This window comes from Elgaria multicarinata, chromosome 3, assembly GCF_023053635.1.
Source record: "Elgaria multicarinata webbii isolate HBS135686 ecotype San Diego chromosome 3, rElgMul1.1.pri, whole genome shotgun sequence".
In the NCBI taxonomy this organism is placed as follows: Eukaryota; Metazoa; Chordata; class Lepidosauria; order Squamata; family Anguidae; genus Elgaria; species Elgaria multicarinata.
This window is the reverse complement of record NC_086173.1, coordinates 97,228,930-97,370,272: the sequence shown is the minus strand read 5'-3', so window position 1 is coordinate 97,370,272 and position 141,343 is coordinate 97,228,930. Positions and strand designations below refer to the sequence as shown.

The 141,343-nt window shown below is 48.7% G+C and overlaps 5 protein-coding genes across 8 annotated transcripts in view; 1 reads left to right on the top strand and 4 right to left on the bottom strand.

Annotated features, from left to right (window-relative positions):
* PRR7 (proline rich 7, synaptic) overlaps positions 1 to 9,080 on the top strand; it is a 10,665-nt gene extending 1,585 nt beyond the window's left edge. Inside the window, exons 2-3 of the mRNA XM_063123351.1 lie at positions 6,141 to 7,158; positions 8,350 to 9,080. Of these exons, the coding sequence (XP_062979421.1) occupies positions 6,813 to 7,158; positions 8,350 to 8,738 (735 nt within the window). The 5' untranslated portion in view covers positions 6,141 to 6,812 and the 3' untranslated portion in view covers positions 8,739 to 9,080. The remainder of the gene's footprint in view (positions 1 to 6,140; positions 7,159 to 8,349) is intronic.
* Positions 9,081 to 9,970: 890 nt separating this feature from the next.
* On the bottom strand, positions 9,971 to 51,534 carry DBN1 (drebrin 1). 3 transcript variants are annotated; one of them, XM_063120991.1, is made up of 15 exons: positions 51,437 to 51,534; positions 27,860 to 27,915; positions 27,479 to 27,591; positions 25,557 to 25,631; positions 24,920 to 25,066; positions 23,389 to 23,466; positions 23,065 to 23,216; positions 19,396 to 19,459; positions 19,082 to 19,141; positions 18,415 to 18,526; positions 14,939 to 15,079; positions 13,220 to 13,354; positions 12,315 to 13,063; positions 11,189 to 11,291; positions 9,971 to 10,969 (listed from the first exon to the last, which is right to left on the bottom strand). In XM_063120991.1, exons 1-15 carry the CDS (start codon positions 51,520 to 51,522, stop codon positions 10,899 to 10,901), a joined length of 2,142 nt encoding a protein of 713 aa, XP_062977061.1. In that variant the 5' UTR covers positions 51,523 to 51,534; the 3' UTR covers positions 9,971 to 10,898. The 3 variants fall into 3 exon arrangements, with proteins under 3 accessions (XP_062977061.1, XP_062977064.1, XP_062977063.1); XM_063120994.1 differs by lacking the exon at positions 14,939 to 15,079; XM_063120993.1 differs by lacking the exon at positions 19,082 to 19,141.
* Positions 51,535 to 54,908: 3,374 nt separating this feature from the next.
* On the bottom strand, positions 54,909 to 97,760 carry PDLIM7 (PDZ and LIM domain 7). 2 transcript variants are annotated; one of them, XM_063120999.1, is made up of 13 exons: positions 97,655 to 97,760; positions 75,815 to 75,966; positions 73,793 to 73,823; positions 69,622 to 69,638; positions 68,797 to 68,880; positions 67,085 to 67,239; positions 66,602 to 66,638; positions 61,195 to 61,253; positions 60,655 to 60,895; positions 59,542 to 59,722; positions 58,722 to 58,842; positions 56,663 to 56,778; positions 54,909 to 56,230 (listed from the first exon to the last, which is right to left on the bottom strand). In XM_063120999.1, exons 1-13 carry the CDS (start codon positions 97,757 to 97,759, stop codon positions 56,144 to 56,146), a joined length of 1,386 nt encoding a protein of 461 aa, XP_062977069.1. In that variant the 5' UTR covers position 97,760; the 3' UTR covers positions 54,909 to 56,143. The 2 variants fall into 2 exon arrangements, with proteins under 2 accessions (XP_062977069.1, XP_062977070.1); XM_063121000.1 differs by lacking the exons at positions 54,909 to 56,230; positions 56,663 to 56,778; positions 58,722 to 58,842; ... (3 more) ...; positions 68,797 to 68,880; positions 69,622 to 69,638 and adding exons at positions 64,863 to 66,304; positions 71,902 to 72,029 and having other exon boundaries at positions 67,085 to 67,218.
* Positions 97,761 to 115,567: 17,807 nt separating this feature from the next.
* Positions 115,568 to 125,964, bottom strand: DOK3 (docking protein 3). Its single transcript, XM_063120998.1, has 5 exons — positions 125,880 to 125,964; positions 122,535 to 122,816; positions 120,625 to 120,715; positions 118,056 to 118,228; positions 115,568 to 116,708 (listed from the first exon to the last, which is right to left on the bottom strand). The coding sequence occupies exons 1-5, from the start codon at positions 125,934 to 125,936 to the stop codon at positions 115,887 to 115,889; spliced, it is 1,425 nt and encodes a 474-aa protein (XP_062977068.1). The 5' UTR covers positions 125,937 to 125,964; the 3' UTR covers positions 115,568 to 115,886.
* On the bottom strand, positions 125,584 to 140,841 carry DDX41 (DEAD-box helicase 41). The gene is made up of 17 exons (XM_063120995.1): positions 140,788 to 140,841; positions 140,522 to 140,656; positions 138,932 to 139,091; positions 138,295 to 138,369; positions 137,900 to 137,960; positions 136,354 to 136,490; positions 135,747 to 135,819; positions 133,102 to 133,255; positions 132,803 to 132,939; positions 131,990 to 132,152; positions 130,750 to 130,881; positions 130,310 to 130,381; positions 129,951 to 130,047; positions 128,962 to 129,111; positions 128,249 to 128,320; positions 127,772 to 127,882; positions 125,584 to 126,922 (listed from the first exon to the last, which is right to left on the bottom strand). Exons 1-17 carry the CDS (start codon positions 140,809 to 140,811, stop codon positions 126,786 to 126,788), a joined length of 1,890 nt encoding a protein of 629 aa, XP_062977065.1. The 5' UTR covers positions 140,812 to 140,841; the 3' UTR covers positions 125,584 to 126,785.
* Positions 140,842 to 141,343: the final 502 nt, after the last annotated feature.

Genomic DNA, 141,343 nt, shown 5'->3' with positions numbered 1-141,343 from the left:
CTTCTGCTCCTAGATGCCTCTTTGGACTGGGTGTCTGTGGGTCATTTACAGGGGGGAGGTGGAGACATTCAGCACATGCTCAGGGGCTTCTTTGGCTTTATGTGCATCAGGGCTGACCTTTGGCTTAAATTAAGCTTGATGAAGTGTGTGGTGGTGATGGATAGGTGGGGAAATTTCTTCGTCCAGCTGGCCTTGCATGTGAGATGTATCAGCTTCCCACTGTAGTCTGTCAGAGAAAACTGAGGGCTTGGGGGTTTCCCATTCCGTCTGGAGCTCCACCCCCCACCCACCCCCATGCAGCCCGGGATGTATCTAACCTACTTGCCTGTGCGCAAGGGCCAATGATGTTACATGCATGGATGAGCAAAGCGAATGTGTGAAGAGAAGCCACAATGAGAATTGGGGGCAGGGGCTGGGGCTGGGGCTGGAGAGCTGCAGAAAGGCAGCATATACTAAGCCGTCCTGCTCTGAACGGGTTAACTGAAAAGGCGGCACCTCTCCAGAAGCCAACATGTGGCCTGGACAGAAGTCAGAAGCTCAGCTGGGCAGCATATGCCTAGTGACTCCCACAATGGGAATGACGCCAGAGAGGCGAAGAAGCTCAGTGACCAAGAACGACCAGAGGTTCCAGCTGCAGGTCTGGACAGATTAAGGGGCCTGCTGTCTCCAGCCGTTGGTGCTTGGAAGGGGCAGGCCGGAAAGGTGAGCTATTCCTTTGGATGCGATGCTACGAACTCCCCGTTCTCCAAGAGCCGCAGCCGACACAACACGGCCGTCATTCCCTTCTGCCTCCCCTAGATACAAGCCGTGCGCTAGGCCAGCTTCATGCTGAGGAGGAGGCCCTTGCCAAGGTGCCGCTAAGTCTTTACTTTGACATTTACTGTCGTGATCTGGTGTGCTGGAATCCTCATCGCCCGGCAGAGGCAACACTGTTCCCTTTCATTTTAGGGGGAGGGGAAGCATTGGCTTCTCAGTCCCCCTTGAAACATGCACACGCTCTCACGCTCTTGCAGAAGTGTTGCAATTGGTGATGTATGCAGAACCCTCATAACACACTACTTTATATATGCACACGCATATATTCATCCCCATCTTAATTATGACATACTTTAAAGCAATATTCAAAGATACTGTACATAAGGTGAGCTAGGTTTAGAAGAGCTGTCCTGGCCTTCTCTGCTGCAAGGTATTGTTCTGGTATCTGCACATTTTTTAAAAAAATTCTTTGAGTAGATTGTTAAGGCAGCTGTCTAAAAAAGGCCTTAGCACTGTCGTCACCCCATAGCAGCCTTCCCCAACCTGGTGCCCTCCAGATATTTTGAATGTCCACTTCTACCAGCCCTAGCCAGCATGACCAATAGTCTGGAATGCTGGGAGTTGTCGTCCAAATCATCTGAAGGGCCTCAGGTTGGGGAAGCCCCCCCCCATTTATCAATACTTTGCTGTGGGTCCTACTGGCCCCTACTGATCAGACAGGAAGCCCAACAAGTCCAGCATGCTACTTCCCACAATGGCCAGCCTGATGCCTACATGAAGGCCTTGAAGCCCATAGGCCTCTCCTTCTGTTGCCTCCTAGGAGCTGGTGTTCAGAGGCATATCACTCCATGGTTTATGACCATCTGTACTTGGAGCTTTTGGCTGTCAAAGCGGGCATAGAGCTGATCTTGTTCCAGTCTCTGTTAGTTGGGGTCGTACTGTTCCCATGTGCAGCAGGGTATTCAGGCAGTTCTAAACAGCTCTGTGACCTCTTTTTTTGGCCAGCATCCAACAACCTTCCAGAATCAAGGTTGTTTCAGGTAGAGGTCTTGTCCTTGTCCCAGAGTTCTCTGCACTCTGCATTTAGAAAGTGACTGCAACCCTATCCTATTTCTGAAATAGTCCTAACCAGGGCTATAATCTGCACTAACCTTTCAAAAAGTCAAGGGTGTTTTTTGTTTTTTTAGTAAGGTAACTTGAATTCAAGGACCAGGAAAGATGAGTTTTGCGACCTGTATGTTGACTATGCAAGTCAAACAGGCACCTGGCTAGGTGGGTGAGGTGGCCTGGTTCTCATGCCATATTTTAAGGTGCCATTAAATGGCAACACATTGTCAATGATTTAGGTCCTTACTGTTTCTTTTTTTTTATGTATGTGTGTATGGATATAAATCCTTGGCTAATCTTGCACAATCCTTTTTCTTCCAGCCTATGGGAAGGGGCACATAGATCTATGCAGGTCGCTGCAACCCTTCTCTCTGGCAGCTGAACATCTTGCACAGCAATACTTTGGCTTTTGAAAGTTCACAAACATATCTGTTTATTATAGTTATATCACATTTTTCCTCCAAACTACTCAGGCCAGAGTACCTGGCTCTCCTGATCCCTATTTGAACTCACAACAGCCTTGTGAGGTAGGTTAGGCTGAGAAATAGTGACTGGCTGTGATCATCCAGTGAGTAGGGTGACTGTATGGAAAGGAGGACAGAGAAATTGTATACTTTTAATGTTTACTATTTTTAAATGTTGTAAACCGCCCAGAGAGCTTCGGCTGTGGGGCGGTATATAAATGTAATTAAATAAATAAATAAATAAAAGGGAATTTGTAGAGAAAAAGGAATTTTGACAGGTGTCATTTGTATGCATGCAGCGCCTGGTGAAATTCCGTCACAACAATTAAAGCGGCAGGAGCCCTGCCAGCTTTTGTATCTGGTCACTCTAGTATAGCTCCTGCAGCTTTAACTGTTGCGATGAAGAGGGAATTTCACCAGGTGCTGCAAGCATACAAATGACACCTGCGGAAATTCCCTTTTCTCTACCACATTTAAAGATACAGGAGCCCTGTCCTCCTTTCCATACAGTCACCCTACCAGTGAGGTTTATGGCTGAGTGGGGATCTGAACCCAGGTCTGCCTGGTCCTAGTTGGATATTCTAACCACTGCAGCCACACTGGCTCTTTCAAGATGTTGCTCACATGCGTACAAGCCTTCTTTCAAAGCTTTAAGGGCTAGAAACACGTGTGCATGCATGTGTATTTTACATTGAGCTTCCCAGGAAGCTGGATTCTCTGCCCAATACCAAATCCCATCCGCGTACAATGTGGCAGTTAGATAATGGGAATTTGATGTTGACCCCTTCACTCAGAAATGTTTTTGGACCTCCTTGGAAGAAGGTCCTTTTTTAATAATCAGGGTTTGGAAATAGTAAAGGAAAGTGCTTTGCTTTGTTTCGGGTTCTGTAGATGGTCTCTCCTGATCCTGCCATATTGGCAGCAGCAAAGTTGTTCTTCCTAATCTTTCTGCAGCTCACTGATACTTTCTTGATGGAACTACCAACTAGGACATGTGATCTCAAAGGATATGATCAGGACTGACCCACTCAGTTGGGTCTGCTTCGTTTCATACCTAGTTGCTCTTTTCTCTTCTAGTCTGTGATCATCACTTCTGTGTACCTAAAGTTGACAAACCGTGCATTTTATAATAGGACCTTTGTTGTTGGGTAATGTATCAATATTGAAATGAAACAAATAAATAGGTTGTTGTTTAATTTTAGACACAGGAAATAATAGTTCACATTCGCCCTGGTTGAGCTTCAGATGGAGCACTTTGGCCCAATGTATTATAAGAAGGATAAGTACAAGTAGCAAGGAATGAGAGAAAAACTATACTGATGGCAAAAAGGTCTATTCAAATATAAAACTAGATTGTAGGGCTATTGAGTGGAAGATGTAAATCAGCGGGGAACTGCTTTAAATTCAAGAAACTTTGGACATTTGAGGAATTTGCTGTAGCTGATCTGTGGTATATCTTCGAACTGTATGCTGATTGGCTCTTGCCAGTGTTGATTTCCCCTTCCTTATGATGTATAACAGGTGGGCAGAAGGTAAACAGAGGCCCACTATTAGACCAATGGCCAAGATCTAGCAGACCGCACAATACTGGGATTCTTACAAAGAATGTCGGACGATTGGGACCATGTTCTGACCCAACAAGGCACGTCTTATGTTCCTAAGCAAAAGAGCACTTTCAAGATCACCAGTCATATATATATACCTGAAGTATTAAGAGATCCTATAATCTTGATTTGTGAATTTGCCTCCACATTGGTGAACCACAGGGAGTCTAGTAAAAATGGAAGATTGAAGCCAGTTTTGGTGGCTGGTTTGGGCTCTGATGATCAGAAGGAGGTTGCTTAGCCTCAGCAGTATGTCTGTGAATACCAGCTGCTGGGGAACATGAGTGGAGGTGGGATGGGGTGGGGATGCTGTTGTGCTCATGTCCAGTTTGTGGGTGACCCTACGGAAAAGAGGGCAGGGCTCCTGTATCTTTAATGGTTGTACAGAAAAGGGAATTTCAGCAGGTGTCATTTGTATGTATGCAGCACCTGGTGAAATTCCCTCTTCATCGCAATAGGTAAAGCTGCAGGAGTACAGCTAGAGTGACTAGATACAAAAGAGGGCAGGGCTGCTGCATCTTTAACTGTTGTGATGAAGAGGGAATTTCACCAGGTGCTGCATGCATACAAATGACACCTGTGGAAATTCCCTTTTCTCTACAACTGTTAAAGATACAGGAGCCCTGCCCTCCTTTGCATATGGTCACCCTAAGAAGCCATGATGTCAGCAGAGCTCACGGAGAGGTCTTTTCCCAATTAGAGGCCCCACAGTTGTGCTGTCTTGGGTGTGCTGATAACAAAATGTTACTGTGAGATAGCAACCTGCAGCTGCAGGAACAAGAGTTGTTGTGTGTAGTACTCAAAAGACTAGGCCTGTGGGATTTTAAAACTCAAGGAAGCGCAGTGATGATACCATGCCAGGTTTGAGTTCACAGACACCCTGTGGCTGCCCTTTGCAGTATATGCGTTGGAGGAATTCTCCATCTAGTGCCTGAAGGTGTGGTCTGAGGAGCAGTCCTTTACGGAAACATCCTGAAAATAATGCGCGTAGTGCCAGGGCAGAAGGTGTGAGGCAGCTGAGAGCAGGGCTTTTCCCTGCAAGTGTCGAAGCCCACTTCAGCTCAGGGTTTTACGATTCACTTGGTCCCAAACTACATTGCAAGCAGCCCTATTATTGGTGGTCAGTAGCATCTGTTCAGGGTGAGGGAAATCAGAAAGTGAAGTGAACCACGCTTGGCAACTTTTCCCTGCTGTGCCATTGGCAAGCAGTCTCTCGAGGGGTGAAGCTGTGAGATGTGTGGGCAGGAGGTTGCTGCAGAGCAGAGGAGGGCATTTGGGCTGCCACCAGGAGGGAAGGGTCAGGCAGAGCTTGGGCATTTGTGCTTTGCTGATCTCTGGCTGCTGAATTGGATGTTTCGTGGCTTTCTGGAGCTCCTTCTCTTCCCTGCCAGAGCAGCTGCATACCAGGGGCTTTGGCTTGCTCGTGCCCTCCCTAGCCCTCATTATCTTGAGGGAAATAGCTGGAGCCGCCGGGGCTGGTGAGTGCCAGTCCACAACATCTGGGGTCAGATACACAATCTGCCTTCCCCAAGAGGAAAGGCTCTGCTCACTTTTGGGGACCCTCCTCCCCACAACACCACGGCTCAATCTGTTCAGCAGGGGCTCTGTGCTCTCTGTGTGGTGCTTTCAGGGGGCCAGTCGTGGGAAGGAAGGGGCAAGGGAGGCCACTTCTACCAGCACAGTTGATCCAGCATCAATCTGGATCCAATACCTGGAGGACCCGAGGTTGGGAAGGCTGAGCTGGGCCCATGGAAGGCCATATGGTGGCCTGGTCTTTTGTGCACAGTATATGGCATGTGTGTGAGCACATGTAACTGGGTGCGTGGGCAGCATCGTGGCTGCATGAATTGGATGCCTGTAGCTTTGCCCATGTGGTCGGTGCTGGCTGAGATCACTGAAGCAATGAGGTTGCTTTACTGGGGGTGGGGGGGAGAATGTGTGTGCTTCTGCCTAAACGTTTTAAACATAAAACTTTCCCCTCTCCTTTGAGCTTGAAAACCCAGCCCATGCTAGGCTCACATTTCTTGGGTGAGTGGGGGGGTGCGTACTTGGGTCCGGGGGCGTGATGGAGCTCCCCTCCTTGAACTTCCATTGGCATTTTGCTCCTGTTAGCGGAGGAAGAGGTTGGGGAAGGTGGGGCCCGTTCTGCGAATTAATGCTTGTGATGGCGGCCCACCTCTACTCATTGCCATTGTCATTCCATTTGCAGAGCGAGAGGTCCTGTCGGCACTGCCCCTGGCCCCCGAAAGCCCTGACTTAGCAATGGGAAGAAGCTGGGCTGGGTGCTGGTGTTACTGGTCGTGCCACCCCAAGTATCCGAGAACTTGGGAGCTCCAGGAAGAGAGTGCAGGCCGCGCCCGTGAACTTCTCCAGCACTCTCCGTTCCTCCATCGGGCTCCTTTAGGGGCCAGAACTCTCCCATCTCCGTGAAAGGCCCAAGTTTGTCCCTGCATCCAGCCAACTATTTCCATGGCAACGGCTGCGGAGAGCATGCAGGAGGCTGCGTGACTCGAAGGGGCCGAACCGCCGCAGCACGCGGGCCTCGCCTCGCCGTTCTGCCGCCCCTTGACTGAAGCAGAGCCGGCGGTGGATTCTAGCGTGGCTAAGAGAGGGACCTGTGCCACTTTGGGGGGGGGGGGGGAAGGCAAGCCAATAGCTGCAAGGAGAGCGGAGGGGAGGTTTATGTGACCCCACCAAGATGGCGGGGCAGCCAGAGAAGTGGAGACAAATTCACCTGCAGGAGTCAGACTGTCCCTGCCTCTTTATAGACGAGATCTGAGAGGGCGCGTCTCCCCCCTCAGCTGGAACTGAAGAAGAGCCCTGGTTTCAACACGTGTCGAGAGAAAGCTCTAGGGCCCTCCGCCAGTCCCCCAGAGTGAAGATGGTGATGTCCCACGGCACCTACACCTTCCTCACCTGCTTCGCTGGTTTCTGGCTGATCTGGGGGCTCATTGTGTTGCTATGCTGCTTCTGCAGCTACTTGCGGCGGCGCATGAAACGGCGGCAGGAGGAGCGGCTGCGGGAGCAGCACCTGCGCACGCTGGAGATGGAGCCCCTGCACTACGAGGGTTATGGGGGCCCTGCCTACGGGGGCCCTGCCTATGGGGGCCCAGCCTATGGGGGTGGTTACATCAGAAGCCCACCGGGCATCGCTGTGCCCCACCGCCTCCGCCTCGAGCCCCACCGCCCTCACCTTCCACCCCCAAGGCCTTGGAGCTGCAGGCATGGTAAGGGCAAAGAAAGAGGTTTTCTGGGCACCGTTGAGCATTGAACCAAGGGGCAGGCGGTGGGTTGGGTTGGGGGGAGGCTGCTCTGGAGGGAGGGATTTCGCTGGATGTGTGGATGGCCTGAAATTGTCCATCCAGCTGAAACTATCGCCTTTCCATGTTCTGCCTAGTTTTGGTTCCTTTAGCATGGAGAAAGGAGTGACCCTTAAATCGTTTAAGGGATTGGATCAGTGCTCGTACCTCATGTTGGGCAGTATGTCAGGATGCTTCCTAGGAGGAGGTACTTCTTCACACAGCGCATAGTTACACTATGGGATTCGCTACCACAAGATGTAGTGAAGGCCACCAGTTTGGACGGCTTTAAAGGGGGTTGGACAAATTACTGGAGGAGAAGGCTATCAATAGCTAGTTGGCCTGGTGGCTATGGGCTACGTCCAGTAGCAGAGGCAGTATGCCTATGAACACCAGTTGCTGGGGAACATGGGCGGGAGGATGCTATTGCACTCATGCCCTGTTTTGTGGGTTTCCCATGGGCAGCTGGTCGGCCACTGTGAGAACAGAATGCTGGACTAGATGGACCCTTGGTCTGATTCAGCAGGGCTCTTCTTATGTTCTTGTATTCTAGGAAGTCCCATTCCAGCAAAGTGTAGTCATCATCTCCCAAGCCCTTGACCCTGTTTGCTTGCCTGCTAAATGTGGCTCTCTGTATGCAGTCAGTTCTTGGGCTAGGACAACAGCACTCATGAGGACTGTGCTCCAAACCCAGGGTAGGGGGACCACAAGGCCCTTTAGGAGTTGTTGGACTGCAGCTTCCATCATCCCTTACCATTGGCTAAGGCTGATGGGAATCACAGTCCAACAAATACTTAGAGGGCCACACATTTTTACCACTGGTCCCAACCTTGCTGGGGAAGGGCTAACTTTTATTTCACAGCACTAGCACAGCCTACCCCAACCTGGGACGTCCATATGTTTTGGAGTACAACTCCCAGCAATCCCATTCACCATGCTGCTTGGGCCAATGGTAACGGAGTTGAAACCCAAAACATCTGGAGGGCACCAGCTTGGAAAAGGCTGTACTAGGGCCAGAAGACAATTACTTGGGTCTCCCAAGGAAGGGTATGGTGGGAGCCTCACGCCACGTGTGACCCCGTTCCGCGCTCTCAATCGCTGTGATCCCTTTGCTTGCAGAACCGGATCCATCCAAGCCCCCATGCTACGAGGAAGCCGTGCTGATGGCTGAGCCCCCGCCGCCTTACAGCGAAGTCCTGACCGACACGCGTGGCTTGTACCGCAAGATCAACGCCCCCTTCCTGAGCCACGAGCAGCCAGAGAAGCAGGAACAGCCCCCCAGCTACAAGCCCCTCTTCCTGGACCGGGGCTATGGCTCAGCCCTCCACCTGCCGAGCTCAACCAGCCGGGGCCCCACCTGCACCAGCCTCTACTTGGAGTCGGAGCATGCGCAGCGCATCTTCCCCAGCTGGACAGACTCAGAACTCAGCACCAGAGACAGCTATGAGCCGGGGCCCTGGCAGCTGCCTGTCTCAGTGCCTTTGTTGGGCAGGACTACGGCAGTTTAGTCGGCCGTGCTGCAACCAGGGCGGGACGGTGGTCGCTGCACGGAAGCTGGATACTGGCAGCCTATTTCCTCGGCCTGCGGGAGCCCCCCAGCCCCTCAGTCCGAGCCTTCCAGCCATGCCTGGCCCACAGGCCTTCACAGTGCAAAGATCCCAGTTGCTACTGACCTCTTCTTGGCCCCGGTGAGGTTGGGGCTGGTCTCCCCATCCCACCCGCTTCCCCCTTTTCCTTGGGCCCACTCCAGGCTCTGTTGGTGCTGACTGCAAGGGGGCCTCTGGCGTGGCCTGAACTTTTGTTTCCTATCTTTTGTTTGTTACATTTTGAGAATAATAAAGTTTGTGGAACCTGATTTATTACAAACCTGGTCCTGGGTGGTTGAGTCCCTGCACGAGAAGTTTGGGGCGGCTTTTGCTTTTCAAGCAGGGGTGGGCAACCTCAGGCCCGGGACCAAATCTGGATCTCTTGGGGTCCCAGTCTGGGCCCCCAGATGGCCCCCCTTTTCCCACCCATCTTTGATCATTTGATGGTTTCCCAGCTTCTGTGCATGTCCCTACTCTCCCCAAAGGTTGAAATGCATCTCCCAGAAAGAGTTTTAAGCTACGCTAGGCCGGTTTTTTTGTTTTGCATTTTTGGCCTCACACACACACACACCCTCCTTGCTTTTGCTTCCAGCCACCACTGGAATGCAGCTCCTGAGAGCTTCTCTGAAATTGAATTTGGCCCTTGGGCTGAAAGAAGTTCTCCAGCCCTGTTTTAAAGAGTGCCACATGTACGGTGGTGGGAAGTGAAGCAACCCCGTTCTTAAATAATCCCATCCCACAGCGGATGGCTTGAGTTCCTGACTGGATGGACAGCATGCTTCAGGAATGGATCCCTTAGTTACCAGCTCCACCTAGTGGTGCTTTTCCACCTTAAGTTCTGACTTCTTCTGGGTCCCACACCTGACGATGTACTGATGCGCAAAACCACTCTTCTGTGTTCCCTTCTCCACTTGCTGAGTGGACTCTGGAATCTAAAAAAAGTTCTGGCTTTTGTATTCTCCCACCCACCCCATCCCCGCAAAGTAAATTTCTAACCTTCCATAGTTGCAGAGTAACCAAAAACAGTCAAAACAAGAGGCCGGCCGGCCTTGTCTTCCAACAGTCTTCTGTGGAATCTACCCCACACATCCCAGTGGCCTTGTGCTCCTTCACTAATCTCCCCTTTAAAATAAAATTTAAAAGGCACCCTGTGCTGCAAAGCCAGCTGCCCTGCTTGGAATCAATTTATTTATTAACATACATAAGCACATTGCTGTTACAGAATTTGTGCTTTCCAAAAAAAACAATTACTGTACGTGAGAGAAAGGAAACCAAGCATGGAATGGAAGAGGAAAGAAGGATGGGGAAAGAGAGGGGGGAGCCCAGCCAGAGTCTCCCCTCGTCCCAGGCTCTCAGGGCAAGTAAGGCCTAAAGAGGAGGGTCTCGAATGGGCTTGCTCTCGAACACAGGGCCATGGAGCTGAACTGTGGTGGGAAGAAAGTTCCTCGGTGCTAACTCCTGCTGGAGACTAGAGCTGGACGGGGCTCTTGTCGCTTCCCTGGGGAATAGGGCATGTCAGGGACTGAGTGGAGAAGGTGGGGGGTGGGGAACCAGAGCCTTGCCCACACGGGGCCGTTTTATTGCCATATTTTATTTTAAATTCGTGCAAAATACTCAAAGCTCCAGGCAGAGACTGAGAGGAGGAGGAAAGGGCCCCCTCCCCATCCACCCCCCCAAGAGCAGCACACGCAAGAGATCAACCCAGATGGCATAAAAGGCATTGGGGAGATGGGGGGGGGGGATGGAATCAGAAAAAACCCAATGGGAAGAGGCAATAGGGAAGGGGTCTGCAGGGAAGCTACCAACAAAGAGGGGACCAGGCAGATTTACACGTTTCCTATTTGACAACATTAGAAAAAGAGAGAGAGAGAGAGAAGGAAAAGAGAGAGAGAGCGCTTGGAAAAAGTTACCCCGGAGTACCATGGAGTATATCCTATCTGGCTGGGGCACGATTGGAGGCCTTGGACCGCAGGGCTACAATACGGAGCAGGCAGGCACCAGGCCCTTGCTGCGGTTGCTCCAGGCTTGCACACGCTGGGCTTGCTGGGTGCAGGATACCGGAGTTGGACTAGGGAGCGGGCCTTAAACGCTGCCCCCAAAACTCTCCTCCTCTTCTGGCACTGGGTCAGCATCCCAACAGGTGATATCGATCTCTGCAGGGGGAAACCAAACGCATTAGCCCGGGAGCGGGGAGATGGTGTTGGCCTGGGCCTGGCCTCCGAAAGAGGACGTCACAAGAGCGTCCTCTGGCCTGGCTCTCCCGGAAGAGCAGGAGCCCAGGTGAGGCCTCTTTGGCAGCAGGGGAAAGGAGGAGGTCTCAGGGAGGGGGCGGGTCCTGTCTGGCCACCCACCAGTCCCAGACCCTCTCTCACCTGGGGGCTTATTGTAGAACACTGGAGGAGGAGCTTTAGCAGATGGTTCTTCTGATTGGTTGAAGTCTTCATCTTGTGACTGGCTGAAATAACCCTCACTGGTCTGTAAGAGAAAAGCAAGCCATTGCGTGTTGTGCCTTGTGTTGGGAGATGTTCACACCCTTTAGCGCCCCATTAATGAACTCAGTAATGTTCACGTCTGGTTTTGTACTCCCAGCCATTAAAGCCTGTGGGGTATACTGCTCAAACCACCCATAGGCATGCATTGGAAACCGGAGGGTGGAGGCCACTCTTCCACTGGCATAGGGAAGGGACTGTAGCTCAGTGGTAGAGAACAGAAGGTCCCGGGTTCAATCCCTGGCATCTCCGGGTAGGGCTGGAAAAAGTCCTGCTTTTAGCCCCGGAGCATTGCTGCCCATCAGCGTCGACAATACTGGGTTAGATGGACCAATGGACTGACTCAGTTTAATAGACAACAAAGAAGTTAAGGAAGAAGATTAAATGGAAACAACTTTACTGAGCATTCTTTATTGAATTGTTTGATGGATTGATTGTACTTTTGCACATGTGATAGAATGCTTTGTATATATTATTTTTAAACATTGTTATTCAATTTATAAAATCGTTATTTTTAATTTTTCTTCCTTAACTTCTTTGTTGTCTATTGTATCCGGTTAGGTTAAGGGTAACACTCTTTTGTCACAATCTGACTCAGTTTAAGGCAGCTTCCTAGTTCCTACATTCACCTTCACTGTATGAAAAGAGGTAAAAATGCACTAAAGGCTGACTAATCCACACTATCAAAAGTGTGCACCACTTTTGTCGCCTTTGAATTGGTCTAATAAACATACAGCACCAATGAGGATTTGGGAATGAATCCACACGAGCGGATTGGTTTTTATTTCTTTCCCTGCCAAAATAAATACATCTGCCTTATTTATTTTTGCCGGAAAGGAGCTGTTCTGTTCCTGCTCCTCTGGCAGGGCCAGAAGATGTCTTTTTTGTGAGCGTGCGCACTGGCAAGCCCTGGCAGAGCCGTGGGGCCCGGGCCCGGCTTGTGAAGGCCGGGCAGGGAGCCCTGGCAAACGCATTCCGGAATGGCGCTGGCCGGAGCAGCCTCTCCCACCTGCGTACTTTCCTTTGGGGCTGTTTCTCCATTGGTGAGCAGCTGGGGCTCCTGGTGCACCCCCGAGGCCTCCTGCAGGGCATGCTGGTAGCTGAGCGTCATCTGGTGCAGCCCCTCGATCGCAATGATGCTGGCCGGCTCTTCGTCCTGCTCAGCGTCGCAGAAGGTGGCCGGGGGCTCAGGCAGGTCGTTGAAGTTCAGCAGGTTGTCTTCGGGGAGGCCCGCAGAGGATGGGGGCTCCGGTGCCCCTGGAGGGACATCGACCTCAACCAGCAGGGGGGCAGGCGCAGGGGGGCCATCATGAAGGTCCCACGGGGCGGGAGTGGGGGGGCCACCCCCTTGCTGGAGCTCCCAGGCCTCAGGAGGGGTGGGCTCCACGGCCGCGCTGTCGTTCTGCCACAAGTCGAGGATGTTCTCTGATGGGGGAGCGGGTGGCTGGGAAAAGCCGAAAGCCTCCCCCAGATCCATTGCACCTTCACTCTGCACGAGCAGTGGGGCTGCTGGGAAGAGAGGCTCTTCTTTGGGAGGCGGGGCTTCTGGGAAGAGAGGCTCCTCCTCCTTGGACTCTGGGAACACCAGGTCTTCAGTGGGGCCAGCCCCGCTTGGCTGTGGCTCGGTCCAGCCAGCTCCCTGCCAGGCTGACACCCCGGGGGGCTCTTCCGTCTTCTCCACGGGCTGCTCCACGCTGGGGGGAGCCCAGCTCATAGCAGAAGCCACGGCCGTCTCCTCACTGCTTGGGCTGGAGGAGTCTGCAATACGGAGGAAGCAAGAGGCGGCGTTGAGTGGGCGGACACAGGCGAGGGAATCAAAAGACGGAGAGCGCAGGGGAAAGGCAGCCATTTTGAATGCCCACCCAAGCCCATTGAGGGCCCAGGGTTTGGGGAGGGCAGGCGAGCAGCACCTACCTTTTAATGCACCCTGCTGCGTCACCTCATCCAGGGCACGCTCAATCTGCTCCCCGACAGGCGTTGAGGCTGTACTGGAGTCGCAGGGGCTACTGGCAGAGGCCGACACCTTTCTGTGTGTTTCCGTCTGGCTGCCTGTGAATGAGCCACACAGGCACTCAAGAGGGAGCGGGCAAGCTGAAGTGCCACACCCCACAGAGCCACATGGGTATGCCAAAGACGTGGCAGCCTCGTTGGAACACAACACATTCATAGCCATTTCCCAGCCTACCTGGCCATCCAAACGAAGACCATTGTCCTTGGACTACTCCACTCTACCCTAATCCCCACAGCAAACTACACCACAAAGGCTAACCGCCCCCCTTGCCTTCATTGACAAACATGCTGGAAGCAGAAGCAGCCGTCCCTCTGCCTCTTCTGCTGTGGGGGGCAGGCACAGCCCTGGGATGGGAAGGTACAGTATAGTACAGTACACTGGGACCCACAACTGAAGAGGGGGGAAATGAAAGACTGCCATGGTTGGTCTCTCACAGATCAAATTGTGTGTTAAATCGTAAGTGTTGAACTTCAGGCCTGAGGTCCCAATCCAGCCCTCCAATGGCCATACCCCTTTTCCTAGCCCCACCCCTTTCCCTTTTGACTGCCCATCATTTGGGGGCTTTCCCCGCTTTTGCACTTCTTCTCTCCCCATCCCCCAATTCTAAAAGGTTGAAATGCCTCTCCTAAGGCTCAGTTACTTGCAGGAAGAGCTTTTAAGGTAAAATAGGCTGGTCTTTTTTTGGCCCCGCCCCTTTTGCCTTCAGACCCGCCCACCACTGGAATGCAGCCTCTGAGAGCTTCTCTGAAATGGACTTCGGCCCTCAAGCTGAAAGAGGTTTCGACACTCCTGCTTTAAATGATAGGATATATCCATCCCTGCTCCTTTTACTACCCTTGGAAGCAGAATCCACAGCAAACATCAGGTGAAAGAAGGGAACAGTTTGCCAGGTCGTTTCTGCCCCAGGCCCATCACATACCCAGACTTCCCAGTATTTCCATCCTACGGCCCCATCCCAAGCCACCACAGTCCAGGTCAGGGTGATCTCCCCCAGTCTCACGACTGCTGTGCACGCACGGCCCACCACAGCCATGGCCCCAGCAACCTGGAGTAGGTGTATGCAGCTCGCCTTTTGTTTGCATAGGTTCAGGCTCCCAGTCCCCCTTTTCTAATTCAAAGCAAAAGCTGCTCCCCTCAACAGATGTAGCCAGCCTGACTGCACCGTGTACTGAAGGCTCTACCCCAGTGTGGCATCAGTACGCTGGCTTGTGAACCTACGCCTGGATTCAGGGTCCAGATGCTGATGCAGAGACGTTCCTGTAGCAGCCCACCTGCCCGTATTTCTTTTTGAATGGGGGCAGAGATCGGGGTTGATGAGGGGACAAACGTTCTTATTATATGCAAAGCCAGCATTCCTGAACAGCTCGACTGGGGCTCTGCATTGTGATGCACGAAGCCAAGCCAGCCTGCAGCATGCACAAAATGGCCGCCAGCCCTGAGTCTTCCCTGGTGCAGCCTGTGGGGCCAGTTTTGTGGTCAGTCAGGGGCTCTAGCTGCTCCTTTCAGAGTAAGACTAGATGGGACATGGGCCAAAAGAAAGGCCCGGGGCTGGGGCAAGGCCCCCTACGCAGCTGTCTCCCCACACCAACTCCCCAAAGCCCGGCCTGGGCCTGGCTACCTACATGGGAAGAAGGAGGAGAGATTTGGTGTGCGGTGGCAAGTGATATAGGGGAAGGGAGTCCGTGGAGGGGAGGAGGAGGAAGAGGAGGAGGAAGGCGGCCCACTGTCAGGTGTCTTTATGAAAGGACAGTGCAGACGACCTGCTGAGAGAAAGACAGACAGACGGACGGAGACAGAGAAAGCAGAAGAGAATGGTCAGTCTCCCCTCCAGCTGCCCACTCCATCACCCGCCCCCTTCTCATGCCACTGGGCAATCGGTGCCCACTTTGGGGGCTGGGGAGGCAGGGAAAGGCTGTGAGGGAGGCAAGGCCGGTCCCTGAGAAGGAAAGGAAAGGAGGGGGCACCGCCGGCGGCAGTGCAGGTGGGCTCAGGGAAGCAAAGACAGGAGGCTAGGGAACAGGAGGGCCAGGCTGGAGTAGTGTGCAGGGCTTGGGCGGCGTCAGGAGGGCCAAGGAGTGCAAGATGGTGGAGGGAAAGAGGAAGCCAGGAGGCACAACCAGTGCTGGGGAACGAGCTCATGCCAATATTTCTACAATAGCTGACCACCAGCCAACCCACACTAAAAATGCAGAAGCCCCAAACCCATAATGCACAGGGCTCCAGAGAGTAAGAGCTCCATCAGATGGCCGGGGTGGGTGGGTGGGTAATCACGCTTGCCTACCGTCACTTCTCCCCCCTGCTTTTGTTGCTCAATACTTAGTCTTTCTCTCAGGGAGAGGAAAGAGGAAGCAAAAAGCACACGTGTTCCATTCAGGGGTCGTCTTTATTGCGCCGCTTGTCCTGCACACAGCAGGAAGTAGCGACAACTTCCGTGTTTAAAATAAATTGGACTTACTGGGGTGCTTTTTTGTGGCGTGAAGAAGGCCAGAAGGGGAGGGAGGCACGCGGGAGACAGACAACGTTGTGAGAGGGGCCCGCGGAAATCCGTGAGTGCCCAGCAATGAACGTGCAATAAAACGCTCATCTGATGGAGCTCTAAAGCTCTTGGCTTATCCCAAGCAGGGTCAGTAGTGGCTGCTCAGTCCTCAGCAGTGAACAGCCCAAGGATGGAGCCCAAATAAATCACAGCAGTGGTGCAGAGTTCCCTAGCGCGAAGCGACACTGTAGTAAGGGTGGGTGCCGCAAGCTGCCCCAACCGCAGTTCTTGCAGAAGGAGCTCCTTGAGGGCTAGTGACATGCTTAATCCTCCTCACCTACCCAGGCCTGGTGGACTGTATCAAAACTCTGGGTCTTCGCTCCTGACCCCACAGGGAGCGGGAGTGTCCTATGGAGCAACTAGATTTTTGTGTGGGGATGGAGTGGGATCTTTCCCGCTGCTGCCCCTGCCCTTCTCGCCCCATTTGTTTCATATGACCCCTGCCATAGAGCCACAGGACCACTTGACCGGATTCAAGCCCAAGCAGTATTTCTGGTTGCGCCCACTGCTGTTTTGCACACGCATTCTCTCTCTCTCTCACACACACACACATCAAGATGATCATCTCACTGCTATTACATCACTTCCTCTTCAAGGCTGGCTGCCATCATCATCATCATCATCATCTCTCCTGCTCCCAAACTAACAGGCCTGCCTCACATACTGGGATGTGGCAGGGAGTGAAAAGGAGCGACCATTTCCTGTATGGTCACCTGGTGGGAACATTCCATCTGGGAAGCCAAACATTTGTCAGATCAACCCGTAGGATCCAGGCATCACAAAGCAAGTTCTGGCTTGCGACATAGTTATAGCTCAGAGTGGAACATTTCCAATCAATGTCAACACGATAGAACAGCCCTGTGCTTTCAAACAAATTCTCAAATTGTGGGTACCCCAGATGGTTGTTATAAGATCCTTGCTGCTAAGAACTAGTGCCTGAGTTTCCTTTTTTTATTCCTCCCTCCCAATCGCTTTTCCTTTTGTGTCATTTCTTTCAGAGCTTTTCTACACAAGGCCGTTCATCCGCTGCATCTACTTTCGGCTTCATCGCAGAACTTGAGAAGAGCATTTCCTTTCCTGCTTTTCCGCTACATAACCTCTAAGTGGCAGTGCGGTTATAGTGCCATAGCACCAATACCCAAGAAGAAATTGTGCTTTCTTTCACAGTTAAATGCTGTGTTTTCCTTGCTCTAAAAAATCTTGTTGAAAGTGCTCTTTAGGCACAGGAGCAAAACTGGAGGGTCACGACATCATCAAAACAACCATGAGTAGGGAATGACGAGCGCATGATAGATGTCTAGAAAAATCCTTAGACTGTAAGCCTGGGGGCAGAGATTGTCTCATCATTAATCTTTGTAAGCTGCTCTGGGAGATTTTTGACTGAAGTGCAGGATGAAAATGGTTTAAGTAAATAAATGTAGCAATTCTTCTCATCCCTAAAGACAGAGGCTTCCCCAGACCCCATCTTTAAAACCATGCTTTATTAATTTTGATCCATAGTGCAGGCATCCAAGCCTCTTGGAGCAATTGCAACACCTCATGATCCAAGAAAACAACAACGTAATCTTTGTTCAGGCAAAAGGCAGACTGATATTCCCACAGAGGTCTCACTTTAAGCCCACTCGTTAGAGACTGGACTATTTTGCATGACACCACAGCCCACCATGGGTTATTTAACCCACAGTGAGGCTGTGGGGGATGCGCACGGCCACCATCTTGCATATCTAGCCCACGTTTCGGGGTTGTCATGTTATGCGAAGCCAGCAAGCTTGGATTATGCGAGCATTACAACAACCCTCACATAGCCCTAGAATAGACCGTGGGTTATTCAAGCGTTGTTTAATCCTTGCATAACCAATGTGTGCCAGGTTCCCACAACATGACAACCCCTGAGAGGTGGATAGCTATGCAAAATAGAGCCCATGGGCACCGTGGCTCATCATGGGTTATTTAAATAATCCATGATGAGCCACACCATGTTGTGCGAAACAAGTCAACAACTTAGTTTAACTTTGAAGGTAGCATGTCTATCCTTCACCAAAACCAACAAAACTATTCTAGTTTTGTTGTGATTTCCAAAATCAAAATGCATAAGCATACACAAAAACCTTACAGAATTCTGGGACTCAGCCACATCCTGTAGCAAAGTTTCTTATATGCAGTATGAAAAGACACCTTCCTTCATTAGTTAAGCTTCTGCCACCTTTCAGGTTTCACTGGAGGATGGCACTTTGCATTGCAAGGAGACATAGGAACAGCCAGCCTGTCTTCTCTGCCCCATTCTGCATCTAGCTGGCTTTGGGTCACATTTGGTTTTTTTGCTGCCTTATGCAATCCCACGCTGCCTGTAGCTCTCTCTGTAGCTTAGGTTTCCAAGTGAGTCTGGACGTTCCCACTGGCTCCTCCGCCCAAGATGTGCACTCACCCACCTTCCACCTCAAAACGGCACTACAATATTTACCATTGCTCCCCCTAAAGCTTCCCCTCTTTCAAGCTCCTAGTGAGAACAGGCCCACCTCCGCCTCCACCTCCTCATCCTGCAACATGGGGGGTGTTTCCTACCTGTTCTGTTGAAGGGCGGGGGCGTCTCTGAACTGGCTGAAGCCACTCGCTCTTGCTGCCGGAAGAACTCGCGGGGATTCTCGGGACGCTGAGCAATGATGGCAGCCGCCTCCTGCCGGGATGCGAGGGGAACAGGCAAGCAAGAAGGGTCAACCACGGCCCAGTCACTTGACAAAAGCAGACACACACACCTCACAAACACAGCCTGAACTCCACCCCCCAAATTCTCCCCCCGCCCCCATGCAGCTGCCAGGGCAACAGTGACAAAATATGAGACGTGCCACACACATAGGGTGTTCCCCCCATGCCCCACCCCACCAGCAGCAATGGCACACAGTGACACAAAATAGTGACAGCACAACAAACTGGATTTGAACACAATGAAGACATAGCATAGGAGGAGAGACACACACAGCCGGCCTCCGCCTTGCTCCCCCGGGATAAAACTGATCCCCGACCCTGCTTAAGCACAGACTTCTGCTAGTCGTCAACATCACACTCCAGCTTCGCCACACGACAACAGTCACCAAACTGAAGCCCCCAGCTCGCCCAGCCCCCGCTGAAACTCTGCACACAATGTGACAACCCGCATGCAGCAATGGCCCTGTAGGGTGCATGGCGGTCAGCTGCCTACACAATGCATGCTGTGCCCCGGGGCCGCACTCACCTCCACCTCCGACTCAGACTTTTTGGGCTGCTGCCTGTCTTCGTCGTCCTCCTGCTCCCCCTAGGGAGAGAGGTCAGCGTCAGCCCCAGGGCACCTCAACCACACCGGAAGGCCCTAGTTTGCTTTCCCTGACCTAGCACAAAGCTGGAGCGAGGAAGAGCTCTTGGACAGCAATGCCCTCATCACCCTGGTTGCAGAGTCGGTCCCCAATGTCACCAGCCAGCCTTGGTGCTTAATTCCTACCTCTGCTAACAACGTGGGGGAGCCAGTAGCAAACTGGGCAACCCTCCCCCAGCGCTCAAAACACTACTTACAAAGATGGATTGCTCCTTCAACCGCTGCTTGGCTTCCTCTGCTTCCAGGCTCTGCTGCTTTCGCCTAGCAGGAAGAGAAAGAGGAGAGGATGAGATGTCTGGACACTGAGCTCACGATGCCTGGGCAGACCTGAAGGATGGCTGGCTTGGCTTCCTAATGTTTAATTTCATATCCCTACCCCAACCTTAATTTAATATCCTTATCCATTCAGGAACCATGGAGAACAATCCAAACTTTCGCTCCTTTATTCCAAACGTTTGTATATCTGAATGTGGCCTCTATGTGCTACCTCCAGTATCAGAGGCCTATATATATCAGTTGCTGGAGAGCATGGGTGGGAGGGTGCTGTTGCACCCATGCGTGGCGTTACACCCCACAAGTCAGTTCCCTAATGCATGTCTGAAATTGGTAAGTCTGTGGTGCTTAGAATGTTGACCTGAGTGGGTGGAGTTAGAATGTCTTAGGAGTGGGGAGGAGTGATATATACAAGGGAATGATTGAGGGGATTGAGGAGAAACTTTTAGGTACTCTTAGAGTCTTTAGCCTTTAGTGCTTTAGCTCTCTGTGTGTAGAGTACTTGGTTCTGGAGAGTTTGAGGTTCAGTATAGAGAGTGGTGTCTTTTGAGTGGGGTGTGCAGATAGACAGTTTGTGTAAAATAAACAATACTGATAATAAAATTCAAGAGTGAATGTGTGTGTGACAGGAAAGCGTGTATGTGAATGGGTGAAAGGATTGGATGAGAGGTTTCAAAAAGGTTATTAAATGTTCTATTTTGAAAGAAAGCTTGTGAAGTTTTAAAATAAATTTTACTTGTTTTGTTTTAACTACCACAAAAATCCCACGTGTCTGTTTGGCATTTATCATCTGAAGTTTATTCATTTAGCACCCACTCTGACAATAATTCACCTCAGCACATATAATTCACAGTGCATTATTTTATTATTGAAATCCTTCTCCATTTAACCCCTTTCTCCACATAGTTTGGAGAAAGGCGGTGTTTGTCCCTCGCCTCAGGCGTATCAAGCGGTAGTGCTTGGCTTGAGCAGGAAGTGTCCGCATCCAGGCCTGGTGTTCAGAGCCTGTGTCATGGCACCATGTCCTGCTTGTGGGTTCCTGGTTGACAGCTGGTCGGCCACTGTGTGAACAAAGTGCTGGACTAGATGGACCCTGGGTCTGATCCAGCAGGGCTCTTCTTATGTTCTTATGTTGCTGTTGCATCCTCTCTCACTTTCCATTATCAGGTCTAAGTGCACCATATTCCATTTTTCTGATTGCTCTTAATTCCTGCACTCGGAATCATTTTCACTGATCTCCTCTGAGCCCACTCTAAAACTTGCTCAGAGCGTAATTTTTAATAGGGGAGGACTACACAACATTCTGTGCAGGACTACACAACATTCCTGCTACAGTCTAACCAGCAAGGAAGAAGAGTTTGCATGTTTTGTCAAGAACATTACCTTTCAAATCACATCCAATTTGTGCCTCTTATTTTAAAATCGTTCTTAATCTGATCTTCCTTTCCTGTGTGTTACATTTCTACTCTAATTCCTGTTTGCAAACTTATCCAAGATCCACTGTTGCATATAAAAAGGACCAAATATTTATTCTTTTAATCTACCCTACCATAGTCCTTCAGATATGTACCAGAAAATGAACAACGTGAACATATATATATGTCCCATCCAAGCTAGGTTCAGTCTGCCTCGCCAATAAAATCCCACCCATAACAAACAAAAACCTACTTGCTTTAAGTTCTTCACTTGAGAGCCACAACGTGCAATCCTATATATATCTACTCAGAAGTAAGCCCCATTGAGTTCAGTGGGACATATTCCCTCCCGGGTAAGTATATCTAGGACTGTAGCCATACTAATTTTTAACAGTTATGAAACGGAGCTCCCAAAGTCCTTTTAATCCTAGGAAATCATAAAAGATGGACTGTTAATTACACAAATGGAATTCAAAATGGAATCCCAAATAAATAGGGAGGAGATGGCAAAGGCTTATCCTTTCTTGACATCTCTTCAACCTATTCTGTCAGGACACTCGCCAACAGGTGCTCCCTTAATCAAAGAACCCATCCCAACTGTTATCAAAAAAGTAAATCATAGCAAATGCAGGCATCTCACAAGCCAATCTTTATAAATCAGTCTGACCTCCAACACAAAGAAGAGCGATCCAACCATTAGGAAGCCAGTCTGGTAAAGTGCAGTGTTCTCAAATTTACTAGCTCCAGGGAGAGAACCCTTTCCAAATCAACATGACTGCTACGCTACCCCTGCATGTTGCAGAGAATTCTGGGTAATGTTTTAGAGTGCTCAGTCAGGTATAGTGAATATAGTGAGTAACTGGTATACTGACTAGAATCTTGAACTTGGATTGCAAGGTTCATATTCCCACCTGGTGACCATAGGCCAGTCTGTCTTTCAGCCTAACCTACCTCACAGGTAAGTTGGGAGGATGAACAATTTGGAAGAAACACTTATTACCAATGTAATAAGGCTCACTGGGCAAGTGAACTCTCAAAACAGCATAAGGCCAGACCTCCACCGCATCAAATAATCATCTTCGCAGTAAGTTATACTGTTGTTTTTATATTTTTGATGGTTTTTAATTTTGTATACTTTTTAATGTTCACTGTTTTTAACTTTTGTAAACCACCCAGAGAGCTTCGGCTATGGGGCGGTATCTAAATTCAATAAATAAATAAATAAATAAATAACTTTCACTAAAACCAGTACGGGTGGCATAACTTTCAGTAGTAATCAGGAGGCACTTACGGCAGTCTAAACAGAAGGAGGCATGACTGGGCAGCCAATGAGAGAGATCAACGGCATCTTCCAATGAGGAAGTATACCAAAGAGACATCCTTGCTTTGCCAGGTAGCAGGGGCGATTTCTTATTAAGGGCAGGGGGAGCCGTGCCACACCACCGGAAGTCATTCTCTCTCCCTCCCCCCAGAGAAAGGCAAGCCATGTATCGATTGTGCAGGGCTGATCTCTAGCTGCCTTTCCCCCCAACCTCCACTCATGCTGCCAATGACTGGGGCTGGGCAAGCTGGTCCTCGTGAACATGCCTACTTGCTCTCTGTCTCCTCCTTCTGTGGCTAACACCCTCTCCATTCCCACAGATTTCTAGGGCAGCTTGCAGAGAGTCTGGGAGGCCCGCTCTGCTGGATTTCCACATTTCGCCCTGGTTAGTTCCCCCAGAAACAATCAAGATGGCAACTCTCCAACAAGGGATGGGAGAGAAACTATGGCTGACTCGAGGGGCATTCCTATATGGCTTCTTTACCCCACACATAAATGCACAGATTTGCGTTTCAGGGCACATGACGCAGCCGTCCATTTGCTGCAGTGCCGCGTTTTTAACGTGATAATGCGCAAATTCGCTTTTGTGTTTTACTGCGACTTAGGAGATGGGGAAGTAACTCAAATGAAAAACTCCCTGCAGCCCAACCACAAACAGCAAAAGGACATAGGAACCCATAATATCCCAAACCTACTATGTGACACAGAGTAGTGGAAAATTATACCCACAGCTGCCACGGATCTGGGGGATGGAGCAACAGCTGTCTACCCTGGCTGGCCAATAAATCCTGACGTGGCTTCCTCCGTTCCCTTCAAGGCTACCGCCACCGCCGCCAGCCCCCCAGGCTGAAACTTGCCTGTGTTCCTCGATCTGCTCCTCGCGCTCTCGGTAGCGCTTCTCTCGCTCCTCCTGCTCCTGCCTCTCTTGCTCCATGCGTTCTTGCTCGAAACGCAGCCGCTCATCCAGGGCTTTCTTCCGCTCTTCCTCTTTGCGCAGCTCCTCCTCTTTCTGCGGGGAAGGAAGAGGGACTGCAGAGGCCAGCTCTACTCACATCGTGCTGCCCCACCGCAGGCTGATCAGGCATGAAAGCAGGGAGAGCCGGGCTGGCACGTGCGTGTGCGTGTGTGTGTGTCTGGGCCTGACCTGTCCAGAGGCAGGATCCCTTTCGAAAAGCACCTACCTTGGCCTGCTCCCAGAACTGCTCTCGGTTGAGTCGTTTCATCTCCACAGCTGCATCAGTTTTCTGATAGGTGGTGCCCTGGAATTAAGAAATCAAGTCAGGGAAGGTGTGCGTGCATGTTGTGTGCATGCGAGCGTGCGTGGATGTGTGACTGCATTACAAGTCGTGCTGGCTCCAGGCTTTTGGGGGGCCCTTGGGGAAGACACTCTCAAAGGTAGAGTCGTCCATCAGTGGCTCTACCTCCTCACCACCATTGCCTCCAGTTGCTCTTACTCTTTGTCCTCTTTCTCATCATTGCAGCCACTTGTTTGCTTGATAGGCAGAGAGCCAGTGGCAAGGAGGCAGGGGCATCTCCCGACCCTCCTTCTCACCACCACTGTTGTCTGGGCCAGAGCGAACACAGATTGCAATGCATAGGTGTGTGCAGCGCATTTCATTAGGTTGAGCACCCAGGGATTTTTCTTTTTTATGGCAAACATTCATCGACTAATCAATCATAAAGGACATTATTTTTATTCATTTATTTATTAAACACTGGACCCATTCAGAAGACACCTTAAACCATGGCTTTAACCATGGTGAATAAAGCAAAAGGCCTTATTCACCATGGCTAAAGCCATGATTTAAGGTTTCTTCTGAACATGACCTGGCTTTCTGGCTTAACCACCATGGATAAAGCCATGGTTTAAGGTGTCTTCTGAACAGGCCCACTGTGGACACTGATGCCCCGCTCCGCGTTTGGCTAGCATGATCGCGGGAGGTTCATTGCAGGTGGGAAGGGGTAATGAGGAGATGCTCCTTAAGCCCTAGCACTGGTGGGGGCTGACGAGGCCTTCAGGGCCCCTCCTCTTGGTCTTTTTGGAGTGTGGCTCTCGGCAGAGAGGCTCCCACCAGAGCAATTCCTCTTCAGTCCTGCTGCCAGAAGCAATGGTGCTCTCAGAGGCAGCAGTTCTTTGGCGCGGTGGCGGAGCAGCCAGGGGACAGACAGAGGGCTGTTTCTGCTGAGTCTGGATCCCCCTCTGGATCCTTACTCAATGGTCCCCTTAATTCAGCTCATTGCTTGAGAAATTAGGGTGTGCCTGGGCACACCCAGCACACCCCTTGAGCACGCCTATGTTGCAATGGTCGAGAGGAGGAACAAATCCAGGGGGCTCTTGTCAGTGAGCCTCTGTTGGGATGTGGTCTCTTGGTGGGCGCCCGACCATGCCTACCCTTGATGTCATCCCAGATGATGAGCATCTCAGCTGAAAAAGCAGTTGCCAGGTCCTCACTGGAGCACTCTGGCACTAACATGTTTTCATGATGTATAATAATAGCATGGAGGTAACTGGCCAGAAATTCCCCCAGAAACTCTTTAGGGGAGATCATCACTTCTTCTGGAGGATTTCTACTTCACGTGCGACCAGTATAGCACCATGTGGATTGTCACTCCTCTGTAACACCGCCAGCATCACTCTTAGATACAAACAGCTTTCACCCTCAGCCAGGGAACATGAGCTTGGTTTGCTGAAAAGGGAGCAAGGAGCATTACCACCGGCTGGGCGTTCTCATCCTCCCGCAGGCGAAGGCGGTGCAGCACTGGACTGGCGATGCGAGCCAGGCCGTTGGAGAGCCGCTGCCCGATGGCTCCTGGGTCAATGTCTTCCACACTGCTGGCGTTGACAATTACATCCACACCCTGTTAGGACAATCGAATCATACAGAAAGATGGGATGAGGTCTTTTGGGACAAGAAAGCAAGCAGCTGGCCTGAAAGAGGATTGTCAAAACCCACTGACTGGCACAGGCCAACTGCTCGTTATCAATCTATCTGACATCAGAGTGGGCAACTTGGGGCACTTTTCTCCCCCTGAACCCTCCCCATCACCCTTGGGCCACAGTCTGAGGGGCAACCTGAAAATGAAGCTATTTTTTTTTTTTTTTAGGATAAGTGGTACTACGGAGTGCCCCCCCCCCCCAAATCACAGCTTGTTTGCAGGCTACAATTGACCCTTTTGGGGCTCCGTATCCTTATATGGAGCAATTCTGCCCCCACTGCCGCCCTCTTCTGTGAAGCCCAAGTACCATTCCACAAGATGCAAGCTGACAGCTGCCTTGCCATTTGGTTGTAACAGCAGTAGCCTCCCCCATTCCCATCTGTATACCTCTCCCCCACAGCTTGTCACTGACCTGGAAGAACTCTGCCACCTTGGCCACGTGGCTGGCGCAGGCACACTTGCGGGCATCAGCCACATCCTCTCCCACCTGCCAAGCATAAGGAAGCACAGGGATGGGAAACATTAGTGCTGGGAGATGCCTCTCTGTGCTTTGGCAGCAGCAGGCATCTTCTTCAGGCACAGACACAGACACGCACGATCGGAATAGCATCCGGATAGGCCAGAAGGAGCTGCACAGGCGAGCGTGGTGCCAGCACACACAAAAATCCGGTTGCTTTCCCTGGATTTCAGATCTAAAAGCAGGTCCAGCAATTACTTGCCTTGCAAAAGGGGTCGTCTTTATGAGATCAGCGGCATCACGGTGCTAGAAATGTACGGAAGCAACTTCCCTGTCCCTGCTGCTTCTCCTAAAACCTGGAGCATCAGTGCTTGGCAGGAAGGGTTCCTGGGACCATTTACTAAGGACTGGGAACCAGCCCTGGGAGCACATCTTCAGAGTAGGTCCTGCTGCCATAGGGGCAGTGAAAGGGCTCTTGCTAGGGCTACTAGCTCTTCCCCTTTTCTCCTTAGCTGGGAGGTGAATTCAGATGACAATTTGCTACTCAGTGATCACGTAGAAACTCACTGCAAGGCAGGCAGGTACATCTACGTGGAGGTCTAGCTCCCTGCAGCATCCAGCTATGCGGCATCCAGCCTCATGTCATCAAACCCAGGCAACCCAACGGGCATGTGGGGAGCAATAGCAGGGTAATGGTCACCCCACCACGTGGATGCTACTCTCAGCCACCCTGGACAAGCAGCCCACCCCCCATGTTGTCATCTTTCAGCATAGTAAACCTGAAGTAGGACCTTTTAGAGCCACCTTCCCCAATGGCTCTGCTGGCTGGGGATGTTAGGAGTTGTAGTCAAGCACAAGTGGGAGGCACCCAGTTGGGGGAGGCTGCTATGGAGCCTAGCCGTGGCAGCAGGAAGCAGCCAAAACTCCCAGACTCCTGCTGAATTCTTGGAGAATAGCTCTATGCTTTTATTCAGTCTCCCCCGCCCCACCACAAACGTCTGAACTGGGGCAGGGAGGCAGCGTTGTTCCTTTCTGCTTCTCATTTAGTTGCTGTTGCAAATGAGTGATGTCTTCTTTTAAATTGTAAACTATGCTTTATGGAGACTTAAAAAAAATAAACAAATAAACAAAAAAGTCTTTTCAAAAAGCACTATTTAAAGATTATCACTAGCCAGGATATGAGTCAGGTGACATAAGCGTGGGTAGGAAGCAAGTCCTGGAGGAAGTGGGGGCGGGGAGCACAATGTGTGTGTGAGGCCGGATGGCCAGGGAGGGTCCAAACAACTTCCACTAGAGGGCAGTACAGACAAATTAATGGGAGTCCAACAGTCAGCAAAAGTTCTGCGAGAAAGACCAATCTGCATCCCATTGCCCCTCTCAGAGCTGGCCTTATGTGCCCCAGAACCTGGGCAAACACTCCTACCAATCCTCACACATGATGGGGGTACAGAAACTTTATTACACAGAGGTTATCTTCATGTAGGAAATAAGTCATGCATGATTGGGCCCTCAGTTTGAGACCAGAGGGGCCTACTTCCTCCGGACTTCACCATTATGTAACAGTTTCAATAAATTCAACCCAGGCACGTTTTCAACCCTAGTCTGTATGGGGCCGCTAGGATGAGACCCCGAGAGGCCCCTGCGCTTTACGAGTTGCACAGGAGGGAGAATTTCACCTCGTGTGGCTTTTCCCACCAGAGGACTGCAGTGACAGGAAAAGCTGCATCTGCTGGAATTCTAACTCTTAAAGGTACAGACATTCTCCCAGCATGTGGGCAGGTCAATTTTAATCCTGTGGACTACACAGAGATAATAGTTTCCCTTCAGAATAGGGCAAACTGTCCCCCCACCCCACCTTCGTTAGAAGTAGGCCTTACCCAATTAACGAGGACATATTTAGGTAGTGTGGCCTGCGGGTCCTTGACACTGCAGAATCCGTACATCACCTTCTGATTCACAAAATGGCTAGAGAGCTCTTGTAGGCCACCAGCTGGGGAAAGAAAGCAACACATTCATGGGATACAGGCAATTGCCCCAAACCCTTCTGGCTTTTTTTACTTCTTCTTTTTGGATGGGGAAGGACACATATTAAAAGTAAAATGCTCCCTCAACCTTTTGGGTATATCCATGTAACTCCCCAATGAAACCCCGTCTGCCCTCTCGAAGAACAGTGGCAAATATAAATGGCTAGGACTGGAGAGCCAAAGCAGCATAAGGTTGCCTGACAAAGAGGTACAGGCACAGGCAGAAATACTCACTTCCTGAGGCAGCCAATTTCAGGTTATCAGAGTCATCTTCGTAGGTGTACAAAGCCCTGGAAGACAGAGAATCATGCAAACAGGTTGGGAGAAACAGGTCCTGTAAGCAGAGGAGTAAATCCTTTGCTACCCCAATTCTGCACAAAGGAAACAAAGATTCAGAGCTAAGAAAAGCTGGATGCTAGGAACTGCACAATTTAGGGATATTAAAGCAGATTTTGCATATGTTGGCCTATTTTACACAATTTATTCTGCTGCTGTAGAATAAAGGAAGGGCAAGGAACTCTGTAATATACTGAAGGCACACCACCTAGCCCTGTGGATTCAAATATCTCAGGTAGGAGTGATCCTCATCCCCACATCTTCACAGCCCACAACATCTAAAAATGTGGGTTTCCTCCTCCTCCTCCTCCTCCTCAATGAAAGCTGAGTCTATGGATGTTGAATTCTGTACCTAATACCAAATTCTGCATTTCTATGGCACTTGGGCAGGATGCACAAAACACAGTCTTGTGGCACCTTAGAGATTAACATATTAATTATGGTATAAGCTTCCATAGACTACATGCTACTTCATCAGATGCATAAAGTGTTATCTTGAGTTTCAGGTATATAGGCATGTGTGACTGGGAGTGGGTGGGTGTTATAAACAGTGAGATAAGAGGGAAATGAAATGCAGAAAGTACAGACAGTGACATCATATTATTGATCAGGGCCATTCACAAAAGAGTTGTTGCTGATACCATTCGAGCATTGGGAAAGTCAATTAACACATGGAGGGGCAATTAACACATGGAGGGGCCTCTGGACAGAAGGCTCCCAGCCCTGCCAGTCAAATGGCTTTGTGCACCTATTTTTCCTCAGCGGATTTGTTGTTAAGAAAAAATACAGAATGCTGTGGGAAAGCACAGGAGGGCTATGAATTGAAGGCAAGGTTTGCCCCCCACCCTAAACCTCTGTGCTTGAGGAAGGATATAAGCCTCATCTGAAAGTACCCATAGTATGATTTTTATTTATTTATTATTTCAGAAACCCTTTATCCCAATTCAAGCTGCAGTAGATGGGAATGTTTTGCCCCCCCACCCCCAACTTTTAGGCTGGCTATGAGCCTGGTCAGTAACAAGAGTGTCCTGGTAGGCAGAAGTGTCCTCTTGGTGGTTTTTGAATATTGCCTTTTCTGATTTCAGTTCCGAATCCACCTAAGGCTAGAAAGGCTTTGCTGTAATTTAAAAGGCAACGATGTATTGTCAAAAGAACATCTCTTACTTGAGAGAGACCCTAGATAGATGATAGAACCCAGGACTGGTTTGTGCAGAAAGGTTGATCTGGCAATGCTGCGAGGAGGGAGGGGGGCTCCCCTAGTTGTCAGCTGATACATTTACTCAAGATGAGTGACGGCCAGGCAGGCCAGGTTTAGCAAAGATGTTTGCTCTGTGAATCCCTCCCCTCCAGCCCCATCCGCCGCCTTGTTTTCCTAATCCAGCCTTCCCCAATTTGGCACTCTCCAGTTACTGTTGAACTCCAACTCCCATCATGCTGACACAGCAGGGTCATTGGCCACACTGGCTGGGGATGATGGGAGTTGTAACCCAACACTTCTGGAGGGCGCTGGCTTGCGGAAGGCGGTCTGAAACTAAGAGAAAATGCCTCACTGCGAGGCAAGGCAAACTAACCCTCTCGCCTCCTTAAACGTTGCATTGGTAATGTAGGAACTGTTCGTCACGTACAAAGCTGTGAGGCAGAGGAAGGGGGCTTCCATCAAACGGGAACAAATTAATGATGAGGGGGAGGGAAGGAGGAGAGAGAGAGGGAGGGAGGGAGAGAGAAGCCTTTTCCCTCCGGTACAGTTGCCCACCTGGAGAGTAAGACCCACACATGTTGCCAGCAGCGACCTGCTTGCCCAATAAGCATGTGATGGGAGGGGGAGGAGAGAGAAAATAGTGAAATTAAAAGCAGCTGCAGCAGCATATCAATGAGGCATCCTGGTTTGTGTGAAGGGGCCTCCATGGAGATGGTCTCTAAGATACCGCCCTCTCTTGCATATCTACTCAGGAGGGTCCACTCCCTCCCTACCCTTGCCAATCAGCCAGCAGGGATCAGGTCCGAATGCTTTCACACTCCCTACCCAAGTGCACAGGGTTCTGTTCTCTTTGCCACCTCATTTCAGGCCCTCCTGGGAAGAGGAAGGAAGGAGCAAGGAGAATTGGTCCAGGCTGTGTGGGTGGAGAGACTGAAATCACAGCTTATCATGGCAACCAGCATCCTTCTGTCACCATGGCAACCACACTGCCAACCAGCTGGGACACAGTTTGGATGACGCCGACGATGGTGATTTACAGGGGAGTTATGTGTGTGTGTGTGTGTGTGTGTGTGATTTCAATGGCAGCTGGCCGTGTTCTGTTCCTACCACGTGCAGTGCCATGATCGCATCATAGATCAGGAGGCACCTGCCCCACTGTGCATTTCCAGGGCTATAGTGGGAGTTTGCTGAGTTGCGTCTCTTTGGGGACATCATGCGCTCCATTTGCTGAATTGCCAAATTCTTCTGCTGTTCACATTCCAATGCAGACTGGGGCTTCATCTGCCCCCAATCCCTTGGTACGGAATCCTACTAGAGTCACAGGAAGAACTCATAGAATCATAGAATAGTAGAGTTGGAAGAGGCCTTTAAGGCCATCGAGTCCAACCCCCTGCTCAATGCAGGAATCCACCTTAAAGCATACCTGACAGATGGCGGTCCAGCTGCTGATGTCCAGCATGGCCTGGATGCATTTACTCCTCAATTCCATCTCCTCAATAGCCACATTTCCTGAAAACGTTGACTTCATCTGATAGGTTTCCCCCATCATCAGTTCCCCCTTTGCTGCTCAGTGATAAATTTAGTTCAGACTTCCCCAACCTGATGCCCTCCAGATGCTCAGGTATCCTGGGAATTGTAGTCCAAATCATCTGAATGGCACCAGGTTGGAGGAGGCTGGCTTCTAATTTAGTCCTTTGTTTGCTATGGGAGGATGGTGAATTATTAGCAAGCCCAAGAACTGACAAAGCAGCAGGCTCAAGGTCATATGCTTTCCCCTTCAATTCACCACCCACAGAGGGGTTTTATAACCCTGTGCAGGCAGGAAAAGATCCAGAAAGTTGCAGCATTAGAGGCCCACCTCTTGTGCTGTGTTTGGCCTTTTATTCATTCATTCATTCATTCGTTACATCATATGTACCCCACCTTTCTTCCAAGGAGCATGATCCTCTTCCTCTCCATTTTATCCTTACAACAACCCTGTGAAGTAGGTTATGCTGAGAGTCAGTGATTGGCCCATAGTTACCCACTCAGCTTCACAGCTGAGTGGGGATTTGAACCCGGGTCTTCCCAGTCCCCAACCAACACTCTAACCACTACAAGACTGATGTATCTATTCTTTGAAGAATCCAAATTATGTCATACTGGGCAGCTGCCTGCCTGCAATATACCCCACCCCCTCACCCCCACAATCACTTGTGCCCACAATTCCCAGAATGTCAGACTGTCCCCTTTGCAGAGGCCAGATCAGTTGCCAGGGAAGGCTTGAGCTCTGTCCCCACCTAAAGTTTTGCATGCATCTTGACTGGATGCAAACCTGCCTTCCATTCCTCAAATGGGTTCCTTGGAGGAATGTGCTTGATAGATAGGGGTGCCATTCTATCATTGTTATGGGAGGGGCTTGTTGTAGTTAGGGCTTCCTGGCTTAGAGCCTGGATTACCCCATTGATCTACCGGGCCTGGTGCTTGGAAGGAGGTTGCCAGCTGGCTTGTCTCCCTTTTGTCACAGTTACTGTAGGGGAATGCTCTGCAGCACATTTATTTCTCTGCTCAGGATCAGGGAGGCTTGCTAGGGCCAAATTGTCAGATATCCCAACATGCGTGGATGGGCTATTCCAGCCTTCCCTAACCAAGAGCCCTCCAGGAGGGTTGGGCTACAATTCCCAGCATCCCCCAGCCAGGTTGGGAAGGCTGGGCTCTTCCTTCACTAACACAGATGGAAAAAAGAAATCTGTTCTTGTATATTTAGAATGATCAAGACAAGCTCAAGAAAGAGGCTGCTGGCCACATCCATGGGCTTTGCAAAAATTGGGAAGGCCTCGGTGCATGTAGCTCTTTTTAGCCTTTCAGAGCTGCTGGCGGCCCATGGCATGATGGACCTGGTTTTATTCCTGGCTATCCTTGCCTTCCATGCAGCCGATAATTCGACAGGTCATCCTCTGTTTGCTGAAAACACCTCCATCAGCTGAAAGCCAGCTGCCGGCTGGATCTCAGAATAGCATATTTTTATCCAAACATCCTGGAGGGACACTCCAAATGTTTGGATGAGATTGAATGAGAATGATGTTAAACACAATATTGCATCTGATTTGTCAGAAGGGTTTCTTGTTTTATTTTTTGTAAAAGCAAAAAGCAAAAAAGCAGGGGAGCGTGAGAGGAGAAGAGAAGAGAGATTGGGAACTGTGGTGTCAATTCAATGGTGTTCAACAGAGCTACGATGTTCCGATATAAAGGTCATCTCTTGAAACAAAGGACGTCTGGTAACCATGGCTCATACTGACATGAAATCACATGGAGCATAGGCTGAAAGTATTTTATCCATCACATTTCTGTGGAAGGGGCTGTAGTTTTGTGGTAGGGCACACACTTTGCCTGAGAACATGGAGAGTCACTATAAGTCTGAGTAGACCAGACTGCCCCATCCTGGTACCCTCCAGATCTCCTGGACTACAATTCCTATCAGCCCAAACCAGCACAGCTGGTTGAGGAAAACTGGAGTAGACAATATTGGGATGGATGGACAAAGAGACTGCCTTTGTATAAGGCTGATTCCTATGCCTGCTCTTCCTCTAAAGCAGCCTTCCCCAATGTGGTGCCCTCCACATTATTTTGGTCTTCCAACTCCCATCAGCCTCAGACAGAACGGCCAGTGATGAGGAATGCTGGTGGTTGTTGACTAAAACCAACTTGGTGGAGAGCACCGTGTTGGGGAAAGGTTCTTTGTCCATCTATGCCACTATTACTCCAGTCTGGGTTGGGGATGATGGGAGTTGTAGTCCAACACATCTAGAGCACACCAGGCTGCTCTAAGGAGCACAAGCAACATGCAGGGTGCAGGGCCTCTTTTCACATTATTCTCATCATGAACTTGAGAAGATACATTAGGTTGGGACACAATGACTGGCCAAAGATGACCCAATGAGTATCATGGCTGCGCAGGGGTCTGATCTTCGCTCTCCTCGGTCCAAGTCCAGCATTCTCCCCCAGAGGCTCTTAGTTTAGATCCTTGGATGAGCTGGATGACTGGAGTTTAGATATGGGAAGTACTACACTGTATTCCATTTTTTATCATCTTAAACCAAGTAATTTTGGTTTGGTCCCTATCTAAGCTACCTCACGAGGATCGTTGAGAGGATAAAACAGGATAACCCTCCCTACACCACACTGAGCTCCTTAGAGAAAAGCCAGGACACAAACATGACAAACTAAATCAATATCACCAAATCCCCATCCTATTTATTTCCTAAAGAGAAAGCACCTAGTTTTCCTTTCCCAGCACATTACTTATTATGATCCCTTGATTTCTGTTATGGAAGTATGGAGGGCAAATCAGAGTTTGCTTTTTTCCTGGCCCATTCATTATTTTAGAGCTCAATTCCTATGCATTCTGTTTAGACGGGGGTGGGGAGGGAGTCTTTCAACTCCCAGCATTCTGGGGTTTGTGCCCTTAAAAGATTTTTGTTAGGGACAACCAGAACCGAACCAGAAGCTACAATACTCAGGTTTACCCTTTTCTTCATTCATATATCCGTGTGCTCAGAGCTGCCCCTCCCATACTGCAAGGTGAAGCAATCTGCTTTAGTTGGCACAAGAGGGATGGGGCCGGGATGGAATCAGGACTTGGTTTCTGAGTGGTGCAGCAATTTGGGGCGGGGGGGGCGGGCGGGGAGGGGGTTGACCCCAGCAAGGATGGCTGGTGACATCTGAACTCTGCTTCAAGCAGCAAAATGTCTTGAGTCAGTACTGTGTGTAATACTAGGATATGCAAATTGTGGACAAAAGAGCGTATGTGTACAAGTGCAGAATGGGTCATCCGGCACAGAATTTGGTCTCCTAAGACACAATATTTTTGTCGTTGTTGTTTAGTCAAGATTCTAGCTAAAACGATTGTAGGGATGAACTTGACCCTGTAGGCAGAGTTTGATGTTTGTGTTCAGATGGGGCTTCTGCTGATTAGTGAGATTCTGGAATAATGCCCACACCACTGTCTGCCTCATGGCTCCTATTCTCCATCCTCCTGCCCACTTATTCAACGCTCTTCCTGCTATCTCAATTCCACCCCTCCCCTGCCACCCAACTCTTGCCTCAAGACTGCAAATCCTTTTGATAACATGATCATTACAGAAGCAGAATTATGCAAAATGTAGGCATAAAAATAATTTAGTTTGCATAATTTATTCCAAGCATATCATTTGTACTTCTTTGGTACAGAGTGCATATAGCCTTGACAATGACTAGGTTCACACAACATGACAATCCACTCTTAAGGTTGAGTATGAGTTGAGTATGGATTGTCATTGAACCGTGAATTGTTGTTGAAATGTGGGTTGTTGTGTTTTGTGAACCCATGGTTTGTTAACCACAAATCCACAAAGAGAATTTATGATTTCTTGTTTGGTATGAACTGTGGGTTGTGATTAACGAACCATGGTTTGTTAAGAGTGGCTAGGTTCACACAAACACAACAACCTGTTTCAACAACAATCCATACTCAGCTTTGAGGATAGGTTGTCACGTTGTGTGAACCCGATTATATGGAAGTACTACCACCAATCCATTGACAGTGACTTAGGATGTAATGACACATTACTAGGGACCACAGCTCAGCCCCATCTGTGCTAAAGTGGGGGTATTTCAGGGCAGAACTAGTGGGCACTCAACACATCTTGCAAAACATCAGTTCTCCCATGCAAACTAGAGTCTTGGCGCTGGCTTGACACAAACCAGTTCTACTCCCCAACCGGTTTTAATCTCTTCCCTGTGCCCCCAAACCAGACAAGCCCAGCTGAAGCAGAAACAACCCTTTCTACACCCCTAGGGCATTTGCAGAGAGTAACTGGCAGGTTCAGGAAGAATTAGCCCCTCTGCATTACTTTGGCACACATGGGTTTGGGGACAGGCATTTGTTGAAGTTGTGTGTATTTCCACCTTTTAGAACCCCTTACCCAAATTCCATCCTATTGCCCCATGGATCCTATCTAGTCTGGGTTCAGGCCCAGTTTGGAGACTGAAACAGCATTGGCAGATGACCTGTATCAGGAGTGAGATAGGGGGAGTGCATCCCTGCTGGTCCTCTTGGTGACATTTGCTACCATCCGCCAGGGCCCCTTTTTGGGATGTTTGGTTGCTTTGGAACTTGGTGGGGGGCACTCATTTGAAGCGGCTCTACTCCCACCTGGTTAAATGTTCCCAGAAGGTGGTGCTGGGGGAGTATTGCTCGCCCTTCCCCCTTGGCCACTGATCTATGGCAGCCTTCTCCAACCTGGTGCCCTCCAGACGTGTTGGACTACGACTCCCAACATCCACAGCCACCATGGCCTATGACTTTGCTGACCCAGGATGGTGGGACTTGTAGGACACCAGGTTGAGGAAGGCTGGCCCTATGGGGTTCCTCGTGGCTCTTTCTTTTAACACTGACGTGAAGCCGCTGGGAGAGCTCATCAGGTACTTGGGGTTATGCTGTTGACCTGCAGCTCCACTTCTTTTTTAGGCAATGCCAAAGACGCTGTGAAGTCCTGGACTGTTGCCTGGTTTCAGAGATGGATTGGACGTGAGCTAAAAAGCTAACACTCAGCCCAGACAAAGCAGAGAGGTCCTGATGGTCAACAGACAATCTACTCTGAGGTTGGGAGAACAGTTTGTTCTGGGTGGTGTTGCACACTCTCAGAAATATTAGGTTCTCAGTTTGGGGATACTCCTGGATGCTCACTTGGCTGCTGTGACCAGGAGTGCTTTTGCCCATCTTTATCTGGTGCACCAATTGTGCCCTTCCTGGAGAAGACATATCTGGCCACAGTGGCACATACTGTAGGCCATTCTGAATTTAGGCTACTGCAATGCACTCTAAGCGAGGCTGCCCTTAAAGAATATTCAGAAACTGCAGCAGCTACAACATGCTGCAGCCAGATTGTTTTCTGGTGTGAAGTTTATAGACCATATTACACTGGTTGTATACAAACTGCACTGGCTCCTGTTTTGTTTCAAGGCCCAGTTCAAATTGCTGGTACTTACCAATAAAACCCTAAATGGCATGGGGCCAGGATATCTGAAAAACCACATCCTCCCATATGGCGCTTCCCAATCTTCTTTTGAGGCCCTGCTATATTTCTCACCACTAAAAGAGGCTAGGTTGGTAAGAACGCAGGACAGGGCCTTTCTGTAATAGCACCCTGACCGTGGAACTCCAGCCTAAGGGAGGGTGGACTGGTATAGTGACAAATGGGCAGCAAAAATGTTCTTATCCCATGCAACTTTTAAAAGTTTTTAGTATGTGACAGGTTTAACTCCACAAGATAGATAGATAGATAGATATTGCATTGCATTGTATTCTTTCAAATATTTGAATTGTATTTTATTTCATTATTGTTTCTATGGCATTTTAGTATTTTAACTGTTTGGAATTTAACCAGAGAATATTGGTTATTGGCTGGATCAGATATGTAACAAACAAACAAATAAATATTGCTCTGTTTTAATCTTTTTCATTCTTCAAAATTGTTTCAATACTTTCTTTTGTTTTAATGTGATGTTTTGTACAGCACCTTGAGGCTCTTGTGAGGGCCAAAAGACAGTTTATAAACATTCAAATAAATATATAATTAAAAAAAGAAAAGAAACAGAAAAGGCTCCCATCTGCACCAGATGCTACATAGCAGGCTGAGAGATGATCCTTGCCAAAGCCGTAGCACCTAAATCAGGAATGGGGGTTGTCTGGCCCTCCAGATGTTGATGGACTGCAAACCCCATCAGCACTAGCAGCATAGCCAATGGCGATAGAGGATGGGTTTTGCAGTCCAACATCAAGACAGCCACACATTCCCCACCCGTGACCCAAACCTTCCCAAGCCCACTAAAAGCTGCAGAAAGAAACACAGGCTCCAACCACAAGTTTCTAAAGAACTCGTGGCTTCCTCTGTCTCCGCCCAGGAGCAAGCAGGCCCTGGCTTCGGCAGGAGTTTCTCAACTTGTGCTACTAGGAATGTTACGAGGGACCCTGCAATTCTCTGCTCCCCACTTCCAGTGAATGCACCAGAAAAGCTGCAGCACCAGCAGGCTCACTGTGCAGAGAATGTGCCGGCTCAGCGTTTCTAAGGAGGTGGGTGCTGCACCCAGCCCAGGCAAGGAGAGAAGGAAGCCGAGCTGGGGGGAAAACCTTCGAAACCCAGTGTATAAAGGCAGGAGAAGATTCAACGCGAAGTCCGGAATTAGCCACGGCCGAAAGACAATCCACCCACACCATGATTGTCAGACCCTGCACGCTCACGATGCCCTGGAAGGGCTTGAGGGAGGGAATGGAGGTGACATAGCTGGAACAGGGATTGGCACCCAAAGGCGTCAACAAAGCTGGCCAAGGCGGGAAGAGAAAAGGGCTGAAGGAGAAAGCAGCAGTCGGGTGGGATGCTAAACCTCTGGCTCGGGATTCACTTTGCAAGGTCCTTGCACACGCCCCAGCTTCACTTCCCAGAGCCCAGGGCACGGGGCTGCCATGTGCAGGCAATGCCCTTCCCAAGGCGGGCTGGGCCGGGCAAGAGCCAACGCTGCAGGGAGCCAGACACAGATAATGGCACAAATGAGATCGACTCTAATCCAAAAAGCCAAATCCCCTAATTGGCAGCTCAGGACAAGGCTCTTTCCTGGAATGCAGCTGCTGTCGAAGACGGCGCTCAGACGCACCTCTGGGCCCAGACAGCAACACAGGAAGGAGAGATCCTGAACTCCAGTGGCCTTAAAGGGCATGCAACAGATTGGTCTGGTCCACACAGGACCTCAGACAGCGCAGGCAAATATGCCGGGGGTGTTCACAGACGCTCCAGAGGGCGGCAAGGTGGGCCAGGCCTCTCAGGCAACAGAGGCTGAGGAAGCTGGGAAAAGGTGCCACAGAACTGGAGGTACCTCAGAGATCATCTAGCCCAACCCCCTGCTCAGTAAAGGCTATGCACATCAGGGTACAGCCACAGCAGTCCTGACAGATGGCCCTCTGGCCTCTGCTAAAATACCTTCACTGAAGAAAAACCCACAACACTATGGCTTTGCTTGGAGTAACAGCCCTTCAGTTATACCCCACTGCCTACAGAGGTCCACAGATATTGTTGTGCCCGGGAGCTCCCAATAGCCTAATGGTGGCCCTGAGGACATTCACCAGACATCAGGCCAAAGGTTAAGCGGGTTACAGTCCTTCTCGAAGGAGCTTCTGCAACAGTTTACTGAAACCTTTCCCTACCTGGTGCCTTCTAGATTGTTGGACTACAATTCCCAGAGCATGTGGGCTGAGTATGCAGGGAGTTGTAGTCCAACACCAGGCTGGAGGGCACCAGGTTGAGGAAGGCTGGCTTATGGCTTCAAGGTTCCCAGGTGGTCCAGCTTTGTGCAAGACAACTGATGCCCACTGCAAACCTGGCCTGATGAGTCCCCTACATTATATAGTATCCTCATGGTCCATCTATAGATAGAACAGCTCCTCTCTACCCTCACCACGGCTTGTATTATTTCTTTTGGCCGCCTAGCCCCTAAGACAGAGGCTGGAGATTAGTAGGTCGGAATACCTTCCACGCAGACTGGGGAGTCTGTTTTGATGGAACAATGAGTCTGAATTAACAGACGCAGCTGAATGTTCACAAACTCAGGCCGAAGCACGTGGCTCAGAACGAAGACAGGGCAGGCTGTGGCCCGGCGAGCCAGCTGGGGATGTGGGCTCATCAGAAAGCAAGGGGATTTAGGGGCCTTCCAGACAATGTGGTTTTCAGACGGGCAGTGAGCTCCATGAGCAATTTGCTGGCCGCTCGCCAGATGATGTCGCCCCAGTAAATGTGTCCCTTGTGCAGGGTGGGAAAGAACCAGAGCTTCCCAGAACTCAACCCACTCAGTTCAATTGCTGAGAATCCGAGATTCTCTCCCTCGGCAGCAGGCCGACTGCGTTGACGGTGTATCAGAGGCAGTGATGAGGAGCATCAGGAATGCACTCCTGATACAGAATGAGAGTCTATATATTAAGAGTAATAGTTGCTGGAGTGATAAGAGTGTTAGCCTATATTCGACGTATTATCAGTTTGCAGCTTTAGGTGTGTGCAGTAGTATCATAGGCAGTAATTAGTTACTACCCATGCGATCCCCATGACCTGCTTGATTATGCTTCTCGATATGTGAGGTTCCATATCATGTACCATTCCCATCTAAAGTCCCAGGTACAAAAGGCAGCTGCCCCAGTTCCCAATGAATCAGTAAAACAGGTTCTTTCCTCGTCCAAGAAATCTCCACACTAGCAAAGACGTGCATGTCCGACGGCCAGGCTCACAACACAATCCATCTGGTTCACCATGCTGAAGGATGCAACGACCCCGGTGAGACGACACACTAAGCCATGGGGGTTAAGCATCTTGAACGAAACATTATGGCTCAGCGTGTCATGTGAACCATTCCTAACCATGGTGGCTACCTCACCACAGTTTAAACACTTTCACTAACCATTTGCTGCAAAGGGGTTAGCGGTCTAACAATGGTTTAGTGTGTTGTCTGAACAGGCCCATTGTGTATTGGGGAAAAGCAGGAAGATCAACATAGAGCAACACAACCAGCTTAGCAGCTAAAATTTAGTAGAAGAACTAACCGCAGCAGTGATCTGGGGATGGAACAAAACAGTGGCTTTGAGCTGGAATAAAATAAAAGACATGGGGCCGATTCTTGGTCCTTTTGATCATGAATCAGCATAAGGGAATAATATGAAGACAAAGGGAAGAAGACACTCACTTTTCTAGCACAGGGCTTTCCCAGTAGGATAGAGCCTGACATTTGGTCTAGCTTGGAAACAGTTCATTCTGTTTTATCTTGAGATTTGCTATTTTTTCATGTTCCCTGTAACACTTTTTAAGAACTTCCTTTGATTACAATTGGCCTTGAAGCACATGGCATGGACAAGGCATGAGGAACTGCAATAGGCTGGCCAACTTGGCAGGGTCTCACTGTCCACAGCAGGGGTGGGGAACTTATTATTATTATTATTATTATTATTATTATTATTATTATTAATTTATATAGCACCATCAATGTACATGGTGCTGTACATAGTAAAAGAATAAAACAGCAACACCCTCCCACATAGATTTACATTCCAACTTCAGGCTGAGGGGCCAAATGCGGCAGAGTCTTGCTATTTACTGTTTTACTCTGTACAGCACCATGTACATTAATGGTGCTATATAAATAAATAAATAAATAAATAATAATAATAATAATAATAATAATAATAATAATCCAGCTCTCTGTAGTTCTCCAAATGGTCATGCACCCTTCTCCTGGCTCTCCCCCATATCATTTCCTGGCGTTTGTGCACTTTCCCCCCCATTCAGAAGGGTTGAAATGCTTCTCCTAAGGCTTAGTTACTGGCTTTAGGAGCTTTGAATTACAATAGGCTGATATTGTTTGTATTTTTAGCCCCACCCCTTTTGCCTTTGGTCTGGACCCCTTTGCCATCAGCTCCGCCCACCACTAGAATGCAAACCTGGAGAGCTTCTCTGAAATTAAATTCAGCCCGCAGACTGAACGGGGTTTGCACCATTAGTCTACTGTTCTAATTCTCTCTCTCTCACACACACACACACACACACACAGCCTCTGGATCTGGGGAAGAACTTGCTGCGCTAACCTTGAGGCAGTAGTAAAGGGCAATCTGGCAAAAATCATGGGAGGATCTTGCTTGCACACGTCTAGTGGCCAGGGGCAGGGTCCCGGAACAGAAGGAAGGAAAGTGGAAGTTTGTCTATGACACCCTATGGACCGGTGGAGTTGACCTTGATTCTGCCCAAATATCATGGGACATCCTCCTACCCAAGTGCCACTCTGTATACATTTTTTTAGGTTTGCTTGCTATTTTATAGTAATTTTATTTTTACTTTTTCAGATGCAGAGTATCCTCCTGTGCCAATGCAGCACGAGTGCTAGCTATCCTTTTACAATTTGGCAACAAGGAACATTTATCCTCTTCCCTCCACACTCCTGAAACCACAATTTTCAGTTTATTGTTGATCTTTTCCCCCTCCTCCTCACCCCCCGCCCTTTAAAAATGTATACTGCCCTTGTCTAGCACTGATAGGCAGACATAAGCTTTGTAAGCCAAGAAAGGAAAGAGCCACAAACAGACCATTTCCAACAACAAGTCTATGACCTGTCCACATTGGCAGTGTGGTATGGTGCTGTGGCGGTTAGATCATGGATGACCAGTGTTTCCACTAAGAGAGAGGTGGGGTGGAAGGAGCAGGTTTTAGCCCATGTAAGAAAAGCAAAGGGGGGGAGGCGTAGAGAAGGATACTTCATCTCTACATTACTGCATCCCATGAAGTCAATTAATAGTTAATTTTAGTTAATACATTTTTATGCTGTTTTGTCCTCTTCATGCTCCTCCTTCCCTTTTACCCTCACAAACAATGCTGTGAGGTAAATTGGGCTGAGAGCTAGAGGCTCCTAGAGAGCATCATAACTGAGTGGAGGCTTTAGCCTGGGTCTCCCTGATCCTGGTTTCATACTCTATAACACAGCCTTCCCTGACCTAGAGTCTTCCAGATGTGTAGGACTGCAACTCTCATCATTCACAACCAGCATGCTCTAACCACTACTCCAGCCTTCCCCAACCTGGTGGCCTCCAGTTGTGTCCAGCACAGGAGTTATAGTCAAATACATCTGAGGGTGGTTTCAGGGTGGGGGAAGCTGAATTGCACAAGGCTACAAAATGAAGTGCTACCTTTTGGCAGTGTTGAAGAGGAAGCATCTCATGAGAAGTACTTCATTAACAGCCAGCTATAACCCTGGGTGAATGGGGCCGAAATGGCACTGGGGGGGTTAGCCATCTGCAGATTGAGAGTGGCTACATGTCCCTCTTCCAGGTGACCTTGTGGAGCAGCACCGTTCTGGCATAGCTCAGAGCCACCCACACTGCCCTCCATTCCAACAACGGGTGGTTAATTTTAGTAGCCTTCATCCACTGCTAGCTTGGCCCTAAGCTAGTGGTGCAGTGCTGGAACCCAAAATTCCCATGAGAACCTGCAGGCGTCAGAACATGAGTGGATAGGAAAGGATGGAGGAGCCTTTTACAAATGGGACGAGGGCCAGGCGGTACCACCATGTGATGTGGGGCAAGAGAGCCTCTTCCCTAGCCCCCACCCCTCCGAACTCAGCAATTAGGCTGCTGGCAGGGGCTGTACGCAACTTAACCCTGGAATATAATTGCTCCCCACGGGTGGGAATGGAAGTAGAGCAGCAGCAGCTGCTGCTGCTCTCAACTAGCAGTCCTCCCGGGGTCCTTCCAGTTGCACAACAACTACCTGCTCCGGCAGCAGAAGGCAGTGCTGTGGGTGGGCAGCGTGCATGGGCTTTCCCTCCCGTTAGCAGCTGCCTTCTCTCTTTCTCGCACTGCTAGCCAGCATCTTGTGCAAGGCTCCATGTGCTCTCCACTCAGGCCTTTGACAGAAGTGGCGGAATTATGCTTCCTAAGCCCGAGTGAAGCTGCAAGGCCTAGACATCTGCGCAGGATCATCTCATGACGGGAACATCCAAAAAGGAAAGAGGAGGCTCATGTGCATCCCTCGCCAGGCCTTCCGAATGGAGAGGAGGTGGCAGCAGGGAAAAGGCCCTGCCCTGACCCCTCCCAAGAGCATCTGAGCTCTAACTGATTTAACACACTTTTAATGCCTGTGTTGGCCTTCCCCAAGCTAGTGTGCTGCAGATGTGTTGGACAACTCTCATCATCCCCAGACTACAGCAAGTAGTTTGGGATGATGGGAGTTATGGTCCAATGCATCTGAAGGCCACCCGACTGGGAAAGGTTGGCCTAGATTGTTGAAAGGTGCATGAGACTCTCCTGATAGTAAATATTCCCTTCTAATGGTATATCCCACCTCTCTCTCTCTTTCTCTCTATATCATCTATCTGTGGTCTAAAAATAATTACAGAAGAGAAGATATTCTCAAGTGCCTGAAAATGCTTTAAGAAACCCAACGTGTTTCGGAAAGGCACTCCTTTCTCAGGGATCACTTGTGTTTCCCTGCATAGATTTTGAAAAAATCTTACTGATACTTCTCCTATTTCAGAACACTTGAGAATGTCTTCTCTTCCACTTTTTTGACCTCATTTGTGCCTTTCCCACCCGTTGGGGTTTTTTTTAAAAAAAATATTACAGACACACAAACACACCCTCCCAGTACCCAAAGGCCTTCTCTCTGTAAAGACAAACTGGGCACCATGCTAAATCATTGCACCCACCAGCCCCATTCAAAAACGAAAGCCTTGTACACAGGCCTGACTTATCCAAGCGGCTGATAGTTAGCTCCAACGGAGGGGGCTGAAGAAGCTGGGCAAAACAGAAACCTTTGAGAACTCGCCCTGGAAGCAGTCGCTGCAGAGCCCGGGCAATCGCTCCAGGTTTCTGCGGCAGACACTGCAAAGACGGGATGCAAATCCTTGCTCACCCCCTCCCGCGCGCGCGCGCACCCCCACCATTGTGCAGCCCCGGGTCCAGCAGGCACATGTGTTTCTAATGCAACACCAACCCCAGGGAGCCAGCGTGCGGAAAACGGCACCAAATTCCTTTCTGATCAAGTAATGGGCCCCAGCAGCCTCCGCAAGGGGGAGGGGCCGCCTGGGCCGCCAGACCCCAGGCCTGGAGGAGGAGGGGAAGAACCGCGCGACGCCTCCGCTTTGGTGCAAGACCAAGCTTGGCCCGCGAAAAGGGAAGCGAGCGTAACCTTGGGTGAGCGCACTTCGGGATCCTCCGGAGACAGCAAGATTGCCGCCCTGCCGCGTCCGCCCTCCCGACCACCTCCCTGCAAACTCTGCTGGGATCGCTTCTCTCCAGCACCATCTACCTATTTATCCCGCAGCCTCCATGACCCCAGCTAGGCCTGCGCTCCCGAATTCCATTCAACGCCCGTCCGCCCCGGCGGAATCGCGCCTCCGCCGCCGAGCCCGCCCCGCAGAGAGGGGGCGCGCGCTTTCCGGGCGGTCGCTCGCCTTTGGCACAAACCTCCCCAGGCGACAGAAAAGTCGGAAGACAAGCAGCTCCCTCCTAACGGTGACGTCCCGTCTCAGCGCCCCCAGCCCAGCCCGCGCGAACTACCTCACTCTTCCTTCCCCCAAGTCCTCCAAGTTTCAAGCAGCAGCCGTGCGCGATTCGGATGGCTGGAAGGGTTCGGAAAAACACCATTCCCACTCGGCCGCTCCAGGGCTGCAGACTTCGCAACCCTGCCAAATCCACCCCGGGACCACTCCAGTGGGCTCATTCTTGTAACATGACAGCCTTCGCCAACCCGGTGCCCTCCAGGGGTAATTGGCTACAACTCCCCGCTTGCTGAGAACCCTAGTCCAACACATCTGGAGGGCACCGGGTTGGGGGAGGCGGCTGTGAAAAGGTCACGGATGAATGGATGGGGGAGCAGGCCGAAGCAGCGCCAGCGCTTCCCACCCCACCCTACTCCAAGTCTTTGTCCATTCTCGCTCCCAACCAGCAGGCGGATTTCTGCCACGTTCAGCACTTTCTGCAGCTCTGTCAGGAGTCGCTCCTGCCAGGTAATTGAATTGATGCCCCACAGCCCAGCGAGCAAGCGCTGCCTGGGGATTTACAGCCGCCTTCTCCCAAGGTAGGCAGTCTCTAACCCCAATGACCTTGAGCTGCAGGAGCTGGTCAGGTGCCCTCCCCCTTCTCTCCCCCGCCCCCCACTCTGGAGCTGAATTACTCAGACCACATGTCCCAGCGCATTGACAGCTGTTGGCCCGCCAGGGTGGGGTTCGCTGCATAAAGAAGTTATTGTTCAGCCCCACCCACCCCCAGCTGGCCTGCACAGCATCTCCCGGAGAACGTGCCCCAGAAGCAACGTAATAGCCAGCTTTCTTAGACCCCTATTTCCTAAAAACACTTGCAGAGTTTGCTTAGTGCCAGCCAGGAGTCAGCCCTGGATTTTGTCTTTGGTGCCTCTGAGCATGTGCAGAATGCTGTTGTTTCACCACCCAGTAAACACATGGCCTGCCCCTCCCAAGACATTTAAGGTGAAGGAGCCTGGTGTCCTGGTCAACATGGACCGCTCGAAGCTACGCATTGAGCACAGGGTAATCACAGCAAGAGGTGATTGCTGCTGCCTTTACATTTTGATTCTACATCTTGAAAGGGGCTGATCTTCGTCAACTGCCTTGGCCACTTGGAGAAACCACGGGATTTTTCATCTCCAAATAAGTACAATGAGCCCTGAAGTGACAGAGCTGGAGTTCTTGCAGGTTCAAGCAACACAGGAGTTGGGAAAAAGGGAGGGAAGCCCTTCAGGAAACAGCCAGAAAAGGAGGAGATAGAGGCATTAGGAACCTCTACTTTCAAGGCTATTTTACAACCAGGCACTGGTGGCTGCCTCCCAGAACATTTTGCTGCCTAAAGCAGAGGACAAGATGGCACCATTCTTCCCTACCATGTACAGGCAGTTGAATCTTACTTCAAAACTGGCAGTGGGAAAGACTCTTCACCTGAGGGCTGTATGCTAGTTTAAGGGGTGCAGGGCAGGCTGCATGGCACACCCACCTCTATCCTTCAGGAGTAAGGAATGACTATGGGGCTCTGGAGGAATATTTGGGGGGCTGCCCGCCCAGCATCTGTCACCTGAGACAGTTGCGTCCCACCGCCTCACAGAAGGGCCAGCCCCGGCTCTTTAGAGGAGGTAGAGGGTGGGGGCAATGCAAGTTCTACTATTAGATATTATCACCCTTGAAACCTTCTTACCCACTCTAGGCTCAGAGCCCGTGGTCTCTCTGTGCTTCCACATTTCCTGAGCCAAATGTGACTTCCTCCATCCCACCTACTGACCAAAGTCATGCCAGCCTTCCCCACCCTGTCACCCTCCATAGGAGTTGACCTACAAATCCCATCCTTGCTGGCTGGGGATGTCCCAAATTGTTCCAGCTGCCACCTCAGTGTTCTTTTACTGGAGGGGTGGGCAACTTTTGGGGAGTCAGGGGCTACATTGGTCCCCATGGAATCCTTCGGGAGCTGCACGGATGGGAGGGGTTGATGGTGAAGGGTGGAGCCAGGAGACACACACACCCTGCACACTCAAGCCTTCATAATCCCTGTTGCTCTTTTCTACTGTTTATGTCAGCAAGAGATTTGGGCATAGCAAAATGGATCAGAAGCCAATGTTGGGCTCAAAAGTGGCAACTGCCAGGCTCATGCAGCCTGTAAGCACCAGGTGATGAAGCTGGTTGGAGCAGCACTTTGCAGGGGGAAATGCACTTTCAATGCAGCAACTGATGAAGGGACTCTCTCTCTCTGTCTCTCTCTCAGGATGAGTTTGATGCAAGCACTTCTGGTGTTCGGGAAGCAGGAAGGGACAAAGGAAGAATGGCTAGCGTGGATGGCTGAGTTGCAAAAAAAAGAAGGTAGAGGGGAAACTGGAGAATCCAGTAGGAGATAAGGAGGAGGGCCATTGTGGTTTGGTGGAGTGTCAGACTAGGATCAGAGAGAACCAGGTTCAGATCCCTGCACAGCTATGAAGCTCACTGGGACAGCTACACTTTCATTCAGCTTAAAAGTTAATATTTGTTTTACTAGAACTGCAGAAAGTGTAAGGCCAGCTGGACCAGTGAAGAAGCAAGGTTGATTTGGAGCTAGATTCCCTATCCAAACTCTGGCGAGCTTGCAGGGGAGTACACCCTAGTTATTTATATCCTACATCTCTGAAGGGTGGTGCTGGTGCTGGTTAGCTCCTTTCTCTTAAAAACCTACACAGGGCAGATCCTTGCACTAAAGTCGGAATGCTGCTATAGAGTGCCCTGTGAGCAGGATTATTATTATTATTATATTACATTCTGAACAGGGATATACTAAAGCACGCCCTTGCCTTGCCTGCTCACTTGGGAGATGCAGGCATCTCTTACACAAGCCACTCAGAAAGTGGAGCTGGAGACGAAATATGTCAAGGCATAAAAAGCCAGTAGACCAATTGTAAGCCACTGGGGATATTTACTCCTTGAAATCTTATTGACTCATCCTGGCAAGTGCCAGGCAAACACCATCTTTCCGGAGGCATCAAGAGCAGGTGAGTTGAGGGCAGCCCTTGCCCTCAAAACAGTTCACAAAAGGGGCACTGGGCTCCACTCAAGCTGGATTCCCCTTTGTGCTCACTTCTCGTTAGACGAGGAACATTGCCTTGGAAACAAATCCATTAGCACACCCAGAGCACTCAGCCCACCTCTAGCAGCAGACGACTCCAGGAATGACCCCATTTTCTATTCAAGGGATTTTCTCCCACAATGACCTTTTCTGCACGTTTCTTTTCTTCTCTCTGAGCTCCTTGACAGCAGTCCTGTTTCCTCCCCCATCCCGCATCCCACAATGATGGTCCATTGCCCCAGGGGTTCAGCTGTCTCAGGATGGGTCCCCATGAATTTTGCTTTGCTGTTTCTTCTCCCCAATTACTATTGCCATTTATTCAGCATCGTCAGTGTACATCAGAGATGAGGAACCTCAGGCCCGGGGACCAAATCTGGCCATCTGGGGTTGCCCAGAAGGCCACACCTCTTTTCCCAGTTATTGATCATTTGCTAGTTTCTAAAAGGTTGAAGGACCTCTCCTAAGGCTTTGTTACTAGCAATAACTACTCTACACTGATTGTGTTTCCATCTTTTGGCCCACTCCTTTTGCCTTTGGCCCTCCCCACCACTGGTATGTAGCCCCCAAGAACATCTCTGAAATTGGATTTGGCCCTCGGACTGAAAGATGTTCCCCACCCCAGATGTACGTGGTATTTTGCTGTATAAGTGTGTAGCTGGGAGGGAGCGGGGAGAGAATGGCAGGTCCCTGCTCCAAGAAGCTAACAGTCTAAAGCAGCCTTCTCCAACCAAATGCCCTCCACATGTGCTGGGACTACAACTCCCATCAACCCCAGACAGCATGGCCAGTGGTTAGGAATGTTGGGAGTTGTCATCCCAAACATCTGGAGGGCACAAGTCTGGCAAAGGTTGATATAAAATTTGACAGTGGGGAGAAAAACACTTCATTTTCTCTCTCTCTGTTGCCTTTGTGGGTGATCTTTCCTCCTATCTCAGGTTCATGACTTTCAGAGCACCCCCCAAACACACACACAATGCTGCCATCAGTTCCTATTTGTCCTGCCCCACCACTTCCTACCACCATCTCCATACATACCATATGCTATAGCCAGTTGCCTTTCTTACTGTGAACATGTGCATGCACAATCTGTAGGTTGTTGAACAGGCCACCAGGCCCTGGCTTTCGAGCTGGAAACAGAGAGGAGGGTCTTGCAGTGCCTGGGCCTTGAAAGGGAAGGAAGTAGGCAAATAGGAGCAGCTGCAGACCTTCTGCTTTGGAGGGGAGGTGGGGGAAGCTACAAAGAAGCAGGAAACCTCCCCTGAGCTCTGAAGCAGCCCTGGTGGGATGTGGAGGGTGGAAGGAAAGTAGACAGCAGCATAGAATTGATTGTTGTGGTACCAGCAAGGGAAGACAATTATTATTGTCAAGGCAGAGTGGGATAAAGCATTGATGCAGCTTTGTAATACCCAAAGAGAAGACATGGGCACCTGTATGGCTCTCCACCAGGGTGGAGCAGGTGACAAGAGCTCTGTCATTCTGGCCCCCTGTGACCCATGGGCTGCTGATGTGGGCAGCTCCAGAAACACCATGGCAGTAGTGGGGGGAAAGCAGCCTGTCAGGTCCAGAAGGAACAAGTGGGTTGGTTTCAGGTTCAGAACCAAAATTTAGACCCTGCCAAGTGAACCACTCTTAGAAGATGAAAGCCCTTGCCTTGGGATAATGCTACATGCCTTCACCACCCCAGATCAGGAAGGGGAATTCAGAAATGGTCCCTGTAGTGGGGCATCTCACAAGAGTGCAAAGCACTTTCACTGGGATTTTGCCTTCAGAAGACAAAAAAGCTTTCAGCGACCTGAGTGGAAAGAGAAAACCATAACAGTGATAAAGGGAGAAGCATTCCTGGCATGCACACACACACAGAGTATGAAGGGCAGGGTGTGGTACAGACAGTATGAAGGGGACCCAAGAGATTCAACAAACAATTTGCAGAGAGGAAAAGCCCTGCATTTCAGTGAAGACAGAGAGGGGGGTGGGAAGGATCAGTAATTCAGGGTAAACAAAACCTCACAAGATCGTTCTAACAATTTTCTCCAAGTTTCAAATTCTGACTCAGGAACTCTAAAAAATAAATAAATCTAAGCACACTATGAATTTGCTCTCTAAGGCAGCCTTCCCTAAACAGGAGCCCTCCAGATGTGTGGGACCACAACTTCCAGCACCCCCAGCTTCTACACATCTGGCGGGCACCAGGTTGGGGAAGGCTGCTGTAAGATACCAATCATGTAGGGATTTTTTAAAAAGTAAAAAACAAAACCAGCTCCCAAGAGGGCACACAGAATATACCAATTATTGCTATGTACCACACTTCTGTACAATGTGTTTTCTATTCTTTAACTTCCTCATGTGCATAACAAAGCAAGGGAGGACTCCAATTTTACAAGTGGGGCACTGATGATATACTCAAAGTCACACACAGGCTATAGGAGGGCCATCGATTCCTTCCAGGTTAAAACACTGCAAGGGATTGCTTTTCCCTTGTGGTGTTGCATAATAGGTCCCTGATTAACTGCTATGTAATAGCAGGGTAAATTCATCTCATTCCAAGACAAGGTGGCCAAGTGCTTGCTGGCAACTGGGATGCTGCTAGCTTGGGCATCACTTGAACCCCTTTATCCAGTTCTTCCCCCACCATAACGGCACACACACTGAAGAACCCGCAACTGCCTGTGCCTTACAGCTGCAAACATGGGCAGACTTCATCAAGTCTCAAGGCAAGGGAGATAACGGGAACCTTCTGCCTGTGAACATCCATTAGCTGGGAACATGAACAAGCAGGCCTCATTTTTAACACCCTCCCCTCCCCCACCCCCAGTTAGGTGGCTGCAAAAATGGAGCCCGTGCCTATTGTTTTGGAAGCTTTGTAGGAGAGATGGCTCCCGTTTCGTTTCGTTTCGTTTCTCTTTCTCCCTCACTGGAAGCCCTCAAATCAAGGCGTCCCCGGGCCCAGAGATAACGAGGAAGGGCCAGGCGGAAACGTTTGAGGGGCGTTTCTGTGGAAAGCCCCGGCTGAAAGCGAGAATCGTGTGCGAGAGGGACGGGCCTTTGCCCCATCCTCGAAAGAGAAAGAGCTGCCCGCTCGCCAAAGACGCGCACAGACCCAAAGATCTCCTGCAGATTCAGGCCGCCGCTCTAATCGAAGGATGCGACACTTGGGGGCCCTGCCCTCCTCGCGCTCGCTGGGATGGCTGCCCGAGGATGATGCCCCCCTTTGCTCCTCTCACAGACCCCCCTTCTTCACCCCTCCTCCTCCTCCTCGCAGCCCACCAGCCCCTCCCCTCAAGCCTACAGACCCCCGCCTCCCTCCCCGTCCAGCCCCACCTTCCTTTGTGTAGCGTGTCTCTATCAGATAACTTTCACCCTCCAAACGGAGGGAGGCGAGACGGGCATCCGGGGCCACAGCTGGGCAAGGGCCGCGGGCGGAGCGCCGACTGGCCAAGCTGGATGGCCGGGGCCAGCCTGGATAGAGCACCACGGGGTGGGGGTGGGGGTTGGTGGCAGCTCCGCAGGGAGCCGAGCAGGTGGAAAGGACGGTGGGGACCCGCCCCCGCCGCATCCCAAATGATGTGCCTGGGGAGGGGGCGCCCTGGTACGGCTGCAGTTTACACAGGGCTGAGGCGCGCCTTCGAGCCCCCCACATCGTAAGGGGCGGGGACGGGGACAACGTTATGGAGGCTTCCATGAGCTGCCCCCCTCCCCAAAGAGCATCAGGGGCTTCATCTGCCGGACGGGGTGCCCTACTGTGTCTCCCCCACCGCTGCTCCGGACTACCGAAAGAGGCTACCGGAGCATCCGCAGCCAGTGCGCCCCACAAAAAGAGGCCTCGCCTCAGCAGCCCCCCGGCCTGGCCGCGTTGCCAATGCACCATTTTGGGCTGCTAATGGCTTCTTCCCCCAGGCTGCGCCCGCCCGCCAGTCCCAGGTTTGGGGGCATCTCGCCGGTGGGAGGCGCGGAATTCCCTCGATCATCCTCGGTCTCTATATGGGGAGCGGTGGAGGAAAGAGGGAGGGGGCGACTGATTGCTATTTCCCATTGCAAGCGGGCGGGCAGACACCGCCCACGCCCCCCTGCACAAAGCGGCTGTAGCCACCGCCCCCCTCCCCACGACGGGGACAAAGAACTGGATCGCCCGCTGCCCGGGGGCGCTTACCAGTCGGTGGGGCTGTCCTCCCCGATCACCTCCTGATACGAGGCCAGCAGCTCCAGGCGGTTCGCGCTGAAGCTCACGCCAGCCATGCCGGCGGCGATGCTGCTTCGGGGACGAGTCGTGGGGCCGCGCTCGGATGGAGACAGGCCGCCTGCCTGCTTGCCTCGGAGATACTGCAGCAGGAGCAGCAGCGAGTGAGGGAACCGGGCGGGCGAGGAGTGGAGGCTCCGCCTGCGAGCGCCGCACCCGGTCCTAGCGCCGGCCGGCCGGGCCTCAGCGTCCCCCGCCCACCCCCGGCCGTCTCTCCAGCACCATCAACCTCCTCCTGGTTTGCCCACATGTGGGGGTGCCTGGGGGAGCAGCCATCTTGCGTCGCATCACTTAAGGCGCTTTGCTCGAGAAGCAGTGTGGTGGACCCACCACGTCCTGCTGAAGGAGAGCGAGAGTAAAACATTAAACTAAGCCGGCCTTGGCCTCCCGAGCTTAAATTTCTTGCTTTCTCACAAAAGCTTCTGTTTCTCAGCCCAAATCCTGATTATAGTTGCTGACAGAGAATACAGAGGTTGAGGTGACGGCCTCACGCAGGAGATAGGAACTCTGTACATGCTCAAATGCACTCTCCCGATAGTTAGCCCTAATCTGTTGCAACATGAACAAACGAGTTTCTGCATCTTAAAGACCAGCAATTTTCTTCCAGTATAAGCTTTCATGCTTTCATGGACCGTAGTCCATTCATCAGATGCATGCACAGACACACACATGGTCCATGGTTAAGACTCCAATAAGATTATATAATCATAGAACAGGAATGGACTAGCAAATCCTGCTCCATCCTAGACTAGGCTTTCCCCCATCTCAGCTCACTGTCCATACCAGACCACAGCGTGGAAGCTGATAACAGAATGAGCAATGCTTTCCTCAATGTGTACCTTCTCTAGCATGTACGTAAACTGCTTACAGATATATCAAGTGGTATATAAGTAGCTTTAAATACATACATACATGGCGCTCTTCACATATGTTGGACTACAACTCCCATCACCCCAGCCCACAACACCACCGCATGGAAATTATGAGTTGTCATCCAACAGTTCTGGAGGGTGCAGGGTAGGGGGAAGGGCTGAGCAGATACCACAGTCTTAACACCACTGATTTACACATCAAAGCCTCCACCTGCAGCAGTATGGAGAAGATTTCTGTTGTAGCTTCAGGCAGTCTTCTCAAATAACACAGCCTCCTCCTAAGCACTTTACTAGAAATAAACAAAAATAGCCCTACACCATTCAGTGGAATTTCATCTGAATTGAATATTCAGCAAGACCAGCATTACCTCAAACTTTACGTTGGCCATTTTGGAGATTCAAACTTCAACCGGGGGTTGTCACGCTATGAAAACCTGGTTATTTAACCCTCACATAACCCATAGTGGCCAGGTTTACATGACATGACAACTCCCAGTTGGGGGCTGAATATGCAAAATGGCAGCCAACACGCACGGGAGTGTTGTGTTAGTGAACAGGAATTGGGGGAGATCATGAAGATTTCTGGCTCTTGCTTTGTTTTTCGGAGTCATTTTCAAAGAAGACCTTGAAGTCAGACATAGTCTCACTCACATACTGTGTGGGTGGGCAGCAGCTGGGCTGTCATGGCACCTTGCAAAGTAGGTGCCAACATTCTTCAAGTGCGAGGGTTTTTTTCCCCCACCCCTCTTAGCACTGCATTTCTTTCCTCAGTCACCTGGCTCCTCCAGACAAACCCCATGCAGTTTCTAGCAGGGAGTCAGCCCTGCTACTTCCAAGGCCCCAACACTTCTGCCAGAACGAGCGTCTGCAAAATTATTCAGCACATCAATCTTTTAAAACAACAGAGGAATTCTGGTAGTACCTTGCAGTGCCATGCCATAAACAGTGGTGGGCAACTTGAGGCCCTCTGGATATTTTGGCCTACAGCTCCCATGATTTCTTACCATTGACCACACTGGTTAGGGCTGATGTGAGTTGTTGGCCAAAACATCTGGAGGCCACAACCTGTCCAGCCCTGCCATAAGGCCTTGCTACCCCTAAACACCAATTTATGAATGGAGTCTGGCTGGGGTTTCCATCTGTCCTAAGCTAGGCTTATAGATTATCGACTAATTACTTTCCTCGCGATTATGGCCTCAAAGAATTCATCTAGTCTGTGGCCTTGATGACCCTGTGCCTGCTTGGAAAAATCTGTTCCATTTTTAAAACAAACTAACAGGCAGACATAACATCCTTGAAAGAAGAAAAACTATTCTCAACCGGCTCACCATCGTGAGAACTGTAAACTGCAAGGAAATGTCTCTCTCTCTCTCTCATCAAATATGGGATCAGCAACCACCACCACCAAAGCAGAAGTCAGAATGGAGGCACAAAAGTTATGGCAGGCACAGAAAAGAACCATGGAGTTGCCAGCAAAACAGAAACAACCACAGCAGGCCTCAAATGAGGAAGTGCATGAAAGACTTCCTAGGTTGGTAGGAACTGCACAGCAATGATTCATTACAAAAAAATCAAATTCAAAAATAAAAAGGAGAAACAATGCCTGAATCCAGGGAATGGAGAGAGGGAGCACCAATGTGCCCATCACTGGACAAGGAAATACTGGCCCTAAGGTTTATCCCGGGATCGTCCCAGGGTCATCCCTGTTTATGTAAATCACGCACAGGATATCCTGGGAGCAGGCAGGGACGACCCCAGGACAATCCCGATATAAACCTTAGGTCTAGCGAAGGCCACTGTCTCTGAATTTGTACCACTTCCCATCACTAATAAGTCTAGAGGCAGTTGTATGTTTAAGCAGGCACCTTTTTCTTAGCAACCTGTAATTAACTTCGACCGAAGAACACTCGTTCATAATGTCTCTTGCCGACTCTAATATCTTCCTCTGTTTAATTTTTCTGTGGTCATCCTCTCCACCAACCCTTTAAGCCGATGAACAGCCATTGCAGTAAAAGGACTTTGCTTATTTATGCTGACTACAGCCCCTGAAATCCAGACTGGTAGTTTTTCTTTCCAACAGTAATACAGGTATGACAAAGTTCAACGTTTGCCATTTGCAACAGCAACATGTTCCAGGCATTTCTTGCCTAGCCAGGCAATTCTAGTTAGTTTCCCTGCACCATTACTCCCAGCCTTTTATGAACTGAGACACCACCACTCCCACCCAAAGACATTCTGCAGCTGTCACTTTCCAGCAGGAAGAGAGCAATGCTGGGTTACAGCGAGACTGAGTTCCTGAGCCGTGCATCTAATATTTCCATGAAACGATTCGCTTTTGATTTTTCCTCCAAGCATAATGAAAAAGCTCAGATTGGGAGGAAACAATAAGACTAATCTTGTTTTAAAGTGCCTGCCCCACCTCCCAGTCCATGTATAGTTGGCACCCAGTTTCTCCACTTCTAGTATCCCACACACTGCTCTGTGCAGGCTCAGAAATAACCACAGCCCACATGAGTGACAAAAATTAAAAGACATATTTTATTAGGCATTAAAAGTGCCACTGTGGTGGCAAAGAACGACAGACACCCAGCCGGACAGCACGGTTCTGGGAAACACATTTAGAGCAAAATAGAAATAATAACTCTTTGGTAGGGATGTTCTGGGGCCACGTCTGGCCCAGGGGCTGTGAGCTACAGGCAGATGCAGCATCGTGTACTGGGGGAGTGAGTTGCACGTTCATCTCACGGTGTGGGAGAAGCAGTTTTGACTGGTGGGGAGAAGAGGCCGGATCCTGCAACATTTCTGATCTCTATGGCATTTAAACATTATTTTTACTTAGTCTGTTGCAACTTACAGAAAATGCTCTTCCCTGGAGATACCCAACAGTTTCCTGGAGTAGGGCGGTGGTGGTAGAGTGGCGGCAGGGGGATCTTCCACTTTGCAAACACTTCTGTGAATAGGGAAGACCTCTTGAGGCAGGGGAAGGGTTTCTTTGGTCTGGACTTTGGGAAAAGCAATTTCATGAGGCCAATATGGCTGGGAGTGGGTTTCTGCCACTAAATATGGAAATACGTACTAATGGATAAAGAGCAAATGGAGTGGCATGACAGAACCAGCCTGGATCATAGAAATCCTTTGCAATGACTTCTCAGGGAGGAGAAGGCAAGGAGAAGTTGGTAGCTACATGGCAAAGGAGGCAGGAAGTACTGAGAATGAGCCCTATCCAGAGTCAGGCTTTGGGAAAAGCTGTTGCCTCCAAGGGCAATTATTCACATCAATAGGAGATAATGACCCCTAGGGAAGGCTTGGTCTCAACAGATGCCTACTTTGCAAGAGCACTAATATTTAGGATCCTTCAGCTAGGGAGTAACAACCCTGGGGCTCCCTCTCTTTGGCTGCAGCTGGCACAGAAACAGAGGTACAGGCGAATCCTTCTGAGTAATGACACTATGGCTTCACGGCATGGGAAGGGTAGAGATGTCCCTGCCCCAATCACTTAGTGCTTGTGCAGAATGGGATTTTACTGGGGTGAGGGAAGCAATGGCCTAAATCCACGTAACTGAACCCTCCCAAAGTACTGAAGGGAGCCCTGAGCACTGCACCCTCAATGGGAATGATTGTCAAGTGAGGGGCCTGGGCCCAGCTCTCTCGCTTTCAGGACAGGGGCAAGATGTGGGGGAAGAGGGGTGCAGGGCTAGGGTGGGCCAGCAGCTTGGGCAGTCAGATCTTCTCTTCCCTGTCCTCTCCCTCACACATGGGAGAAAGCATGGCTCTTGCACAAGGGCTTGTCCTTTTTGGAGTAGAATGTCTTTCCTTCCAAGTTGATCTGGCAGATCTGTGGAGAAAGGAAGCAGCTCAGTGAGGCAAGCACCAGTGAGGAACTCTCGCTTGCACCCCACTCCCAGCTCAGGCACAGGGACCATGATGGAGAGAGCAACGCCACAGGAGCTGCAAAATTCACCCTGACATCTGTTACCTGCTATGTGGATCTGGCGCTAGTCAGCCGGAGGCGCTGGTAATACTTGCCACAAGGCAAGGAAAGAGACGCCTGCATGGCCTGAACTCAGCAGATCCACCCTCTTTGCCATCAGGAGAAGAATCCACCTCCGTTAACAAGATTTATGCGAGCAAATCTTGCCTCTGCCCAGGAGCAATGCCTCGGGACGTGGTATCATGAGCACTGCCTGAAGGGCCAACAGAGCCAGACGCCTGCAGGGTCGGACCGGTCAGGACGTGCCAAGGGGGAGGGGGGAGACCATGTGCTCACCGCGCAGACGAAGCAGGTATCATGCCAGCTGAAGCCCAGCGCCTCTAGGAATCGATCGCCAGCATCTATCTTGAAGTCACAGCCACGGCATTTAGTTCCAAACATCTTCTCATAGTCTTGAGGCAAAGGGGGAGGGAGGAGGAAATATTATGCTCCAGCCAAGACATTCAAAATTGGGTGGGGGGGGGTGGCATGCTGGGGCAGGACTCTGCTTGTATTGGCAGCCCCACAGCACGAATCCTCCATGCCAGACTGCGAAGGGCAGTCTGGCTTGGTTGCAGGGCTATGCCCAAAGAGCAGCTAAGAACATGGCCCTTACACTGAGTCAGACCATTAGTCCATTGAGCTTTGGGAGAATCCATCAAGCTCAATTTCACACAAGTTTGTAGCATTTTCCCAATGCGAAGTTTGTTTTGTCACAATTATGCATCCTACTGTGATTTAAAAAAAAAAAAAGTCTGCATGAATATTTGTACACAATCTTGGGCAAATGTTTTTAAAAATTTGCGCATTTTATCTGCACCATTTCAAATATATGCATTTTTTCATTTTTTCCAATGAATAAAGCAGTTTTGTGTACATTTTCCAAATATATGCTTTATTTAAATATATGCATTTTTGTGCACTTTGCATGTTAACTGCATTGCAGACTTCGGAAACATACAAATTTAGATGGCACAGTGAGTTCCGGTTTGCATTTATGTTTGGGAAGGGTACGTTTGATTAAGCTTGCACTGGAATGCAAACCCAACGAATTTCTCACTGATCTCCAAAGTATTGTTGAAACGGACTGGCAGTGGCTCTGTGAGGTTTCAGACAGGGGTCTTTCTCAGCCCCACCTGGAAATGCCAGGGTTTGAACCTGGAACAACTTCTGAATGCAAAGCACATGCTCTACCACTGAGCCACAGCCTTTCTACTCTGCAGCTAGCGGGTGCAATTCTTAAAATTAAAGGGTTCACTTGGATTTCTGCCCAGACCTCAACTGCCACGGCCCCAGGTCGGACTGGTTCCATCTTGTACAAATATATCAGCTCCGCTAATGCCTTTCAGTGTGATCCACAGTTCTGCTATTCTAGCCCTAGGTTTCCTTCTGCTTCCACAACCCCTTCTGCTGCTGTTCCACAATCCTGTACCTCCCCCTCCCTCCCCCCGCATCGCTCTACTGTTTTAATCAGGGCCTTTCCTGAGCTAAGCAGAAGATCCTCTAATATTGTTCTGGAGCCTGTTGGGCTGGAAGACCAAAGACTCTGTGAGGAGACGGCAGACCACTCTCACAGTCCTGTCAAGCAAGGCTGCACATGCTGTTAAGAATCCCGCACACCCTCTCCCCACCCCACCCGGCTTATGATGAAAGGCAGCTGTTCATTCATCTGGGAGAATTCCAGATCTTTTCACAGCATCAGACAATGAGGGGGTGGAGCAGGAGACTACTTCATTTCTGAAGGCTTTCTCCCCCTACAAATCTCCCAATGGAATATTCCAGAAAAGGGCAGTGTTTATCAGAACAGGAATGAAGTGAGAGAACAACATTTCCCAGCATGCTCAGTAGCGTGCTGTGTGATGCAGGTACCACTCTATCTCCATAGCAACCAAGCAGAACTGGCACTTCCCAGTAACCATCACCAAGGGGCAACCAGACCAGGGTCAGAGGAGGACGCCATTACAAGGGTTTTATTACCCAAGCTCTTCCTGCTGTTCACAATAGGAAAGTTAGGGCTAGAAACACTTTGTATGCTGTATTCTCCAACCAACCTTCCACTCCTTTCCAGAGAAGGCTGCTTTGATGCTAAGAGGAGCTTGGGAGATTCAGTAATTCAATTTATTAAAGACAGTCATAGTAATTAAAGGCTACCTAGAAGATTCCCAACAGAGACCCATTACTCTAGGGTAGCTATCCCCAACCTAGTGCTCTCCAGATGTGCTGGGCTATAACTCCCATAACCCCAAACTGCATGGCCATGCCAGCTGGAAGTAATGGAAGCTGCAGTCCTACACATCGGGAGGACACCAGGTTGGAGAAAGACACGATAGGGTATAACAACCAGATTCCTCCATACCTCTCTCACAGTAGGGCTGCCCTTCTTCCATGTAGAAGGCGCGGTTGCGGATGGGTGTTTTGCAGGCTGCACAGATAAAGCACTGAACGTGCCAGGTCATCTTCAGGGCATGCATAATTTCCTACAGCAAACACAAGAACGTGAGTCACTTGACTGTAAGGCTGCACCTTCTGGGCCAGCACTGCAGGATTATTTAGGAAAAATGCTCTGTGGAACACTAAGCATTCAGCACATCATGCTTACGCTATCTCAGTAATCCTTACAAGCCTGTAAGATAGGCCAGAGTTATCCCCACATTACATGTTCGGGGAAGGGAAGGAGGTTGGAATACAGAGCGGTTGCTAAGGCCTCTCAGTGAACTCATGGCTGCAGTGCAATTTGAAACAGTGTTCTAGCACGTAGCTCACGCTCTCTACCATTTTGTTGTAACAGACCAGGATGAGAAAGTTCCCTGGTCCCTAATAGTTAAAAGGAACGACTACAAGGTTTGCACCCTATTGATTCCTTGGGCCAGAGCTTTAAGGCATCAACCCTTGAGTTACCAGAATGCAAGGGTGGGGAACTTGTGGCCTTCCAGATGTTGCTGGACTCCAGCGCCTATCAGCATGGATAAAGGGCAGGGTTGATTGGAGCTGTAGTCTGGCAATATCGAAGGGGCCAAAGCCTCTCTGCCCATGAACTAGAAAAACTTAGACCATCTTCTGGCTGCACCAGAGGGGCAAAATTTAGAGACAATAGCAACTTTTAAGCTGGGGAACTCCTGCAATATATTCTGGTGTGTGGTCTGCTACCCAATAGGCTGTGTTCCAGCTGGACTCACCCCTGTAATCATCTTCTTGCACTTGGCACAGTTGGGGGCATAGCGCATGTCATAACACTTGGGGCAGAAGATGGAGCCCTTCTCCTCAAAAAAACCGCCCTCATCTAGCACCTTCCTGCACTGAGAGCAGGTGAACTCCTCAGGGTGGTAGTAGCGTCCCAGTGCCACCAGGTAACGCCCTCTAGCAGAAAGCAAAGAGAAAGGGTTAGCTTTGAGTTGGTGATGAACCTGGCCAGGAACGAGAACTCCTCTTGTCCATTTGGGGAAACAGAATATTATGGGCATTTTTTTACCCGCGTGGAATTGCCAAAGGACCATTCCACCTGCTGCGATGAAATAAGCTAATCTTGAATCTAGAGTAAGCAAAAGTGAATACTTCTGAGGCCAGGTTCACACACAATGGCATCAAGCATCAAGTAATGACTTGCATGTGTGAATGAAGAGTCATATATCTCCCACTGGACAGAACCGCCCAGAGAGCTTTAAATAAACAAATAAACAAATAAACATTCATGTCACCACACATATACATTGGTGCATTGGGTGTGTTCCTCCACCACCACTTAGCATACGCAGCCTCCAAAAGCGCTGATGACATCGCAACTGCTATATGACATTCAAACTCAAACACAATGATCTGGTTTGCACACAATGCAAAGTACAGATTGAGTACAGGTTGTTGTTGAATTGTGGGTTGTCGTTACATGCAAACCCTGCACTATGGTTTAACCCAGAGTTCACAATCCAACAAAAAAACATGGGTTCTCTTCCTGGGTTGTTCATGATTAGCAATCCATAATTAAAGGTTTCGCATGTGACGACAACCCATCTTCACCCCCTTCATTGGGTTGTCGTTATGTGTGAACCAGGCCATAGTGTATCTGGGTTCAGACGTCACGTAGCAACCTCCAATCGACCCAAACAGAGATCGGATGTCCAAAATGGTAATGGAATCTGCCCAGCATGTGCCACCGCAAATTGTGGGTTACTCAATCCACCATTTGCTACTGTTATGTGAAGATGGACCCAACAATCAGCAGTGTAGTCATTTTACACATCCCGCTACTTTTCAATTAAGGAATAGAGAGTTCTCAGCATAGCTGTACCACTTACCTGATGATCTTGCTACACTGATAGCAGATGGGTGTTTTGTTGGCACTCTCAGGTGCTTGCTGCGCGGCCTGGACGATGGAGTTGCGGTTCTGCATGGGTGTTGGTGTGGCTGGCTGGCTGTGCTTGCTCAGCACCGTGCTGGTTTTATCTGGGGCATAGCGCTCAGCAAAGGAAGGATCCACAGCCCAAGGGGGACGACTGGCAGGGCCAGAGATGGGTGCAGGCTTCGGAGCAGCAGAGCCTGGAACAGTTGCACAAGGGCATCTGGCAGTTCAAGTTTACAGCAATACGCTAGCCCTTGCGTAATCTGAAAACTTGCATGGGCTGTTTTGACCCAGAATCTAGGGCCAGAGCAAACCACTGAGAATAATCCCCACCCTTCGCATGCATGCATGTGAAAATTTAAAGTTTGCCAATTGTTTCACGTCGAGAAGTTAAAAGCTACATAAGTAAGATAGGTACCAGTGCCCCAAAACAATCCCCAGCAAGCACCCTGCTGTGAAATCACCATCCCGAGCTGCCTTCAGCCTCCAAGCTTACCATATCCTGGCTCCACTTTCAAGGTTGGCGCAGAAGACAGATCCGGCATGGAGACCTGGCTACAGAATAACCAATTAGTTCCAGGCAACTGGGCCCTTTCCCCACACCCAAGCAAGGCTGGTACCTTCTGCAGGCATAACAAGTCAATGAAGGGGGATACCAGACATAAATACGTTCTCAAGGAGGACCACGGGAGGGATAAGGTCAGGGCAGTCAGAACACAGCATCATTGTTGTAGGGGCAAAAATATACCAAGACCCACTGTGTAGCAGTGACCCCTATTGGCTGGTTTGGCTATCCAGGATGATGAGAGGAATTGGGGCCTGTTATTACAATCCCTGCTGCTTAGGATGCAAAGACAAAACATAGCTGGAAGAGAGAAAGAAAGAAGGAACCCAAGATACTCTTCCCATGAATGCAGAGGGATCATTCACCTTCCGTTCCTCATAGGACTAGGGGCATCCCAATTTAAGACTTGCTCTCCTTAAAAAAGAAAAACAGGATGCCAAAGCAACTTCTGCATGGGATCACCAAAACCATCCCACTCAACTAAAATGGCAGCCAGGATCAGTCAGAGGCAGATGAAAATGGGAGCAGCTATGGGTTTTTGGAAGTGTGTGTGCATTTTTAAAGGAAATGTCCCTTTCTTGACCAATGCAATGAGTTGCCTTCCTAGCACTATTAGTACAATTCCTACATCACCAAACTGGGCAATGGTGCAAAAACAGTCACTGTGATCTTATCAGAACAAAGAAGCAATACACCCCCCTGAAGCCTTCTTCGCACAGGCAGTAGGACAGGCCTGCATAAAATGGTTGATAGGATAGGAAATGTCACGAAAAATAAGGCTAGGTGGTTACAGCGCTTGGCCATCCATCTGCTTTGCAATCAGATGTAAGTTCAGCAAGGTAGTTGGCAGCCATTTAAACCCAAGAAGCTTAATGCTCATCTCTGGCATAGGATCACATAAGACAGCAAATTAAAAACCTAACTGTTCTCTCCTTCTCATACACATACCAAATTCCACCACCTGCTCTGATAAATTGCACACAGTCCTGCATCCGTTCCAGAGCCGTCAGGCCATTTCTAGCTCCTGTCAGAGGCCCGTCCCAACATTGCTTGAAAATATCCAAAGGGGAGACTCCTATCAGTTCCCTTGCCATATTGTAGTGTTGCTAAACCATATTCTTTAGAAAGTTTTCCTCCAGTTTAACCCCATCCAGTTTTCCTGTAACAAATATTTTGCTTCTCATCCTCTCCTCTAAGAATTACATGAAGGTTCTCTTCTATGCAACATCTTTCAAAGAATTTTGAAGGGATGGGGTAGGGATGTAGAGAATGCTCTATTACTGACTCTAAAAGCTCCATCCGACGAGTGTTTTATTGCATGCTCGTCACTGGGCACTCACAGATTCCTCGGAGGTAGTGCCCATGATGTTGTCTGCCTCTCTCGCACCTTCTGCCCCTTCTGGTCTTCCTTGCGCCGCAAGAAAAGCCAGAAAAACTCTGAAATATTTTTTTAACCAAAATTGCTGCTCTCTCCTGCTGTGTGTGGGAGAAGCAGCATGTTCACAACGAGGGACTGAATGGTTGAAAACAGGAAGTAACTGAGTGTCCACGAAGAAGTGATGGTAGCCAGCATTAGCCAGTGTTTCTTCCAAGGTGTGACGGAGCTTTAAATATACCCCAGGTTGCCTCACAGAGAGCTCTGGCAAATGGCATCTCAACTAAATCACACAGAGCAGATCCCTAAAAGCCACCTGGTTCAATGCAACATTGCTACATCACCTCAAGCCTTCTGACTGAAGAAGGGCTCCGTGGGCTTCCCATGGCTCATGGGGTTTAGGAGTACCTCCCAAAGCCACCAGACATTCCAGTGAGGCCCATGGCAAAGGAAGAGGATGAAAGGGGGATGTTTTGTGGGGTGAACTGCAGTGGGAACAGCAGTCCATTTTTGGAGGCATCCGTTCTCCAGCAGATGACCCAGGATGGAGGGGGCACCACGCAATCAGCTTGAAATACTCCTCTTGAGCCAAGAGCAACAAACTACAGCCTGTTCAGAAGCAGAACCCTACTCACAAGTAGGAATGTGGGGAACAGAATAAGAAATGTGTGGGGCTTGGAGAGCTGCTTGTGAAAGGCAAAAGGGTCTCCTGAGCCACTCCTAGAGAAAGGCCGAAAACAAGGAAGAGGAGCGTGTGTCCCTTCCCTTCGGAGGCCTTGGGAACCCAGCTGGGCTAGGCCAAAGGAGAATCCTATTAGGAGTGCAAGAGGCACACAACCCACCCACCCCCAACACACAAGAAGACCTTCAGTGTGCAACTTTTCTTGAACGGTACCATTCAGACTGCAACTAATGCTCTTGGCTGGGCATTAGTTGCAAGCAGCTCGGGGGTGGGTGGGTGGATTATAGCACACAGATCTCCATGCCCAGAGGAAACTGTGGTTGGTGGAAAGGTTATGCTGCAATCATTCTTCTTGCCATACTTGTGTTCTATGTGCAGAGAAGGGTTCTTTCTTTGTTTCTTTTGTTAACATTTGGGAGCATTTACTTATACATGAGATCCCCCACCTGGAACAAGAAATTGCATAGCTCAGCAAGATCTCCACCAAGTGATTCTCCCAGGCAGGAAGAAGCAAAGAGATGCTACACTACAGGAGGGGTGAACAACCTTTTTTCAGTTGAGGGCCACATTCCCTAGTTGGCAATATGTGTGTGGGCGGGAGGGGGGACACGCATGTGAGTGGTGAGCAGGAAGGAAGCCAGCAGTGGGCAAGGCCAAAGCCCCAAATTGGTAAGACACCTCTTTCCACTTCTGCCACCACTTTTTCTCTCCCCCACTCTTCCTTCCCATTCAGCAGGCTGCCAGGGAAGGAACAGATTGTTCTTGTCCGAGGTCTGATCTGATCGCACGCAGAGGTCTTTTGAAATTAGGTCATGGGCCACAGATTGCCCACCCCTGCAGTACAGAGGTCATGTGGTAGTAGGCTTGGTGTAGACTAAGGGTGTTTCTAGACTAGGTTGTTATCTTGCAATCTCCCTCCCTTGCACACAGAATTTTACAGGGGGTCCAGACATCTTCCTTTTGCAACACTCCCATGTTTTCCCACCATTTCTTCTATCTTCTTTCTTACTACAAAAAATCAGTAGAGGAGGAAAAGACAGAATAGCTGCACAGTGCCTTTTGGTTGATTGTTATGAGCTCCTCGGCTGGAAGCACCCCAAAGAACGCAGGAAAAACAAACAACACCCCACTGTACACGCCTGCCTCCCACCCAACTCCCCTAAGAGTTCGCCTAAGACGCAGCCAAGCCAAAGTGATGACAATATAGTAAATATTCCACGGCAGGCTTAAATCCTAACCGGCTCTTGCACCACCATCCTGTTCTCGCTCACTATTGCATGTTGTAGGCCTGGCACAAGAAGCTCAGGATACTCCACATTTATGCCTAGTAAATAAAGTAGTAAGAAACGGGCAGAGGTGTCAGCACTAGGCTTCTGCTCCCAAAGGGAATGCAGGGTTCAATAGCACCTGAAAGTCATAGGTGGGCAAAGATCCAGGCTCTGTTCATCTGTCTCCTAAGCAATCTTACAGATTAGGTCCCAGCGCCAAGCCCGCTTCCCCAGTTTTAGCAGCATATGCAACAATAAAAGAGGCTGGAGCCAATTACGAGAATAGGAGCATTTATTTTTACTACAAAATAGAAGGTAGTAAGCCAGTCTCCATCCAAACTCTTGGCTGGGCATTAGTTGCAGGCAGCTCGGGGGTGGGTGGATTATAGCACTTTACAGAGAGCAGCTGAGTTTTGTGTCATGCTTTTAGTCAAAACAATGATAAAAACCCTCTCTAGAGAAAGAGGAACATGACATTCCCTGCACCAGGCAAAAGGACCTATCAGGCATGGTCAAGGGTGCTCGTAGAGCTAGAAGCCTCATTCCCAAGGCTCTGCTCTGACCCCAGTACAAACATCCGTAACAGTGTCACTGAAACCAGAGGGCCTTTTGCAAAACAGAGGCACATTGGTATGACTCAAGTGTAAGGAGGACCAGTTTGATACGAAGGATTTATCTACCACTTATAGCATTATGGGTGGCAAGATAGTGTGGCAAGTTCTCATGACATTTTCAGCCCTCTAAAAGAGGAACACTCTCCCTTGGCCTGAAGGGGGTGGTCACAAAACCCACTCATGGCCACGGGAACACAGAGGAAAAAGGGCAGATCTTGGCTGAGCAGAAGGGAAAACGTGGTGGTGGGGGGAAAGGCCATTTGCAGCAGCTATTTACTTGCAAAGAAATGGAGAATACTGTCAGGAAGGGAACTTTCATTCATTTTGCTGAGAAACTGTAACAAACCATGGGCAAAGGGAAATTGAGCAACCACAACTGCCAGGAACAGTGCACAAAAACCCCTCATGCAACTCAAGGAGGGTTTCCAGCCAGATGCACATGTGGCTGGAAAAGGCTCCCCTTTCTCTGAAAGGCTCATCCAGGAAGGGAAACATTGGCAGCTCATGAAACAAGGCAAGTCCCACCAATCCACAGGAAGAACAGCAGGCCTCTTCCCTGTTTGCAAGGCAATCTTGCATTGGTAGTAGCATTTCCCTCCCCATTAAAATATGGAGGCCAGGAGCATACAAAGGTCTCTGCAGACAGCTTCTCTGTATTCAGGGAAACAAAGAACAGTAGGAATCACTTCTGAATGCCAGAACATCTTTAGGAGTTGGCAGAGCCCTTTCTCCTCCTGCCCAATGGTAGAGCTACAGTATGATGGCTGAAGGGGTGGCATGATGCTCAAAGTGAGAGGTTATTGAGCAGGAAGCCTCCAGTTTCCTCTCAAGCCATTCCCCAACACAGATCAATCACTACATTTCAGGAGTCGCTGTGGATTTCTAGTTTTTAAGTTTCATTCAACGGTTAGGAGGAGACAGACAGAAATGCACCCTCCCCATAACATCTGCAAGCAACAGAGAGAGGTGGAGTCAGAAGAGCAAGGCAGCCCCGTCCCAGGCGGTCTAGGAGAGCACATTCAGAGAGGTTGCCGACCGCTGGTGGTGCCAGTCCCGCAGGTGAGTGTAACGGGGGCTCTGAAGTTCCGCGACAAACTTTTCTCTGGGGAAAAAAGGAAAACGAAAGGAGGACAGACAGGTGGGAGGAAAAAGAAACGTTTTGAGAGAAAGAGAGGAACAGAAAAGCACTGATCTAGCTACTGGAACAGCAGAATGTAAGAAAACCAGAAGCAGGTTTTCATCCCCTCCACCCCAGCAGATAGAAATGGTACAGGGAGAAGGCCATCCATGCAAGCTCAGAAGTGGGTCTGCAAGCTCACTTCAACCCCTGTCCCTTGTAGGGTGGAGATGTCAGGCAGGAGCCTCATTTCCTCACCCTGATAAAAGTCCCCCTTCTTACCTGGCTTTCCTAACATGCTCATCATCCGGGTCTTGCACTGGCAGCGGCAGAGGAAAATGAGAAAGAAAGAGGATCATGGTCTGAGCCAGCCAAGCTATTTTAGGTTTCTGAGCAGAGAAATGGAAAGGAAGCTCTGGGCACAAAATAAGACAATTCCCTGGAGGATACAGGGCCTGGGCATCAGCAATGATAACAGGGAAGCAGAGTGTGGTGTCTGTAGAGCTCACAGGAGCACACGGACAGACTGAATGAGGCCAACAGAGCATCACAGAGAGGGAGAAAGAGAGAGGGAGGGAGCCCTCCTGACCCTGGCGGTAGGACAATGTGCTGCAAAGCCCTCACGAACTGGCCAGTGCTAAACAGTACTAGGTGCAGAACGCTTGTGGAAGACGGCCAGAGATGCTCCATGAGCTGGAGCTAGTCACTGAAGGGGCAGTGCCATAACGCACCCACAAATCTGGTCCCCATGGGGAAGGCACTTACTGAATTCTGTGCCTGTGAGATGGGCCAGGATACGGAAGGAGCGAGACTGGGTAGTGCCAGTACGCGGCCGCCAGTCCTCCGTGTCCTCAATAAGTCTCTTTTTGCTGGAGTCACTGGAAAGGAAGGCCGGCAGGCTCACCAGCCGCAGAGAGTGCCTACAAACAGACAAGGGCACTCAGCCAGGGCTGCACTAAAAAGAGCAGCTGCCAGGCATGCATCACACACACACACACACACACACACACACACACACACACTGCATGAAGCAAAAAGCCAGAGACATCAGCACCCGCCAGCCAGCCACAAATTAGGACATGGCCACAGTTTCATAATTCTGAAGACCGGAATGAATAATTGCAAGCGAGGAACTCGCCCAGCAGAAGCAGTGAAGAGATCCTGCAATCCATCCCCATGATTGCCTTGTCTAGTCTGATTATTGGTCTGTGGCTAGGGATACACGTTAGAAGGTACTTCCTTGGCAAGCGATAGAGGATCCATTCCACCAAGGAGGGTCCCAAGTGCTCTGAACTCCACACGTGCTTCCTATATTAATAGTTGAGTACACGTTTGACAGATTTTTTTTTAAAAGTCCCAGGTTCAATCCTCAACAACTCAGAGCAGAACCAGGGAAGAACTCTGCTATGGACTGTGGTGAGCCACTGCCACTGAAGAGTAAGAACTGGGTCAAATCAAAAAGTCAATCGAGCCTAGCATCCTGTTTCCAATAGAGGATGGCTCCAGGAGGCTCAAAGGAAGATGTAAAAAGCTGGGGTGGGGATCATGCGGCCCTCCAAAAGTTAATTCGCTACAAGTCCCATCAGCCTCAGCCAGCATGGTCAGGGATGATGAGAGTTGTAGTGAAACAACATGTGGAGGGGCACAGGTTCTCTACCCTGCTCTAGTGACCGGCCCCTCAAACTGAGATTTTTACACATGTCAAAGTTTGAATTCTGGCTGTGGGAGACCAGCATGGCTACAGAACCTCTTTCAACCTGAGGGCCGGATTAAATTTTGGAGAAACTCTTGGGGTCCAGATTCTAGGGGGGGGGGGCAAAGGCAGAAAGGGTGGGGCCAAACACTCACCCACCCACCCCAAATCAGCTTATGTTAGGTTATAGTTCTTACTGCTAGTAACCAAAACTCAGGAGACACATTTAGAATGGGGTGGAGGTGGGGAAGTGCGCAAAAGCTGGGAAAACACCCAATGATTGGTGGTTGGAAGAAAGAGGTGGGGCCAAGAGAAGGGGCGTTGCCTTATTGGAAACTATAGAGGGTGGGATTTGTCCAGCATCCGGTATACAGAGATGTACTGCCTCTGAACATGGAGGGTGTATTTAGCCGACATGGATAAGAGCCACTGATAGACCCATCCTAAAGTACGCAGTAGCAGAGCTAGGTAGACCAATAACCTAACTCTGTGTGAGGCAGAAATCTTAGCCTCCCGTGTCTAGCTGTAGCAGTACCCCTAGTTTGTCAGTACCGCTCTAGCAACAGCCCCTCAAACTGAGATTTTTTACACACATAGAAAAGTTTGGATCCTAGCTGTGGAAGCCTCGGGGATTGTTCCATTCAGCTTTTAGGGCCGCTCAACCTGAGAGAAAGAGGTATTCACAAGCAGCAGCACACCATGCAAGAAACGCAGCCAAACACTTCTAGATGTTGCTATCCTTCTTCCACCCCCACACCGCCCCCACTCCTCTCCCAAGTCTTACTGGTCCTCCAGGTAGTAATCTCCATAATCAGGTACGGGATTGCTTTGGGGTGGAGACTTCACCTGAGGGGGGTTAGCATTAACCCTGAGGCCAGAAATAGAGACAGGAAATAAGAGAAAAGAGAGTACAGGTCAGGTTAAGGAATATCGCCCCGTCACAAGAAAGCGCCCACAGAAATTCACATCTCTGCTGCAGCCGCTCAGAGGGAACAGGCAGCAGCTGCCATTGGAGGCACCAGCACTGTCGCTGTGCAGCAGAGAAGAGGCGCCACACGGCTGCCTGCCAAATTTAGCACCACTTCCCCGCTCTTATCTGGGTCAGGCAGTCACAGGAACAGATGACTGCACCCTACGAAGATCCACACGAGACTTAAGTGCCACAATGCTCCGGCAGAAACCAAAGTGCAACCCTTCGCCTCAGGGCCCCAGTCACCCCATGTCCCTTCCACATGAACAGGTCTTTTCACCTCAGACTACCCTCTCCACCAAAAACTACGAACAACACCATGTCTTTCAGATGGGCTCTGGCACAACCCAAGAAGGCCTAGTCAGGGAAAACAGGCTTCTATCACCCGAGGCTGCCATAGGCCTTGATGTTGTCTGGGCTCCCCTTTCCCCTCCCCCCAAACTCATGCACCCCCCAACCACATTTGGGGGAAAATATCCCTTCTCTCCCCCTCACACAACTACATACGCCTCAGGTGGGGCTAGGCAGGGAGCGGGAAATCAAGGAAGCCAGAGAAGGAATGAGGAGCTTTTGAGGTGTAAAAGAGAATTAGGTTTAGCTCATGCAAGTTAGCAATAAGGCATATATAAGCTTACTGACTTGTCAGGGTTCTGCGCCTGCAAGAAAAAGAAAGAGGGAAAGAGGGGAGGAAAAAGACAAGACAGGAAAGGCAGGTTAGCGCCGCAGGAGCGTGATTAAAATGTTTCCCTATCTTTTCAAGGAGGAGGAACCCCCTGCACAGCCAACCCTCAGCCTTCCCCAACCTGGTGCTCTCCAGATGTGCTGGCTGGGATAATGGGAGTTATGCTAGCTGGGGATGGTGGAAGTTGTAGTCTAACACATCTGGAGAGCACTAGGTTGGGGAAAGCTGAATTATCAAGGGGTCCAAATTGAAATAATATTTTTAAATGTCCGAAATTCCAGCATCAACATTTTCCACAAATGTGAGCTTCTGTAACAAAAGGAAACCAACAACATCATCCAAATGGGAGAATCCCTCCCCCTGTTCATAAACTAGATCAACTCCTTTCCACCCCCACCGATATCCTTGTGACAGAAAGCTCATGGAAGCTTTTGGGTGAAAACTTTGTAAAACAATACGCAGAATGTTCACACAGCGCTTTCACCACTACTGATTCACTATACATTGTAGTACAGAAAGTTATTCCTCACTAGGAACAGGGAATGAAACAGTATTGAGAGCTATTCACCATCACTATTCCTGCCAGCATGCAGAATACCACCCCTCCATGCAGCTCTCAAACTGCCCCATCTGAAGCATCTGACTGGAAGGGGACCAGTGCAAGCCGACCATAGGCGTGGTGGTGGGGGGGGTGTGCGAGAGAGGGAGAGAAAGCGAGAAAGAGCTGTAAAGTACATCTAGCACAGACACAGAACTTCACAAGAAAAGTTGCCAGTGCAACCTTAATGCACCAAATTAATGGAGTCACGTCAAAGCAACACTATTTTCAGCAACCTCCAAAGCCTGAAGAGACTGGCAATGACTTGCATGCAGTCAAGCATTGAGGGCTGCCTTCCAGACATGAGAAGCCCATCTTGGCAGAAAGAGAGCTGGCCAGCACTGCCAATAACAAGCATATCTGCTTGCCCTTTCTGAGCCTCACTGACGTTAGCGAATTCAGCTACAACCAGCCTGTCCACCCACCGTGCCTCTCCAATTCCCAGGGCACACCAAGAATGCATGTGATGTAGCAGCCGCTGCTCTCCTGTATACCCAGCAGGACCCAGTGTTTGGCGATGGAAGAGACTCTGCATGCCTCTCTCTGCATTAGCTGGCCCTCATTCCCCTCCCACACTCTTGTGGTCCCTTTTGCAGAGGTAACATCTGGGGAGAATCCACAGGCTTGTTAACAAACTGCCTAATGATTTCTCCAGGGGTTTCCTCCAGAGACACACTGGCAGAGGGGAAAAAACCAAAGACCACTGTCTTGGAAGGTGTAAGACAATAGACAGACAATAGACAGAAGATACCAGTTTAGGGTTTGTGGTCCACACATACAGGTTGATCTTGCATTTTACAGGCATTTTCTTTGTAACTAATATATGATTTCCTCCTAACCCTTTCTTTAATAAACTCTTCATAACAGAGTTACCAATGCTAGTGATGCTCATCTTTCATGAAACGCTAAGCCAAGAAAAGCAGTGGGCTGTCTGGGATTTTTTGTTCTGAACTGAACAACACAGGCACCTGTCTACCTGTTTTAGGAATAACTATGATGTTGCTTACCAGGGGAGGGGGAGATTTACAGCTGGATCCACAAGCCACACTCACGCATGTTAGAGAGAGTCACCTGCCTACAACTCACAAGCAGGGAAGATCAAACACATGGATGTAGATCACTTGCCATTCAGACCAAAGAATCCAGCAATCACTTTGTGTTGGTGGGTAAAGGGACCTATAAGCTGTGGGGCTCCTGGGACAAAACTCCATGCTCCCAATTACTGCCTGTGAATTTGCCCAGGAGAAGCAAGAGGAGGCTTAAATGAAACAAAGCATGTCTAAAGACAGGCAGCTAACAGTCTTGCTCCCGATCAGATATTCTGGATGGATCATCAAGCCATATGAGACTTGCAATATTAGCTCCAGCCACCAGAGGTCACTGCAACATCAGATGTTTAAGTGCTGCCGCCCACCCAGTGCCCACCCAGGGAAAGCCACACATGCTGAGCCTGACATGCAGAGTGTTGGCAGATAGGCCGGTTTGTGGGCAGGATTGTGTGACAGACAGGGCTCTGCAGTGAGGTCATTCCACCCCCCCTCACCCCACCCCAAAAGCCACGACCCAGAGGGTGGCTTGAAGCACAGCAACATACCCATTGTGCTGTGTGGTGCAGATGGCCGCGGAGGGAGTGTATGGCACAGGTTTCGTCACCAGCCCAGGCTGAGAGTTTGGAGCAGAGGAAACTCCAAAGGGCCGGGCCGTTTTGTTGAGGGCAGAGCTGGGAGCGAAGTTATATTTCGGGGGCTCGGAGGAAGGGAAGGCATCCTGAGCAGGAGAGAAAACACACAACACCCAAGCTGACGCGGCAGGCAGGCAGCATGCGAGAGCACCCAATTGCCAGGCCATGCCAGGGGCCAGCGTGTCCTTGATGGAAGCCAGGCAGGTCTTTGACCTGGGGAAGTCTTCTTGAGTTCCAAGGCAACAAGCACAGCCATCAACACACGCTCCCGGCCGGCAGTAGCCAAGCCACAAGCCAAAGCCAGGGATGTGCCTGACAGCTACTCCCAAGTCAGGCACTGCTGCCCCCACTTGCTCGGCACCACCCATTCACAGAGCAGAAGTGGCCGCTTTAGAACTGCCCCAGGGAATGTGCAGGGAGGTGGCGGTGGCAAAGGAGGAAACTCCTGCCCTGCCTACCTTCCAGTCTTGGAAGGAGGGCAGGCAAAGCAGTTTACACGAGCACATGCTCCGGCATGAAATAGCAAGACCAAACCATGCTCATCCAGTTCCTCACACTCCATTCTATGCGCAGCGAGCTCCCCTCTGCCGCTGACCACACCTACGGCCAGACCACACCAAAAGTGCAGGCGGGATATTCCCAAGAGTTCTAACTAGAAGGCAGTCCTGCCACAGTCTTAGACGGGGACAGGCAACCTGGTGTCCTCCAAGTGCTTTGGACTACAACTCCTATCATTCCCAACAAGCATGGCCAATGGTCAGGGAGTTGTGGTCCAAAACCTCTGGGGAGGGGTGCACCCGGCCACCTATTCTCCTCCTCTGTCTGGCCATCTGGAGGTTTCTCCACGTCCTTTGAAAAGCAAAGCCTTTAGAGTCAGGATAAGCCTTTAGAGTCCAGACTGTACTCTGGACAGCAAAGGCGGGGGCTCACTGTTCCAACCCAAGAAGGGGAGGCAGCTCCAGGATCATCCCCAGCTTGCCTCCGATCATCGCACACAACCTCGTGCTGCAACAGTCATTTCCATCTCCTAGCAATTCTGGGGTGCAATCAAGAGGAGAGGCTAACGGCAAGAAATAAGCCACCAGAAATTTAGGAGGGTGGCTGGGGTGGGGGGTGGGGCAGAAACACCACAGCTCCTTTAGTTCCAGTCCAGAACCCAAGAAACAGCACAGGTAGGCCCAGACTAAGAAAGCTCTATGAGGGGGCTATGAGAGGGAGAGAGGATGCTACCAAAAGAAGAAGCAAAAAAGGGGTAAGCAATGCAGCCTCCCCCAACCTGGCACCCTCCGGATGTGTTGGGACTGCAACTCCCATCATTATCAGGTGCCCTCCAGATGTCTTGGGAGTTGCAGTCCAACACATCTGGAGGGCACCAGGTTGGGGAAGACTGTAGTCATAGGTGTGCAACAACGTTATTGTTCAGAAGCTGCAAACAATTGAAATGCCAACAAGTTTCAAGCTGCACAGCACTTAATTTGGGGGAATACTTAACACAACTGGAATGTCTGCCTTTGACTTAAATGACGGCTCACTGTAAGCCTTCTAAGCGTCAGGAAGTCCTGCCCACTGCGGTTTTCCTGCTTACGTAGCACAATTGGTATTAGGATATTCCCCTGAAGAAGGGCTGTGCAGCCTAAAATGAGTTGGGATTTGTATTATCCTGGGTTTTCTATACATGGCATCCTTCCTTCCTTCCTTTCACTTAACTCTAGGAGATCTGAACTAGCTAAGACATCCCCCCTTCCCGTCCTCCACTTCCCCAACTATCACTAATAGACAAGTGGCGGGACTACTACCCAGTGACGTCAATGAGAGAGGAGGCACCCAGAAGAAGCGGCGGAGCACGTACCTTCTGAGGTTTGCTTAGGAGGTTCTGGACTCTGCAAAGAGAAAAAGCTGCTGTTAGCAGAAAAGCACTCTCTGGCAGGGACTGTTCTGGTACAGAATTACAGGCAAGATTTCTGCAAGTCAAACACTTGCTGTCATAGATCCGCACTGGGGTAAAGGCAAGGCTCATATTATAGGGGGCTGCCATGACCCAAAGGCAAACAGCCTGGTCCCTTTCACACCATGCGGAATCGAGGAGGCAGCAGGAGATTTTTTGGGAGGACTGTGATGAGAATTCAGCCTTGGAGATTTGATTACTGCAGTGCAAGATAAAAAGCCATCTTGGCCATGAGCTTCTCGTTTCTCCCCACCCCAATATCTCTCTCTTTCTCTCTCTCTATGCCAGGTTACTGCTGGTCACTTCAGATAGTTCTCTGATAGATTGCCAACCCCCATGTATGTGCATACCTCCCCACACCCCACACACAAAAAAGCCCAACCAAGAACAAAGACTCCATAGCCTGCTCTGCCTTTTACACAGTGACAAGTGGCATAAGACGATACCACAATGGATCAGACACAAGTCTGGTCATGCTCTCAGTGTACAGCAAGGGATAATGGGCAGAAAGGCTCAGGGATTTACAGGTTTATAGCCGCTTCTTCCAATGCCACCTTGTGGATGACCCAATTCCCTTCTTTGAGATGACAAAGGTGAATGGCTCTCAACAGGTACGCATGCACCTCGTGGATAATATACTATACTCAGTATTTTGTTCATTCCATACGAATACTGTGCTTTTCTATACAAGAAATGTATTCAAGCAGGAAACAAATGTAAAAACAACACAACAATCAATAAAAACAGCCGTGAAAACAGAACACAGTTAAAACAACATAAACATTAAACACTGAAAGCTAGTCTGAACAAAGACTTGTCTGAAAGCAGAAAGAGGGAGCCTGCCAGATCCCACTTGGGAGGGCATTCTGCAATGATGGAACCACCACTGAGAAGGCCCCATCTCAGGTACCTACCAACTATATTTTCCAATGGTGGCAGGTTGAAGAGCAAAGCCTGCAGTGCTGGTCGTACAGCCTGGGCAGGTGCATAGAGGCGAAGGGGTGAGGAAGAAGTGGCCCTCCAAATGCAGCTTCTATCATTCCTCACCACTGGCTATGCCGGCTAAGGCTGGGAGCTGCAGTCCAACAACATCTGGAAGAGGGCCACACTTCCCTTGTCCTGCCTTAACGTAACCTGGTGCCAAGGTGTTCAAGGCTTTAAAACTCAATACCAGCATTTCAAATTGGGCCTGGAAACAATCGGCAGGGAGTGCAGCCGACAGAGGAATCCGGGTGGTTTGCTCAGATTGCTGAGCACCATCCAGCATCTCCGCCTCTGCATTCTGAGCCAGTTTCTAGGCAAGCTTAAAGGCAGCTCAATGAAGAGCATTACATTAACCCAGAATGGCTGTATTTGTAATGCTTTGGCTAACCCATGTTCCTGTCTCTTAGGAATAATCTTGAGTTCTGGCCTGAGAATTCAAAAGTTCTGGCCTAAATCTTCCTAAATTGCCCACTGCTTTGTATTAGGCTTCCTAGACTCTATTCTTAAACAGAGGACACGGCAGATTAGGAGTCCCTGTATTAAAACAGAAGAGGATTCTTAATTTCACATCAGTCCTGTCTGTGCCAGGTACCTTTACCTAGCCAGTTATGAATCTGCAAAGAAGTAGTGGCAGATTCCATTCAACATGACAGCAGGTTATCCTACTGGAGTTTTCCCCAACCTGGTGTCCACCCCGATGTTTTGGACCAACTCCCATCAGCCCCAGCCAGCATGGTCAAAAGTCAGGAATGCTGAGATTTGTAGTTCAAAACACCAGGTTGGGGAAACCTGGCCTACTGCTCTGCTTGTGTGTTAATTCACCCCAAGGACTGGGTTTGAGGACAAGAAGTGTGTTGGCTCAGGCCAGTTCTTGGTTCTCTGCTGCCCCTTATGCTCCCAGAAGCAGAATTCACCACATCAAGGCCCAGGGCCCCTTCTTACCTGCTTAAGCTGAGGGAGAGCTTGTCCCCACAGGCGCGGATCTTGTTCTGTGCTTCAATGTGGGTCAGGGCGCTGGTGTTCTCCCCGTCAATGCTTAGCACCCAGTCACCTACTCCCACACCTGCCTGGGTCGCCTTGCCCCCGGGGGTGAGCTGCAAAGGAAGGAAAGAAGGAAGAAGATTCAGTTACACAGAGCCCCAAATCCCTTTTGTGCAGCCACAGACCATTGGGTAGTTTGATCATCATGCAGTTTTCTCTATTCTGAAAGGCTAAAATGCTTCTCCTAAGCTTAGCTACTAGCAGTAAGAGCTTTGAGCTACAACCTGCAGTATTTTGGCCACACCCCTTTCACTTTTGGCCCCACCCACCACTGGAATGCATCCACACACATACATACACACACACACAGCCCCAGAGCTTCTCCAAAATGAAATTCTACCCCCAGGCTGAAAGAGGTTCAACACCTGTGAGCTAAAAACAAAAAACAAACAGGAAATAAAGCTGTACTCTCCAGAAGAGGCAACAATGCCAGATTAAGAGTGCTTGGAGGCAATGTGGTGTAGTGGTTGGAGAGTTGGGCTTGGGTGTGGGAAACTCAGGTTCAAATTCTGCTCAACCATGAAGCTCACTGAATGGCCATGGGCCAATCTCTCTCCCTCAACCTCACAGGGACAAGGCAAAGCTGAACTGCCCCTCAGATCACACATGGAAGAAGGGAGGAATATGAATGAAATATACATTTACGAAGGAAGTTCCTTTCAGAGGCTACTCACACCTAACTCATAGCCCTTGCCTTTGATGAGCATATCGTTACCCGATAAACCAAATGCAAGGATGACCCTACGTCTTCTCTTTGAGATTTACTACCCAAGGCTGTTAATCCACGGTATCTATTTTTAGTTTCGTTGCAGAATTTAGGTCCAAGTGCTACCCAAGAGCATTTATTTTCCTGCTTTTCTGTTACATAACCTCTAGGTGCCACTGTGGTGTAATGGAATAGCACAAATACACAAGTAGAAACTGCATTCTCTTTCACTTTCACAATTAAATGTCGCATTTTTCTGCTCTAAAACACACACTCTAAGTGCTCTTTAGACACAGAAGCAAAACTGGAGGGTCACAACATCATCTAAGGAACCCACAAACAACAGTGACGAGCCCACGATAAATGCCTTGTGTAGTTTCCACACAATACCTCCAACATTACGTATTACATGTTCGTGAGGGTGGGGGGAACGAGAGAGGAAGAAGAGGTGACAGAAAAACATGTGCTTCCATTTAAAACAAACAAAACATTAAGGGATTTTTTTATCCCACCAGCGGATGTCTCTTAAGGATGAGACTCAGCTCACTTCAGTAGATGCCAATGACGGCACTTTTAAACACACGATCTGGGAGCTCCTCGGATGCATCAGGTTGACAGGGGGCATAGAGCAATCACCTCTTTAATTAACACCTTTCTGTCCTCCTCACCTAGCTTTCAAAAAGTGCCAAGAGTGCCTTTCTTCTTAAATATAACTCATCTGATTTGCTGAGCAGTTTGGCCTTTATCCCTGGCTATCTTGTCTGAGGATAATAAATATGGAATAAGATTCACCATTCTTTTGTCACTTCCTTTGACCATCAGGGGGTGCTGTATGCTAAATCTACCTGGGTTACCCCTTTGCTTGCAAGTCTACATATTCAGTTTCTCTTCCAAGAGTCTTCGTGTAAGATAGCAAGCTTCTTAATATTTGTTTTGTTTCCTTAACGTACCTTTCTGGTTTCCCCTTTGTACTTTGTTCTGATTCTTCATCATCATCATCATCATCATCATCAAACAGACCTGAGGCTTGTTGGGAATTTGTGACAAGCCCAAGAGGTTGTTTATACACACACACACACACACACACACACACACAGAGCCAAGCTACACACATTTTGCCTACAGGGAGCTAAGAGGAAAGCAAGCTGCCATTGTCTATGGCAATGGGATGGTTCTAGCTGGTCACTACGGGGCCCACAGGGATAATTGGTTCGAAGCCGTGGACTTCCTTCTCTGGCCATGGTTAAAGGACAGAGGTGGTTGTGGGAGAACAATATGAACAAGACAAGTGTGCACAACTGGCCTACCTCACAAGGCAGTTGGTAAGCATTTTCTCAGGCAAATGCAACAACATCAAAATCAATATAAAGGCTAACACCACAAGCAATAAAGAGATGCTAGTATATAAAGACTCAAGAGCAGCAAATATAAGAAGCATAAAATTAATTCAGTCAAGGATTAAGTCAATTTATATACCATGTGGGAGAGATGAAGTAATCACAGCGGAACTGGGCTTCTGTACTTAATAGTTGTCTCAAAGTGGGGATTTCAACAGATGCCGCTTTTTTCACTCATGCACAACAAGTTGCATCTTGCAGAAATTCCTTTTATTCTCGTTGGCGAAACAAGAGCTCACCCATCCACCCCCGCCCGAACTCCTGTGCATCCGGTCACCCTATTTGGATCCACTGCAAAAAGTTGAGCAACAACTGCACATTTATTGTGCAATAAAAACACATTCTCTGGAAAAGCCCAGGACCTGTGGGAGAGTTTAGACTTGCTGATGAATGCAGCAGACCAGAGAGATCAGCCTGAACATAGCTTTGCAGTTGTCAGCTACTGACCCAAAGTGCACTCCTTGGGCCTTTAAAATGAGAACATGGCGATTCTGGCCACATTGCTACTGTGGCCAGAAATGCTGCACCTGCTGATGTTGTCATTCCGCTATGAAAAGCAGGTAAGTGAAAAACTTCTACCTGGCAGCACACGTGCCCCTACCAAGCGGTTTGGCTTTGTACTCCTTTGGCTTGCATTTTTGAATCCCTCTCATATTTAGAATGCACCCAGGTTCTCAAAATTAGATGATAGTCAATTAACTTCTCCAAAGGGCATTCAGGGTGCAATCCTATGTGTGTTTAGACAGAAAAAAGTTATACACCTCCCAGAATTGGCCAGCCAGGAATGCTGGAAGGTGAATGCTGGGAATTCACTATCCTTAACTATTCATTTTAATCCTATTATCTATTTTGTTGCTATTAGTGATTTTAGGGACCTCGGAATAGGGAACAGGGACCCCCTTAAGACTGGGCTTACTTCCCCCAGGAATCATCACACACACACACCCTAAAAAAAAAATTACTGCTGTTGTAGTAAAGGCTAATTGATAAAGGAGGGAAAGACATGCATCCTGTTTCCTGGGTCCCAGCAACTTATGTGCTGGCTAAACTTTGGGAGCAGAGCTTTGCTATCGTGGGAGGAGCAAATGTTTTTTTAATCTCCTGCCCCTTTCAACATGTTCCCAAGTTGCCTAAAGCTAAGCTGAGCGCTAACGTGTGGAGGCAGAGGGAGAGTTGAGGTTGACAGTGAATAGGCCAAGCCCTGAATGGTAAGCTTCTAGTTCAGCCTTCCCCAGCTACAGATGTGTTGGGCTATAACTCCCATCAGTCCCAGCCCATAGTGCCTAGGGTGATTGGAGTTGTAGTTCAATACATATGGAAAATGCCAGGTTGGGAAGGATATTCCAGTTCTTCTGCCATTCTGTAACTTTCATGTTTAGTGCAGTTGGAAGCCCTTTGGAACGTAATTTTTAATTTAACATTGGATGGCCTTGAGGGCCTCCAACCGTAGGGACACTTCCAGGGGGACCTGGGTGGAACTGTGCCAGTCCACTCCACCTCTGCCCTAACTATATAAAGATTTATCATGAGCTGGGATCTTTTTAGAACTGTTAAGAACTGCAGACAGCAATAATTTTCAAAAAGCAGCAGCATGCACATGCAAAGCCACACATCAAAACTATTTGGGAGTACCTCAGAAAAATGAAGTTATAAATGGCGCTTTGAAGAGCAATTTTGCTTGGAGCCATGGCAGGGAGTCAGAGGCACTGAAACCTTGACTGAGAGGAATAAGGGCCCTTCCCTATCCCCAGGCCTAGAAGCCTCTGTGAAAAACTGGAAGTACCAGAGAGGGCCATATTTATTCAGTAAGAGATAAAGCTACGACTGGTTCTTTTCTTCTTCCCTGGCAGGACTTCTATGCCTTTGGCAGCTTCCTGCCAAGCAGAAATACCGCAGGTAAACTTGTCTTCTGTGATATGTAAAGTTACCTACCTGCTGAATTTCTGTTTGTCTTGCTGTTGAAAAGCACAGAAACCCTGTCAGAAAATAAGTTGGCAACCCTATTCAAAAGTGAATAGTACTAGAGTGCCAGAAGGGTTAGTGGGCTGGAAGTGGGCATGGGATCAGGTTTAATCAGGGTTGTGGAAAGGAGCTTAGGAGCATCACCAACTTCGTTTTAAAACACGGAAACTAATGGGCAAACATTATGTACACAGAGAGAAGGAGAAGGGGAAGGAACTGCCTAACAGGAAGTGTAGGAAAGAAGAAACATATGATCCTGAGACCTTAACCCCAGGTAGCAAGTCTGCTCTGCCCCATGGTCTTCATGAACTTGTGGAGTCCAGGTCACCAAAGCTCATGCTGCTACAAGTTCGTATTGTAGGTGTCACAAGGAGATTTGTTTTGTTAATGACTTAGGCCTTAGCTAGACCTACCTGATAGTCCGCAACAGAGGAGGGAAAATCTCGTGTTGTGTTTAACGCAAGATCCCTCCTTTGTTTACATGGGAGGTGCGACAACCTCAGAAGGAGAGGCATTGCGCCAGCCATTTTTTATTTCTTAAAGGGGAAGCAGTGCACGAACACTCGTGCGCTAAAGGTAAGTTGTTTTTTTTAATTTAAATTATTTCCCCCACTCCCCCCACCCTACCCCCGATGGGCATGGAGCCGGGTCAACCAGCAGCACCAGGTCACATGTTCTGCAGTCTCGGGCTCAGCCCAGGACCGTGGAAAAACCGGGGCCAAAGGGGAGGGCAAGATCCCGGGGCAAGGGAGGGATCATCCCTCCCTGATCCCGGGATCCCCTGTGCGTCATGTGGACGCACAGGGACGATCCTGGGTATCACCCCGGGATTTCACCTGGTCTAGCTAAGGCCATAGTCTGCACAATGCAATAGAAAAGCTGCAATACCTTATTTAGAAAGCTAAGGGTTGAGGTGGAAGAAGAGAAAACATTACATTTAATGATGAAGGCAGCTGAATTAAGATGGACTCAACCTTTATTTGAAAAATTCCAAAGAGTTACTCTTATTTGAGTAACCTCCATACTGCCTTCATGCAAGCGTTGCTTGGATACTGAACATGAGAACTGGTACATCCAGGAACCTTCAGAGTAGTATCAATTCATGGTCAAATATTTACAGCCTTAAACACAAAAGGATTTGCAGATAAGATCAAAATAAGATTTTAGCCTACTTCATATAGTGCAGAGAGACTGGCAAGAAAGTTCATAAACATTTATAAACTTATCTGCAGGCCATCCTCACAAAGCCAGCCTGTTAGGCAGAGTGAGGCAAAGGATTTAAGTAGCACATTGTGGAAAAATGGTGGATCATGGCCAGTGATTGGGTTCAGACAACACTACAACCAATGGTAGTTTAAATAGTTGATGGTTGGTTATTTAATCCACCATGGGTTATCATGTTGTGTGTGTAGGTTTTTAAACCAACAGTTGGTTATTTGGCCGAAATAACCAACACTTGCAGCTTCTAGGTTCTTATTCTGCTCCTTCGTTATGGTCTGGGTGGCCTTCTCCACATTCTCTGGGGTCACTTTATTTTCCAAACAACTGTGTGTGCAGGGCAGTGGCAGCACTGGAAGTATATTCCAAACATATTGCATGAACAGAAGGACTAACTTTGTGAAATCTTTCTTACTTGGTTGGTTTATCAAAATCTCTAGAAATTGCTTGCTTTATTTTTAATGATACAGTATCATTAAAAATAATGGTATGTTCCATGCTGATTTTTAAATGCTTCCTCCATGTTTTAGCAACTCTGTTACCTCTTTCAGTATTTCCTGAATTATCACTGTTGCTTTTAAAACAATTTTTAATGTGTTTTATCATTGGTTTTATTGTATTTGCTTTTGTTATATATTTCAGCTTGAGAGCTTTGATAAATCCAAGGTACTTTTTAAAAAAGTTCAGGGATAATTCAGCTTTGGACTACCCCAGGCAAATCACTAAAACTTACAGTCCCTTCAGATGGTACAGTACTAAATTCAGGATTGTACTTTTCTTGAGGTTCTGCTTCTAGCACATGGATATCAGATTCCTACCCCCACACAGAACTCTCAGTGGGTTCTATTCTGTTCTGAGCAACATGTGCAACTCCACACCAGATAAGAGCCAGTGTGCTGTAGCAGCTAGAGTGTTGGACTGAGAGTTGGGTGATCTGGGTTCTAATCCCCACTTGGCCATGAAAGCTGACTGGGTGACTTTGGGCCAGTCACAGACTCTCAGCCCACCTCACAGGGTTGTTGTTGTGAGGATAAAACGGAGAGGAGGATTATGTACACCGCCTTGGGTTCATTGGAGGAAAAAAGACGGGATATAAATGTAATAAAAAATAACATATTGATTGCTATTGTAGCTGTCGTGTGGAATATGTTGTGGTCACTCCTTGCTGATGATGTGACTTGTGACCAACACATTATTCTTACCTTTTATTTTGTGAGCAACTCTCCAGCACCAGAACCTATTGCTTAAGTTTCATTTGTTCTGTGAAGGCTATATACCAGCTGTATACCCAGCATTAATGCACACAGAGAGATATACAGACATTGTTCAAAAGGATGATTAACAGTTCAGCTATCTTCCACCAGTTCCTCTGCAGGTGGATACAGCATGATCACCTCTGAAGGGCTGCTTGTAGGTTGGCACATACATTCTCTGATCATCTGGGTAAGTCCCAGAAACTGCAATAGCTGACAACTTGCCTGCCTGAGTGCCATTTATGAAGATAGCATTCTGCACTAAGAATGTGAATTTATCAAACATTCTTTTCAACAGCTAGCCAGAGCGCAGCTCAGAGGAGAAATCCCAGCTATCACAACCAGAAAGGGATCTACACCCTTCGTTCCTCTGACTCCCTCCTCCCCCAGCCAATAGCTGAACGCAGCTATTGAACATAAGCAGATTGCATGATACGAGTCACTTGCACATATTAATAATCTGATCACAATTTGAACACGTTCACTTTGGAATTCTGTGGAATATTAATTGTCCAGATGTACCCACCAGTAGTGCATTGATACAGAAACTATGTGGCACTGAGCCAGCCCACTTCTAGCTATGCCAAATTACGTTTTAGTCCCCCATTCCTTTTTCACCTCATAAGCAGATTCAGATAAGCAAGAAGATGAACAGCTAGCTGTGTTCCCCTATGCCCCACCATCCTTTGATTTGGCATCCACTGTATGCGACATCCCAAAAGATGACAGAAGCTTCTCACACTTCTGGGTGCCATCACTCTGCCTCATTCACAGAATTTTACAAGGGGTTGAGATTATGTTATCTTCAACGCATAACCCTCCTCTGTTTTCCCATCGCCTCTTCTGTCTTTCCTCTTACTGCAGAAAATCCGCTAAGAGCTCAGTCTTTCCAACCTGGCGCCCTCCAGATGTATTGAACCGACAACTTCCCAAGCATAGAGACTGTAGTCCAACACCTCTGGAGGGCACCATGTTGGGGAAGACTGGAGTAATTTGCACAAGGCCTTCTAATTAGCAGGAGCCCTACGTCCGGAGAAGCAGCCCTGGTGCAAAAGTTCCATTTGCAAAACTTTGTAGAAGAGGAGTCGGCCATTTTGAGGAACCCATGGATCTGATGCCCTTTCTAACTCCTTCATCCTGAGGCCCCCAGATGGAGGGAGGGGAGGGAGGGGTGACTGGTTCCAGCATCCTCAGAGTTTCACCAGACTTTACAAGGGAGCAGGACTCTGAAGCAGAGAGCCTGGACTGAATCAACACCTTCCCCATAACACAATCCATGTGTCACACTCTTGCCTCTCCGAGTTACAAAAGCCACAGGAATTCCTGAAGTCTTTCTGTCTGCTCCGAGAAGGGATGGGGGCAGTGACCAGCCCACCCCCTCTCCATAGGCTCACCTCTCCCAGCCATCTCATTCATCTCCTTCTGTCAGCAGACAGAGACATTAGCTCATCAGCAGCAATGCAATACCCACCCTGGGGGCAGTGAGGCATTAACCCAGAAACTTCCGGCTACACTGGCCACAAGCAGCAATAGAGGAAAATAAGGAGTGATTTTGCACCACTCTGCAGAACTGAGCAGTGTTCAGAGCCAACAGGGCTGAAAACTTAAATCCCAAGCATGGGTGAGCAAAAGTCTATGCTAAAAGTCTTGGATACAGCAATCCACACAAGCCATTAGAAGAAAGGTGAACAAGTGGCTTCTTTAGGACCATGTGTGATTTCTAAAAATCCACTTGCCATAAGCCGGAGCAAGTGGATTTCATTTAGGAGCAAATAATTTTCCAGATATATGTCTGGCACCAGCACAGCTAGGCACCTGCTGAGACCCATAGACTGGCAGGGGTCCCTCCATCAATCAGAGAAGCAAAGGAGAGAAGCATGGGTAAGAAATTGATTTGGTTTGCATTTCAATGCAAATGTCCCACATTCACACTTCCTCAACCTAAACACAAACTTCACTGCATTTGGTCACAGAAATTCATGCATCAACAAAATTTTCTGCAGTTTATAAAAAAAATTGTACAAGAGATAATCGACATTTCAAAATATGCGCACAAAAATGAACTGGAATTAGGAGTGAGCAGAGAAGTGGCCAAGTTTGCCAACGACTCCAAACCATTTAAGGCGGTTAAAACAAAAATGGATTGTGAGGAGCTCCAAAAGGCTCTCTCCAAGCTGGGAGAGTGGGCATCCAAATGGCAGATGTGGTTCAATGTAAGCAAGTGTAAAGTGATGCACGTTGAGTAAAAAAAAACCCAACTTCAAGTATAACCTGATGGGATCTGAGCTGGTGGCGACTGACCAAGAAAGAGATCTTGGGGTTGTGGAGGACAGCTCGATGAAAACGTCAGCCCAGTATGTGGCCGCTGTAAAGAAGGCAAACTCCATGTTAGGCAATATTAGAAAAGGAATTGAGAATAGAACTGCCAGTATCATACTGCCTTTATACAAATCTATGGTGCGACCACACTCAGAATACTGTGTATTCACAGTCATCACACCTAAAAAAGGATATTGTAGAGCTGGAAAAAGTATAGAAAAGGGCAACTAAAATGATCCAGGGACTGGAGCATTTTCCCTATGAGGGAAAGTTACAACAGCTGGGAGGCTAAAGGGAGACATGATAGAGGTGTACAAATTTATGCTCAGTGTGGAGAATGTAGGTAGGGAGACATTTTTCTCCCTCTCCCATAATACTAGAGCCCAAGGTGATCCCATGGAGCTGATTGATGGGAGATTCAGGACAGATAAAAGGAAGGACTTCTTCACACAGCACATAGTTAAATTATGGAATTCACTACCACAAGATGTAGTGATGGTCACCAATTTGGATGGCTTTAAAAGGCAGTTGGATAAATTCCTGGAGGAGAAGGCTATCAATGGCTATTACTCCTGATTGATATGTGCTACCTCCGGTACCAGAGGCAGTAAGCCTATGTACACCAGTTGCTGGGGAATATGTTTGGGAAAGTGTTTGCACTGGGTCCTGCTGTGGGTCCCTGGCTGGCAACTGGGTGGCCAGTGTGTGAACAGAGAGTGCTGGACTATTTGGACACTTGGCCTGATGAAGCGTGGCCCTTCTTATGTTCTTATAATGCTTTATTCAATTTACATTTTCAAAAATGTGCACAAAAAGGCATACATCTGGGGAGATGCATGTCAAAATGCAGGTTTTAAAAATTTACGCACAAAAATGAGTACAAATCATGCAGATCGCACCGTGGATAAGAACGTAAGAAGTGCCATGCTGGATCTAGTCCAGCACTCCGTTCACAGTGGCCAACCAGCCATCGGCCAGGGATGAACAAGCAGGACATGGTGCAGCAGCACCCACCAGCAACCAGTGTACCTAGGCTTAGTGTACATAGTCTAGGTTGGGAGAGAGCACCCAACCATCAGGGCTAGTAGCCATGGATAGCCTTCACCTCCAAGAATTTATCCAACCCCCTTTTAAAGCCATCCAGATTGGTGGCCATCACTACATCTTATAGTAGGGAGTTCCATAATTTAACTATGTACTGTATGAAGAAGTACTTCCTTTTATTTGTCCTGGATCTCCCATCAAACAGCTTCATGGGATGTCCCCTGGTTCTAGTATTTTGAGAGAGGGAGAAAAATGTCTCCCTATCCGCATTCTCCACGCCATGCATAATTTTGTACACCTCTATCATGTCTCCCCTTAGCCTCCTTTTTTCCAAGCTAAACAATCCCAGTTGATGTAACCTTCCCTCACATGGGAGATACTCCAGACCGTTAATCATTCTAGTTGCCCTTTTCTGCACTTTTTCCAGCTCTATAATATCATGTTTTAGGTGTGGTGACCAGAGCTGTACACAGTATTCTAATTGTGGTCACACCATAGATTTGTATAAGGGCAGTATGATACTGGCCATTGTATTCTCAATTGCTTTTCTTATAATGCCTACCTTCTCTGCCTACCTCCACCTCCTAAAAGCTGGCGCTGGCTCTGGTAGAACAAGCCAAGAAACAGCTTGCTTCTCGCAGTGGGGTAATTGCCATGTTTGCAAAGATGCTGCCAACATCTTTTCCTAGAACGAGTTATGCCTGAGAGAAGTGCTACCATGTCTCCTGGCAGCCCCTCTGGATAATTATAATTTATGGTTGTGTATTGGACATTTTATGTATTATAATATATTTAATTTTCTTGTAAACTGCATAGAGACATTTTAAAATATGGTCAATATTGTATAAATCTATTAAATAATAATAATAATAATAATAATAATAATAATAATAATAATAATAATATGCTCTCAACAGCTGTCATCCTCTTAACCCTAACAATTTGAATTCCTAACAGGCAATTGAGTGTTTGGGATGAATCGCCCAGGCACTTTTCCACCCCACTGTGTCTCAACCATTGCTCCAGCCACCCGCTCTTACTTAACACTCAGTCTCAGCTGCATCTTGTCAGATGTCTGGAAGCCCAGAAAAAAAATACTGCATCTGGGTTAAGAGCACAGGCATGATGCATGGTTTGCAGCCATTCCTGCTCTTTTGGGATTAATGTCTCCTGGCACTTGGCGAAGGCCCACGTATTCCTCCAAGTCCAGCTCAACATGAACTAAAAAGGAATGGGAGCACACTGTCAAATCTCAAGGCAGCTCAGAAGGCTGGCAAATCCCTATGGAAAGCAAGCATTCGCTGCTGGGCTTTCTCGACACAGAGTCAGGATGGAAAATCCAGGCTTTGTATGCATCACCCTTAACACCATGACAACACATCACAAGAAACCTCCTGCGTGAAATACTGAGGACAGAATGCTCCAGCAGGGCTGGAGAAGTAAGAACAGCAACTCTAAGAGGGTGGAACTACAAAGGAGTCGTGCCAAGATACTGCCCCACATGTAGCATTAGAGCTAATTATTCTCCCCCCCCCCCCCCGGCAGCGTGCACAGATGCACTGTCAGCTCACATTAACTGCAGTGAAAGGGAGAGCATTGACTCTACGGTCCCATAATACAAGGGGCAACGGTGCAGGAACTTGCAATGGCCAAAGGCAGGGAAGCAGAACATCAGGCCCCTCCTGGGGGCCAAATCCAGCACCCCTTCCCCAAGCTCATTTTCCCAAACAGCTGGTGGTCTCCTAACTTTTACCACCCCCACCCCATTTTCTCCTGAGGCTAAGTTGCTGCTAGTAAGAGCTTTAAGCTAAAATGTGCTGGCATTGGGGGCATTTTGCCCTCTCCCTTGTGCCTTTGCTGCCCCCTCCCCACTGAGCTTCTTAAAAATGGAATTTGTTCCGCAGGCTGCGAGAGGTTCAACATCCCTAGCCAAGGGTTTATGTTCTTAAAGTTATTACTCCCTGTAACTGGCTTTTTTGTGGCTGCTGCTGCTGCTGAGCGGCAGAGCCCCAGCTTTGCCTGCAGAAGGTCCCAGGTTCAATCTCTGGCATCTCCAGGTAGGGCTGGGAAAACTCCTGCCTGAAACCCTGGAGAGCCACTGTCCACAATACTGGGCTAGATGGACCAAGCATCTGTCTCAGCATAATGCAGCTTCCTTTGTTCCTATGACGCCCATACACAGGGAATGAGGAAAGGAATCTATGAAACCTAAGTGAAATTTACAGGCTCCTGCAAATAGAGCAGGGAGGTCAGAAATTCCTTTGACCCTTCAGATGGGAGCCATAAGCACAGAAGTCGATGGACAGCAGTTACAGTCTCTCCAAATTGTCCAGGCCCTGCCTATTGGGCACAATGTGCCCAACATGTACGGCGCACCAACCTATCCCTTTCTTGGGGCCTTTGAGGCAAGTGCTTCACAGTCATAAGGTGGTGGAAAGTCGAGAAACTAGAACAACCGTTCCATTGTTGAGGATGAAGACAGGGGGTGTCTGATCCGAAATGGAAAGAGCTCCCTGAGGAAGGAGGAGGCGGCACTCTTCTTATTCACTCATTCCCACCCCAGGTGCTTTATGACACAGATGGCCCATGGGGGACAAAGCAATTTATATAACTGCATCACCCCAAGCACTGAATGGCAGGGAAAGAGAGGCGCAGAAAGCACAACACATCAGGCTGGGCCACAAAGCTAATCAAGAAATGCACCAGGCCTCCATTTTCTGGCTCTGTTAAACTCCTTCCCAACCTCCCCACTTCCTTCCTTCTTATTACACATAGAGTGGGTCTAAAAGCTACCATCCCCTTTGGGCCATGCATTAAGCCAGGCCAGGCAGGAAGTTCAGGGCTCCAGTTCCCTGCCCCCGAGGACAGCTAGTCTATTCCCAGCCATGCGCTTTGCTGAGGCCCCACAATCTCCACCACAGAAAAAGCAGGATGGTCAGTGCTCCTCCTGGGAATAAGCACTTCCTGCCTATGGCAGGGTTTCAGTCCTGAAGCCAATGATATCAAACAGCGTCTGGTTTTCACCAAGGGAGGGAAGCAGCTTCCTTCCTTCACGCTCCACCCCTCTGGCCTTTTCCTTTTGTAACCCTTCGCATTTCGTGCAATTCCTTCCCCGGCCTTCTTAAACTTTGGTGACCTTTACATTGGGCAGCTGCACACCTGCTTACTGCAGCTCAGCTGGAGACATGGGACAGAAACCTGAGCCAATTCTACACACACACACACACACACACACACAGAGAGAGAGAGAGAGAGAGAGAGAGAGAGAGAGAGAGAGAGAGAGAGAGAACAAACGGGAACGGGAACACTCTCTTGAGGAGAAGAACACAGAGACCTGGCAGCTACCATCATGTTACTAACACCCAAGTAGGGAGGCCTGACAAAGTATTATTATTAGGGGTGTGCATGGACCCCCCGCTCTGCCCCGTGGGCTGATCCGAAAATTTCGGATCGGCCCGCTCCGCGCTGCTCCGCCCATACTCCGCTCTTCTTTGCTGCGGACCTCCGGCTCCGAATCAGAGGTCCGCAGTGGAGGGGAGTGGCGCCAGGTAAGGCCAGGAGAGGAGGGCAGGGGGGGGGTTACCGGGCCCTGCCGCCGTTGCCGCCCGTGCGGCAACGGCGGCAGAGCCCGGTAAGGGACCAAGGGGGAGGGGGGCCTTACCTGCCTCCATCTGTGGTCCGTCGGCTTCTTCAATTGAGCCCGCGGTTCAACCAGGAAGTCTGGGCCGCAAGTGCGGCCTAGACTTCCTGGTTGAACCGCGGGCTCAATTGAAGAAGCCGATGGACTGCGGATGGACGCAGGTAAGGGAGAGGAGGGGGGGTTTACCGGGCCCTGCCGCTGTTGCTGCATGGGCGACAGCGACAGCGACAGCGGCAGGGCCCGGTAAACCCCACTTACCTTTCCGACGGAGCTCCAGATCGAGGCGAAGGATCCGCCTTCACCTCGATCCTCTTCGCCACGCTTCGCCGGCCCCCCAATCCTCTTCGCCTCCACCTTAAGGGCAGGCGAAGCCCCCCGCTCCGCTTCTAATTCGCTGGTCTGATTAGAAGCGGAGCACATCTCTTCTTCTTCTTCTTCTTCTTCTTCTTATTATTATTATTATTATCCAGCTCCAACTGCTCTCATTTGTTGTTACTCCAGAATAATATAATTTGTGTTATGTAGTCATGTCACAGAAACACAGAAATTGATATTTGGTACAGAAATCAGCAAGCATCCCAAGAAAGTCGGGGCTCTTTCTTTCCCCCCTTCTATTCTGCATATAGAGTCCAGACTTCCTCAATCTGGTGAAAGATATAGGAAGCTTGGGTACATTTCACCCAGTATTGTCAACACTGACTGGCAGCAGCTCTCCAGGGTTTCAGGCTGGACTCTGAACCTACCTGGGGACGCTAGGGATTAAACCTGAGACCTTCTGCATAGAAAGCAGGTGCTCTACCACTGAGCTACAGCCTCCTCCAGACCTTCTAGACCACAACTCCAACCAGCCCCAGCCAGCATGTCCAGTGGTCAGAGATGATGAAAGGGGTGCAGGCACCATCCAGTGAAATCTTAAAAAGCTGGAGGTAATGGAGCTGATTTCCAGTGGTCAGGGAGGACTTTAGTTATTTGCCCCTCATCAAGACTAACAAAAACAGCAAAATTATACAGCTTTGTTTGATTTGCATGACTGAAGACAGATCAGAGAATTTGGCATTTCTTAGCACAGATTTCTGATCTGTTTGAGCACAAAATATACAGAACCCTGCTTTAGACCTGCAACAGCACTCCCTCCACCACTCAGCTATACTAGAAATTAACACTAGACAGGAGAATTAGGAATCCATTTTAGCGAATTAGATCCTCTGGAAAAACTTCAACAACCCCAAGCCCAATGCACAGCAGCAGCCTTGCACCAGGTTCCAGGGCGACCAGGCAAGTTGGTACAAAAGCCCCAAGTACAGCCAAACTGCAGCACATAGAAGGTGGTGGGGGTGGGGGGAGAGACACCCCTCTGGCCTGGCCAATGGGCTTCTTTGGACAATGCCCACCTTGCTCTGTTCCTTTTTTAACAGCAAGGGGTATATTTTTATCCCGTTCTCCACCTGACCTCAGCAGTTCTCCTTGGTTTTCAGAACTCAGCCTCAGGACAGCTGAAGATCTCAGGCATAAGTCAGCCCACCTGCTCTTTTCCATCACCCATCATGGCCTCATCCTTCTGCAAAGAAACAGGCGCCTGAAAGCTGGGCCCTATGCAATGCCCTCCTCCGCCCTCAGGGTGGCCCTCTCAAAGGATCTTCCAGAAGTGCATCCTGTCTGTCTGAACACAGACAGTAGGCACAAATAGCTGCAGGTTATTTGGCTGTTCCAGGCAGAGCCAGGAACCGGAGGGGAAGGTTTTCCTCAGCTCCATCTTCCTCCCTGCTCCAGCCCTGACAGCTTGTTCAAGTCCAGATATGTGGGAATAAAACAAACAAACAAAACCAAAAACACCCTCGGTCTCTTCAAGCTGTACGTGAGTTGCAGGACCACTCCGACACATCAGTTTCCTCATTGCGTCACCACCCCAGCTATTTCACCTACTTGCCAGTGTGTGACTCACACAACATCTTTCTGCTTGTCTGCATGAGCCATGCAGAAGTCACAAGTGCACAATGAGCTAACGGAAGCCTGGCAGCACAGAACAGAACAGTCACACACTCCGTGAACCGTTAATTTGGAGGCATTGAGTTAATGAGCCGGTAGCTTCTCCTCTGCTACAACTGGTCAGAATCCATTTAGTACTCCACCCTGTGGTGAGGAGACCAGATAAGTGTTAAGCTCCCTATTCCTGTCTCACATCCTCTTCCATCACTCCAATCCAGGAAGATATTCTACCTAACCTGGTGCCCTCCAGATGTGCTGGACTACAATTCTTATCATCACCAGTCCGCATGGTCATTAGACATGATGGGAATTGTAGTCCAAGACATCTAGAAAACACCAGATAGGAAGAAGGTTGATCTAGGGCAACCTGCACACAAAATATACCCTGTATATCGATCATTTGGAGTTCTATTGTCGGGTATAAAAGTGCACCACCAAATTTCTATCACATGAGCCGAGCCAGAAACTAGTCCTGCTAGAGTAGAATTGGGCAACCAGTAGCCCTTAGATGTTGGACTCCAACTGCCATCAGTCTCAGCCACTGTGGTCTGTGCTGGGAATGATGAGAGTTGTAGTATAACGTTGGGAGGACCACAGGTTCCTATCCATGTCCTACTGAGCTGCTTTATGAAAGTAGTGGGCTAAAGTCCCAACCCAATCTGCCTAGAGTGGCTACTACTGCAGCGATGACTCCTTCCACTTTCTTGGCTTATGGATTCACAACTGCAGAGGCCAAGTATCACTCCTCAAGGGAACAGGTTTGGCTCTGGAGCCAACAGTTGCTAAGGGTTGTCAGTGAGGTCCCTGTAGGACAGTGAGGTCATACAGCCCAGACAGACTTCAGACAACCTAGGAGTGATGGTGGAGCCATTTTATCCTCTAAACCTTCTCAGATCCCAAGGAATCCGATTTCTAACAAGGATGGACATCCCACAAAATCCACTAGGGTGGAATAAGAAATAAAACAGATGTATGGAATCCACAATGTCACTGCATACCAACAGATGAAACTGGTCAAGTCAGCCCCCCAGGTTTGTACATTCCCCTGGCTTAGCAGTGCTATGCTCTGGAAAATATAGACTAGGCCTGTAGTCAGAGTTGAATGAATACCAGCCTGTTGCATTAACCTGTTGCAGAATTCTGACAGTACCATAACTACAGGGAGGTTTGCACATCTATAGTTAGCCTGCAACATCTAGGAAGTCATGGAAAAACAGAATGAAACCTTACTGGACACAGTATAAAAGACTTTTCAAAAGCATCCCACTCAGCTGTATTTTCTTACTTGTCTAACCCTGGTCTTGAGGGCTGACAAAGCCTTTTGGCCTTCCTTGAATTAGAGATACAGAAGTAATCGCTTGATTCTAGCTCCTGTGAAAGACCTGAAGAGTAAGCAATTCTTCTTTCTGCATGGACTGCAACATACGTTGAAACACTAAATAAAACAAACTGGCTCATACCTGGGGGCGTATAGACGAAGACAGCCAAAATGGCAGACAGATGAGAAATCCAGCACTGGTCACTGGAAAAGAATGTCCATGTCAACATTTCCCAGCATCCTTACCTTCTCTCACTACAAGTCAGCTATGTCAATTATTGTGGGACTGGAGCCCACTCACATAGCAGGGAAGGGTGGGGATGCTGAAAGAACATGAACCTCTCCCTCCATGAAGACCCATGTGCAGAAACATTTACTTAGGCACCAAGGGGCTAAGGCAGGTCTGGGGAAGCTATGTACCCACTCACCCCGATATTGTTGAACTACAACTCCCATATTCCCTCACCATTGGTCAGGCTGGCCAAGGCTAATGGGAACTGGAGTCCAACAACATCTGGAGGGCCAGAGGTTTCCCAGCTTTGGGCTATGGGCTTTGCTTAGGTTTCTCTGAACTTTTCCCCAAAGTACGGAATTTGTCCATTTCAGCCTGAGGGCCAAATTCCATTCTAGAGAAGTTCTTGGGGTGGAGGGAACATTCCAGTTGTGAGCAGGGCCATAGGCAAAAAGGCATAGCCAAAACTGCCAGCATCTTTTAGCTGAAAGCCCTTCCTGCTGGTAACTAAGCCTCAGGAGAGGGATTTCAATCTTTTACAATGGAGAAAGAACTGCAAAAGCCAGGAAACCCCCAAACGATTGGTGGTCAGGGGAAAGGCCAGAGGAAGGGAGCATGGCCATGCGGGGAGCCCCAAAGGGCTGGACTGGGAGCCCCAGGCCTGAGGTTCTGCATCATCACTATAGGACACACTTCCTTATCAAGGTACCTGGAACTCCACACGCAGGCCAAAACAAGTCAATCTCCACTCTCGAACAAAGGCATCACAGAGAGAAGCTGTGCTCTGTGTAAGGACACTTATCAGCCACCTTGGGCCAAGAGCAACTCTAGAAATCATTAAGGATGCCACTTCTAAAGAGGAGAGATCTTCTGAGTCCTTTAACAGAAGGCTTAACTCACTTTCACCCACTTGTAATTGACCATCCATCTGGTCATCCACAGGTAACAAGTCAATTCTGGGAATGAGGCAGGGTGGTGCGGTAAGAGCCTTGTGTGGAAGCACCCTCAGAGCTTATAGCTCATACCACAGACGCCGAGCAGGGAGCTTTGTCCCCACTGCTAATTTATATTTCTCTTTTGTTAGGCTTTAGTATGATTGTTTAATCTTGGTGGGCTGTTTAATATCAGACTATATTTATTAATGTGAGATGTTTAGCTTTTTTGTATGACTATTTAGATTTCGTTATGACTTGTAATTGTTAAGTGACTTTTCTGGGGGCAGGCAGAATCCTGTATTTTATGATGGAATTTTTTTTCTGATGTTGCTGTAAGCCACTGTGAGGGTGCTTGGAAAAGCAGCAGCGTACAAACAAACTGATGACAATGAGATGGAGGAGGAATCCTAAGCAGCTCTCATAAAAGACCTAACCTATCAGTTAGGTTCTGATAGTCTAGTGGTGCAGTGCACATTAACAGTCTTTTAGCATTTAAGAAAGCTATAAAGACTGATCTCTTCCGGCAGGCCTATCCAGTGGAATTTTAGGATGCTTTTAGCGTGTTTTTAGGATGTTTTAACAGTGTATACTATGTTTTTAACCAGTATTTTATGTATTTTATACTTACTGTTGTTCCCTGCCTCGATCCAAATGGAGAGGTGGGTAAGAAATTATTATTGTTATTATTATTGCACAACGCTCTCCCTAGAGCTGTTACAAATGCTGATAGAACCGCCAAGAAGGGCAGAGCCAAACCACAGGAGTACCAGCTGGGCTTCACCACCTGCAGCTGCCCAAGAAGGAGCGCTTTGGCCTAAGCAATGGAGACTGGCTGCCCTCGGCCCACAGTGGCGAAGGCAACAGGCTGCCTAACCCAAGAGTGCAGGAAGGAAAGCTTTCCCAAGGCCTGACCACAAAGAGAGCTCTCATCCAGCTAGCGAGAGGGACGGGCTGCAGCATGCCAGTGCAAGAGAAAAGGGGGCTGCGAGTCTCGTCTGGTATGTTTGCAGGAGGCACTAGCTGGGGTCTCTCCACAGAGAGGCTCTCCCCTGTCTAGGCAGGGGCTTTGTTCAGAATTGGCCAGGAGCCAAGAGAAACTTTAACCAAAAAAAGTGTGTGTGTGTGTGTGTGTGTGTGTACGCGGAGAGGGAGGGAGAGAACAAAAACAGCAGAGGCTGTCTCAGCACAAAGCACTCCAAAGCAGGAAAGCAGAGCTGCGTCCCCAGAGATGGGCTGGAAGAACAGCTTCGTAGGAACGGAACAGCAGGAACTACAAACAGAACCACCTTCGCAGCAAAACACACCGGATGGGAAATAGGACCGTGGTTGGGGACGGCAGGGGACAACCTGAGATGGTGGCCCAGAACATAGGGCGTTCTCAGAATGAGTTTGCACAGGGCAGGTGGGAGGCTTTACAGTGCCTTTCTGTAGCCCTCGGGGCTTCTAGTTTATAGGGAAACATTCTGCTTTGCCAAGCGGCCGCAAGCGTCAGCAGCATCAGCAGCGCTCAGCATTCCAAGGCTTATAAGGCAATTCCGAGCCGAGGAGGAGTTGCCTGCAAGCCATCCAGTGACAGCTTCACGAGCACCCAAAACCACAGCGGAGAGGGGCGCTTTCAGGTCAGGGATGGCTCTTGTGAGGAGGCAGCCTAGGCCCGTAAGGGTCTCCCTCACACCCAGAAGGAAAGCCAACAAAGAAGAGCGGGGAGCATCAAGGAATTTCCCATCAACAACGAGGGGCCAATTTGAGCAATAGAGTAGAATGTTAAGTATTTTCATGGTGCTTTTCCGAGGTCAGGGACAAGCAGCTTGTGGCGCTCCAGGGTTGTTAGGCTGCAACTCCCATCATCCCTCACTGTAGGCTATGCTGGCTAGTCATAGAGGAGGGCCACGGGTTGCACTCCCAAGTTCTCTGCACTGAAAACACTTCACACACACCCTTAGTACATCCAGACCACTAGAACCTCTATATTATTTATTTATTTATTACCTTTATATCTCGCCTTTTTTCCTGCAAGAAACCTACATTACAGATGGGAACATAGAGGCTGTTATACATTAGCCATCCTCAAGGCTGGCTAATGTTTATGGCTAAGCTGAGATTCGACCCCAGAATGAATCATAGAATCATAGAATAGCAGAGTTGGAAGGGGCCTACAAGGCCATCGAGTCCAATCCCCTGCTCAATGCAGGAATCCACCCTAAAGCTTCCCTAACAGATGGTTGTCAGGGATGCTCAGAACGCCGTTCATCGGGACCTCGAGCCTCATTTGGAGCCTCTGCGTACACCTCCCCTGTACTGTCCTCTTACTCCTCCCTCAAGTCTCTATCACAGACTTCCCCAAACTGTTACTTTTCAGGTGAGTTGGGCTAAAACTCCCATCATCCCCAGCCAGCCAGCATCAGGAAGGCTGCCCAAGCACTGCTCTTGGCCTTCGGGTATAAAGCATTAAGAAGATGAACAGAAAGCATGGTGGATCTCCATACTGATGGGACTGGAGGGCAGGGTGGGGTGAACTTTCTTTTTGCTCCAGCACAGACTGCAGTTTGGAACGGGTAGAGATCCACGAGAACATAAGAAGAGCCCTGCTGGATCACAACCAAGCTCCATCTAGTCCAGCATTCTGTTCACACAGTCGCTGCCCACAGGGAACCCACAAGCAGGACATGAGTGCAACAGCACCCTCCCCCCATGCTCCCCAGCAATTGGTGTACATAGACATGCTGCTTCTGATACTGGAGGTAGCATATAGCCATCAGGGCTGGTAGCCTTCTCCTCCAGGAATTTGTCTAACACCCTTTTCAAGCCATCCAAATGGGTGGCCATCGCTACATCTTGGGATGGACATCACTACCGGCATCCAAAGATGTCCCCCAGAGGGGAGAAGGCTGTGCATCTTATTCCCACCCACAGAAGTCAGCACTACCTCACCCAAACAGGAGGCTCATAAACATACAACAAGGGAACCTAAAGAAAGCATCATCTGGAAAGAGACATGATTGATTAGGTACCAAGAGAATCAGCTGCCAACGAGAAGTCAAAACCAGATGGCTGCCCTCTGGAAGTAGACATCGAGATCTACTAAGTTACACTTCTTGGCATCACATTTGGAAGAGCAGGAACATGTATTCACATTACCACAACCCCTTCCTGTGGAGAGTTATCTCCACCCAGCCACAGGCAAGAATCATTGCCACAGATCCAGAAATAGAGTGTGGGAGCCTCAAGGAGCTCGATATCAAGTAACAGCCTGGATGCAAAGGGCCCTCGCATTACATCATGAAGGCAAGGAAAAGTGGGCAGCCAGGGTCCCTCTGCCCTTTGTGACAGTAAGCCCCCGGCTGCCCACCTTCCTGGCACACAATCAAAAGGCATCATGTAATATTCCATCTCCTCCCCCACCTTACCGGATTATTTTTCTGCTAAGAAAAAATGGCGGAAGACGTGGTGGGGGAAAATGGGAGCGTTAAAAATTGAAGACTGTGTCATCTGGACCTCCCGGTGTAAAATTCCACACATGAGGCAGGGCGACTCCACCATAAAAGCTGCATCTAGAAGCACCCAAAGACAACTAGGTACAAAGAAGGGATTGTCCCAGCCAAGGAAACACCTGCTACAGTAGCGGCCACATAACAGAGCAACCAGGACTGCCCAACATCCTTCAGCATGAGGGAAGGGGCCTGAAGAGCACAATGATTCCCCGTAAAGGGGATTCAGGGGGTGCGACTTACCCTGGAGATAGAGAGCGGCATGTTGAAGTCCTTGCCACCCTGCAGCCTGAACCCCCATGGCGCCGGCCCATCCAGAAGCACCTTGTACGATTCCATGTCACTCATTTCTGAGGAAGAGAAGGGAACATTAGCTTGAAAGCCACAGGGGTAGGGATGGGAGAACGCCTGGGGCAGAGGCAAGGCTCTAGTGCCCAAGGGTGAGCAAGAGGCAATAAGGAGTGGTGCAAGTCCCACCCACCCCTAGACATTTGCAAATGATGCACACATCAGGGGACACATGCCACCCTTCATGCTCACCCCTCTGCTTCTTGTTTGCCCCCACAACAATGGTTTCAGCTTTATAGGAAGCCTTTGGATGTCATCCTGGTGCAGTAGACAATTACAAAGGTACTGAGGAGGTGCCTTCAAAGGAATCATCCCACCAAGATCCCAGCAAAGCTGGTCTTCCCAGTTTGACAACATCTGCCAAACCAAGGGCTCCCATGCCCAGGAAACCCAGATCAAGGGTCCATCTAGTCCAGCATTCTGTTCACACAGTGGCCAACCAGCTGCCCAAGGGAAACCCACAAGCAGGATACAGTGCAATCACACCCTCCCACCCCTGTTCCCCAGCAACTGGTATGTGTGTGTGTGTGTGTGTGTGTGTGTGTGTGTGTATATATATATATATATATATATAGAGAGAGAGAGAGAGAGAGAGAGAGAGAGAGAGAGAGAGAGAGAGAGGCATATTGCCTCTGTTACTGGAGGTAGCACATAGCTATCAGGACTAGTATCCGTTGATAGCAGTCTTCTCTAGGACACATTCACATAGGACTTTGGGTTTGCTTATTTGAAAACATGCCCAGCTTGGCTTGTGTCAATAAAAGCATACGGAGTCATTGTGCAAATAGGTTTCGTTCATGCCTAGGTCTCCCCCCACCCCAACCTGGTGCACAACTACCAGGATTCATGACCATTGGCCATCACGGCTGGGGCTGAAGGAAGTCACAATCCAAAACATCTGGAGGCCACCAAGTTGGGGAAAAGGTTGCACTAGAGTGTACATGTCCACGGGCAGTCATGAACAACAAACCTATTCACACAATAGTGTTGGAATTGGTGCCTATTCAAAACGACTGCCTCCCATACACCAGCCCAGTTTAAGTGCCCCCCACCAGCCCCCAACGCCCAGACTGCATGACTTCGCCCTCCCAAGAACAGAGGCTGCCAGGACCTGCAGGCATTTCTTTTTAATTGGACAAGACAGATCCTGGCTTCCATGACAGTCAATGGCAACTCAAACTGGTCCTAAGGCCAGCCAGGTGCCATTTTTAATGGACTTTACTGCCACAGCTGCAGAGGAGATTCAAATATGGGAAATAAGCATGGATAAGGAGACCCCGGGGTTTGGATGGGGAGAACTGCTCTGTCCCCCTGGCTCGTGCTGTAGGCAGCTGTCAGCTCACTAAGGAACTGAGAGGCAAAGCCGTGAAGCTGCTGCTCCTAGTTACCTAGGAAGAGATGCCCTCTGTAAGGCTCCTCTATCACCTAGCTACTTTTGGGGGCATGCCTGTTGAAACACCCCCAGCACATAGCAAGCAAGCAGGCAAGATTGCCTTTGGACACACAAAGCACTTCCTTTGCCCTCCCCCATCTCCCCCAGGCAGCTTGTTGCCTATATAAGGCAAGCAAGATGACACTGCCATATTCCACTGGTTGCTCATCAAGATTGGGAGAGATGCAGAGGCAAACTGATGCAAAAGTCAAATACTTCCTGGCTGGGTCTAACAGAGGGAGTTGGGGCAAAGCAGAAGGAAAACAGCCACCAGAAAAAACGTGTTCTTTTGGACTGGAATCTAAGACACCCATCCCTACCTAGGATAAATGAGGAAGACTGGAAGGGCCTTCAGAGCAACTTCTACCAGACAGACTGGCAGGGTAGGTGTAGCAGCCCCACACCAGGAGAAACCCCTCACAACAGCATACCAGCTTGTACCATCCCTCCCCGGCAGGCTGGGACGCTTCAGTCTAGAGCTTAATGCCTCCTTCTCCATGGGAATGGCAGAGGAATGTGCTCTCCTAGGACGGGGCTCGCTCAGAGCTTTGATTTCTCCCACCTCCTCCCCAGGCTGAGTCGGCAAAACATGCCTGGACGGGGCCCTACGCCACTGGCGGCAGAAGGAGGAATGCCTTGGGCCTCCATTCTCACAGCAAGAGCTCGCTCAGGAGCTGCTGTGCCTACAGACTGCGGCATCCTCAGCCACGCAGTACCAATGTAGGATCCTAGTGTTATGCAGGCAGGGCATTCTCAGGCTGCACTTAGTAGACCTTGCGCAGCTCAAGGAATGGGGCAACACTGCCACTCCCACACTAGCTGACATGGGGGAAAGGAAACCGTGCTTGGAACAAACCAAGGCGCTCAGGCATTAAGAAGAAGCAACAGGATTCAGGACAGCATTAGTGAGTAAAGACAGGCTACCCCACTCCCTGCTCTTAGATGCAAGGGACCAAACTTGGAAGCAAGGAGCTAATCTAGCTGGTTACGAAGTCTACATGTACAGCTAAGCACTTCCAGGAAGTGGCTGGTGAGCAGGAAGACAAGAACAACAGAAACTCCAGAGAGGTAGCCATGTTAGTCTGTCGCAACAGAAACAACAGAGGGTCTTGTGGCACTTTAAAGGCTAAAAAAACCCCACATAATTACACCACAAGCTTTTGTGGACTAGAGTCCACATGACAAGATGCTCAAAGCGTTATCTGAAGTTGGTAATAGAAGAATGTATGGGGCTTTAGCCGGGAGTGGAGGGATTATAAGTAGTGAGGTTAGAGGAAAATGAAAAAGAAAAATATTTAGACTATATGCCAATTATGGCAAAGCTTAAATATATTTACATTTGTTACAGTGACGGTTAACACAGTGTTACTAGTGTTGATACCACACACATCCTGGCACTAGTAGCCTAATTAATGCATGGGATGCATGAACCAAAAACAGGAAAGAACAGAGGAAATGGGAGAGAAGAGGATTTTTATTTATTTATTTATTGCATTTGTATACCGCCCCATAGCCGAAGCTCTCTGGGTGGTTCACGTTAAGATAAAAACACTTAAAAACAATATACAAAGATTAAAAACCACAAAACCAAGCAAAATACATATATTTAAAACCACTATAACAACTTTAAAAACGTTGAGCCAAAAAAACAGACCCACGGTCATTACATATTGCTAAATGCCTGGGAGAAGAGATAGGCCATAGTGGGACAACTGAACCAGATTCAAAGTGGCGAGAAGAACCAAATGAATACCGTACTACAAATAAAATGACACAGCAAGCCCCGGCAGCTTTGAAAAGCCCAGACACATTTCCATCGCTTTGCCAGCACCAAAATTAAAGTCTGCTGAGTTCTCATTTTTATCGAGCAGTCACCAACACCTTTCACACACTAAGAACATTCATCTCCAATAAAGCAACTTGAATAAAGCAAAAAACTGGCCAGGGACATCCATAAATCACAACATGAGCCGGAAGGACTTTTAGCCTTCCTCAATCTGGTGTCCACTAGACATTTACACTGTAACAGCTTGTTACAACTATAAATATAAATATATAAACTCACATCAGCCTCAGCCACCACAGCCAATGGTAAGGGATTATGGGAGTTGTAGTCCAAAACATCTGGAGGGCATCAAGTTGAGAAAGGCTGGCTGAGAGTCACCAAGTAGAAAGTTTCCCACTTTGTACAACAGCTCTCCCTGAACTTTAGGAAAGTTCCCCAGGAAGCTGCCATATTAAAAACTGCACTAGCTAGCAAACCTCAAAAATCTTCCCTCTTTCCCTCTTTGAATAAGGACACTTGGGACTATGGGCAGCAGCAATGGAGGGTGGGGATAGAGGGAGATCTATGGCAAAGGGCCAGGCTCTATTTCTCCCCTTTTACCACATGCCTGCATGTCTCCAGAAGATGACCAAGTTTATTTTTTGTTTTGTGGATTCAGCTGGAAGACCTCAAAGAAAGGAAAGAGCTAGATGAGCAATAAATAGACCAGCCCAGCAGGAAAATGCTGCACTACCCCCACCCACCCCGTACACACACACACAAGCACACCAGCTCCTTAAGAAACTCCTTTTAGTTAATCCTGTTTCTGGTTGTTGTTGTTGTTTTTAATTAAATTAAGTTGAATTAAAAGACCTGCGCAAGCCACACTATCCTTGAGAGATCTAAAAAGCCAAACACCTGAGAAGCTGTCTCCTCTTCTGACTTGGAAGTCCCTTCACACCAGTGATAGGTGCTGCTTAGTCTCTGATCATGGAGTAAAGGGACACGCTAATGGGGTATGTAGAACAGCCAGATAAATTTGTCCCCTTTGTTACCAACCATCCTTTCTCTAAACACACAGACAAAAAGAAGGTTTGGAGGCTACTAAGAAGAAACCCTCACAATTTCATTAGGTCAGCCATCCCCAACCCAGTTCCTTCCAGATGTCCCCAACTCCCAGTCCATGGCTACATCCATGACTGCACAGCCACTGGGAATTATGGGGGCTGCAGCCCAACACATCTAGTGGGTACCAGGCTAGTGAAGGCTCCTTTAGGCGGATGGAAGAAGAGCCTTGCTTGGTTTTTAATTTTTGTGAACCGCCCGGACAGCTTCGTCTATTGGGCGGTATAAAAATTAATAAATAAATAAATTAAATAAATAAATAAATAAGAAGAGCCTTATTGTATTAGAGCTAGGAACTGTCTAGGCTAGCATCCTATTTCTGAGAGTGGCTAGCCACAGGCCTGTGGAAGCCTGCGATTTGTCCCTAAGAACTGGTAATCAAAGATATACTGTCTGCAAACATGGAAGCTCCATTTGTCTATCCAAACCACAAAGAGACGGTTCTCAAACGCAGGGCCATGAAGCTCCCTAGTGCATGGCAGGACATCTCCCTCTTGCATAAGCTTCTTGAAGCCGCAATAAGAACAAAAAGGCACATCAAGAACATGACACTTAATTTTAAAGTCCTGTAAATTCAAACGCCCAGGGACAAGCAAGCTTGCTGTTTCGAAAACAACCAGGGCAGATCCCACCATGAGAGTAATGCTGTTCACACAGCCATTCTGGAATTTAGAGCTCCCAAACATGCTGCAATATTAGGTTACAGCAGCTCAGAAGCAGTTTTAGATGAATGACAGGAATAGATGTACAGAAAGGCACCTTAACGGGGAGGTACAAGCAAGTTCAGACCCTCGGTGAGCAGCCCACGCTGCCTCATACTATGGAGTCTATAGCCATGGTGGGGGGATGGTGGGAATTGTGGTCAGCCACATCTGGAGCAGGGGTTGGGGAAGGCTGGACTAGAGCATCGGGCCCCTTCTCCCAATCCAGAGAGGAGCGCAGGGTTCTTGCACGTAGCCGCACTTACTCCCACAAAATGTGACGCTCCTGCTCTGACCCGTCACGGGAAGCTGACAACGCCAGTTACATCCTGGTACTATGAGCAATATACCAGACTCTCAGAAGAGCAGGAGCATCCCGCCTGCCCCAGTCGGGATGAAAGGCCATGCCCTTTGGCATCGACCCCCAGTTCCGGCCAAAGCAGTGAAACGACCATGGCACGTACAAGGGAAGGGGGCATGAGGTACCCGGCCATACCTGGGGTAGGGAGGGCGGGGAGGGAGATGCACGAGAAAGCATAGAGAGGGAAGGTACAACCAACCCACCGACCCACCCTCCTCCTCCTCCACCACCAACTCAAGCTCTTGTTCGGGGAAGCTCACGTCTGAACGCGGGAACTGCTTTGCTAAGGCACGGTTGAGGCACGCGATAGGGAAAAGGAGAGAGACGCATGTCACCCGGACGCCTGCCCTGTCTATTGGCCAGTCGCCCCAAGGCTCCCCCCAAAAAGCTGCTGCCTCTCTCTCTCTCTCCAGCCCTAGGCAGAAACGGGATCCATACCTGCAGGGCCCGCGCAACACCCCTCCTCAGAGCAGGGCGGAACTACCGATCGCCCTCCGCCGCCGCACTGTCTCAGCCGCAGCAGCGCCGCCGGGAAAGAGCGCGCGCCTTATATATCGCTCGTTCTCTCGGGCCGGGCTGCGCGACTCCGCCCGCTCACAGTTCAGCACAGAGCCCTCCCCTCTCCTCCCGCCCCGTCCACCAAGCACGCTGCCGGCCCAAAGCGCATGCGTCGTGCTAGTTGCGCCTACTCGGCGTCAGGGCGCCCCCTGTCGCCCCTTGCCAGAGGTATGCCGAGAAGGGTGGAGCGTTACGCTGCTGCTGCGGCTACTGCTCGGCGTCTGCCCGGTGCGCTGCGCTCTCGAAGCCCCAGCAGAAGAGGTGAACAGCAATCAGTGCCGGGCCCGGATTCTGCAGGCCTCTTTGGGCATGACCCCTTCAACGCCCCCCCCCACCTTCAGTGAGTCGTCTACCTTCTCCCCTCCGTGGTCACCCGCTGCTCTTTCTCATCATTGCTGCGGCTTGCTTGCGTGCTTGATGGACAGAAAGCCAGTGGGCAAGCAGGCAGTGCCATGGGCTGCTCCTCCTTCCCAGCACCACCGTTTTCTGGGCCAGAGCGACAGGCGGGGGAACAAGCAGGCCGCAATGGTGAAGAGGAGCAACTTAAGGGGCTCTAATCAGTGGGCCCCTGCTGGTGTGGGACTTCTGCAGGTGCCCGTCCAGCCCTACCTTTCATGATAACCGTGGCAGTACTACTGCCTATGCAGAAATGCCAAGCCACTTGGGAGGCAGGGACATGCAGAGCTCATTCTGATTGCCCAATTCTGTATGTGTGTTTTACTGCAAAGAAGTAACCCCATTAATTTCACGCACTCTCACATCAGTGTGCATAGGATTGCAGTCTTATGAATATGTGTACATTCTCTTGAAAATGCTTGATGGGGATTGCCTTTACGGTTACTCGTTCTGGAGGGAAATTTGCTTTGCAATCATGCTTGAAACCAGATTGCAGGGCCGAGCAATTTAAGCCCTGTGTACACTCGGCTTCTCTAAGGTGAGAAGTTTTACCTACAGTGAGAAGTTGTAACTAAATGTGGCAGCAGAAAATAAAGGTCATGTCCACACTGGGGGAAGGATTCAGGACACTGGAGGAAAGCTTATTCAATGCATCCCACCTCGCGCACCCCCCACCTCCCATGCTATACAACACTGCCACAGTAGCCTGTACTAATGTTTTAGTAGTTCACTAAGCAGAATTATGGAGGCAGTATAAATAATGCAGTCCGCAAAGGATGCAAACCTTCTTCCCCCCTGAGATACAGTCCCACTCCTTACACACACTTTCAGTTTAGGAATAATGTTTCCAGGTGTCCTACATATAAAGCTACCCTACACCTGAGTTAGATGGATCAGTGGTTTAAGTCAGGGGTGGGGAACCAGTATCCCTCCAGATGTTCTTGGACTCCAACTCCCATCTGCCCCAGCCAGCATGGCCAGGGGTGATGAGTGTTATTGTCCAAGATCAACAGGAGGGCCATAAGTTCTCCCACTCCAGCTGTGACTGAAAGATGCTCTCCAAGAAAAAGTTTCCTAGTCCTGTTATGCAAGATCCTTTTAACTTGGAAATATGTAGAATCCGAACCTGGAACCTGCATGTTTTGTACTACTAAGCTATGATCCCTCTCTGTGGGCTCAGCTTTCTCTGGTGACCAAAGTACTTCCTGGGTTATCAGTATCCTGCTGTGCCATCATGTTGGGCATTCACAAGCCAGATGGCACATGCCTATCCCCTCATCAAGCCAGTGATAGCGACAGGTGTTTCTGTTTTACTTTTGGATTTGCAGTAATTTCCCCTGCAGAAGCTGACAACAGAGAGCAGAGCTGACATCATGCTGTATAGTCATTTGCTTCCACAGCCTGGTGTCCTCTAGATGCTTTGGATTGAAACTCCCATAATTCCCAGCCAACATGGGCATGGTTCTTCCCATCTTTCATTGCCAACATGAATGCTATTTCAGGTCATAAATGTTTATTTGCTCTCATTACTATCAAGCGCTATGCTACAGCAACAACAGACCTCATTGTATTTTCATCCACAGCATTTTGAACGGGTTAGCTCTCCAGAGCGCCTGCCTGCCCAATCGATCTGCTCTGAGAGAGTCCACAGAGTGAGGATTGGGTGGGCATGCAGGTTCTCCGGGCAGCATGAGCAGGTGGCCAGTGTGGGGGAGGAGTCAGAGTGCTGCCACCACCTTTGTGGGAGTCATTTTGGTGCCTTCAGAATTTGCTGCCCAAGGCAGCTGCCCTGTTTATCTCCCCACCCTCACCCCAAAGAAACAGCCCTGTGTCTGCCTCAGGGAGGTGGGGGAAAAACCCTTGAGCTGGCTCTGGGGAAAGCTGTTGTACATCTGTTCTACACATTACGAACTAGTTTCAATCATAACTATCATGGCCCTCAGCCAGGAAACACAGGGATCAAGTTCTGTGAAAGGACTAGGTCAGCCTTCCCAACTTGGTGCAACCCCCATAATTCCTCAGCAGCATAACCGTTGGGAATTATGGGAGTTGCAGTCCAGCATATCTGGAGGGCACCAGTTTGGGGAAAGTTGGACTAGAACTCTCTAACCAAGAACATTCAGCACCAGAGAAAACGATAATGCCGAAGTTTCTTTGTGGGAGCCACAACAGTTAAACCAGCTTCCAAAGAAATCTCAGTTTGTAATGGAGATTACCCCAACCTTTCCTTTTGCTTGTTGGCTTCTTAATACCATATATTGCCCTGTCTACAAAAGTTCAGCCTGATCTAGGTTTTGTGCCAGCTCTGTTTTCATATGCTTGCACTCCTAGGGCAACGTGCCATGAGAAATGTTTTTCTAAGAGGGAAAGAATGGTTTTGGATGAAATTATGAGCAGCACCAAGTTCTTGCACTGTTCAGGTCGTATGCCTTCAATTACTCCCCCCTGCCCTCACGCAACTGCTTACATTACCTGATAAAATGAATTATATACTTCTTGCTGTAGCCATTATCAGGCAGCACTTCTCCCAGAAACTTGGAGGAAAAACAAAAAGACTCCCAAAATAAAAAGGAGGAGGAAAGGGATTATGCTTCACTGCCTCCATTTCAGAAGCACCTAGATTCAAAACCAAATGGTCCTATGGTTTGGTTTTCTGAGCAGCCTATTTCCACCACAGATGGTCATTAAAAGAACCATAAACATTAAGAATTGGGGTCTGAGTTTTCTTTTTCCTTCCCTATCCTTTTTTCCCTTCTGTGTCATGTCTTTTTAGATTTTAAGCCTGAGGGCAATGTCTGCCTTGTTTTTATTGATCTGCATGTCACTTCAGAGAGCCTTTTTGACTGAAGAGCTTAGGACAATATTCTTAGAGATTTATTTATGTTGTAGAAAGTGTTGCAGTTTTATATCCTCGAAAGCCATGACTGTCATTCTTAACTTGCTAATGGGGAAAAAAACCCATTCTGCTCACACACATGAAAGCTTCCATGAGTTTTCAGCATTTCTACTTGCTAGTACACAAAACTGTAAAGAAAACATCACTACACAGAATGGAGTGAACGAGAGTCTAGTGTATGAAACCAGTACGCACATCTGGAGTCTTTAACGCGATGCCTGTGGGCACCAATATAACCGTGGACAGCTCTCTTGGTGCCCACCAGGCTCCCTGTTCCACCAGATACTTTTTAAATTATTATTTCTTCAGATGTTTTTATAAATTTAATTTAGAGACTGGCATCCTACGAAGTGAAGTCCTGCCCTCTTTATTTTGGTTCAAAAGAATGGTTTTGTGTGTCCTTGCTGAGACCCCCCCACCTCTGCCTTGTACTTGCGTTCTTGGGCAAGTTACTTCTCTTTTAATGTCACCAGTTTGCAATCTGGCGAATGAGCGTTTGTGACCAACCATTCCCACGATGGTAGCCATTTTATGAATGGGCCCCCGCGCGCCCCTCTCCATGGCAGCCACATTGTGACAACACCCCTGACATTCTCTCAAAATTCCAAATAGGCCCACTGACCCAGAAAAGTTGGAGCTCCTGACATACATGCACGCACGCCAGTTCCTTCTGAAGGACATTTGAGAACATCCGTGCAAGTATTTCATGACTTGCCTCTTTAGGTAACTAGTAAAACCCAGCATAAAGCCAGGGGAAGTCACTGAGCCAAAGCAACTTTGTGGCTGAATAAGGCAACTTCTCAACCGCCCTCTGTGTGGAAATCTCCAGTCACTTTCTCTTCTATTTAAGGCAGAATGCAGTGATTCACAGCTCCCGGGCATAAACAGTTCTTCGCTCATGTTGAGAAGGGGGCTGACAAATATGCTGTACAGATTTTGTAACTCGTAAAAATAAACAGTGCTAAAATCTGAATCTGGAAAGAAGCCAGTTTCTTCCAAGAAGATCTCCAAAATCCTTATCACCTGGCATTGTTATCATTTAAAGGTTCTCAGCTAGTGGGACAAAGAAGAGCATTTTTGCTTGAGGCTTTTGCTCCAGTGTAGAGAGAGGAGAAAAAGACCAAGGCAAAGAAAATTGAGAGCAGTGTTTGGCTTTGATACCGTAACCAGAAGTGACTGCCAAGTTTCTCTCTGTGGGAGGTAAACAACTAGATTTATTTGTTATACTTTTATCCCACCCTACCTCCAAGGAGCTCAAGGTGATGCATATGGTTCTACCCAGCCCTGTGAGGTAGGTTAGGTTAAGAGATATTGATTGGACCAAGGCCAACACCAGTGAGACTCATGACTGAGTAAAAAATTGAACCCAAGACTCCCTGGCCTAAATCTACTGCTCTAACCCCTGTTGGCAATAATCTTCCTATAAAATATACCAGTTTTCTTTCCTTTAAGAAAACTTTAAGTCCTGTTAATCTCAAGTGCTATCAACTGATTGCTTTGTCAAAAGGAGAAACCTGTTTAAAAAGATCAGACCAGTTTCGTTTCTTTTTGAAGGACTGGGGGGCATGGTTGGTGAAGGGGTCAGCGAGCTCCAGACCTACCATCAGGGGCCTTGCCCAAAATCTATTTCCCACAATTCTAGATCTGTTCTTCCAAACCCTAAGTGTCCATTGGTGCCAATGGAAAGAGTCCTCCCCCATCTTAATTGCCAGGCAGGGTGTGGTTTTCAAGGGAAACTGCAGCTGGGAGAGAAGAATTAAGCCCCCTTGCCATATGCTGCAACACCCCTGCAGGACAATTAAACTTATAAGAAATATTTCCATTGGTGCCAATTGGTTTTCTCCCCACCAAAGCTAGCTGCAATAAATGTGGGTTGTGTGTGTGGATTTCCAGGGTAGTCATAAGGATGAAAGGGTTAACCTTTCCCTGTGCACTGTGGCCCCACAAAATTCACTCTCCACATGGCATTTATACTTAGAACAAAAAACCCGTTTATACCAATGGAAAGACTGGGGCCCCAAGTATTTAAGTGACTAGTAACACTCCTGTTTACTGGGCCCTCCCAACCACAGCAATGTTGGCGTTCAACTTCTGCTACTCAGAGTATCGCTGTGACCCCCCCCCCCATTCTCTGCTCACTTCCCTGTTAATCTTTTTTGTTTAAGATTATTTTTGGCAAATCTGCAGATTGTTGTCTTTTAAAATAAACCTCAACGCCTCCTATCACCACAGAAACTCTCTAAGCAATGTGCTGTGTCTGCATATAGTTTGGGGGGTGGGAAGTGGAAGAGATCAGGAACTTACCAGTATAGGTTGAAACACGTCAGAACTGCACAAAATGTTGCACTGGGTGCCCTCCAGTCACGCCCCTTTCCAAGATACTCCCCCCCCCCATTTTCTCTTCAGTGGCCACTGAGCATGCTCAGTCTTCATTGGGTTATCAGGATGTATGTGTTCCCCACTTCTTTTTTTTATCTAATTGTCTAATCTTGGGGTTCCTTCAATTCTGCTGATACCTCCCAGCTGGGCATGGAGGTTGCCATTTTGGCTACACCAGTGATGGCATTCAGAGAATCGAGTTTGCTACTAGAATTCAGTTTCCTAAATAATATCATTATTTTTAAAAGATGAAATATACTTTTAAAAGAGCTGAGCTTGTAGATTAGACCAGACATAACAACAGCAACAACAAAATTTGGGGTGGGGGTGGGGAGATGTTACATTTACTATTTAGTTTGAACATCTACAGATTCTTGGTGTTTTTCCTTTCTTCAAAGATTTAGGCATTTAATCTAAATGAATGCAAATACATAAATACCTAAACTAGATTTATTAGCTTTACTTTCAACATAGGTCAAGGGTCAGCCACTGTGGATAGAGCACACAGACTTCTAGGTAAGTGGAATTTACGGCTACCTCCTTTGGAGTTTCAATTGTTGGCAAATATGCACATGGGGGACTTATCAAGAAATTATTGATTTTAAACCAACAGGAAAACTGTGCCAATAGCAAACTGACAGCTTTCTGAGCACAGTTCCTCTAGGTAGGTAGTTAACTTTACAGTTACAGTATTCATGAATGCCAGCTGTGAAAGCCCCCTGGTTTGCCAGCTGTTTGGTCATGGAGTTCAAAGGACGTAAGATAATGCTGCATAGTCCAACCAAAAGCTTGTCTATGACCTGCCAGCAAACAGAAACTGTAGTGCACACTAAATCATGGAGTTAAGTGGGAGAATGACAGGCATTTCTGCACCTAAAGAAACAAAGTCAGAATTACACACACACCCTTTTTATGGGTGGTGTTTTTAAAAACACAGAGAGATGGGAGGTAGAAAATGGTTCCATTTCTGGAATCTCTGCCTCAGAGTGACTCCTTCACATGGTTTGACAGTAATTCCAGCTCTGCTAGGATCCATAAAGATACTAACTTACCTTCTTTTAAGTATCTGGAGTAGAATAAGTATCTCGTCAGTCACAGAGTCACAAGGATAAATTCCTGGAGGTGAAGGCTATCAATGGCTACTAGCCCTGATGTTTGTGTGCTATCCAGTTTTTGAGGCAGTAAGCCTGTGTGCACCAGTTGCTGGGGAACATGGGTGGGAGGGTGCTGTTGCACCATGTCCTGCTTCACTGATCCCTGGCCGATGGCTGGTTGGCCACTGTGTGAACGGAGTGCTGGACTAGCTGGACCCTTGGTCTGATCCAGCATCAGGGCACTTCTTATGTTCTTAAGGCATTGCAAAGCGGTGGCTACCACTCTAGTCCAGCTGGCAGGATAGATTTTTGACAGCAATGGCTGATGGGATACTAGCAGGAGGACTAAGGGCACGGAGAGAGGATGGGGGAGTCAACTCAGCGTGGACTAATAGTCAACTCAACACTGATCTTAATCCACACCACAGTTGATTGTTATCATGATGTGTGGGGAGTACCCCCTAGATAAACAACTGTCAAGTTGATTATTACCCCACCATTGACTATCGTGTTGTCTTGAATGCAGCCAGTGTCTGCATGTTCAGAGTCCCAAGATGAAGGGAGGGGTTTGCTGACATTCAAATTAGGCTCTGCAGGTCATGAGATAGTTGAGCCTCAGCACACTTCCTTGAGAATATGTTCCATAGAACTCAATGGGACTTCCAGCTAAACATGCTGAAAAAAGTAGTAAATGAAGCTAGTGCATAGCTACACCTAGGACTGCTTGCCTCTCCCAGAAAAATCAATTGTTGCTTAATATTAGAGATATTAAGAGATCTGCTTTGCAGTGATGATTGATAACAATCATTTATTTCAACAGAAAAACCTTGATATAACTAATTGCCCTGCGGAAGAGCCACGTTTACAGCTCAAAACATATTGGGCCTCTTACTGATGAAAATAAAGTCACATTTGCAAATGATTGTCCACAGAGAAACATAACATAAAACCCCATGGGGGATGCCGCCGCTTTTGTAACATATGTGATGGGCATGGTAGCTGGGTGTGACGTGTGAAAAGGTTAAATTTTAAACATGCATAAAATACAAGTCAGTGTAACATGACACTGGTTGTTAGGTTGATATACCAACTACGCCCTTATCTGGACAGAGATAGCCTAGCTACAGTTATCCATGCTCTGATAACCTCTCGCTTGGATTACTGCAATGCGTTATACGTGGGGCTGCCTTTGAAAATGGTCCGGAAGCTTCAGCTGGTACAAAATAGGGCAGCAAGGTTATTAACAGGGACTGGCCGGCAAGATCACATTACGCCAGTCCTTTTCCAGCTTCATTGGCTGCCAGTCCAGGTCCGGGCCCAATTCGAAGTGCTGGTATTGACATTTAAAGCCCTAAACGGTTTGGAGCCAGGTTATCTGAAAGAACTCCTCCTCCCATATGTACCTACCCGGACCTTAAGATCATCTACAGGGGCCCTTCTCCGTGAGCCCCTGCCAAAGGAAGTGAGGCAGGTGGCTACTAGGAGGAGGGCTTTCTCCGCTGTGGCACTCCTGCTGTGGAATGAGCTCCCCAGAGAGGTCCGCCTGGCGCCTACACTGTACTGCTTTCGTCGCCAGCTGAAGACCTTTTTATTCACTCAGTATTTTAACACTTAATTTTAACTTAAATTTAAATTTTACTGTTTTAACTCTGTATTTTAATCTTATAATCAACTTTGCTGTGTGGTTTTATCCTGGTTGCGCTTTTTATACTGTATTTCGTAATTGTGTTTTTAACCTGTTGGATGTTTTTTGTGGTTTTAATTTTTGTGAACCGCCCAGAGAGCTGCGGCTATTGGGTGGTATAAAAATGTAATAAATAAATAAATAAATAAATAATAACATCATAGACACACAGGGAATACAGAAATTAATTCAAGTCTTTTGTGAAACCAACAGTCTTGGAAGTGAAAAATGTAAATATCTGAGGCAAAAGGTTGATTCACACATAAACATTCAACATGTGATGATTGCAGTATCGAACAGTCATATATGAATAGACAGGATCAAACACCATGGATAAAACTGCCACGTTACTTCAGATGCAGGGGTTTTCTGTGGTAACAGCTCCTACCAGTTTTCCCAACCTGGTGTCCTCCAGATGTGTAGAACCACAACTCCCAGCCAGGTGGCAGATTCTGGGAGTTGTAGTCCAACATAACTGGAGGGCTCCAGGTTGGGGAAGGCTGGCTCGCATGCTCACTGGCATGTTACCAAGCATTGATGCCTCTGGGAATGGGCTCTAGACCAGTTGCAAACTCCTATTGTCATCCAGGATGTGGAAGAAAATTATGCTAAACATCCCAGTAATGAAGAAACGAAATGCATGCTTCAGTTTCTCCCAGATCTGGCTCAGTAGAAGTGCACTTTGCATATGCTCCCAAACAGTGTCATTGCTGCTGCTTATACGAGAGAGAGAGAGAGAGAGAGAGAGAGAGAGAACTAGGTTTCCCCCGCCCCCCTGCCTACAGATCAGACCAAACTAATACATCTGAGTGACTCGCACCCTCCTGCCTCACACAATGCATTTTGGGAGCCTGGGCTTGTCCAATGCGTTGTTTTGTGATGGATTCCTAAAGCTGAGCTTCCCCCTAGAACCACAGGGTTCAGCTACCGCCTTGGCAGCGCGAGGCCCACCATCCTTTCGACTCGAGGCCTGGAGTTGTTTACAGCAAGCTGCACGCAGCTTTTATTCAAAGAGCACATCTGGATTTGCTTAGTGAAGTGAAGCAGGAAGTGGCTCCGTTATTATCCTCAGATGGCGCCAACGGGAAATCCTTCCACCCGCTCCCATGTGTTCAATGTTGCCGGTTAACAGAGTTCACTCATTCTGAAAGAGACACACACACCCCACCCCTCTCTTGAGGGCCTGACAGATGGCTTACATTTTAAAGAGGTTTGGTCCATGTTTCAGAACAGCATCACTCTATATCTTCTTTTTTTATCGCTTCTCTTTCGAATAAATCCAGTGCAGTTAACAGCTTACAATTAGGCACATAAGTACCTGCAGCATTCTTGTATACATTTGGGCTCGGCAAAGAAAAATGCGACATCCCCCTTGCATTTCATGGCTTTTTGACCGCACGCTTGACTCTTGGGTCTCATCTGTACCTACGGATACATATACCTCTGACATAGGACACCCTGGCATGCATTTAGCAAAGTGGGCTCTAGACTAGTCCATGCAAGCTTATGTCACACTACATTTGTTCACCTTCAAAAGGTACCCACAGGACTCTCTGTGATGATGCGCAAAACAACTAGAGATCAGAATCCTGTATTTACAACAAACTGCTCCTCTATCCATGCAAAAAGGCGGCATGACTTCCCTCTTGCATGGCTCCACAACAGTATGCACCTTCCCATCCAATCTAGGCACCATCACCGCCTTCCCTGTTTATGCCAGTGTGGTGTAGTGGCTAAGGTGTTGGACTGGGAGTCGGGAGATCCGGATTCTTGTCCCCACTTAGCCATGGAAACCCACTGGGTGACTCTGGGCCAGTCACAGACTCTCAGCCCAACCTACCTCACAGGGCTGTTGTTGTGAGGATAACATGGAGAGGAGAAGGATTACGTATGCCACCTTGGGTTCCTTGGAGGAAAAAAGGCAGGACATAAATGTAATAAATGAATGAATGAATATGCCTCCATATGGCTACCAGAGAGAGGGCCTGCTTTGTGGTGGCATCCTAGTTGTGGAAACCTCCACTTACCAGCTTTGTGGCATCAAGCACAAGACCTTTGCAAGCTTTTCAGGTACGATTTTAACCTTGCTGACTCTTTTCGTTGCTTTTATAATTTGGGTGGTATGCACGTGAAATAGCATAAAAGATATTGGGAGATGCATACACACACACACACACACGTAGAGAGAGTGCTGAGCTGTATGCTGGAGTTATCTGGAGCTGCCTCTCTCTGGAGGCCTCATGTGAGGTAAAACTATTCTAAGGAGTGCTTCTGTTGTCTGCCTTTACTTGCGCTCTGCTTGAGCTGTCCCTCCCAGGCAAGTCAAATCCAGTAAGGGCTGCCCCCAGAGCTTCTTACCACTCAGGGAAGTGGGGAGCGCTCAACAAGATCGTAGCATCTCTGTCACAGTGAAGGAACACTTGCTGCCGCTTTGTGCCTACTACTCTTGACACCCAGATTGCAGAGATCCCATGCAAGCCATCGAAGAAGCAATGAAGGGTAAGGGAGGCTAGGATGCAAACATGATTGTCATTCTGGTGTTTAAGACAGTGGAATTTACTCTGTAAAATAGGATTTAATAGCAAATGGCCACTCTCGGACATCAGAAAGAACCCCCCCTCCTCACAATAGTACACGATCCATCTGCACCCATATAATTTCATACACAACAGTCCGTCACACTCGACTCCCCAGTCAGCAGAACATGAAATCCCTGGTGGGTGGGTCCCTGATCACCCCCCGCCGCCCCCCCCCCAACCCTAGACTTACTGGGTAGAATCTGCAGAGGCAAGTTCGTGAGCAACTTGCAAGGGTAGACTGCCCTCTAGTGGAAGAAAGGGGTCAGGACAAAGCAATTACTAGAAGTTCATCATATCAATATATCATGTAAAAAAAGGGTGAGATCCCCTAGCTGGGATCTCAAATAGATACAAATAAATATATGAAGCTGCCTTAGGTCAAGTCAGACCATTGGCCTGTTTAGCCCAGTACAAATATATGACAGACCTTTAGCTTATTTGGCCCAGTACAACTCTATGAAGCTGCCTAGTCCAGGTCAGACTATTGAACTATTTTACCCAGTATTTAACTAGCAGTGGTTCTCCAAGGTCTGGCACAGAGGTTTACCCCATGTCTGATACTAGAGCTCCTTTAATCTGGAGGTGGAAACTGGGACCTGGTATTCCATCACTGAGCTACAGTCCTCAGTATATGTGCAAAGTACCGAGGGGATTGTTGTGGAAAGAATACTCCAACACAGCAGTAGGGAGACTTGTCCATAAAGCAGGACTGGGTAATTTCTGGACCTCCAGATGTTTTGACCTACAACTCCCATCAGCCCTTGCCAGCACAGCCAATGCTGAAATACTATGCTAATTACAGACCAGAGTCCAGATGAACCAAGACTACAGTCAAGAATCCAAGAAACACTATTTATTGAGACACAGAAGAAAAACAAAAGCCCAAAACACATTCTTTTGGTTTTCCAGGTTCCTTGATACTCACAGAAGTGGTTAGGAGAGTAATTGTCATTCCCACCTCTTCAGTACCTAGGACTGGCTCCATGGAGTAGAGTGGGCCAAGCTGGCATCTACAGCCACCATTCATCTGATTTGACAGGTTGCGTTTTCAGGTCACAAAGATTCTCCCTGTCATGACGATAGAGGACATGAGGAGATGGAGATGATGGAGGAGGAGAGGGGGAATTCCAGGCCCTGGGGCAGCTGGAGAGGTCCCATTATGACTTGTCCATTGGACCCGTGTTCTTGCTGGCCGTCTTAGCGCCTCCTCCGTCCCGGCTTAGCATGGAGACCAGTTTGTGTTTGAAAGCACCAGCCCCTCTTATCTTGGGCTTGGCATTCCCCTCGCCTCCACTCACTGCCTCTTGGCAATCCAGCATGCAAGGAGGGCACTGGCTCTCCGGACAGGAGTCAGCCCCTGCACTGGGATTAAGACTTGGGTGGCTACTTGAGCGTTTCGCCGCTACAGGACTGTTGCCATAGATGGGTTGCAGCTCAGTGTTGTTGCTTCTGCTATCTTCAGGGGAGTCTCTGTAACTGAAGCCGAGAGACTGCGAACAAAGGGGGTGCTTCTCCAGAGCACGCAAGTTCTCATAGAGATGGTCGGAGAGTGGTTCTCCCTGCTCCTTGGGCTCTGCCTCCATCTTGTCACTGGGCTGGAAGAGCGGGAAGCTCTTGCCAATGGAAGCATAGATGATGGGTGTTTCAGGAGACTCCGTCTCTGGGGAAACTGAGCGGCCGTCGCTCACAGGCAGCACTGGGAAGCCTTTTTCCACAGTTCCCTTTGGGGTCCTGGCATATAGAGGCTGCATTTCCTCCTGGCTCTCCAGACCAGTGGGCCACGACCAGGGTCCTCCTTTCTGCACAGAGTCTTGGGCTGAGCAAACCCCAGTTTTCTTATCTCTCTCCAGAAGAACATTTTTTTGGTGCTCTATGGCAGCTGACACAGCTTTACAGATCTCTGTGGCCCGTACCGTGTTAAAAGTAAAGAGGCCTTCTCCTGAATCACAGCGGCGCCCTGCCTCAAAGGAGAACACAGTCTGGGGAGGAGAAGAAGAAATACAAAGGTAATCTCTTAGGGGAAGGGTCTTTGCTACCATGAACAGCTCTATTCAAGTTTCCTCAATAGCATCTACGACAGCATGCACATCCTTTTCAGCCCAGAGGTTTGCATTCATACAGGCTTGGGGGGTTGGGGTCCCTGGACAGGCACACGCGCAGACACAGAAATACTGCCCCCCAACAATCCTGATACAGATTTCTCTTTCCTCTCTGCAATCTACCAATAGTTTTGATACTGCTGCCACTGAAACTCAGCAGTGCACGGTGAGGTTGCAGCTTCCTGGGGTGTTCCGGAGCATTGAAATTATTCCCTGGAGCCCCAAGAGTTGCTCACCCCAGTTTTAACCAGAGACAGCATTCTCTGTCCTTGAACTATGGTCCTTTTGCACCTCAAACATGCAAAACTTGCATTCAGCAACTGAGCTATTGGGCCTTACGCATGGAGTAGTTCTACCTGGATCTAATCAGTTCATGGTGAAAGTCCAAGGGCAGGCGGATACACTAACCACCAGTATTGTCAATCAAAAGAGTGGGAGAATTACTTGCTAGGGAGAACTTAACTCTCATATCCTAATGACTGGGTAGTGGTGGGGAAACCAGGGATGTCCGTCACTGGGATATCCTGCCCTTTTAGGGCTCTGCTCACTTTTGTGAACTGAGCAGCACAGTTTCCCCAAATTCCATGGGATTTTAATGTAATTGATCTTGGGCTCAGCCATAATGTGCGCAAATAGAAAGTTGCATGAATTTGGGCCACAAATTGGCACAAATGGCAGCTGAAATTTGCATAATCAGCACAAATTGCAGCCATAATTTACATAAATTCAAAAACACTGGAAATTTGCCAGATGGCCCAACTTGCTGCAGGCCAAGTCAAGCCAGCTGGCAGAAGGCAGAATGGAGTCCAGGGGGCCAAGCTAATGAATGCTCATTAAGCTCCACTCTCCAGCCAGATTCCTCTGACATCCCATGGGGAAATGGGAAAAGTGAGTACTTCAACTCCTAAGCCAATTCAACAAGACCAAAAGAAACCAAAAAGGGATGATGTGGGAGAATTTAGCAAAGAATGTTCCTCTTCCCTAGCAAGTGCCGGTGCGTCTCCTTCACACTGCAAGAAGCAGCAATGGAAAGGTAACATAGAGATCCCTGCTGACCCTGTGTAGATCTGAGTAGCCTGCAACTTGCCTGCAGGCTCAAGGGGTGGACCAGGACCTGCTAGCACTGTCAGTTGGGAGTCAAGGGCCCCCTCTGCCATCAGGCTGCACTGGACTAAACCTCGTGCAGCAGCTGTTCTGCAGCCACCAGAAGAGGAAGCTACTGCCTACCTTTTCCTGGCCAAATCTTCGGAGGAAGGCGTAAGGCCAGCTATAGAGGACATGTTCAGACTGCGCGTCCTTCAGCACCAGCTGCTCAAGTAAAGGCGCCATCAGGTAATTCCCTTTCAGCTGACATCTGGAAGATGCCTCTGTCGGGAACACTGTGACTGGGAACTCGTGTACTGTTGAGAAAAAGATATTGCAAGGAGTCACCAAATCTCTCCAGAAGCACAGATGTTCTCAAAGGGGTTGGGTTCTCCCTACGGCTCTACATACCCTGGGCTTTAAACACCCACCCACACCCACACCCACACCCACACCCTTCACCACTTGGCACCAGTGAAATTCTGCACCAATGTGTACAGGATGCAGGAATCAAGAGTACATAAATTGGAACAAATGCACTTATTTTGTAAAATGCATCCTGCTGTCTCAGTCACAGCAGAGGGCAAGTTGATATGCAGAAGCCTGAAGCTCCATTGGAAAACTTGTTCTGAAGGGGATCCCATATTTTTGCTGTACTTTTGTAGCTCTGGCTATTATTTTGTCCTGTGTGACTCTTTGAACCAAATCCCCAGCTCCCCCCACATATACTCCTTGTTCATCTGAGATGGTTGTTTGAGCCAATTGGTTTAATTTCACCGAGATAGCTTTGGACCACTTTCTACACCCCGAGCACAGGCTATCCTATTTTCTTTGTGAAATGTGCAGTGGCTAGGACATGTGCCTTATTTTAGAACTGCCCTGTTCCTTCGAACAACTATCCTCCTGTTCCATAAAAGTCTCACAGAACATCCACTTGTGCCTATGAATTCACATCCTTCGAAAGGCGATTCCCATCTTACAGGAAGAGACATGGTTCTTAATAAAAGTATTAGTTCATTCCTTTTTCTTTCTTTTTTTAGCAAAATATTTGTGTCCTTCTGGTCAAAGTGCTTTGCCTCCTGTTGTCCCATTGTTAGTGGGCTTCTGTCTCTTACCGAAATCAAGCTGTTGAGACAGATGTGAAACACCTTCTAAGATTGGTGTCAAGCCTCATCTCAGGCGAGCAGGGCAAGTCCAGCTATTAGAATGTTGAACTTGGAGACCTAGTTTCAAATCCTTAGCAGAGCTAGGATTAAAGCCCTACATGGTTTGGGTCCAGGCTACCTGCGGGATCGCCTTCTCCCGTACAATCCGCCCTGCACACTCAGGTCCTCTGGGAAGAATTTACTCCAGCCAACAAAAACAACTATATGCTGACAACTATTACCCAGAGGACCTTTTCTTCTGCCGTTCCCAGTTTGTGGAATGGCTTGCCGGGAGAGATTTGTCAACTTACCAGTCTTCCAGAATTTAAGAAAGCCATAAAGACTGATCTCTTCCGGCAGGCCTACCCAGCTGAATTTTAAGATGCCTTTTTTAATGGTGTGCTGCTTTTAATGATGCACTGGTTTTAAATGTTTGAATTAGTTTTATGTACTTTATGGTGTTTTTATTTGTGTTGTATCCCGCCTCGATCCAGAGGGAGAGGCGGGTAATATATTATTATTATTATTATTATTATTATTATTATTATTATTATTATTATTATTATTATTATTATTTCACTCCTGGATAGGGGCATGGCAATCTCTCCCCACCCAAGCTCAGATGGAACAGGGCCAGCCCTACCATTAGGCAAAGTGAGGTAGCTGCCTCAGGCAGCAGATGCTGGGGGAAGGGGCAGTAGGAGCAAGTTGTTGGAGAGGCCTGCACCCCCTAAGCGAGCACACCGCCCTGAGATCTTAGTGACATAGGGCGGGATATAAATATTTTAAATAAATAAATAAATAGCATACTGCCCTCAGTTGTGATGGATGATACTGTCCTTACGCCAGTATTGAAATAAGGCTCAATGGCCAATCTTGTCAGCTTTTGTATATGGAACAGGGTGCAGGTACTATCCTGTCCTTCACCTCAGCCAGCAGGTTTTGGAGTGCCAGTAAAGCAGAGGTGCAAAATGTGCAGCCTGTGGGCTGTAAGAGCTTCCACAAACCCTGTCTGGGCTGCCCCCGAGACCCCCCAGCATATGCTGCTGCCCCAGAAAGAGGGAGGGATGCTCTAGGAACAGGCTCTATGCTTTCTGCCATAGAAGTCTCATTCCTAGAGCTTGCCTGGAGTGTCCCAAGAAGTAATGCTCTGGTAATTTATCAGATGGTTTATTTTGTGTGTCATACATGAATTGTGTGTTAATGTACATGTGCGGCTCACCCCCAACATCCCAGCAGACATCCAACATCTGGGGGATCCCTGCTATTTAGTATTTCCTTCTACAGCAAAGCTCTCACAAGGTGGCCACTCTTCCGTCAGCTGCTAGTTTCACCTAAAGTTGGGCCACATGAAACTAGCATCACACCCTTGATGCCCAGGCTCACTCCAGGGCAGGATCTACACTACTGCTGATAATGGTTTATAATGGTTATGACAACTGTTCAGGCCCAGGACACATTACATATACCATTTTCATAATGTTTTTAAAGTGTTACATCCTGCTTGGTGTAGATCGGGCCCATGTCCTTCACCCCAACCCTTGGTCTATTAGTAATAATACACATACTTTCCTGCCAGGATGAGTAGATGGCATTCTCCTCCATGAGGGGCTGTGGACTGGGAGTGTTTCCAGGTGTGCTGGCTAGGACAGGTGTCTTCTGCGTGCACCAGAGCAAGGAGAAGATGAAATCAAGGAGAGCATTTCTACCAATATATTCACCAACTCATTCTCCATTCTTACATGCTGGTAAAATACATTTATTCACATTGCAAACATTATTCTTACTAGGAACTAAAACCACCATTCCTTCCATTTAACTCCAACACACACACACACTTGCTTCTCTTCGGCTGTGTTCAGACATCACGCTAACCCACCGTAGGCCATGTTTCAGAGTGATCCACCATGGGTTCACATGTTGTGGGGGGTTCCCCTCCATGATGGATACTTTAGCGACCCTGTACAGTAGGGATAACATGCTTTGAGATGGGGTCCCGTGTCATATGGTGGGAACAGCACCTTTAAATCCAGACTTTCCATGGAAAAAACACAGTGACCATGGAGGTGGTCAACCTAGAGCGTCTGGAACTTCCAGTGATGCTCTAGGCAGTGTGGCTGGAATCACTATGGTCACCATTGTATGGATGGAGTAGCCAACATGGCCTGATTCCTGCCATTGTGGCCATTGGGATAAGCAGCAGCAGGAGAATAGGTATTTACCTTCAGAGTGGGGGTGGTAAGTCAACCACGGCATGCCACGTAGTTCCCCGTTGTATGAGATGTGTGCATGTCATGATTCTACCCTCCCCCCCACTTGCAGCATAATTCCCCTACACACACATACACACACACTGTGACCATGTGAATAGGGCCTTTGTCTCTTGTGTTTTAAGACTACAAGCCTGCAGGACAGGAATCTGGATAATTTTTATTTTTTAAGGTGGTGAATTGTAGATGCTATATAAATAATACTTCCCCACATGATTTGCTTTCTCTCAGCCTCAGTTTTACCATCAGTAAGGTTACCATCACTAACAGAGTGCCCTTACTGTGCAATGAACATCACCATTTTTTATTATCTTGTTTGTCATGCAACAACCTTGGAAACTAGGTAGCTGTTATCTCCATTTTACATGGTAATAGAAAGAAATTACAAAGAGCCAGAGTTAATTAAAAGAGAGAGAGAGATTGTAAAACCTTTTTTGTACTTTAAGCCTGAATTCCTGTGATTCTTACTTGGAAATAAGTCCCATTAAAATCACTGGGGCTAACTTCTGAATAACATGGTTTGGGGAACTGGTATAAATGAGGCCATGCCCAGAACGTCCAGCGCTTCATCACTTATCTGGGTTCCCAGATGAAATTATTCTTTAAGATTTTTGCAAGCGCATAGAAATATTTATATTCAGAACCAAACTGAGAAGATACATCTACTTAAAACATTTTCTACAGAGTGGCTTTTTAACTACATGGCAAGAGTAGGAAAGAGTTACTCTGAACAACCCAACAAAAACTTAATGGGTTCTCAAGGTCTCTTCTTCATGAAGCATGGTTAACAAGCCACCCTGCAGAAAATGTCCTGGGTTCCGACAATACATTAACCCATGGTTCAAGAACAACCCACACTCAATCACTGAGGGTGGGTTAGTGTGTTGTGCAAACTGAGTCAAAAAGTGGGCAGGAAACATCAGCCATCATAGTCTAATCCAGGACTTTTCCACAAAGTGCCAGGAGGAGCCCCTGGGATAACAGGAAACCTAGAATCATAGACTTTTAGAGATGGAAAGACCTTTGAGGTCATCTAGTCCAACCCCGTTCATTGCAGGAATCTTACAGCTGGAGAAAGCAGCAGCATTTGAGTTTGCCTCCCTCCCTCATCACATCTTGTATGGCTGACTTGTGAGCATGAGGAATCATCCGTGGTTCAATGAGGCGCAGGGCTCTCTTATTACATGAAGGGATTACTAGGTCAGTACCTGAAAAGCCAGTTGGCAGATACATTCTATCCAGTCGTCTGGTTGATCTGCTGCCAGCAAGCAGCTGCGCTCCATCATGCACAAGTAGAAGGGGCCCGTCTCCTTGGGGGAGCTGTGGTCCCCAGCCCGTTCCACAGAGACACAGTTTGAGAGACGGATCACCTTGCGCTCCCCCTTCCGCAGGGTGGCCTTCTCCGCTGAGACACCTTCAAAGTACTCGAGCCGTGCAACGCCGGAGGGGCTGTCAGGAAAGAGCTGGGCCCACACTTTCCGCCAGGACTTCTGCGATCGGACGCAAAGGGTGACAGCATCCAATCAGGCACATGCACAGTGGTGAACAAACAGTCTGGGAAACAAATTCACCCTGGAAAATTTGTGCTCAGGCAGCAGCAATAGGAAAGGAGCTCATTTAATATTTTCATGGAAGCATTCTTACCAAAATGAACTAGTTACCCAGATTGAAATGTGGTTACCCTGAGGTCGAACTGTCCCATAGACTATGTGTCAAGAGTAGGAAGAAGTCTATGGAATCAAAGAAGACAAAGGTACGTTTGGGGGTTGTTCCAAGGCCCCTCTGAGGCATTTACTCAATATAAGCAATGGTTCTACATAAATTGCAAGATGAAGACAATGATGATATCCTATACTTTTCTCTCTTGCAAGGAACCCAAGGTGGCTTACATGGTCCTCTTCTGCTCCATGTAATCCTCAAAGCAACCCTGTGAGGTGGGTTAGGCTGCAAGTCAGTGACCGGACCAGTGTCACCCAGTGAGTTTCATGGCCAAGTGGGAACTAGAACTCAAATCTCCTGAGTCCCAATCCAACACTCTAACCATTAACACCACACTGGCTTTCACAGCACCTGGTATCTGGCACAGCATGTAGCATCTTTGTCTCAAGTCAATACTTTTCCCTTTCTTTTTTAAAAACATGTTCCTAACCCTCAGGGGTGTCATCCAGGAAAGCCTGGAAATGTGTGGGCAGTATCTGGAGCAATCCCCAGCAGACCAGAAGGACAAATGCAAAACCAGAACCAAGGAACAGCTTTAGGCTACCTTGGCTACTATTTGCCAGCCCTCATCTCTTCTAGCTCACCTAACACCAATCTCAGCCCCCTTCAATTCCTTTTCAAGACATTCCCACTTATTTCACCACTGGAATTGAGCAGCAGGCTAAGTGAAGTACAATAAGCAAATCCTCCAATTGCACAAGTTGGATGTCTACTGTGGGTCCACAAAGATGTTCACCAGGTTGCCAGTGAGGATGAGAAATTTAATTCTTGAGAACTGCAGGAGAAACCCCTATGGTGCATAGACCATAGGTTAACAAATGTTTTTAACAGCCGGGAGGTAGGGTGTGCTTTTTCCAAAAGAAGCGTTGTCTTTGGACACAGCCTCTGTGTCACGGATTGGAGGGATTGTTATAAGTCAGCCTTATATTTTATATGTGATTTTAATATTTATATGTGAACCGCTTAGGGATTTTATTATATTCAGCGGTATATAAATCTCACAAATAAATAATAATAAATAAACCTGGTTCCCTCCAGATGTTTTGGACTACAACTCCCAGCATTCCTGATCATTAGCCATGCTAAATGGAGCTGATGGGAATTGAAGTCCAAAACATTTGGAGGGCACCAGGTTTATTTATTATTATTTATTTGTGAGATTTATATACCACTGAATATAATAAAATCCCCAAGTGGTTTTTTGCTTCTTCACCAGTACAGGGAATGTAAGAAAGGCCTGGAGATATTAAGAGCAGAGGGTCTCAGTGACTCCCAATCTACTCCAGACAAATGCTGCTTGTCAGCTCCCCCTCTTCACAGCAGTGTCTATTTCACACAGAGGGAAGGAAGATCCCTTCCCAGCCCCCAAGAGGTTAACTGCAGACAACATCCTCTTCCATAAAGTCAGGTTTGCTGACTAGTCCGTAATAAAAACAAGACAGGAGATCAGCAGTAGAGCCTGACCCCTTGACAGCCTAGTATATATCAGCTACAAACACTTTCAATCTCAGTCACTAGGAGCCATTTGCCAAACACCAAGCCACAAGCAGGGACGAGAAGGCGTTTTGGAACCCATTTGTGTGACAGGGACTGAGCGTGCAAGCTGTGGGCTAGAAAGTCCCCAGTCTGTCTCCCCTTGCTTGCTAGGTAGCCTTGGCATTATGGGGATAAGAGCACCGGCTTACTGTACAGGGTTGCTGCCACACATGCTGAAGGAACGTTAAGTGGAGCCCATCCCCAAACTTTCAATGAATGCAAAAATATCGTTAGGACACCCTTTCGGCGTGGTTCGCGTCACTTGACATTTGCTGGCCGTGGGTCCCAAGGCAGGTGACTGAAAATGAGAGAAGCACCGAACCATTTCATCACAGTGATCACGCCATATCCGCTCCACCTGGGCAGGCACCAGCCTGAGCTCTGGCGCTACAGCCAATTCCACCCTTGGGGAGGCTGAGACTTCGTCTGCGTTAGCTGGCGTGGCATGTGCAGTGATGCAGTTGATAAAGAGAGAGGAGGAAAGAGTGAGAGATCCAAATCAGTCCTCAGCCCCAAGAGATAGCACGGAACAACATGGCCGTCTCCGTCAAGCAAGTCCCTTGCTGCCAGCACCGGGCTAAAAGCACCTCAGTCCTCCAGAGTCCTCCTGCAGCAGGACAAAGACCAGACTCTGGGGTTCCCACATTCGGAGGAAGAACCCAATTGAGCTAGCCACCGGCCTGTAGTTGTTAACATCCTCCGGGTCCAGGTTAGGCTTCTTCAGGAGTGGTCTAATTGCCGCCTCTTTTAAAGAGGCCGGCACCACTCCCTCTCTCAAGGAGGCATTTACAACCTCCTGGACCCAGCCGGCGATCCCCTCCTTATTTGATGTAATGAGCCACGAGGGGCAAGGGTCAAGCACACAGGTGGTCGACCGGACTTGGCCAAGCACCTTGTCCACATCCTCGGGCCTCACTAATTGAAACTCATCCAATAAAACTGAACCGGATGCATATTCTGCATCCAAACACAGACACACACAGGCTCTTCAAGTACACCCCTTAATTCATACAGCAACTCGTTTTCATTTGGATTTATTTACATTTCAGAGACAGCGTAACATTCTGCTGTAAACTCACAATTCAGTAATATCATAAAGCAGGAGGCTGGCAAACAGAGACCAGGTCATCGCAGCCATTACAGGCTCCATCTTGTATTACAGACAGCATCCCTCCGCCCCTAGAGACGGCATGGCAGATGCTAGGAGCCTGCGCCTCTGAATGTGACGAGGCTCACAAAAGCCACTGAATCCATCTCCCCACCCACCCCCCTCCCCCAAATCAGACATCCCCATTTACCTTCCCAAATTTGGGATGCTGGACATAGAGAATCCCCTCTTTCACAGGGTGCTCCATAGAGGAGGCTCCGAACAGGCAACCCAAGAGGAGCGAGGAAAAGAGGAGACCATAAGCTGTTGCGGCTGTCGCAGGAATGAGTCAGTATGTACGATAGCGCTGGTGACTTCCTCTGCCCGCCAACTTCCTCTTTGGGGCCTGCATGCACATAGGGAGTTACAACAGGCAGACGAGTCCCAGGAGACACAGACCGTCCCAGGGGACTTTTGACTCAATGAGCATTGGTGGGGTAAACAGAAGTCTCGTCCTGCAGCTGCAGAAGTTGCGCTGGAGCAGGACTGCTGGAGGCGTGCAACATGGCTGGGAACGGGCACACACGGGACGGGGATACATGAAACCTCAGAAGGGTTATTGGAGCTGGCGAACGTAGCAGCAAATCTCTGACTATCCACCAGTCCCTGCCTACTCTTCAGGGTCACTGGCTGAGGAGCACAGGGCTTGCCCAACACTGCATGACAACAGTCGCTGATGAAATGGACTATTGCATCATTGGCCTGCCGTTTTCAAGGAAGAAGGGCTGAACAGCTGAAAATAAACAGTAGGTTGTACCCATATACATCCCACCAAGTGATTGCTGGAAAGTAGCAGAAGGCACCCTATCATCTGCATCTCCCAATCCTCAGGAGTTTGGGAGATCTCTTCATTCTGGGGTAGGATCTACAATTGCTACAGAAGTAACAACAGGCTCCTAAAAGGGGAAAGGTCCACTCTTATCTTATTTCTCAGTCCAGCTGACAACAGTCTCCCCAGTAAGTTATAGCAGAAGTGGCATTTGAGAAGAGCTGCCCATCCAGGGCAGAAAGGTCCGTCCCTTTGCTTGGCTGTGGCTAGCCAAAAGGCAGGGAGCACTTAGAAGTCCATGGAGCTGTGGGCCAGGTAGTCCTTGCGCCCGATGTTGCTGACTTGCTTGGTCTGCATGGCTTCCAGCTTGGGGCAGTCCGTGATACGATGGCCCAGGCCTCCACAGAAGGCACAGCCCCGCTCTCCTGGAAGAGAAAAGGGGGGAGAATCAGCCAGAGGGCAGGTCTTCCAACTGGTGCACAACATGGGGAGGGGGAGGGGGGTGAGAGGAGCAGGGAGATATTTCTATGCAGCACTCAGATATAGTCTAGGGCAGGGGCATTCAAACTTTGGCCCACCTGAGAGTCAAATCCGTCTCTCTGGGACGTTTTCCAGATGGGCCTGCCCCTTCACTATGCCCCACCTTTCCTACAATAGCCACACCTCCTTCCCTGTGCCCCACCTCCATTCCCCCAGCCACCACTCCTTTGGTGGCCCCCTGGCTTTTGTGCAGTTTTCTCCCCCGTTCTAAAAGGTTGAAATGCCTCCCCTATGGCTTAATGAACGGCACCAAGAGCTTTTGCTAAAAGATGCTGGCATTTTCGGACCAGACCCTTTGGCCTTCAGCCCCCGTTCACCACTGGAATGCAGCCCTCAAGAGATTCTCCAAAAACGAATTTGACCCGTGGGGTGAAAGAGGCTTGACAGCCCTGGTCTAGGGGGCACGAAGCACTCACTATGCCTAGGCCAGGCAGCCAGGAATTTGACTTTTAAAACTTTCACCATTGTCAGAGGCATGGAATACACCCAGCCTTGGCTCAGGTTTACTGTCCGTTTGGTGGCCCTTTGAGCCTCCCCTCCTTGAGACCACTAGCTGGATACTGCCCTTCATGACTTCTGATGAACTATGACCAGAATTTCTTCCCAGAGGCCTTTGCCCAATCCATCCTTGGTTGAGGTTGAGCTGCCTCTCCAGTGAAGCCACCCCACCCTTCTCGACAGTCTTAAACAGAATGGCTGCCTCCCATCCCGCTCCACCTGAATCAGCCACTGACCTCCAATATCCAACATGGATTCATCTCCACAGTGAAGCACTTGCAGCACCGGTGGCACCTTCTGCTTGGCCTCCAGCAGCAGCGCCTTCAGGTCCATGAGCACGGACTCATCTAGAGAGCGAGAGGCGAGTTGGAACAGACACAGGACAGCTTCTCAGACAAGGCACCAGGAAGCAGGCTGAGGCACCTACTCACACGTGCGTGGGCACTTTCCATAAGGAAGGCACTCACAATAGAGCCGAGCCACCCACAGGCCATATCCTGGCTCCCTAGAGGATTCTATTTTCAGCAGTGACTCATAAGACTCTCCGGCAGACTTTGCAGCCGCCGCCGCCACCGCCGCCGCCTCCCCCATGACTCCCCCGCCCTCAAAAGGTACTAAGGTTCAGCCCTGTCCGCACGGGTCACGAGTTACACATCCTTTACACCCCCGCACAGCCCACCCGACTTCCACAGCAGTCCCTCTCGGTTCCTCACCACAGGCCTTGTTGATGAAGGTGGTGGCAATGCCAGTATTCCCAGAGCGGCCTGTACGCCCAATTCGGTGAACTGGAAAAGACAGAGAAAAAGGGCAACACCAAAGTCAGACAACACAACAAGAGAGGGAGAAGTTGGTAGCTGCTCCCTATCCTATCCTCTGAGGGGCGTCCGTTCTCATTTAGCCCACTGCATCTCAGGCCTCGTACGAGGCATAGACATGTGCTGCAGAAGAACCGAGTCGAGCTTTTTCCACGCAAAAGGTTTTTTTGAATATGGCTTCGTGTAAGAACCTAAGAAGAGCCCTGCTGGATCAGACCAAGGGTCCACTTAGTCCAGCATTCTGTTCAGACATGGCCGACCAGCACCCCACGAGAAAACCACAAGCAAGACATGAGTGCAACAGCACCCTTCCACCCATGTTCCCCAGCCACCGGCGCACATAGGCTTACTGCCTCCGATACTCGAGGTAGCACGTAGCCATTGACAGCCTCCTCTTCCAGGAATTTGTCCAACCCCCTTTTCAAGCCATCCAAATGGGTGGCCATCACGACATCTTGTGGTAGGGAATTCCATAGCTTAACGATGTGTTGGGTGAAGGAGTATTTCCTTTCATCTGTCCTGGAGCTCCCTCTCGGGAGAAGCTCTTCACACATGCAAAGATCCTAGCGGCTGCCAAAGCCCTCTGGGCCAAGCTAGCCTCTCTTGCATACCATAGTTTTCTATCTCCTCGGGCATGTCGTAGTTGATGACATGCTGGATGGCTGGGAAGTCCAAGCCTTTGGAGGCAACGTCGGTGGCAACGAGAACATCCTTCTTGCCATCCCGGAAGGCCTCAATGGCCTTAGTCCGCTCCTCTTGGTCTGCAAGATGAAACAAAGCATTAGCAGCAGCAGCAGCAGCAGCAGCAGCAGCAGGGTTTCCCCTCAACCGTAATCCAAAGACTACAAGAGTTTCCATTCTCTGCTAAGAATTAGTCACAACCCCAAGACAAAAGGCCCATTGTCCCCACAGACACATAGATGAAGTGCCAGAGTGAACAGCTCCACGGGCCTCTCAACCCCATCTCTTGTTTCCGATGGTGACACCTCTAATGTGCAAGGAAGGCGGGGGAAAAACTTGTGAAGCTGGCTGATGTGGGATATTGTTTCACCCAGGAAAGCTGCTTCTTAACAGGGTAAAAAAAGAAAAGCAGGAAGGGTTTGAGTCCAGTTAAATAGCATTAACTATGCTTCAAGACCAGGAATGTGGGGCAAATTCTCCACTGGAGAGAAGCCCAAGCACAATGCCTGTAGCTTTTCACCAAACGTTCGGTTCCACATCCATGATCACATCAGCATAGTCAGTGAAATCTGCACCGCTTAGGACGACTTCCTAGCTCCAAAAGCCATCTCACTGTTTGCACTGAGCATGGATGGGATCCGATCTAGATCTAACCTTTGACATCCTTCACACCTTCTGGATGCATATTCCATAACCTAATGGAAGATTTGCCTTCTGGTCAGTTTGGAACCGATTATTTTTCCATTTAACTGGATAGCTCCATATACTAATGAAGAGGAAAAACAAGGTCTAAGCACGGCAAGTTGTTGGATCTGTTACACACCCATTCTTTTTGTTTCTGCAGTTTGTTACACGTTTGTGGCCTAGACATGCTCTCCCTGAATAAAAAGAGTGCATTCAAATCAAGACTTACACTAACCTTTTCCACCATGTATAGCTACAGCCTCCACCCCCTTGAGTAAGAGGTATTCGTGGATTGCGTCCACATCTGCTTTCTTCTCAGCAAAAATAAGAACCTTCCAAAGAAAAGTGAAGATACCAATATATAATCACTGTCCTAATGGAACATACATCAATCCCTAAATCTAAGCAGGGCCCACCCCCAGTTTCAGAACCAGGATGCAACACCAAATGCCGGACCGGCCACTTTGTAGTGGGTCTAAAATCTCCAGCTTGAGAAGAAAACCAGTCAGTCCTGGCTCAGGCAGGTTTCTTTTTATATGAGGAAGTCAAAACAGTGAGACTCTGGGGCTGACCACAGGTTGGGTTTTCACTCACAGGAGGTGGGGTCTTCTGTAGACACTCAAGTAAATACACCATCTTGGCTTCCTCCTTGACATACTCCACTTCCTAGATACAACCAAAGAGAAACGGTGAGAGTCAAAAGATAGCAGTGCTTTCAGTGTGACAAAGGCAGTGGGGTGGAAGTAGAAGACAGCGCAAGCTAAATTATCAGGGCTCAGAAGAGGGCAGGGCAGCGTTGGGTTTGAAAAAGGGAAATTTAGGGTCAAATCCCCAAGCCAGATGTTGTTGGACTCCAACTCCCATCAACCCCAGCCAGCATGATTTTGGTCAAGTTAATGTTTAATCTACTTAGTAAAGTTGTTATTAGTTGAGAAAGAACTACAGGTGAAAACATGTCATCAACATTTGGGCTACCTTAAGGTGGCCACAGACATAATCAGGCCAAGGAAGGGCTCTATGAGCCAGTGATGTACCTGTATGACATCCAAGCTGGCAGCTCCTGCACGTCCCACATTGATGGTGATGGGTTTCACAAGAGCACTCTTGGCAAAGTTCTGGATCTTCTTGGGCATGGTGGCACTGAAGAGAAGGGTCTGTCTTTGGCCCTAAGGGGGGGAAAAGACCCAGACTGGGAGGTGGGCAACTAGGGACATCCAATTCAAAGAGGCCACAACAGCAAGAATTCTGCTGCTAAACAGTCTCTGGAATCACTAGGAAATGGGCTGCTGAAATTGTATGCATAAGACAGGCTCACCATCTTATGAGCATTTTGCAAGTCTGAAAATGGAACTACTTTTATATTGGGGAAAGAATTCAACATGCTGAGAATCTCAGCTTTCACTTCCAAAAAGGGACATTCCTAGCTCTCATGGCTGCAAAGACAGGTTTAAAAGGCATAGGCATTCCCTGGCAAAATCTCAGGTACTGAAGGGCAGGAAAGGGAGACTCACCAGTATTTATTTATCTATTACATTTTTATCAGGAGAAGGGCGTGCATAGTCCCTTCCCCTTCCCCATGACTAGCAGAAGCAGAGCAAAAGATGCAAAAAAGCGTATGCAAGCTTTACTCAATGTGCACAATTTTTAGGAGGTCACGGGATTTGGCTTTTCTTGACAGAATGTGCCTGTCACCTTACAGCAGAGTAGGCACATCCCGAATATAACCAACCAATCAACTGCACTGCAACAAGCAGCATACAGAACGCAAGGGGAGAAAGATGGGCTCATAAGATAAATAGGTGTTAGCAATAAGTTATTTATTTGGGCAGAAGCACTATTCCCCATCCAGTGCTTAGGGCATCAAATTTGCCTAGAGTTCCCACAACCTAAGCTGGACATCTTTCCCCCTAAGGTATAAGGACAGATTTTGGTTACTTAGCAGTAAGGGAGCGGCAAAAGCACCCTCCTCTTCCTTAGAACTCGCCTGCGTGTTCCAGGGCAGGACCCTGGCTCTGAAAACAAGTCTCAGCTCAAATAAAGTCCTGCCTCCAGCACCAGCCTGCACATTTTCATCTAAACAAAGAGAACGTTGCTGTTGCCAGAAACAAGAGTCCAGAGCAAGGAAAAAGTTCAAGCAAGCCAGAGGAGCGCAGCCTGCCCTGCTGAGAGAGCGCACTGGCCATGCCTGCCTCAGAAAGGGGAAAGGAACAGAATTGTACAAGTGGCCGTACTCATTGGGATGAAATCTGGAGCACAGCCTGCTCTGCCTGGTACCTTGAAGTAAGAGAAGATGGTGCGGATGTCTCCCTCAAAGCCCATGTCAATCATCCTGTCAGCTTCATCCAGTGCCAGGTAGCGGCAGACGTCCAGGCTGACCATCTTTTTCTGCAAGAGATCCATCAGCCGGCCTGGGGTGGCCACCATCATGTGCACACCGCTGTGGGAACAGAAGGAGTCACATCCGTCATGGGCCCTATTCTAGGAACATTCCCGTGAATAACGAGCAGGAGTATGGTTAGTCCCCTTGGAAGAATCTATATCCTGCTGCCTCCTCGGATTTAAAACCTCTTCCCTCTGCCAGGACAGAATAGAACTTTGGCAGCCTTAAAGAATGGTTTGACCGAGTAATTGCTCATGTGAATGTGGCCATGGTTCCAGAACTACTGCTTTACCAGAGAAGACAGCAAGGCGGTGACCCAGAGTAACTCACAACAGTCAGTAGGACTGCCAGATCAAGTTATTTTTTAAAAGGGGAACTTGGGACTTGCAGTGCCTGAAAATAAGAGTCATCCACAATGGAACAACGAAGTCCTGAAATAAGCAAATGCGATCACATCGTCATAGCGCAGCCTTCCCTAAACCGGTGCCCTTGTTCTGGACTTCCACTCCCAACAGCTCCAGCCAGCATGGCCAGTTACCAGGAATGCTGGAAGTTGGAGGGCAGTGGGTTGGGCAAGGCAGCCATATGGGGATTGAAACAAAGGGTAAGCAACTGATAAAGGTAAGGGACTGAACACAGAAACAGCCACAGAAAAGCAAAGCAGCAGCTCCAAGCCAGACTGACTTTGCCCCCAATGCTGGCCTTACTGCTTGATGGTCTCCATCTGCTCCTTGACAGACATGCCTCCAATGCAAAGGGCGCAGCGCAGGGCAGGCATCCCGTCCTCGTGCAGCAGGCGGCAGTAATACTCGAGAATGCCGTGAGTCTGGCGAGCCAATTCCCTCTGCAGAAATAAAGAGCCCCTTAGCCAGCATCTACAACCCTAGCTGTGTACTCCTGACAGCTTTGCTATTCTTCGCCACAATCACTTCGCCCAACCCCGCTCCCACTATCCAAGCATGCGCACGAAGTTAGTTAAGCATCGCACAGAGGCCAGGGGACATACCGAGGGGCAGATGATGAGCCCATATGGCCCTTCTCTCTTGGAAAACGGCAGCCTCTTCTCCTGCTCCAGGCAGAACATGATCACAGGGAGGGTGAACACAAGGGTCTTGCCCGAGCCGGTGAACGCAATGCCGATCATGTCTCTGCCAGAAAGGCTATGGGAAAATAGAAGAAGCAAGTAGAGGGCAGCTGTTCAGGCTGGAAGGAATGGGGTTACAACAGGAAGGCTATAGGGGGCCTGTTCAGATGACACGCTAAGCCATGGTTAGGCCGCTAACTTCAGCTGGTACAGAGTGCAACTCCTTAGATGCTTGCAAGAGTCAAGCAGTCAGAAGGTAAAGCTACATATTTGTTTCCAGGCACAATTCAAAGTATTGGTAATGTTCTTTAAAGCCCTAGGTGGTTTGGGAACAGGTGATTTGAAAGACTGCCTTCAAGTGAACCTCTCCAGGTCTTGAGATTGGCCTCACCATCAAGATCTATTACACAGGTGGGTATCAAAGGCAAGGCCCTTCTGGAAGTGGTCCCATGCTTGCGGAATTCCTTCCCTAGGGTGATATGTATGGCCCCTACTCTACTGGCTTTCAAATGGTCCCTGAAAACCCGTTCATTTCAAATTTCTTTTTAATGTACAGCACTCTCTGGCTTGATTCAGATGACACTCTGGGCTTTGGGGTTAGCTTAACCATGTTTAGCTGTGGTTAATGCTCACCACATGCGGAATGTTTGCAGACAACACTTTTAACCCTTTTGTGATTAAGTTTTCTTTAACCACATGCTAACCACAAAGTGGTTAGTGGAGCACCCTGTATCCCAGCAGCTCTGCTAGGAGCCCTGGCAGTTATGGGTGTCATTTTATTGCAGGCACCAATGAAATCAGCAATGACATGCATGCATCGCCCCATTTAGTGAGCAGTTCCTTTGCTTTCTGCATCGCCATGCCTGCTATACCTCTACAGTCATCACAGGGCAGGCAGAAGCCTTTCGAGATGGCTGTGCTAGCTGCGTCATCGGGCAGCGCCGCCACAGTAATTAGAACCTGAGGGGTGTAATGGCGCTTCAACGAGGTAGGAGAAATGGATGCTTCGTATGGGGAAATTGCAAGTGGGGATTTAAAAAGCTCTACTGTAAGCGTGCTCTAGTAAGAGCAAAAATCGCTCCAAAAAACTAATGTGAAACACAAAATGGCAGCTGCAGCAAGCGTACCAATCAGCAGTCCAGAGCAGCCATAGAGCCCACTGGCTAGAGCGGCCCTGCCTAGTTAGGCAACTCTGTACTGGAAGCTCTATGCCTTAACCATGCCCCCTTAACCACAGATACGTGTCAGACAACACTTTAAGCCATGGTTAGTGCCGCTAAGCATGTTGCACAACATGGTTAGTGAGCCTAACCACAATGTGGTTAACAGGGCAGATGGTTAGGGAAAACATGTGCCAGACGACACCGTAAACCATGGTTAAAAATTCCGTTAACAGTTTTGTGGTTAAGCAGCATGGTTTAGTGTGTCGTCTGAACGGGGCCTATATTGTTTTAACTGCCACCACTGGGATGTCTTAATGTATACTGCAATTTGATGGATCTCTAATGTGTTATGTATAATGATCTGATGAAAAGCTGCCTTGATAGGCAGTACTTTTATGTATTTAAAGTATTTTTACCCCGCTCTTCAGTTGAGATGTCTTCCAGAGTGGCCTATTAGGCTGCCTTGAGGCCCAATATTGGGCAAAAGGCGGGATTCAAATAATGAATTTGGCTTCCAATTCACTCCAGAATCCAATATAAACTTCTCCTGCTGACCTTCAAAGCTTTTCACGGTCTAGCTCCTGCCTATCTCTCCTCTCTCATCTCACACTATTCCCCCGCTCGTGCTCTCCGCTCCTCTGATGCCATGCTTCTCGCCTGCCCAAGGACCTCCACTTCCCTTACTCGGCTTCGTCCTTTTTCTTCTGCTGCCCCTTACGCCTGGAACGCTCTTCCAGAACACTTGAGAACTACCAACTCAATCACAGCTTTTAAAACTCAGCTAAAAACTTTTCTTTTCCCTATAGCTTTTAAATATCGAGTTTGTTCTGTCTCTATACTGTTAGCCTCACCCTACCCGGTGCCTGTTTACACTTCCCTGTGCCTGTTTGCATTCTCTTTCCCTCCTTACTGTTTACTACAACTTTATTAGATTGTAAGCCTATGCGGCAGGGTCTTGCTATTTACTGTGTTATCTGTACAGCACCATGTACATTGATGGTGCTATATAAATAAATAATAATAATGATGATGATGATGATGATGATGATGATTAGAAGAAAAGACACTCCTTGCCATCGCAGTGACAAGTTTCAGGGGAGCGGCTGTTGTTAGTTTCTTGCAGCAAGGAGTCCTGTCACATCTTTAAAAACCCCAACCCTACAGATTTATTGCGGCATAAACTTTTGTGGTCCAGAAGTCCACTTCTTATGAAATAGGCTCCAGAGCACAAAAAGCTTATCATAATAAATCTGGAAGACATTAAGGTGCCACAGGAGTCGCTATGGCTTTACCCTGGCAGTATATTAGGGGGAGCTGGGAGCATGATTAGTGTAAAAAGTCAGACCATTGACACAGAAGGGTAGTGTCCAAGTCATATCGGAGAGACTATCTTGCAGCACTCACATGGTGGGAATTCCCTGAATCTGGATGGGGGTTGGTTGCTGGATCCCCTTCTTCTTCAGGCCTCGTAGGATTGCTGCAAAAAGGGTTGCGCACAGGTTAGTGTCAGAAGCGCGGACTAGAAGCAAGCGATCTCCTGCCATACTCCTAGAACAAGCATGTGGACAAATGGGAGCACTTTCTGCACTTATTTTTAGCACTCGGATACATAGATCCCAGTACAACGTTCGCACAAGTCAGGCCAAGTATAACAGTACATACATGCACTCTTAGCTACTTCTCTCTACCAAAAACATGCAAGTGATGGTGGGCAAAGGAAATAGTTTCCCCAGTCACAATAATTTAGGATGGGGAAGTGGCATAACACATCCATCTACAACTAATGCGCGATGTAATCAGTGTATGTTTTGGATCTGGCTACGTGTATCCGGAGTATAAAAGGTACTTCAAGAAGCAGCCCTTGGATTATGCGAGTCCGGCAGAGAGAGAAGTTAGAGACCTTTAAGCCCTGACCTCTAAGCTCAAAGTATAACAGATTCCTTAACTCTCCCATGTGAAACAGAGCTCTGCAAGCATTTATTTTCCTTAAATCACCACCACAGCCACCTACCTGCTGGGAACTTCATCTCTTTGAAGCTTTTGATAGGGGGTGGAATACCTTCCCCTTCCACGAGGATGTGGTATTTCTTACGCACACGGTCGTGCCGTGCCTCTGACATAGCCAGGATGTACCGGGGAACCTTCCAGCTGGCAAGAGAACATAAGGGAAATATCAGCAGTGAACAAGAACACTAGGCTGAGGCTACTTGCACTGAAATCAAATACAGCCGTCAGCCAGGGAGAGCTGTGTCTGTACCGCACCCCACCCGCCTCAACACAATCCGTAAAAGGTGATTCCAACAACGCTACTGAGACTGCATGGGCTACTCACTGAGAAGGAAGTTAGCATATCCATTAGCACAGGGGTGGGCTTGCAGGATCTACTTTTTCACTAGAACCCTGAAGTCCATCAACTGGAACCAAATGCAAAATAGTGGCTCATAGATGTGGACACAGAATTTCAGAAAAAAAGGTGCCTCTGAGCACATGCTCAGCCCAAGAACTTGATTTCACCCCCCACCCCAAATTGGAGCTTGCACACAGCAAGCTTTCATGTCAGTACCCTAGTTTAGGTAGGAAAAAAATGCCTTTTTGTTATCACTATTGTTAAACCACTGGAAGTTAGAATCTCTTGCAAATCACCTGTAGATCCCAATCTACCTACTCCTGCCCTCATCTCCATCTCCAGCTTTGGCAGTTACAAAATAAAGTAACAGAACTGCTATCCACAAAAGCCTTGATTTTTTAAAATAAAATGACACAAGTGTCCGCTTCACTTAGCTGAAGAATATGTATAAAGATTTGCAGTTTTCAATGCAACGGTGATTCCAAAGTGTGGATTGAAAGCTCAAGCAATATGAAAGACACCCCCCTTTTTAAAATGAGATTCCTTTAACCCATTTAACTTTTTGGTATAAATGTTTCCAAAAGGGTTGATAAAATTTCATGATGCAATGCTAATAAAACTGTGACCTAACAAGAGTTTTAGCATCCATAATCAGAATACGAAATACAACACAAAATGTATCCTCCCCTTATTCATATTATATTAAATTGCTGCAAGATCTTGAGTGCAACGACAAATCATTCCCATTTAGCCTTCATTCTTCCTCATGCTGAAAGGCTATCAGGCTAAGGGGCTGTCAGTTCTATTAAAGGATAATGAAGATATCTGTTTTCATACTAAGCCAATATTGGCAGATTATAAGTATAATCATTTTGTAAAGCAACATGAAGATTCCTCAGAGATATCAACTGCCTGCCTAATCCTTTACTCTCTCCTTCCATGTAAGCATCATGACTATTATAGTCCATGTTATGCATGGTACAGCAGTCTACATAACCACCCCTAGTCTGACAAAGTTAAGAAAGAAAAAAGTCCACACACAAGCATCAATAGTTTCAAGACAAAGTCTAGGCTAGGGATTCACAGCATACAGGTCAGTCCTTCTCCTTGGGATTCTTAACAAGAAAAGAATCCGGGGCACATGTCTCCAGAAGAGCGTTGCATAAGCCAGAATATCATTTAAATTGTACTGATGACATGTGAGCGCTACCTGGTTTTAATGGGATCGTCGTATGTGATGCCCTTTGCCATTTCCTTCACAGACATCAGAGCTGCGTGAGAGAAAGACAAGAATCAGTGAACCTTTTACAAGTCCAAGAAACATGTGATATCGTCACCAATGAGAGAAAGGGCAAGGGATGTACAGGGGATTACTGAGTCCTGTGAGGCATTGATCTCATTTGTGATAACAAGAAGAGCCAGGAGGCCCTGGGTTCTATGGCACGGCTTGCGCTTATGTGATTAATTGTAGCTGTAGCACTTTCATCCTCCTCTACATCATCATCATTTCTGCCCAGTAATGGGCATCATTTCTGCCCATTTCTGCCCATCATTTCTGCCCAGGTCCATAAAAGAGTTTTTGGAGAATATTTTCTTGCCACTCACCTCGCCCTTCTGCCACACTCTCTAGGATTTTCTCCTCTTCCTTAAGCTGCTTCTCTTTAGCTGACTCTTTCCGTGCTGGGGAGAGTAACAAAGCAATTAGTTGCACCACTTAAAGGAGGGACCTTTTCCGGGCCAAGGGCTGATGTGGCTCCGGGCATGAAAACTGGGGCTATATGTCAGCAGTGGGCAGGATCACATTCCAAAGTGGGTGGGGCAACCCACTTGTAGCATGGGCTCCCCCATGTGAATGCCCAGATCCCATTCACAAACAACACACACAAAATTCCATTTTTATACAGAACACTCTTCTCTACTCCCAAAAATGCCACTCTACACAGCATTTTGGGTTTCAAAAAGCCTTCACTGACACCAATGGAGCCTTTTAAAAAGCCTGATTGACACACAGGACGCAATTTTTGAGTGAGTGTTGCAGCATTTACAAAGAGGAGGATTAACCTAAATGCAGCATGGTGAGTTGGGCAGCAGGGATTTTTTTATTTACCTCCAATCAGCTGCTGATCTGAGATAAGAGATTTTCCCTGCCTGGGAAGCACCAGAGGGTCCTGGGAAATAAACTGGTGAGCCAACAGGGAAGTTCACATCCATCTATAAATCAATCTACGCTTCCCAACTCTACCTTCTGCCTTCTCCTTGAGGTGTTGGTGCTGATCCAGGAGGCTGACGTTGGATTGTGGACCCAGGGGGATGTCGTCTTCATCACCATGATACTCACTGCCGCTATAACTTTGTTCATCCTCCAATACCCCCTTGCGGCGTGTCTGCAGCAACTTTTGTAGCTGAATGTACAGAAGATTTAGTCAAGAGCTTAGGATCAACCACTGAGACTGAGGCCTTAACTCCCTCCCCGCCCCTAAAATAAGCCTCTCTCATTTCCTTCAGGACCCTCCTCAAGTTTTCAACCCTCAGCTGATGGGACTTGAACTTCAATAACACCTGGAGAGCCACAGATTCTCACTCCAGTTGTATTAGGCATTTAGCACAACTCTAGAAACCTAGACTACGTTTTATCAGGGGTGGGGAGGCTCCATTTAGGAACACTATTTTTTTTTTATCAACACCAGTGGTTGGCAGTGGGACACTTCAGTAACAATTAAGAGCATCAAAAAGGATATAGGATCAAAGAGCATCAAAAAGGATGCCCGATTACGGAATGCTCTTCCCAGCAAGGTCCGCCTGACGTTAACTTTGCCATCTTTCCAGCAGCAGGTTAAGACTTTCCTCCATTCCCAGATATTTGACAGCATATGATAAGTTTTTTTTAACAGGCCCAGGGATTTTTATTGATGTGCAAAATTGTTCTATATTTTGCATGCTAATAGTTTTATGTTGCATTTTTAAGTCTCTGGCTACTGGCAATATAGAAATGTAATAAATGAAATGAAATATATGGAGTTCCTTGTCCTCAGCTTTGAGTAATCTGAGTCTGTTCCTACACAGGCCAGATCAGATGCGTGACACCTCTCCTTTTGTTTCGGAAATCTACCACTAGCAAGGAACAGGTCGAAGCTCAGGGCCAACACAAAGCCAAAAAGAGAAGGGCACCGGAGAAGTCTTCAGGCTGCAATCCTTAGGCGTCACCTCCCAATCAAATTAATTATTATTATTATTTATTGCATTTGTACACCGCACCATAGCTGAAGCTCTCTGGGCAGTTTACATAAAATTAAGACATTTAAAAACAATATTCAAAAATTAAAAACCACAAAAACATACAATATACACATACATTTAAACTGCTATAACAACTTAAAAAAACTATTAATCTAAAAAACACACAACCAGACCCAGGCTCATCACATATTGCTAAATGCCTGGGAGAAGAAAAAAGTCTTGAGCTGGCACCAAATAATAACAACAACAACAACAACAATTTATTTCTTACCCGCCTCTCCCTTTGGATTGAGGCGGGGAACAACATTAGAACAGGAATTAATACATCTTAAAAATATAACTATGTTGGGCAGGCCTTGTCAGGGAGAGTGGTGGCCCCCCAACTTCCACAGTTGGGGGGCCACCACAGAGAAGACCCTCTCTCTTGTTGCCGGCCTCCGAGCTTCCCTTGGCGTAGGCATCCGGAGGAGGACCTTAGATGTTAAATGTAGTGTTCGGGTAGGGGCCTTGTTTCCTTAGGAAACAAACATGCCTAGGATCGGGCCGCAGAGCAGGCAAGGGAGGCAGTGGCAACCACCACCCCTGTTTTCTTTACCATCTGCTGCTTGCGCTGCTTGACGGGCACGTAAGGCTCATAGCCGTCGACCTCGTCCTCGTCGTCCTCCTCCTCCATCTCCTCTTTTCCGGACAGGCCTGACGCCTCCGATTCCGATTCTGCTTCACGATGCCTCTGCGGGGATTAAGAGATCCGAGTCACTCATCCAGAGCGGGGAGATGCTGCCTTCTCCAGGCCCGGGTGGGCGTCTCACGTTAGTACCTCACGGGGGGGAACGAGCGCGTACTTGTGGGATTCCGCCTTACCTTCCTGCCGTTTCCGACCTCCATGTTTCCACTCGCTCTGCCTCTCCCCGCGTGACAAACTCGCACGTAGCCAATGAGAGGAAGCAGAACAGCCAGGTGCTAGGACGTGGGCCGGGCAAGGCCTCAGTCGCTTAGCAACGGTAACCACGCCCACCCGCCGCGCTTTCGGGGCAGGAGGGGTGTACGCAAGACGGGAAGCGGCGAAGGGCAAACTTCGCGGAAAGGCGGAGCGGAAGCGGACCTGTCTGCGGGTTACACGGGGCCAATGACCTCGCCAGCGCCGCCGCGCGAAGGCGTCTGTTTGCTCGTGAGCTTGTACCCGTGATTCGACTTTCCGGCTGTGCTAGTAGGTCGTTGTGAGAAGCGAACGAAGCGGTTCTTCTCTGCCGTAGGCGGCATCTTAACTGGGGGCGGGCGGGGGATAAGCTCCATGCAGTGCAGCTTACTCCTGAGTAAACCTGCGAGGAGCATCGTGCAGTTGTGGCTTGGTAACCACGTCACCGGCTTATTTTCACGGGCTCCGTAGATACCTTGGAAAGGGCGGGAGGGAGGCAGC

What these genes read in the sequence shown, in the direction of transcription:
- DBN1 (XM_063120991.1), bottom strand. Translation starts at nt 51,522, where the DNA reads ATGGCTGGCGTGAGCTTCAGCGCGAACCGCCTGGAGCTGCTGGCCTCG. An exon ending in AGGTGGCAGAGTTCTTCCAG is followed by an intron (nt 25,067 to 25,556) that starts GTCAGTGACAAG and finishes TTGTCCTAACAG; the next exon opens with GGTGTGGATGTAATTGTCAA. An exon ending in AGTTCTGGGAGCAGGCCAAG is followed by an intron (nt 23,217 to 23,388) that starts GTAGGTGCTTTT and finishes CCTTCCCCGCAG; the next exon opens with AAAGAGGAGGAGCTGCGCAA.
- DOK3 (XM_063120998.1), bottom strand. Translation starts at nt 125,936, where the DNA reads ATGGAGCACCCTGTGAAAGAGGGGATTCTCTATGTCCAGCATCCCAAA. An exon ending in AGCATCCCAAATTTGGGAAG is followed by an intron (nt 122,817 to 125,879) that starts GTAAATGGGGAT and finishes GTCCGATCGCAG; the next exon opens with AAGTCCTGGCGGAAAGTGTG. An exon ending in TCTGCCAACTGGCTTTTCAG is followed by an intron (nt 120,716 to 122,534) that starts GTACTGACCTAG and finishes TGGTGCACGCAG; the next exon opens with AAGACACCTGTCCTAGCCAG.
- PDLIM7 (XM_063120999.1), bottom strand. Translation starts at nt 97,759, where the DNA reads ATGAGTGACATGGAATCGTACAAGGTGCTTCTGGATGGGCCGGCGCCA. An exon ending in GAAAGTGGAGCCAGGATATG is followed by an intron (nt 60,896 to 61,194) that starts GTAAGCTTGGAG and finishes CAACTGTTCCAG; the next exon opens with GCTCTGCTGCTCCGAAGCCT. An exon ending in ATACCTGCTTCGTCTGCGCG is followed by an intron (nt 56,231 to 56,662) that starts GTGAGCACATGG and finishes CTTTCTCCACAG; the next exon opens with ATCTGCCAGATCAACTTGGA.
- DDX41 (XM_063120995.1), bottom strand. Translation starts at nt 140,811, where the DNA reads ATGGAGGTCGGAAACGGCAGGAAG. An exon ending in CCTCAAGGAGAAGGCAGAAG is followed by an intron (nt 138,370 to 138,931) that starts GTAGAGTTGGGA and finishes TACTCTCCCCAG; the next exon opens with CACGGAAAGAGTCAGCTAAA. An exon ending in AGAGATGAAGTTCCCAGCAG is followed by an intron (nt 135,820 to 136,353) that starts GTAGGTGGCTGT and finishes CCCTTTTTGCAG; the next exon opens with CAATCCTACGAGGCCTGAAG.